The sequence below is a fragment of the Globicephala melas genome, chromosome 3, assembly GCF_963455315.2.
Source record: "Globicephala melas chromosome 3, mGloMel1.2, whole genome shotgun sequence".
In the NCBI taxonomy this organism is placed as follows: domain Eukaryota; kingdom Metazoa; phylum Chordata; class Mammalia; order Artiodactyla; family Delphinidae; genus Globicephala; species Globicephala melas.
The window spans coordinates 77,990,842-78,135,020 of NC_083316.1; the positions used below are offsets into that span (position 1 = coordinate 77,990,842).

General features: G+C 38.4%; 1 protein-coding gene across 1 annotated transcript; it reads left to right on the top strand.

Annotated features, from left to right (window-relative positions):
• The first annotated feature begins 2,432 nt into the window (after positions 1–2,432).
• Positions 2,433–108,298, top strand: LNPEP (leucyl and cystinyl aminopeptidase). The gene is made up of 18 exons (XM_030848306.2): positions 2,433–2,511; positions 44,558–45,398; positions 49,887–50,025; positions 51,357–51,488; positions 61,012–61,132; positions 61,821–61,975; positions 63,627–63,740; positions 65,337–65,471; positions 77,174–77,305; positions 79,527–79,687; positions 79,921–80,009; positions 88,578–88,761; positions 89,906–90,059; positions 95,134–95,318; positions 96,811–96,972; positions 98,747–98,887; positions 99,556–99,637; positions 100,255–108,298. The coding sequence occupies exons 1-18, from the start codon at positions 2,493–2,495 to the stop codon at positions 100,378–100,380; spliced, it is 3,072 nt and encodes a 1,023-aa protein (XP_030704166.2). The 5' UTR covers positions 2,433–2,492; the 3' UTR covers positions 100,381–108,298.
• The last annotated feature ends 35,881 nt before the right edge of the window (positions 108,299–144,179 follow it).

Consider the following 144,179-nt stretch of genomic DNA (forward strand, 5'->3'; position numbering starts at 1 on the left):
GTTTTAAATATCTCTGATACTAAGTGCTTTGATTGCAAAAATAACTCCAAAGGAACATGACATGACCTAAAATATAGGTAAGAGCCTCTTATCTAAGCAATACAATGTGTGGGGTCCTTTTAACAAAACCCAGCACTGCATATACTATATAATATTTGAACATTTACGTACCAGCCCCTGTGGTTCACTTCCTATTTTTGGTTCTGAAGTTGGGAGGGGGACATTGAGGAGGCAGCCTAAAGGCTCTGATTATCTTTAACACAATGGGAAGAGAGCAGCTTTGAGGTATCATATGATATAGACACCTTCTCTGTACTGATCACAAACACACCACTCAATACAGAAATGTTCTCTGGAAGGGTTTTCAACGTTGCACGTCAACTAGAACTTAAAATACCATTGCATCCATTCACAAATTATTTATTGCATACTTATCTAGGGATTAGGATACAGCCCTTTATGAAGGTGATGACCCTGACTTCGTGGAGCTTGCATTCTTGAGAGGGAGATTGATAATAATGAAAGAACAAACAAAAACATTATTTTAGACAGCGATGACTGTTGTGAAAGTATTAAAGCAGGGCTCAGTCTTTTTAGAGTAGACCATGTGTGGACCTATTTTTGATGGTGTGGTCAGGGAAGAGCTCTCTGCAGAGATGACATTTGAGTTGAGACCTTACAGACATGAAGGAACTGCCAGGTAAGGTACCAGGCAGAAGGAACAGTTCTTGCACGAGGAACATGCAACAGGAATGATTGGATGTAACTTGGTGACTAACAGCCAGAAGGCCTCTGTAGACAAAGTATCGTGAGCACGTGTAGGAGATAAGGTCCCAGAGTTAACAGTTTCGCTTTTATTCTAAGTGATCGGTATCCACTGGAGGTTTTAAAGCGGAAGTGGGTGATTTAATACAATCGACACTTAAAAATACAACATTGCAAAATACAATATTGCACTTCGATTTTACTTCTTTGCAACCTAATTTCTAATTCCCACGCGGGTCAAACAGCACCGCGGGCATCCCTGTTTGCCCGGGCAGTTTGCGCTCGCCTCCACGTGTTTGCACCCGACGCTCTGCCGTTGACAGCCTCGGAGGAGCGTGTGACAGTTGGCAGGCGCAGTGAGGCATCGCGGGAGCCAAGTTGCTGCTGGGGCCAGGGTTGTGCTAGGGGAGGAGGGAAGAGGGACAGTTGGCGGTGGCAGCACTCTGGGAGGGCTGCGAACTCCGCAGCGTGGCGGCGATGCGCACGCTGAGCAAGGGATGAAGAAGCAGCGCCCCGCCGAGCCTCCCGGGACTCACGGGGCCCCTGGTTATTTCATCCCGAAGGTTCGCTGTGCCTGCCTGGGTTTGCCACTGTAAACAATTGGGGCTGGGGTCTGGAGGCTAGAGCGCGAGTGCTGTGCGGCGGGGGCGACCAAGAGAGTTTCCGCTTCTCCGGCCTAGCTCTGCCTGGCCTGGCCGCGGGCCGCAGCGGCGGCACCCCGGGGAGCCGCAGGTGTTGATTTAAGGCTCGGCTGGGCTGCCTTCTGCCCACATCCTGCGGCGCCCGCGGCCCCGGCGGATCCAGTGCCGGATTTTGTGATCCGCCTGCACGTAGAGGCCGCGCCCCGAACCGCTAGCCCGAGGACAGGACCCCGGGTGCTCTCTGCTCCGCTGGGGTCCCCGCCTCCCTTCAGTCTCCAGGCCACCGAACGCTTGGGACCACTGTGCAGTGAGCGCACAGCCCTACAGACACGAACCACAGTGTGTGCTCCCTCGAGCCTTGGCGGAGTGAGCTTCCCGGAGTCGGACTCCCCAGGGAAAGCGAAGCTTCGCTGTCAGGGGAGCGACCTTCGCCCGCAGCCTCCTACTCTGCCTTCAGATCTCGGCTACAGTGGCACCTCCCAGCCAGGCTTCTCCTCACCAAGACATCCGAATTAGCGACCCACTCGTTCTCCATCACATCACCCTAATTTAATGCTCAACGGGGCATTTATTTCAGCCTCGTGTGTCTCGTGTTAGTTTATTGTCTGTCTCTGGAATGTCTGCTCCACGGGGCAATGACCGTGTTTTACCGGCTCGGTGCCGGGTTCCTGGCGTCTAGGGCCAGGCCCGGCCGGACGCAACTGGCCATCACATTTGCTTGATGACTGACCGCTGTTCTGAGCACTGGACGAGACAGAGCCACCGGCCTTTCTGCCAGGGGCGAGGCTTGCTCCGGCCACGCCCATGGACCCGCCCCCAGATCTAACCCGCTCCTCCCGCTCCTCTCCCAGGAGTCAGCCAAGGCCTGTGTGGTGCTTTTTCATCTAGTTTCCCTCGCTCTTTCTGCAGCTGTAGCGAAAACCCGGAGCGGCGGATCTCAGAGTGGGCGGAGCGGCGCCGCCCCTCGCGGCACCTCCCCGGCAGCCCTCGGCGCCGCGCTGGGCATGCTCAGTCGGCAGGGCCGCTTCAGCTCTTGGAGTAGGAAGCTTGGGCTCTCCGGCTGAAAGGAGCCGCGGCGGGGGGAAAATGGATCCCTTCACGGATGGTGAGTGGGCGGCCAGAGGAGCCAGGGCCGGGACCGGTGCTCTCTGGGGCCCAGAGGGTCGTGGGCAGTCGTGACACGCGAGGTCGAGCTGCAGTCGCCCCCGCCGCGGTTTTCCCGCGAGCGTTTGGGGGCGGTGGAAGGGGACCGCAGGAGGCAGTTCGAGGCTCGGGGGAGGGGGCGGGCGGCAGCGGTCGCTGGCAGGGGGCTGGCGTGAAGGTCAGCGCCACCGCCTGCCCCGGGTGGGGGCGGTGTCGGGTGCGGCCAGACCCCACGCTCCGCGGCGCGCCCAGGTGGACGAACAGCAAAGTTTGGGCTGCTGTGCGCAGAGGAGGGGGCAGCGGGAAAGTTGGCAGCCTGGGTTTGCCCCGGGTGAAGGGGGTGTCGGACATGGCTCTGGGGCAGGAAGGGTTAAACCACGACCAAACCCAACTTCTGTGGCGCGCTGGGAGCTGTCCCCCCCGTCCTTCAGCGAGTTGCTCGTGTGACTTTTCCTAATAGGACGGGGTGGGGGCTTGGCAGGTTAATTTAGTGGAAGGAAGAGAAACTTGTGGAAAGACTTGATCACCCCTGCTGAGTGCCGAGGAGGTTCCTGCCGGCATTGCCACCCTCCCGTCTGTTTCGGACGCACTCCGCAGGGCGTTCAAGCCTCGTTTCCCTGGCTGCCGAGAATGTCAGTTTTTCAGTCGAAGACTCATTAAATATCAAGGGTCCGTCACGGTGATTGCACAGTGTGACTTGAGGCAAGTGTCAAAGCAGGAGCCTGCAGGATGTTCTGCTAACAGCCACAGCCCTTTACTGAATGGAGCGAACAAATCCAACCCTACTTAAAACGATGGCTTTTGTTTGGACCAGAAGTGCCAGAGTCACAGTGTTGGGGTGAGATGTCTTACAGTTTGCGGCGTTGAGTATATGGATTCCCTTTGGGGATAGAAAGTAGGAAAACTGCCAGTAAGGGAGAATTCACACTAAAATGAGAGTCATCTTTCTAGTTGACATGTGTTTTCCTGCGGGTGGTTGGTTACTTAGGATAGATATCAGTAGTTTGTCGCATTAATGGAAGACAAAATCTATCCCTATTTGGGTGGGTCTTTTGCCACCCAGGAGACAGAAACGTTGTCCAGTATGTCCTAAACCCTAGCCAGACTTTGTTGTATGCGGTGTTTCATTCATGGGACTGCGAACTACTCGTAATTCTCCCTGTCCCTAATTCAGAATGCTTTATTCTACTGCCATCTTCCTGCCTGTTTAATTAGGCTTAATGATGACAACTTTAATTCTGAATTTTCTTTCTCATTCAGGTTCTATTTGTAATTACTAAGGCTCTAAGGATAGTCTGGTAAAGTTACTAAGAAAAATAAGGAAGATTTGAGCTGAAAGGAAGCTTAGAGACCATCTAGTACTTTGGTATAGAATATGTTTAATACAAATCCTTAAATCCCTTCCAATGAGTATTCCAAGGCTTTTTCTTTGTTCTAGGTATAAAGCTTGGAGATTCCATGTTTGTGGGGTTTTAAAGGAGAAGTTTCCAATAAATTAAAAAAAAAAAACCTCACAGCAAGGCTGAGTCACCCAGTTGGTCAAGATTTTTGCTAGCTGATTTGGTGAACCTGTGCCTACAGAATTAAAGTACATTCTCAAGTCTTAAAATTGGGGTGTTTTCTCCCGTCTTAGAATAGTTTTTGCATATGCTCCTCTAGATGTGAATATTTGCAAATTGTCACATTTGGGAGGGCAGTGGAAAAGCCCCAGAGAGGAGAACAAAAAAGAAGCAATGCTTCAACTTTCATGTAGGAAATTGGATTTCTAATCCTTTCCTGTCTATCTTCCAGATTTTTCAGAGTCTGTGCTGGAGACAGTTTAGCAATGCATCATTTTAGTTAATGTATTAATCACTCATTATCTAGTGTCCTTTAACAAGGAGAATAGAAACTACAACAACTAAAGTCAACAAGAAATTAGGTCCTAGCAATTTGAGGCGCTTTTCACGTTTAAGGTGGACTCATTATTTATTTCAGAACTTTTGAAGAATAACTGTAGAATTTTCTAGTGTCTTCAAACAGGACAGGGTATAGTGTAAAGTATGTTTATCTTTGTACTTAATCCTTTTGAGTACAAAGAATAGGTACATCTAATTCTCCCATAGGTCTGGGTGTTCTGGTGCAGAGTATTCCATTACCCATAGAATTTATTATTGCAGAGTTTATCAAGTTTGATGTGGGCTTTTGTTACACATTTATTCTCTTTCAATAAAATAGTCACCACTTACATTTTCTCATATATCCCTGTATATGGAGAGAGGTGTGAGAGCTTAACAAAAAAGTTTCAGTAATTTGGGACCCACGTATCTTTCAGTTAAAATCTTGTCAATGATTTCACCGCCTGAAAAGGTAAATTTGTAAAGGAGGCAAATTCAGTTTGTTTTGCTAATTTGGTTTTCAGTACTCATCTGTTCCAGTAAGGCTTTTTCTACTTTCTGTGTTTTCTGTCAAAAGTTGCTTCAGGTATGGCTCATTTTTCTTGGACCCTGCTCTCTGCCTGCTGATAATGGATTTATTTGATGACTGTCCTATGTTAACCTGTCGAGGTAACACCCTGCTGTAATCCATTTAATATGCACATCTCCAGAAAGGGCTTACTAGGAGGCACCTTATTGCCAAGAATTTCCATTTGGCTCAGGAGATATTTTTGGTCTTGCCCTTGGTGGGGACTCGTGACTATTATGCTGAAGACTAGATATCCAGTCTGGCTTTGGATCTTTGGTGCTCTTTTTATGGCGAGAGAAATATGCTGGACTAGTACTCAAGATTCGTTTGGTAATAACTATTATGTTCTGTTAGGCAGGTAGAAGTGAAACTGTTAGGGAGCAGTGATTGATATATTACCAAAAAACAAACAAAAAATAGATAGCAACTCTAGAGGTCTTTTGATAGATGTACTACATTAGGGCAAGTAATTATTTGATGACCACCTAGTTTTATTTGTTCTCATTTGCATGCAGTGTTGGGGTATTTTAGAATAATTTAAATTTATGTTAAGGAATGGAAATACAGAGCTCACCCTCAGAGTCTGATTGAGGAGGTCTGAGGTTGGGTCTAGGAATCTGCACTTCATTTTGAGCATACTAGAAGTATTCACCAGAAGGGAGCTTTTGAGAAGTTTACTAGATAAGCAAATTCCATATGTATATATTTATGTGTATATGTGTGTGTGTATCTTTAAATGCTTTCTAGTTTGTGGTATGGCCCAAAGTAAATCTTCAGAGGGTGGAAAAGGATGACATTTTGAAGCTCCAGCACTGAAAACATAATTTAAACAGTTTTTTTTCCCCAAAGCCCCCAGTAATCACTTTAGTACTACAGCCTGGTGCATAATCAAACAAGGGGGACTTTCCTGTCTTATAAAACTATTTTTTTTTGTTTTCAGATTGGCATCCAAGTGCAAGTATTTCCCAGCTTCCAAAATGGGAAGTCTGGACAACTAATTAGATATTCATGGATTGTAAGGCAGTATAAAATTGTGATTTCACCTTTTTAATCTTACAAATAACATTTATCCTATAGGTATGCATTTGTTTTAAATTTTTTTTTTAGCAACTGTCAAAAATGTGAGCTTACCACATTCTGTTCATATACAGTTTTCTTTTGTTCTGTGATAACTTACCATATTGAGAAAAAAACCTTAAAAATGGAAGATAATAGTTCCTCTATATGATGGGATATAAGTTAAATTCTGCTTTTATCCTTCTGTCTTAAATATTTATTTCAGTTAAGGGAAATAGGAGTGTACTGGATTTGAATGTTATCATTTAATAGTATAAGGTTGAGGCTGTAACTAGAAACCAATCCAGTTTTTAACTGGAAAGCAGAGGTGGAAAAGTTCTTCACTTTACATAACAACTTGCCCAAAAAAGTATCTTGAGACAAGATAAATAGACAGCATATTTTAGAAACAGTTAAAACCAGTGATTATCATTTATCTGTAAATGATTCTTGAGAACTCAGCTTGAAAGAGATAGAACCATAAAGATTGGTTATAAGGAAATTATCATATAGAAAATAAGCAAGGATTGATTTCCTCCTCAGTAATTCAGACACCATTTTTGAAATGCCTGTTTACAAGTAGATTTTCTACTAGGCACAGTTACAAAAAGCCCCACAAACCTGCTATCAGTTAATGCTAACCTCAATAAGAGAAATGAAATGGAATAATCTAGTTTTATTTTCATGCTAATATGAAAATAATAGAATATAGAAGAATATGAAAATAATAGAATACAGAAGAAGAAAATATAGAAGATTTCTAATTATGAAATAAATGTACAGGATTGTCTTTATAACCTGTTCATATAACATCTGCCAACAATAAGTTTACATTTCTACTGATTAAGTGTAACACTCCTGTTAGAAAACGGCCTCGTTTTGACTCTCTCTGTGAAAATGTTAGGAGATTGAGATATAGAGGAGTTTAGCCGGAGTTACCCCAGAAGTTGGGATGGAGCTAAATCAGGCCTGTGGTTCTTGGCCCTTGAGATGAGGAGGACAGTGCAGCCATGTTCTGTTAATTAGCTACCACATGTCTTAAAAACTGTAGGAGGTTGGAGTTGGAGCTAATACCACTACACTTTTCCCTAATATCATTGGAGCAAGCTGAGAAACAGGTTTTTGTTTTTTTTTTTAATTTGAATTCCTAGGTATGTACCTTTTAAGAGTGTTCACTGGAAACTAGGAATGGGAATGAGGGAAATTTTGGAGCCCTTGGTGGTACAGCTCCTTTTTTATCCAGTGGTCTTTGTAGAGAAGGCTGCTCATTGCCCTGGTGTTTCTGTGCAGTAAGTGTGACAGTAAGAGTCCCTGTGTCTATGAAAGAGCGGTCAGGATTCCCCTGTAACCTGACTCATTGTTGTAACCCATTTGTGATTATCCTGGGAGTGCCTGTAGGACTCTGAATCCAAAGATCTTTGGGGAAAACTGGGACTTAAGAGAATTAGTAATGAAGGTGAGAGCTATGTAGAGATTTAAGGTAAGGAGGAAGCTGATAGGCAGAGATTTTCAAAATGGTCATACATTGAGCCTTGCAAGTCTTTGGCTTGGAAATGAGTCTCTTTTGGAGAGTAGGACACTGTTGTGTGAGGTTGAAAGATAAGAGTCAGGGTTGGAAAGGGGAAGTAGGTGGGTCTGGTTGGACAAAAGGAATGGAGAGGTGAGGGGATGAATGAGTTAAGACTGGCATTTGGAGGCCCTGGAAGGAGATAGAAAACATTTGCCATGAGTTTAATCATACTGTGTGCTTCTCTTTCCTAGTCAGAAAAGTCATAGTTACTTGTAAGTTAGTACTGTTCACTTTCCTGAATGTTTCAGATTTCAAGAAAAAAAAAAAAAATACAGAGTACTGTTGAGCTGTTGACCTTGTGGGACCATCGTGGTGGCAGTCACTGTTCTTTATTGCCTGGTTTTGTTTCACCTTTCTACTGATGCTTATGGTTGAACAATGAACCAGTTTTTTAAAAATTCCAGCCTTGCATGTAAACTAGAAATCAGTTCATTTTCCAAATAAAGAAAATTTAGGCTTCCAAGGGCGTTTGAAAAAACAGTGGAGAATTAAGTTCAAATGTAGAAGACCCGTTGAAGCTCTTTTCCTTAATGAAGGTCCTCCTGGGAATTCCTCCCACTTAGTTAAAGAATGAAGTCACCAAAACAAAACTCCAGCCAATTGTCTGGAATTCTATAGACTGGGGGATTGGATGGTCCAGAGTCTTCTCCAGACCTCTGGTGCTATTGGGGGAGGCCAAGCCAGAGATCTGGGAGGAAGGGTGTTTAAGGAGGTTTTCTGATGTTCTACAGGGAGAGCTTCATAAGCTGAGAGAACAGGAGAATGGGAAGTGCATTGAGAGAACTGGTACCTCTGTGGGTTGGATGTGCTCCTTTCCTTCCTGGATCTCACAGCAAATGATGACCAGGACTGTGTGGTAGTGTTTCCCAGACAACTGCCTCAGGTGTCATTTGGTGTCATAGAGGAACTTTCCAGTGGTTAAGGAGGCTTTGGGTCACAGCTGAAATTGTTATTTTATAAGATTTAAAACAGTTGTTAGAATATTCATCACCTCAATAACATTACACCATTGCAGAGTTTTGTTTAGAGGAAAAATGGAGTTTAGTGGGAGTGATTAAGGAGGGCTAAATGTTTAAAAGATCTTTCTTTAAGTTGGTGTTAGTAGTGTGATTTGAAGACAGAAGTAGTATAATATTTGTCTAGTTTCTTCTTGTCCCATAATTGTCAAAAGGGCCTCAATGGCTAAGTAAGCCCCTTGGGGCTTGGTGGGAGGAACTAGCGTGTCCTAGATATATTAAGATCGTGCCTGTAAGTTTGGGCTGGTTTCCCCTTATACTTTTAGCAGTAGTTTCTCCGCTCTTTAAACTAAATGTTTAGTCCCTAAACCTTTTGGGGCACTGACATTGTCCTTTCAGTATCTAGATTGGACACCTAGATTAGGAAAACAGCTCAAACTGAGGGTAGAGTGTTGGGTGTTTGTGGGAATAAGAAATGCATTGCTGTTTAAAACAGCAGCCTCACTTCCATCTGCATCCATACAAGCTACCGAGATGCTTAGTAATCTTCCATTTGGAGGAAGCACACAGAAAAATAATGCAATGTAGGAAGGAGGGTCTAGTCCGGCTTGGAGATTAGATAAAAATGATAGTGTGATGAGTTGGATAGAAATAAACTCACGTTCACTAAAGTGTGGCTAGCCTAGAGTGCAGTTGTTCATTGCAGTTGGGTACATAGTTCTGTTGTAATTAATTGCCAATTTGGGAAATGCTTTTGAGATAAAGACTTGAAGAATTCATACATAGAAGCTTTTCTTGGCAAATAATCAAGTGACAATAGCTATTGGTAAAAAAAATGTGGTTACAATCCCAGACTTATGGATAATCACTATTTTAAAAAAAAATAGGTTCATGATAATCAAACTGACTCTCAGTAAGTTGTATATGGACAGTATTTGCTATAGATTTGGTACTATCATTTACTTTGTGTTTTATCATTCTGATGGAGAAATATTTCAGAATTATTAATAAAATAATTATTTGTTCAAATCCATCTGAGATCAAGTTTAGCAAATTTATTCACCAACTGAAGTATTATCTAACTCATAAGCATTCTGTATATTGAAGAGTTCTTAGAAACTTCTGCAGATCTCATGCAGTGATATGCACTCTCTGTTAAATCACTCATAATAAACACTCATAATAAAACTCATAATTTATTATGCTGAATGCCGTTTTTCATGTTAACTAAGGAATTATGCAGTTAAGATTTTTTTTTTTTTTTTTTTTTGCGGTACCCGGGCTTCTCACTGTTGTTGCCTCTCCCGTTGCGGAGCACAGGCTCCGGACGCGCAGGCTCAGCGGCCATGGCTCACGGGCCCAGCCGCTCCACGGCATGTGGGATCCTCCTGGACCGCGGCACGAACCCGTGTCCCCTGCATTGGCAGGCAGACTCAACCACTGCGCCACCAGGGAAGCCCCAGAAAATTTTTTTTTTTTTTTTTTTTTTTTTTTTTTTGCGGTTGCAGTTAAGATTTTTTTGAAACAATATCCAGGTAGTTGATGGAATTAAAGATAAACTTTTTAGCTTTAGATTTTACAAAGGTATGTAGCTTTGCCCGAGAGATTAATGAGCATAAATATTTAGTCATCAATGACATTTTCAATTACTTTTTATAGCTAAATCTTTCTAAGAGGTGCCCTGAGGATTGTCAAGGACTGTGGGGCCTATGTTATGAGGAAAAATTTTTAGAAATATTTTGTAAGATAAAGATTATAGGTTTGACTGGAGGACATATTTGATATAAATATAAACATTAGGATAAAATAATTAGCCTAGAAAAGGAAAAGAAAATTGAAAATTAAGCTAAAATAATTTTATTTTCCCCACAAGGATATTAGCTAACTTTTAAGTGACTAAAATGGCATATCTTTATGTGAATTCTGATCATTGTCATAATAATAAATATAAGGATAAAGGAACTAAATGCTCTCAGTATTCTGAACTGGTCTATTTTTAGTCCATGTACTATTGCACTGTTGCACTGTTAACTTGATGCTTTTTGGTGTCTTCTAGCCAGAATTGTTTAACTAGATTATTTCCTCTGTGGAATTGACACTGTTTTTGAGTGCTATTCAGTAGAATTAAATGGTTATTGTTAGAACCTTGTACATTATTGTAAATTTTATATTTTCTCTTTGTTCTGTATTAATTCCACTGTGGATAACAACCAGAGAAAATAAATGCAGAAATATATAGTACAAAAAATTTTGTAGATGAGTGCTTTGGGCTTAATTCTTTTTCACTGAAACCAGGTAGTGCTGGGGTTCAAATCTACTTAATTATTTTCTTCTCTTTTTTTTGTTGTTGTTTTCCCTTTTTTTTCATTTTGAATTTCTTCCTGTTTACATCATGCTAATAATTTTTCTTCACCTCTTATTTTTATCACCAAGATTAAAAGTATAACAAACCAAAATTAGTTTTCCATGTCTCCTTGCTGCATTCTTCTGCATTGGGGAGTCAGGAGTGGGGGTCAGAGAAGAAGCATACTGTGAATGTTTTAATACAAATTTTCTTGCATACCATTTTAAACTAGCTCAGTTAACAGATTTTTTTTTTAATTTGTCTTTGACACATCCCCACTTAACTCTTTTTTAAAAGATACTCCCTCAAATAAATACCTTCACTGTATGCTAACTTAGTCCAAGCATTATTCTTAAAGCTGAAGTACAATATGAATGAAGAATGGTCTCTGCCCTTGAGGAGCTTATATTCCAGTAGAATTAATTTTTTTTAAAGGTATACGGATGCACAAATCAGTATACTCTCTTCAAAGACTATCAGACTTTGAGAAGGACAGGTCCCATCCCACACCATTTTCCTTGGGTACATTTGGTTTTGTACTTTTATTTCTTTTTTTTTTTAATTTAATTTTTTATATAGCAGGTTCTTATCTGTTATGTATTTTATACATATTAGTGTATATATGTCAATCAGTACTTTTATTTCTTCATTTTGGAGATCTGTCCATGAATCTACCTCATTTCATAAGACTACTGCATAGTGTAGCATAATAGTGAAGGGCAGGTCAGACTGCTGCATTCAAATCCTAACTCCTCACTCACTAGCTCTGTGATTCTTCTTTAAGGATATTACCGAGATGTTTTAATATCTTTAGTTAAAAAACTAAAATATGCACAGAAATTCAAAATTTTTTCTGATATTCACTGAAGTTTAAGGTACATGACAGTTTGGCATATTCCAGCCATGGTGAGATTTTGAAATGGTATTTCTTGTATCTTGTTTACTAAAGGCTTGAGGCAAGTATAAGGGAGGATTCTTTCCATTTTATATTTATTAACCATTATTATGCATTTGTAACACTTTCAGGGAAGTGTTGCCAAACTAGAGGAACTACTCATTTCTACATCCAATTTAATTCTGGCTTAGGTGTGTTTTTCCTGTTCCTTCAAGCAAATGTAATATGCAACATCTCATTATTCGTACAAGTAGAACTTATTTCAGTCTTAGGTATTATATATATTTTGTCTGTTAGGTGGGGTTGAAATGGTGATGAATTAAAGACCAGAAGGGGTAGTGTTAACATGAGGATATAGAATAAACATACTTCGTTTACTGGTAACAAGGCCTACAAATAGCGTCACGAATGCAAACAAACATGTCTATAATATAATGTGTATTTAAATTCATACCTATTTTGTTATGTTTCCTCACAGGAAGCTTACTAAGAAGATAGTTTTACTAGTGAATTTGTATTTCTGCTAGTGACAGTGACACCCTTATTTTATTATTATTTTTGCTGAATAAATGTAACTTGGCAGCAGCTTTTGGCTCTAAGAATCTATTATGAATTATGGCAGTTTACCTCCTTACTTCCACCCTGCCAGGAGGCTCTGGATCTGGATTTTGTTTGTTTTCCTCACAAAGATAACATTTTGAACTTCTGAAACATACAAGGTAGTGATTTTGATCAAACATCAAGGTAAAGGATGTAAGAAATAATCCTTCAAGTGTTTGGTGGCTATATGGATGGATTGCATGGGAACGAGTAGAGGTATTCCTCATCTTGGGCTATAATTGCCCCTGGGATATCTCAGGGTTAAGAAGATAGTGTTTTCCCACAGGAATAAGTTACTGGAGTCCACATTTATTCCCAGGAATGCTCAAAGAAGGATAAAGTATGTTATGAAAGCAGAGGTACCACTAGTTTAGGATTCATGTTCTCAGTGGTTAAAACCACATTTCGAATTCTGTGTAAAGAACATGCATGCTTGTTCAGCCAGGGACTGTCAGTTACATTTAACAGATTAAAAACACAGTTCTCTTGTATTTGGTTGCTACTAGAGTTGGCATCTAATACAGTGTTTCATACACATTGGATATTCAGTAAATGTTATCTAAGACTAATATTACATCAAACAACTCTAAAACATTTAAATAGCAATTTTGTTTTGTCTGTGCTCTTTTAATTTGGAGGGTTTTTTCTTTTATTTTTTGCAAGTAAAGTTGAATTTCAGTGCTCTTCCTTTTTCTATAAATATCTCTATAACAAATAGAGTAATTTCAAGGCGCTTTTTTTGAATATTCTTATCAATGTTCATTCAGCTTCCGTTTCCATTGAAATGCATTTTGAGCACTTGCTGTGTTTCAGACCCTGTGCTTTGTACCGGCAAGATAGCGCTAAATAAGACATGGTCCCTGTGTTTGAGGGGAGGGAAGATGATGCTTAGAGAGAGGGTGTCTCTTACTCTGAAGCATTTTCAAAATCAAAATTAAAGAATGACCCAACATTTTCCTCCCTTGTCCTTTCATCTTATGTGCCTTTTTCATAGCTAGAGAGCTACTGTGCATTTGAGACCAAAGTGGTACAGTTAAATCAATTTCTTTTCCTGGAGTGCTGTAGGGCCTTCTGGCTGACCTGCCATTGGGCTATTTTGCCCTTCATTAGAGAGCCACAAAAACAATTCCCAAGCCAATTAGATTTGACTTTTAGAAAGGAATTTCCTAATATCCCACAATTAGTAAGAGGCATGAATTGGTTATGCATAAGCATTCAGCTGGCCTTACGGAAAGAGTAAAGGAGGTGAAGCTGTGTCATGGCTGTCAGGTAGGTAAAGCCATTGACAGGCAGGGCTCTCTTGACAAAATAGAATAACTAATGGTATGAGTTAATTATAGTATGAACTGAAATATGAAAGCATGAATTTTAGACCTGACACTAACCAGTAGGAAAAAATGTGGATGTTTCTGTCCTGATATTAATCAAAGGTAAAAAATAGGTGACATTTTGAGAAGAACAACACTTAAACATCTGCTTAGTGGCCACGTAACATAAATAATGGTGTGTGAACTGTAAAGACATTTATTCAACATCTCCTTCCCATTTAAAAACTCTCCTTTTCCCCCTCTTACTCAGTATATTTATGGAGTGCTTACATGGAAACAGAGTATAGGCAGGGTACCACAGACTGGGTAGCTTAACAAAAGTTTTCCTACAGTGTGAAGGTTAGGAGTTCAAGATTAAGATTCCGGCATGGTTGGCTTCTGGTGAAAGTCCTCTTCCTGCCTTGCAGATGGCTGCCTTCTTGCTGTGTCCTCACATGGCCTTTCTTCTGTGTGTATAGAGAGCCCCTGGTGTCTCTTCCTCTGCTCAGAACACCAGTTCTGTCAGCCTGATCTTATGACCTCATTTCACCTTAATCACTTCCTTAAAGGCCCTGTCTCCCAAAACAGTCACAATGGGGATTAGTGCTTCAATATATGAAGCTGGGGGCGGGGGAGGAACAATTCAGTCCATAACAGGCAGCCTTCGTTTTGGACAATTTTGTTTACCTGACGGTAAAGAAGGTTGTGATTTTTCATAGGGACAAATTATTGAAGTCCACGTTCCTGCCTGAGGATGCTCAAAGGAGCATATATGGTTAAATTCAAGTAGTTTTTTCTGGACCCAGGAATCCAGGATGATCCAAAATCCCTTGTCCCTTCCGGCCCTACTATAGAGTGATTCAGACCTTCTATATTTACTTTCCTTACTTTATGTGTTTACTCTATATACATTTTCTAACAATATACTGAGACGTCCATGCTTGAATCAAGATCTCTGGAGAGTTTGGGAATTTTTTTCTTTATCTTTGAAGGCACAGTTAACGCTTCTCAAACTTTTTCGTCTCAGGACCCCTTTTATATACTCTTAAAAATTATTGTGGACCCCTAAGAGCTTTTGTTTGTGTGGGTTATGTCTCTAGATACTTACCATATCTGGATACTTAGAACACTGAGAGATTTTTTTAAATGTTTATTAACATATTTCATAATAATAATAAAAAGCCTTTTACATGTTAACATAAATAACATTTTAAATAAAATAACTATTTCCAAAACAAAAATATTAGTGAGAGACATTATTTTATATTGTTGCAATTGTTTTTAATGTCTGGCGTAACAGAAGACAACTGGATTTTCACATTTGCTTCTGTGTTCAGTCTGTTATATAAAGCATCATGTAGCCTATGGAATACTCCACTGTACACTCATGAGAGAATGGGCATGAAAACAGCACATAACATCTGATTATGCAAATAGTTTTGACCTTGAAGACCGGCTGAAAGAGTATCAGAAATTCCCAGGGGTACCCATACCACATCTTGAGAACTGTTACTCAAAACGTTAAACCTGTCTTTTATAGAGACTAGGGTGGAATACCTTAGGAATCCGCAGCAGGTAGAAAGTGGGGCTGTTGGAATTGGGCAGCAAGTTTCTTAAGACAGATCTAGGTCACAGGAGAAGGAAATGTTCTAGCCAGGCATATCTGACAAACCACACATCAGATGCCTTTGTTATTTGAGTATTCTACAGTCATTTATTTCATCCCTGGATGGTTCTAAACTAGGGAGGACACAGAATTATTTAAAATTTTTTAATTAGCTTTAAAAAATAATTGATTTTTATCTATTTTCTGTTTATACCTGAAGGGTTTTCTTCTTTTTTATTATTAAAAAAAAAACCAAACAACTTTATTGTTATTTTTTGGTGGTTGCCAAGCCATGATGTTCCATTTGGATCAATAATTTTACATTTATTAGTTCCTATCAGACCTATCCATTTATTGAAGTATAGTTGATTTACAATATTGTGTTAGTTTCAGGTGTGCAGCAAAGTGATTCAATTTGTTTTATATATATATATTTCAGATTATTTTCCATTATAGGTTATTACAAGGTACTGAATATAGTTCCCTGTGCTATACAGTAAATCCTCGTAATTAATCTATTTTATGTATAGTAGTGTATATCTGTTAATCTCATATTCCTAATTTATCCCTCTCCCCCTACCCCCTTTTCCCTTTTGGTGACCATAAACTTGTTTCCTATGTCTGTGAGCCTGTTTCTGTTTTGTAAATAGATTCATTAGTATTATTTTTTAGATTCCACATGTAAGTGATATTATATAATACTTGCCTTTGTCTGACTTACTTCACTAGTATGATTTTCTTTAGATCCATTCATGTTGCTACAGGTGGCAATATTTCATTCTTTTTTATGACTGAGTAATATATATACCCATATATATATATATCCACCACATCTTCTTAAACCAGTTGTCTGTTGATGGGCACTTGGGTTTTCAACAAGCTGCCCCTCTTTCCCAAAACCCTCTCCTTCCAACATACACATAATGTGGAAATATCATTTAACTTCTCAGTCCTTTGGTGATTTCTTAGACTTATCTTAATTTTGATGAATTAAAGTCCTACAAGTTTAAGTTTAATTATTTTTTTCTACTTGTCCTGATCTACTGAGTCCAGAATGATAGAAAATCCTTTGTCCCATGCCTGTCCCACCATAGAATGATTTAGACCTTTAAGAGAGCTAGAATCAACTCTCTTTTTTTCTGTGGGTTCTTTGGGACCATGAATGACTAAGATTGATCTACTTAAACTATCTTCCCCTTCAAAAAATATCTGTGCCCCCCATGTTCATAGCAGCATTATTTTCTGTAGCCAAGACATGGAAACAACCTAAATGTTCATCTATGGATGAATGGATAAAGAAGTTGTGTGTGTGTGTGTGTGTGTGTACATATATGTGTGTGTATATATACACACATGCAGTGGAATATTATTCAGCCATAAAAAGAGGAAATCCTACAATTTGCAACAACATGAATGGACTTAGAGGCTAAGTGAAATAAGTCAGGAAAAGACATATACTGTATGATCTCACTTATATATGGAATCCAAGGAAAAAAAAAACCCACACACAAACACACATCAAACTCATAGGAAAAGAAATCAGATTTGTGGTTACCAGAGGTGCACGGTAGGGGGAGGGGAAGTTGGAGGAAAGTGGACAAAAGGTACAAACTTACAGTTATAAGGTAAATAAGTACTAGGGATATAATGTGCAACATGATGACTGTAGTTAAGACTGCTTTGTGATATATAGGAAAGTTGTTAAGACAGTAGATCCTAAGAGTTCTCATCATGAGGAGAAATTTTTTTTTTATTATATCTATATGAGGTGATGGATGTTAAATAAACCTATTGTGGTAATCATTTCACAATATGTGTAAATCAAACCATCATACTGTATACCTTAAATTTACACAGTGATGTATGTCAATTATTTCTCAATAAAATTGGGGAAAAAACTATCTTCTCTTTCTCTACCCCCCAAATAAGACGTATGGTGAACTGTGATGAAATGCAGACATGGACATCCTGGCATGTGCATGTATGTTAAGCCAACTGAACTTAAAAGTTCTGTAAAACTTCTGTAAAAGTATATGATATACCCACCCATCCTAACCCATCTATTTAAAGTACCTTGAAATATTTGTATACTTACTAACATTATAGAGAATTACCCCTTCACTGTGTTCATGTTTATAGTGTCAGGAATATTTTTTAACAGAAGACCTTTTATGGTTCCTTTGGGTTAGTGGACAAAAAATAATTGTGGAACAAAGGCCTGGAGTGTGGCATGTGAATGTGCAGTAATTGTTCAAATGAATAAGCCTCTCAGATTGGTCTTTGTATAATTAAAATCAGAGTACCGAAATGTTGGATATTCCTGATTCTTGGTGTTACATTTTTTAAAGTCAAAGAAAATAAAATCCCTCCTCTTTCCCCATTCCTAGGCAACCACTGATCTGTTTTCTCTCACTATAGATTAGCTTACATTTTCTGGAATTTTACGTAAATGGAATTATATAGATTTTACATAAATGGAATCATACACTATTGTTTTTGGCCTGACTTCTTTCACTCAGCATAATTATTTTATTTTGAGACTCATCCAAATAATATCAGTAGTTCCCCCCTTTTTTGTTTTGCTTTTTTTTATTGCTGAGTAGTATTCCATTATATGGATAGATCATAATTTGTTTATCCATTCACCTCTTAATGGACATTTGTTTCCAGTTTGGGGTTATTATAAATCTCCTTTGATCATTCAAGTACCAGTCTTTGTGTAGACATTTGTTTTTGTTTCTCTTGGGTAAATACCTAGGATATGATTAGTTGGGTCATCTAGTAGCTGTATGTTTCAACTTTTTAAGAAACTGCCAACTGTTTTCCAAAATGGTTTTACCACTTCACGTTTCCATCAGCAGTGTATGATAATGCTTATCCTTCACATCCCTGCCAAAATTTGGTATGATTAGTCTTTTTAATTTTAGCCAATCCAAATGGGTGTGTAATGGTATCTTTGGTTTTAATTGGCATTTCCCTGATGACTACTGATGTTAAGCATGTTTTCATGTGTTTTTTTGGCCATTAGTTCATTTTCTTTTGTGAAGTGGCTGTTCAAATCTTCTGCCCACTATTTTGAGTTGTAAGAGTTCTTTGTGTATTCTGGATACTAGTTTATGCAAAGATATAAATATATTTGTGTAATATATATGTATCATATGTATTGTACAAACATATATAATAGTTCCATATATATAAAAACACTAAAGACTCTATCATTTTCTGATCTCCATAGTTTTTTGTTAAGAAATCAAGGTATTTGAATTATTGTTATCCTATATGTAATATGTCACTTTTTTTTTCCTAGCTGGTTTCAAGTTTTCCTTTGCTTTTTTTTTTTTTAATCTTTATTGGAGTATAATTGCTTTACAATGGTGTGTTAGTTTCTGCTTTATAACAAAGTGAATCAGTTATACATATACATATGTTCCCATATCTCTTCCCTCTTGCATCTCCCTTCCTCCCGCCCTCCCTATCCCACCCCTCTAGGTGGTCACAAAGCACCGAGCTGATCTCCCTGTGCTATGCGGCTGCTTCCCACTAGCTATCTATTTTACGTTTGGTAGTGTATATATGTCCATGCCACTCTCTCGCTTTGTCACAGCTTACCCTTCCCCATCCCCATCCCCATATCCTCAAGTCCATTCTCTAGTAGGTCTGTGTCTTTATTCCTGTCTTACCCCTAGGTTCTTCACGACATTTTTTTTTCTTAAATTCCATATATATGTGTTAGCATACGGTATTTGTTTTTCTCCTTCTGACTTACTTCACTCTGTATGACAGACTCTAGGTCTATCCACCTCATTACAAATAGCTCAATTTCGTTTCTTTTTATGGCTGAGTAATATTCCATTGCATATATGTGCCACATCTTCTTTATCCATTCATCCGATGATGGACACTTAGGTTGTTTCCATTTCCTGGCTATTGTAAATAGAGCTGCAATGAACATTTTGGTACATGACTCTTTTTGAATTATGGTTTTCTCAGGGTATATGCCCAGTAGTGGGATTGCTGGATCATATGGTAGTTCTATTTGTCATTTTTTAAGGAGCCGCCATACTGTTCTCCATAGTGGATGTACCAATTCACATTCCCACCAGCAGTGCAAGAGTGTTCCCTTTTCTCCGCACCCTCTCCAGCATACATTGTTTCTAGATTTTTTGATGATGGCCATTCTGACTGGTGTGAGATGATATCTCATTGTAGTTTTGATTTGCATTTCTCTAATGATTAATGATGTTGAGCATTCTTTCATGTGTTTGTTGGCAGTCTGTATATCTTCTTGGAGAAATGTCTATTTAGGTCTTCTGCCCATTTTTGGATTGGGTTGTTTGTTTTTTTGGTATTGAGCTGCACTGAGCTGCTTGTAAATTTTGGAGATTAATCCTTTGTCAGTTGCTTCATTTGCAAATATTTTCTCCCATTCTGAGGGTTGTCTTTTGGTCTTGTTTATGGTTTCCTTTGCTGTGCAAAAGCTTTGAACTTTCATTAGGTCCCATTTGTTTATTTTTGTTTTTATCTCCATTTCTCTAGGAGGTGGGTCAAAAAGGATCTTGCTGTGATTTATGTCATAGAATGTTCTGCCTATGTTTTCCTCTAAGAGTTTGATAGTTTCTGGCCTTACATTTAGGTCTTTAATCCATTTTGAGCTTATTTTTGTGTATGGTGTTAGGGAGTGTTCTAATCTCATACTTTTACATGTACCTGTCCAGTTTTCCCAGCACCACTTATTGAAGAGGCTGTCCTTTCTCCACTGTACATTCCTGCCTCCTTTATCAAAGATAAGGTGACCATATGTGCATGGGTTTATCTCTGGGCTTTCTGTCCTGTTCCATTGATCTATCTTTCTGTTTTTGTGCCAGTACCATCCTGTCTTGATTACTGTAGCTTTGTAGTATAGTCTGAAGTCAGGGAGCCTGATTCCTCCAGCTCCGTTTTTTGTTCTCAAGATTGCTTTGGCTATTCGGGGTCTTTTGTGTTTCCATACAAATTGTGAAATTTTTTGTTCTAGTTCTGTGAAAAATGCCAGTGGTAGTTTGATAGGGATTGCATTGAATCTGTAGATTGCTTTGAGTAATAGAGTCATTTTCACGATGTTGATTCTTCCAATCCAAGAACATGGTATATCTCTCCATCTATTTGTATCATTTTTAATTTCTTTCATCAGTGTCTTATAATTTTCTGCATACAGGTCTTTTGTCTCCTTAGGTAGGTTTATTCCTAGATATTTTATTCTTTTTGTTACAATGGTAAATGGGAGTGTTTTCCTGATTTCACTTTCAGATTTTCATCATTTGTGTATAGGAATGCCAGAGATTTCTGTGCATTAATTTTGTATCCTGCTACTTTACCAAATTCATTGATTAGCTCTAGTAGTTTTCTTGTAGCATCTTTAGGATTCTCTATGTATAGTATCATGTCATCTGCAAACAGTGACAGCTTTTTTTTTTTCAAGTTTTCCTTTACTTTTGATTCTTAGGAGTTCGATTGTGTCTTGGCTTGGTTTTCTTTGGACTTAGTTTTTTTTGATGTTCATTGAACTTCTTGAATCTGTAAATTCGTGTCTTTCACCATATTTACAAAGTTTTGGGCCATTGTTTCTTTGGATAATATTTTTGCCCAAGTATTTTTTTTTTTCCTGTAATTCTGGGACTCCAATTACATATGTGTTTTTAGTTCTTTTGATATTTCCTAACGGTATTTGAGGCACTGCTTATTTTTTCTCAATCATTCTCTCTCTGTTCTTCAAACTGAATGATTTCTGTTTTTCTTTAGGAAATGTTTACTGTCTGCTATGAGAATCATAATTAAAATTGACCTTCAGTTGAGCTTCTAATCCCCTGAAAAATAGCTGGAGTTAACAGCTGCAGCGAAACTTGGTTCAATGAATAAATCTAAATTATAACTTTTAAAAAATCCTATGCAGTATGATTTGTTGTAAACTTTGTTGTTAATTGAAATGCATTTTTAAGCAAGTTGGCCAAATTATGAGGTACAGGGGTGTCACTTCCTATATTGGTACTCTTATCATCCAGCACACTGAGTTCTATGTCCCAACAAGCTTCAGTGCAGTTATTGTTTCCCAATGATGACCATATGTTACCTCTAGTCTTTGTAAGAAGGTGGGAAAGTAGTAAAATGTGTTAGAAATATTTGCATTCAAAAACAAAGTTTAAAAATTAGTAAAGTTTCATCACTTAGCCAGAAAATGCCTGTATTAGTAATTATACAAATTCTCTCATCTCAGTGATCATGTTTTACTGTACCAGGATTCAACTAGTACTACAGGGAAAAAAGGAGACACACACAGATACATTTTCTCAAAAAATCAACTACAAGGATGACATGAGAAATTTCTCTAAAAATATAATTTTTCAATACATATCTGATCTCTGTTTTGTCTGAGATCCGGATGAAACCATGCTGCTCAGTCTTGAACTGTCAGCTTGTCTTTTCCTTTCAATGACTTTTATTCTTCTGGTTTGGTCTTAAAGTCTTAAGAATTCATTTTATTGTAAATTGTAAAAACTGATTTAAAAATTATTCTCTTTGTTCTTTTTAAAGGAAAGAAGGATATCTAGATTAGTGTAATAACTTGTAGCATCTTGTAGACCTGTTATTTTAGCTGATGTGTGCTTGGACAATGTTAAGATGTTGTATTACCTAAAAAGGACTCAGTTTTTTAAAAAAAAATGTCTCCCACAGTGCAAGAACACATGACTTCTCTGAGGTTGCTTAACCATTTCCTTTAAGTCTGAGAAAGTGGTTATTTTCAAAATCACCCAGCTGAAATTTGGGTCGAACTAAACTTAGCTGAACAGTTCTGTGGGTTAAACTCACTTACTGTTTCACTTCCTTCTTCCTATAGAAAAGTTAAAGTTTAAAAATTAAAAAAAGAAATCTCCTTGGTTCCAGTCATTTTTGCTAATCAGTTGAATGACTTTGGACAAAAGTTTATTATTTTATCTATAAAACATAATAGGTTTAGAGGGTCTCTAAAAAAGCTTCTGTTCTTCTGAAATAGCAAACAATAAAGTTTCAGTAAAATGAGCACGCATTGTTTTATATTTGGATAATTTCATAATCGTAATGAGCCAGGGGAGGGAGGGAGTTTAACGTACTGCCCATAATGGAATAGTAATACAGTGAATGCAGTTGGACTAAATCAAACAGCACTCTTTGAGTACCTACTAAGTGCTGGCTCAGAGAATTGTGGAAACCACAGTGCCATTGTCTGACACATTGTTGTGTTAATCTCTGAGGCCATCCTGAACCTCAGCTCTTCAGCTCTGATCTAGAGGTGGCTCTGTGATCACCCTTGCCCAACTCCAGAGGCTGTGAAGACATGGAACATGTCCCTGGCACAAGGAGTCTGGTTTGACACTCCTCGGCTACTTTAAGTTATGTCACATGGTTTAGGGTTTGGCTACTGCAGTTCAGAAAAATGTGAGTTTGGAACTCAGTGCCACTTCCTAGCAAGTCCTTCACCTCCCTGACACTTCTTCATCCATAGAACGTTGTGGGGATTAAATTAAATGAGATGACACATGTAAAATGTTGATTACATAATACAGAAAACTAATAATTATTGAGCACTTACTGTATGCTAGGCTCTGTTCTAAATGTTTTACACGTATCTCATTTACTTCTCACAACTCAGATAGATACTGTTATTATCTCCATTTTACAAATAAGCAAACTGAGCTTGGAAAGATAAAGTAACTTGCTCAAGGTTACACAGGAAATGGCAGAGCAGTGTGGATCCAGAGACATTCTTAACTACTACGCTGTGTTCAGCTCATTGCTAGCATGTGCTAAACCTCTCAGTGAATGTTGAGTTTTATCATCTTCATTATTGGTGGTGGTGTTAGAATGGTGGGTGGTGATTATGAACTTGGTTTTACTTTTTTCAGTGTCTAACCTGGTCCTGTTTCTGGGACACCAGGCAGAGCAGCCTCACATCCACTGATGAGGGAGTGAGAAACTATGAAGTCAAGTACATCAAGGCCCTTGGGCTTTGGGAGAAAAGCCCACAGCTGCACACAGGATTTTTGTATAAAGAATGTGAAGTGTTCTGAATTCCCAGTGTTCCATTCTCTCCTTATGTGTCTGAGTTGGAATCTAAAATAACCATGAGGCCCTGCATATGTTCCATTTCAAAGATGCCAGAGAATCATAGAACTAGTATGTACAGTATAATCTTAATTTTGTTTTAGGAGGATAAATTAGTCTATAAGAATAGTACCTCCAAAACATGAATAGTTTACTATGTGGATGGGAAAATTAGTCATCTTTTGCTGCATAATAGATCACAGAACTTAATGGCTTAAAACAGCAACCATTTATTTGCTCATGATTTTGTATGTCAGCGATTCGTGCTGGGCTCAGCGGATGTTTCTTCCACTGTTCTTGCCTGAGGTCACTTGTAGAAGCCATCATCTGGAGCTTAATTTGGAGCTGGAAGATTCACTCCCATATCTGGCAGTTAGCACTGTCTGTTGGCTGGGCTTGTTTTTCCATGTGGTTCCTCACCCACAAGGAGGCTAGCTCAGATTTCTTCTCACGGGGTTCCCAGGTCAGCAAAAGAGAAATAGTGAAAGCTACAAGGCCTCTTAAAACCTAGGATTGGAAATTTTACAGTGTTGCTTCTGCTGCATTCCATTGCTTAAAGCAAGTTACAAGGCCAGTACAGATTTAAGGGTTGGAGATACAGACTCCAAGTTCTAATAGGATGTCCCATGAGAGATTAATAACAAATTCTATCCTGGTATCCAGGTTTGTTGATTTCACTATCTAGGGCCATTTCTAAGACACCTCAACAATGTTAACAATTTTTCATTAATTTAATAAATTAAATTGACACATTAAAACATGACCTGTACATGTTAGAAGGCGTTTCCTGTTTTCTACATATGAAAAGTAGAAAATATAAATAATAAAAACACTCAAAATACCTATAACTCCACCTTTCGGAAATAACCACTAACATTTTTATTTACAGTGTATCCAGCAAGATGAACGTTCATTTAAAATTCTATAACCTGCCTCTTAATACTATATTTTGAACACCTTTTCAAAGGTGTTCAAAGGTGTAAAATAGATGTAAATAATTTTTATGTATGCATAATACTTTATTGGGTGTGAATACACCTATCCCCTGATGTTACACATATAGGTTTTTTCCTTTTTTATTGCTATGTTAACAAAACTACTGTAAGCACTCTTATACATGTGTCTGTGCAGTTACTCTTAGGAGAAATTCCTCATGGAGTTACTTGTTCAAAGAACGTATTTTAGGCTTTTGACGTGTATTGATGAGACATGATTTTTAAAATTACCTAGTTTCAACTCACTAATGAGTATAACATTGCAGAGCTAGGTTCTTAAGTGTTATAGTAAAATTGTTCTTTAGACGTTCACAAGTAAATGCATACATTATAGTTTGTGTTTGGGGAAACGGATGTGTGCTCTTGACTGTCAGGATGAACTCCTAGGTGTGAGCCTTAGACTTATATCAGCGTCCCTTTAACATGATCTCAAACATAATAAATAATTTTTAAAAGCTTGTTAAAAATGGAAACATAAAGAAAACTACATTCCTTTAGCATTTCAAGTCAAAATGTGTAAACTTAGTTGCTAATACATTTTATTGGCTAAAGCTTTTATTTTGCATGTGGGTCCACTGATTAGAGTTCTACTTCCATCTTCTTCCATATGTATGTGCTACCCATGATACATCTGTCATTTCCAGGTCCTTTTTTTTCTTTTTTCTTTTTTTTCAAGTGGTTTGAGAACTTTGGAGCTTGGGGTAAACATTTTTCGAGGACACCCTCTCGCCCAATCTCTTTTGTTTTTCTTGCTAATACTTAATTTGGCAGCAGTGTTAATTTTGGGGACTCGCCTTTGTAGAGTCTTTCTGGTGCATAGCTCAGTTTTCATAGGAACAATTTTCTTTTTGTATTTTTTTCATTTAATGCAATACTTAATTATTGCATAACTGTAATTATAATGTTAACTAGCATAAACTGACTTGCGAGCAGACACTAATTCTTGGTGTCTGCTTTGGTGGGGGAATAAGTGCTTGAATCTTCTAGAGAGTAGCCCTTTAGTTGGAGACATTCAGTGGGCACTTGGCATCAGAAAATGTTGCACAGAGGGAATGGGGAACGTTGCTTAATTCGGAGTTTTGTTAAGTGGGCATAGGTTAAAAGAACATATACCTTGTTTGTTGAGGTAGAAAATGTCCTTCCTTTACTGAAGGAAATGACTCCTTCCTCATTTTTTAATTCTTGTTTTACAGTTAAGGTTTGTACTAAACTTCAGGTGTTTATTTGTTCCTCTTGTTGATCCTTTACATTAAATTCTATATCTGAAGCATTTCACGGTGGGATTCTTTATGTGCTATGGCTCTTGTTTCTGTTTGGTACTCTCCTTGGTCATTGGCATTCTCTGGCGAAACACCTCCTTTTCATCTTAAATGTTCTCCTTGATATTTAAAATAATGTACTTCATAGCTGCAACATTAAACTAGCAAGTAGTTCATCTTCTTTACTCCTTCCCTCTAGCAATGAAATGTTGATTTTTGCTCAAAGGACCACAAAACTGCACAGAAAAATAGCAGCTGTGATTAGACTCAGTAAATATAATGCAGTGTAGAATTTGAAAATGGTAGAAAATTTATCGACTGAATGTTTTAGTTTGGTAAAGTAAAATCAGTGTCTGTGTAATGCTGCCTTTTAGGTTATTTCAGCCAGAAAATGTTGAGCATTATATAAGTTTAAATTGCCTTCTTACAAATTGTAGCTGTCATTGGATATCTGAGTTTTATTGTGTAAGTGCAATTATAGCAAATGAGTGTGGCCTTTAGATACGCTTAATCCCTAGGGATATTTTGGGAAGAGTTGTAGTGTCTTTACAATCAAGGGAACCATTTGACAAATGTCTTAGGAGTCAGATGACTTAAAATGTAAGACCTGTGTATTAAAATCTCTGAGAATCAGATACAATTATCTGAAGTTATCCTGTTCCACACTCGCTGACGTCCTCTATGGACATTGCTGTTGCTGAGCGTAAAAGACATCAAGAGGTCAGAGTTGTTGCTTATGCTGTCATTTGATATTTATGGTATAGAAGACAAAATGAGGTTTCCAGACTCTTCTTATTTTATGAATTTATTTACTGATATGTGCCGGGAGTGACATTTAAGCATCATATTTTATAATAAAAGATGTGAGGGGGGAAATTTTACTGATGGCTCTTAAAGAGAAATACTAGTGTGCTTGGCTGAAAAGTAGAAGATACATTTATTTGCTTATGATTTTGAAATTCCTACCCTAATTATGTAATATGTTAGCAATAAACTATTAACGTAACACTAAATAATTTGCATAGTGTTATGACCCACTTACCTTATTTGACCCTTATGATAAAGCAGACAGGTAAGTTGTTATTCCCATTTTAACAAGGAGGAGAGTGAGGTTCCAACACACACTAAGTGGTGGAGCCAGAGCTAGAACCCCCCAGCTTCTCTTCACTATACTTTATGCCTCCTTAAACCATAATTGATTTAAATTATATGCTGGCTTTGAGGAGTGAAGAGGAAATGTAGTCTGTAGAATCAATGTCCAGTAAAAATGAAGTGCAGTGACTCAGAGCTCATAATCACTGAAGTACTACTGAACCTGGCCTCATAACAGGTGTTAGAGAAGGACTTCCTTAACCTCATAGCTAGCATATTAATCCTGTCTTATTCCAAGCTTCAGTAAACCTGGGTTTAGCTCTCAAAGAGTTTATGAACGGACATGGATGTAATTTTCTTTAATTAATACTTCATTTTAATGTGTTGGGTATTGCTGCTTTGATTTCAACATTTATTGCAGCCTTCTTCCCTACTAGGCACAGGCATACAAAGATGAATGAGATAAGAGCCCCTCCCTGGAGCAATTATCTAAGTGTGAAGCAAAATTTAAAATTATAGTTCACTTATGCAGAAATTCTCCTCCCTATAGGATAAACCAGACCTTGAAAATTTTCTAAACCTCTCTTCCTCAACCTGTAATTCTTTGCTAAGCAAAAATTTACCAGGATTAAAATGTATTTTAGAAAGTATATGGAACAGGTTTTGGAACTTAGTATTTCATCCTAAATGTGAGAGGCTGTATAAGCATGTAGTGTACACAACTTCCATTTTCCAGGTTTGAGAGGCTGCCAGTGGTGTGTAGTGTGGAGAGGCTGCAATGACTCATAACTAGGGAATGATTGTTTTGATCTCTTGCTGTAGTCTCTGTAGAACATTGGCAGAGCAGCCAGCATAATTAACACTACACAGTCTAATAATAAATAAAACGTTATGGACAATGGCTACCAAGAAGCAAGCCTGCCCTGGATAATCTTCCAAGTTGGCAGGATTACTTTAGAGAGATGACCAGATAATGTCAGGTTTACTATAAATCAAGCTGCTTTTCCTAGATTGTCCATGGAGTTACCGTTGTGGGGGGAAAGAGTATCATCTGTGGAAGTCTCACTGGGTTAATTTTTTCAGGACTCATTTAAGCATTTTATTATTGCAGTCCTTCTAACCTTTTCACCCTAAGAGAACAGTTAGGCATCTTAGGTTTTTTTTTTTGCAGTACGCGGGCCTCTCACTGCTGTGGCCTCTCCCGTTGCAGAGCACAGGCTCCAGACGCACAGGCTCAGCGGCCATGGCTCACGGGCCCAGCTGCTCCGCAGCATGTGGGATCTTCCCTGACCGGCGCACAAACCCGTGTCCCCTGTATCGGCAGGCGGACTGTCAACCACTGCGCCACCAGGGAAGCCCCATCTTAGTTTTTTACTATTTTAGGGAGGGTAGTGGAACAGGTCAGAGTAGGACATTTGTTGAATTGATTTTAAAAAGCTAAAAGAAACTAGGGATTTGAAAAGATTACATTGGACTAATATATTAAAGAGGGAGAAAAGAGAGACCTTTGCGCTGAGGAGAGTGGAGAGGTTGGGATACGGGTGCAGAGATGAAGTGGCCACACCAGCCATGCGTGTTTGAGAGAAACTGAGATGTTTGCAACATGTGATGGTCTCACATATGGGTCAGAGGCAGAGCAGGCACTGTGCGTGGCGGCTGTGTGTCCTTTCAGGATTTGAGGAAGCATGGCTTAGAGCCAAGGACCGACTTAGTTTATATATAGGTTTGGCCATTGGGTCACTGAGATTCAGAACGAAGGTGCTAGCTATGAAGATTCCTTTCACATAACTGTAACCTGAACTACTGCAGGATGGTTATATTTCGGCATAATGAGACCCAGAGTTGTGATTACCCTAAATGAAGTGAGTACTTTAAATCAAATGCTTAAAAATGAGGCCAGTTTTTTTTTTCTTTTGCATTTTCCTATTGAGAAGCACTCAATTAAAATTTTAAATGGAAACTTAAAATAAAAAGGGATTTCCCTTTTTAAGAAAAAATGTACAAAAATCTAAATACAGAAATAGTTAAGTATAGTTTTTTGCTTAAGAATACTTTTGAAGAGATCATAAGAGGTTTCCTTTAAATAGCAGCTCTCTAATCCATTTTAAATACTAGGATTTACCACTGTGCCCCCCCTCAAAGAAAAAAAATACCCCAGTTTTTTATTTAAGAGGAAGGGTAGAACATATGTTTTTTCTAAATTTGGGTATAGCTAGCATTATCACTGGCTAAATGGTTTTGTGTTTGCCAGGTCTTCTTGAAAGAGGGACAGAGATGTAAGACTGTTGGGCTCTCTGCCTCTAGCTTAGGAGCTAGTTCTGATCTGTCTCTGTAATGCAACTAGACTTTTGAGGAGTAGTAGAAATTCATCTTAGAGATCCACCAGGACTTGATATATGTGGATTTTTAGGCAAGTTTCTGGGAGAATATGAATTAGAGCCAATAACACTGATTTCTTGCCCTCCACCAGCATGTTTTGTTTAATTTTCTATTGTTTCTCTGTTTTCTATTTCATTCATTTCTGCCCTTTATTATTTCTCCTTCTTACGTACGTTTAATTTGCTATTCTTTTCTAACTTCTTAGGGTGGAAACTTAGATCATTGATTTTAAGCCTTTTTCTTTTTCTTTTTCTTTTTTTTTTTAACATCTTTATTGGAGTATAATTGCTTTACAATGGTGTGTTAGTTTCTGCTGTATAACAAAGTGAATCAACTATACATACACATATATCCCAATATCCCCTCCCTCTTGCGTCTCCCTCCCACCCTCACTATCCCACCCTCTAGGTGGTCACAAAGCACCCAGCTGATCTCCCTGTGCTATGCGGCTGCTTTGCACTAGCTATCTATTTTATATTTGGCAGTGTATGTATGTCCATGCCACTCTCTCACTTCGTCCCAGCTTACCCTTCCCCCTCCCCATGTCCTCAAGTCCATTATCTACGTCTGAGTCTTTATTCCTCTCCTGCCCCTAGGTTCTTCAGAAATACATATATATATATATATATATATTTTTTTTTTTTTTTAGATTCCATATATATGTGTTAGCATACGGTATTTGTTTTTCTCTTTCTGATTTACTTCACTCTGTATGACAGACTCTAGGTCCATCCACCTCACTGCAGATAGCTCAATTTCGTTTCTTTTTATGGCTAATATTCCATTGTATATAGGTGCCACATCTTCTTTATCCATTCGTCTGTCTATGGACACTTAGGTTGCTTCCATGTGCTGGCTATTTTAAGTAGAGCTGCAGTGAACATTGTGGCACATGACTCTTTCTGAATTATAGTCTTCTCAGGGTATATGCCCAGTAGTGGGATTGCTGGGTCGTATGGTAGTTCTATTTATTATTTTTTAAGGAACCTCCATACTGTTCTCCATAGTGGCTGTATCAATTTACATTCCCACCAACAGTGCAAGAGGGTTCCCTTTTCTCGACACCCTCTCAAGCATTTATTGTTCTAGATTTTTAGATGATGGCCATTCCGACCGGTGTGAAGTGATACCTCATTGTAGTTTTGATTTGCATTTCTCTAATGATTAGTGTTGTTGAACATACTTTGATGTGTTTGTTGGCAAGCTGTATGTCTTCTTTGGAGAAATGTCTGTTTAGGTCTTCTGCCCATTTTTGGATTGGGTTGTTTTTCTGATATTGAGCTGCATGAGCTGCTTGTATATTTTGGAGATTAATCCTTTGTCAGTTGCTTCATTTGCAAGTATTTTCTCCCATTCTGAGGGCTGTCTTTTGGTCTTGTTTATGGTTTCCCTTGCTGTGCAAAAGCTTTTAAGTTTCATTAGGTCCCATTTGTTTATTTTTGTCTTTATTTCCATTCCTCTAGGAAGTGGGTCAGAAAGGATCTTGCTGTGATTTATGTCATAGAGTGTTCTGCCTATATTTTCCTCTAAGAGTTTTATAGTGCCTGGCCTTAAATTTAGGTGTTTAATCCATTTTGAGTTTATTTTTGTGTATGGTGTTAGGGAGTGTTCTAATTTCATTCTTTTACATGTAGCTGTCCAGTTTATCCAGCACCACTTATTGAAGAGGCTGTCTTTTCTCCATTGTATATTCTTGCCTCCTTTATCAAAAATAAGGTGACCATATGTTTACCTCTGGGTTTACCTCTGGGCTTTCTATCCTGTTCCATTGATCTATATTTCTGTTTTTGTGCCAGTAACATACTGTCTTGATTAGTGTAGCTATGTGGTATAGTCTGAAGTCCGGGAGCCTGATTCCTCTACCTCCGTTTTTCTTTCTCAAGATTGCTTTAACTTTTCTGGGTCTTCTGTGTTTCCATACAAATTGTGAAATTTTTTGTTCTAGCTCTGTGAAAAATACCATTGGTAGTTTGATAGGGATTGCACTGAATCTGTAGATTGCTTTGGGTAGTATAGTCATTTTCACAATGTTGATTCTTCCAATCCAAGAACATGGTATATCTCTTGATCTGTTGGTATCATCTTTAATTTCTTTCATCAGTGTCTCATAGTTTTCTGCGTAGAGGTCTTTTGTCTCCCTAGGTAGGTTTATTCCTAGGTATTTTATTCTTTTTGTTGCAGTGGTAAATGGGAGTGTTTCCTTAATTTCTCTTTCAGATTTTTCATCATCAGTATTTAGGAATGCAAGAGATTTCTGGCCATTAATTTTGTATCCTCCAACACTACCAAATTCATTGATTAGCTCTAGTAGTTTTCTGGTAACATCTTTAGGATTCTCTGTGCATAGTATCATGTCGTCTGCAAACAGTGACAGCTTTACTTCTTCTTTTCCGATTTGGATTCCTTGTATTTATTTTTCTTCTCTGATTGCTGTAGCTAAAACTTCCAAAACAGTGTTGAATAATAATGGTGAGAGTGGGCAACCTTGTCTTGTTCCTGATCCAAGTGGAAATGGTTTCAGTTTTTCACCATTGAGGATGATGTTGGCTGTGCGTTTGTCATATATGGCCTTTATTATGTTGAGGAAAGTTCCCTCTATGCCTACTTTCTGGAGGGTTTTTATCATAAATGGGTGTTGAATTTTGTCAAAAGCTTTTTCTGCATCTATTGAGATGATGTATGGTTTTTATTCTTCACTTTGTTAATATGGTGTATCACATTGATTGATTTGTGTTTATTGAAGAATCCTTGCATTCCTGGGATAAACCCCACTTGATCATGGTGTATGATCCTTTTAATATGCTGTTGGGTTCTTTTTGCTAGTATTTTGTTGAGGATTTTTTCATCCATGTTCATCAGTGATATTGGCCTGTAGTTTTCTTTCTTTGTGACATCTTTGTCTGGTTTTGGTATCAGAGTGATGGTGGCCTTGTAGAATGAGTTTGGGAGTGTTCCTCCCTCTGCTCTATTTTGGAAGAGTTTGAGAAGGATAGATGTTTGCTCTTCTCTAAATGTTTGATAGAATTCACCTGTGAAGCCATCTGGTCGTGGGCTTTTGTTTGTTCGGAGATTTTTAATCACAGTCTCAATTTCAGTGCTTGTGATTGGTCTGTTTATATTTTCTATTTTTTCCTGGTTGAGTCTCAGAAGATTGTGCTTTTCTAAGAATTTGTCCCATTTCTTTCCAGTTGTCCATTTTATTGGGATATACTTGCTTGTAGTAATCTCTCATGATCCTTTGTATTTCTGCAGTGTCAGTTGTTACTTCTTCTTTTTGATTTCTCATTCTATTGATTTGAGTCTTGTCCCGTATTTCTTGATGAGTCTGGCTAATGATTTGTCAATTTTGTTTATCTTCTCAAAGAACCAGCTTTTAGTTTTATTGATCTTTGCTATCGTTTCCTTCATTTCTTTTTCATTTATTTCTGATCTGATCTTTATGATTTCTTTCCTTCTGCTAACTTTGGGTTTTTTTTTGTTTTTCTTTCTCTAATTGCTTTAGATGCAAGGTTAGGTTGTTTATTTGAGATGTTCGTTTTTTCTTGAGGTAGGATTGTATTGCTATAAACTTCCCTCTTAAAGCTGCTTTTGCTGCATCCCATAGGTTTTGGGTCATAGTGTTTTCATTGTTATTTGTTTCTAGGTATTTTTTGCTTTCCTCTTTGCTTTCTTCAGTGATCTCTTGGTTTTAAGTAGTATATTGTTTAGCCTCTGTGTGTTTGTATTTTTTACAGATTTTTTCCTGTAATTGATATCTAGTCTCACAGCATTGTGGTTGGAAAAGATACTTCATACAATTTCAATTTTCTTAAATTTACCAAGACTTGATATGAACTATCCTGGAGAATGTTCCATGAGCACTTGAGAAAAATGTGTATTCTGTTGTTTTTGGATGGAATGCCCTTATCAGTTAAGTCCATCTTGTTTAATGTATCATTTAAAGCTTGTGTTTCCTTATTTATTTTCATTTTGGATGATCAGTCCATTGGTGCAAGCAGGGTGTTAAAGTCCCCTACTATGATTGTGTTACTGTCGATTTTCCCTTTTATGGCTGTTAGCATTTGCCTTATGTATTGAGGTGCTCCTATGCTGGGTGCATAAGTATTTACAATTGTTATATCTTCTTCTTGGATCGATCCCTTGATCATTATGTAGTGTCCTTCTTTGTCTCTTCTAATAGTCTTTATTTTAAAGTCTGTTTTGTCTGATATGAGAATGGCTACTCCAGCTTTCTTTTGATTTCCATTTGCATGGAATATGTTTTTCCATCCCCTCACTTTCAGTCTGTATGTGTCTCTAGGTCTGAAGTGGGTCTCTTTGTAGACAGCATATGTATGGGTCTTGTTTTTGTATCCATTCAGCCAGTCTGTGTCTTTTGGTGGGAGCATTTAATGCATTTCCATTTAAGGTAATTATCAATATGTATGTTCCTATTACCATTTTTTAAATTGTTTTGGGTTTGTTATTGTAGGTCTTTTCCTTCTCTTGTGTTTCCCACCTAGAGAAGTTCCTTTAGCATTTGTTGTAAATCTGGTTTGGTGGTGCTGAATTCTCTTAACTTTTCCTTGTCTGTAAATGTTTTAATTTCTCCATCGAATCCGAATGAGATCCTTGCTGGGTAGAGTAATCTTGGTTGTAGGTTTTTCCTTTTCATCACTTTAAATATGTCCTGCCAGTCCCTTCTGGCTTGCAGAGTTTCTGCTGAAAGACCAGCTGTTAACCTTATGGGGATTGTATGTTATTTGTTGTTTTTCCCTTGCTACTTTTAATATTTTTTCTTTGTATTTAATTTTTGACAGTTTTATTAATATGTGTCTTGGCGTGTTTCTCCTTGAATTTATCCTGTATGGGGCTCTCTGCGCTTCTGGGACTTGATTAACTATTTCCTTTCCCATATTAGGGAAGTTTTCAACTATTATCTCTTCAAATATTTTCTCAGTCCCTTTCTTTTTCTCTTATTCTCCTGGGACCCCTATAATTAGAATGTTGGTGTGTTGAATGTTGTTCCAGAGGTCTCTAAGACTGTCCTCAATTCTTTTCATTCTTTTTTCTTTATTCTGCTCTGCAGTAGTTATTTCCACTCTTTTCTCTTCCAGGTCACTTACCATTCTTCTGTCTCAGTTATTCTGCTATTGATTCCGTGTAGAGAATTTTTTATTTCATTTATTGTGTTGCTCATCATTGTTTGCTCTTTAGTTCTTCTAGGTCCTTGTTAAACGTTTCTTGTATTTTCTCCATTCTATTTCCAAGATTTTAGATCATCTTTACTATCAATACTTTGAATTCTTTTTCAGGTAGACTGCCATTTCCTCTTCATTTGTTTGGTCTGGTGGGTTTTTACCTTCCTCCTTCATCTGCTGTGTTTCTCTGTCTTCTCATTTTGCTTAAGTTACTGTGTTTGGGGTCTCCTTTTCACAGACTGCAGGTTCATAGTTCCCATTGCTTTTGGTGTCTGCCCCCAGTGGCTAAGGTTGGTTCCATGGCTTGTGTAGGCTTCCTGGTGGAGGGGACTAGTGCCTGTGTTCTGGTGCATGAGCCTAGATCTTGTCGTTCTGGTGGGTAGGACTGCAACCTGTGGTGTGTTTTGGGGTGTCTGCGACCTTATTATGATTTTAGGCAGCCTCTATGCTAATGGGTGGGGTTGTGCTCCTGTCTTGCTAGTTGTTTGGCATAGGGTGTCCTGCACTGTAGCTTGCTGGTTGTTGAGTGGAGCTTTGTGTTAGAATTGAGATGGAGATCTCTGGGAGACAGTCTCTGCCCTTTAGTTGGAATGTTTAATCCACTTACAGTTCATGAAATTATTTATGTGGTTGGGTTTAAGTCTACCATTTTACCATTGTTTTCATTTGTCCCTTTTGTTTTTTTTGTTTGTTTGTTTGTTTGTTTGTTTTGCGGTACGCGGGCCTCTCACTGTTGTGGCCTCTTCCGTTGCGGAGCACAGGCTCCAGACGCGCAGGCTCAGCGGCCATGGCTCACGGGCCCAAACGCTCCGCAGCATGTGGGATCTTCCCGGACCGGGGCATGAACCTGTGTCCCCTGCACCGGCAGGCGGACTCTCAACCACTGTGCCACCAGGGAAGCCCGTCCCTTTTGTTTTTGTTTCTTTCTCTTCTAATACCTTCTTTTTGGGTTGAGTATTTTTTTAATATTTCCTTTTATTTACACTATTGGTTTCATACCTATGCATGTATTAAACTACTTTTTCATTGATTATTTTAGGGCTAATAATATGCAACCTTAACTTTTTAAAGTCTTTTTATAGTCAGAATTGTACCGCTTCACATTTTACACCTGACCTTTCTCATTTCCTGCTTCACAGCTACTACTCCTCAGTTGACACGTCCATTTCTCCTTCTCAATTCACAAATATAATTTAATTCTTATTCACCGTCTGCATTTTTCATGCTCTTGTTATCATACCTTTTATTTCTATATATGTTCAAAACTGCTCACATGTTATTCTTGTTTTATGCAGATAGTTTTAAAACATAGTCTTTAAAAGAAATTTAAGAAGAATAAAAAATATAAACTTTTATTTTTTAATAACTTATTCATCATTTTTTGGTATCTTTCTTTTCTTCCTGAAGATCTGAGTTTCCATATGGTATCATTTCCCTCCAGCTTGAAGAACCTTTTTTATAATTTCTTGTAGTGCACATCTGCTTGAGAAGAACTTTGTCAGCTTTCATTTTATTTGAAAGTACGTTTATCTTGTTTTTGAAGGATTTTTCACTAGATATAGTATTCTGAATGGACAATTTTTTTTTCTTCTAGCCCCTTAAAAATGTTGTTCTATCATCTTCTGGTCTCCATTGTTGTGATGAGGAGTTAGCATTCTTTGAATTATTTTTCTCCTGTATGTAACATATTGTTTTGGGGCTCCTTTAAAGATTTTCTCTTTATCTTTAATTTTCAGTAGTTTAACCATGATGAAGCTAGATATGATTTTCTTTGTATTTATTGTCTTGGAGTTTGATCAGATTTTAAGTTTGGGATCTGGTAAATAGTGTTTTCATCAAACAATAAAATTGTAACTATTATTTCTTCAGATATTTTGTCTACTTTATTCTCAGGGTCTTCTTCTGGGGCTCCTATTACATATGTGTTAGACCATCTGATATTGTCCCACAAATCTCTGATGCTGTGTTCATTTTTCTTCGACTCTTTTTTTCTCTTTATTCCTCAAATTGGTAATTGATAGTGATCTGTCAAGTTCATAGACTCTTTCTTCTGCTATGTCCAATCCAGTATTAAGTCTCTTCAATGACTTGTTCATCTTAGTTATTGAACCTTTCAGTCCTAGAAGTTCCATTTTTTTCTCCCATTTGGTTCTTTTTCCTAGTTTTGATTTTTCTGCTGAGATTCCCATCTGTTCATATATTCTCCTCTGTCATTGTTTATAAACACATTTTCCTTTACTTTTTGAGACATGTTTATAATAGCTGCTTTAAAGCCTTTACCTACTTTAGATACTGTATTTTTAAGAAATTCCTCTGTAGAGTGTTGATTTTTGTTTCAGTAGGCAGTTTAGTTCCTGGCTGATCATCTCGTATAGGCTTGGCTTTATATTTTGCTATGGCGGATCTGTGGAAAGCTCAAGGTTTCTTCTCAGGCTCCTGTAACCTAGCAAGACTCATCATCCATGTTCTGTTTCTACTGTGGATTCTTATTAGGGCTTGGTTTCAGACTTTGTTAATGTGGATCTAGAGTAGGCCTTACTCTGGGTGTGTCTTTACTCCTAAAGTGAAGCCTTTCCAGTGTCTCACGCTCAGAGTGTTAATGAGTTCTCTTTGTTCGGACTGGGTTAGACTGCCAGTGTTTCCCTTAAGCTGCTTGACCTCTCGTATTTCTATTCCATATTAACCTTAATACAGCCACTCTTTTGTAAGCCTTATGTAATTATGTGTCCTGCATTGGTTAAGGACTCTCAGGAAACCCTTATACAAACTTCTGTGGTCCCCCCTCTGTACAGCTCCCTCCTCTGCAGTGCCCTGTCTCTGCCTCCCAGCCCTGCTCTGCTTGGACTCCAGCTCACTGTACTACAGTTAGGAATATGTCCCAAGGCAGAGAACGAAGCAAATGTGGGCTCACACTTTCCTTCTCTCAGAGGTCACATTCTTACTCTGTCTGTTGGTGGGTACCTGAAAATAGTTGCATCATTTTGTCCAGTTTAATAGTTGTTTATGAGAGAAGGGAATGTCTGGTACCAATTACTCTGTCATATTGGAAGTGGAAGTCTCCCACAGCATTTTTATATGTATTGAAGTGAACTTTAGGGTAACTTGAAAGGGAAAAATAAATCTTAGTCTCTCTTAGAGCCAAATAGGTAAAAGTGAGCTTATGGTGCTCATGAACTGAATCATTTCTCTCTGATCTTCCCACCTCCCACCCCCAATTGTCCATTCATTTCTCTTCTCTCTTCACAAGGGAGACAAGGGGGGTGAGGGGAATGGAAGAGAGAGGGACCTTACTTGGATCCTGCATCCTGGGCTATGACCTTGGGCCTGTCAACTGGAAAATTAAATGAGGTTTGTGAAAATGCACTGTTATTAGTGGCAAAAGTAAGAATGTATGCAGGACTTTCTGTGTTTGTATTTTATGACACTGCTTATACTTTGAGGTGTAAGCAAACAGGATGTGTCAGAGAAAGGAACTACAGTACTTAAAACTTCTTCCAAAGTTATTCAGTGTTAATGACTGCCCTTCAGATTCTGGTGAGAAAATGATATATCTAAACTTATAACTTATTAAAGTGGGCATTGTGGTTCATAGGAAGAGGTTTTCTTTGATTGTGGTCTGGGGGTTGGGTAATGTTTTGCCAGATAAGACTTGTATAGAAAAATCACTTTTTTGTTATAAATTCTAGTCTTTTTCTTTTCTTTTTCAGTTTAAACTTCTTTAAAATAAAGCCTCTTTTTGATGGAAAAGGATTGCTCATTAGAGAAATAGTTACTTTATTTGATAATTAGCCATCCCTTTAGAAATTTAATGAAGTTTCCATTTGGAAATGGTCTAGAAGATATAAATGCTGTCTCACACATAGAGCTTTTAGTTGTATTCAAATATGTCTTAAGGGCCTCAGAAGAAGAGTAATCCTTTATTGTTAGGGCCTAGTTTGAATATAGCAAGTTGCTATAGTATACCTAATTGAATATACCAATTCTTGTATCTGCCCAAGAAGCCTTATTTAGATTAGGCTTATTCTTTAAAGTTGTTTTGCTTTGTTGATTTGAAAATACATCCCATTTCATTTCATTTTCTCAGAAAATGTGATAGCAGTTTAAAGGGACTAATGTCTGTGGGAAGTTTGCTCCTTTTATTCGAATCGTTCACTATGTTGTTTGCCATAGCTTTACTTTTTGTCCCCTTTTCTAAACTGAACCCCTCATTTAAGCACTTACTCTCTTGCCACCAATGCCTCTGTGCATTTTCCCTTTAGCTTCTCATCACGTCCTCCCTACATGTTTAACCCTGGATTAACCATCTGCTTTCTCTTTTTAAATTTTCATTTTTAAAAAATTTTTAATTATGGTAAATTACTACATATAATACGCTTTCTCTTCTTTTAGTCCTGGGCTGGTAAGCACTCTAAAGACATTTATAGAGACTGGAGGTATGACAAATTCCGGTGGGCTTACTGAACTTGCAGGCATGCTTTGTCCCTGGGTCACCCCTGCCTGGTCCTCTCCCATAGCATCTGTTTTTTTTCTCCTCAAGCCTCCTATGCCTTCTCCACAACTGCCTTGGCTCTGGGCAGAGGGCCTTGCCACCTCTGTCACAGAGAACATGGAGGCTCTCTGCTGTTCACACCCTCAGCTTTCTGTGCTCCTGTGTATCCACACTTCTTCCCTAAACTCCACCCTCTGTCCTCCAGGCCTGCAGGAGGAGAGTGCCAAGCTCCCATCGAAGTTAAGTCTCTCTACTGGAGTTCTGGATGTCTTCCTAGCCCTCTGGAATATTCCTCCAGCATTTCCTCTTGTCTGCTCCACCTTCACATTTTGTTGTTCTTTGCTTTTCCATCCTCACAAAAATACACCTTAAGTTATTTCCATCTTAGACACAAAAACAAAAGTATTTAACACTTCCCTATGCCATATTTTCTTTTAGTTTGACCCTATGTTTTCTCATGGTACACAGCTGTGTACTGTGGAAGAATTTTCTGTAGCACTTGCTTTGCCTTGTTAACTTCCCATTCTTTCTTTGGGCCACCGAAGTCAGGCTTCTGCTCTTACTGCTCCACTGAAAGTGCCTCATAAAAGTCACTGATTCTCTGGTTGCCAAATCTAGTGGCCTTTCTCAGCTTCATTGTACTTGACCTTTCTTTCTTTTTTTTTTTTTTTTTTGGCCACACCCCATGGCATGCAAGACCTTAGTTCCCCAACCAGGGATCGAACCCGTGCCCCCTGCACCGGAAGCGTGGAGTCTTAACCCCACTGGACCACCAGGGAAGTCCCCTGTACTTGACCTTTCTAAGACATTTAACACCAACCACTTCCTTCTTCATGAAACTCTTCCTTTGCTTTCTACTGTCCTGATTTTCCTGCCTCTGGTACATTCTTCTTCTCCTTTGTTGCCCCTCTTAAATGGTGATGTTCTCTGACTTACTTCCCTTTCAGTAGTCTCATCTATCTGCATGATTATAATTATCACGTATACACAGCTGATTCTGAAATCAGAATTTTCCACCCAGATGCCTCTTTTGAGTCCAGGCCCACATAACATAATCCTTATAACAGTCCTACAAAATAGTATTGTTTTCCATACGTATAGGTGAGGAAATTGAAGCTAAGGGATGTTTGTTAACCAGTTTGAGATCAAGCAGTCAGTGGAAGAGCCAGGATTTGAACCTCTGTCTAAAGTTAGGCTTTTAACTCTAAAGTATGCTATTAATCAAACATCTCCATCTGGCTCTCTGACAGATAAATATGTCATGTCCCATACCAAATGCCATCTCACAACTCCATTCTCAGTCCCCCACCACCACACACACACACACAAAACCAAGAGGGAGAATATGAAACCTGTATTCTCATCTTAGTGAGTGGCATTCCTCCTTCCAGTTATCCAAGCCAGAATATCATAGGGAATTGAATAGACTTCCCTCTGTCTCCATCCTACAGGCCTGTCCAGCCCAACAGAGCATCAGTTCCTGTGTATTCTCACTCTTTAACATAACTTGTACTCATTCCCTCCTTTTCACTTCCACTGCTACTGTAATAGTTGTTAACTTTATATCCACCTGGATTGCCGTAATAGTGACAATCCAGCCCATTGCTTCTCATGTTATCTGAGCTGAAGAATCAAGGTTCCTTGTTTTTTTGTTGCAGAAATTTTGTAGCATATAAAAAAATGAATCATTGGAAAACTGAAATGAAAAAACACATGTAAAATATAAGCTCCATTTTTAAAATTACTAAATTCGATAGACATAACATTACCGTCAATTAGCTATAAAAGTTTTTAAATACCAATTTTCTGTGTGTATCCTGTAGCAGACGGGTAACAAACAGTTTGTGGATTGGCACTGGTCCACAGACAACAACCGAGGAGCACCCGTTCACGGTATCTGATGAAAAGAAATATCTTCAGTTTCCTTAGATTATAACCACATGGGCCTACGTTATTTAAAACCGAAATATTTCAACTAGGACGTCCTTTGTTTTGGGCTTATAGATAGCTTGTATATGTGGAATTAAGAGGTTTTAGAAAATTTCCTGTCTCTTTAGGATCCCTTCTTTCAATACAAATAAATCCCTTTAGAACAAGGGGTAGTCATGTGTTACATTAAAATTTTAATGCTGAGATCAAAGAGTACTCACTTAGGAATCCAAAGCAAGATTTCTTGAATAGACTTGAAGTACAGTCTTCACGGGCTACCTGTAATAAAGGTGTTTTCCCTTGGTTTGATGTATTTAACTTGATACGATTGTACACACATACAAAAGTTCGCTTCTAATATGCAGTAAAAATACAGCAGATGGGTTGATGTGTTCCATTTACGAAAGATTAAAATTCTACATAGGTATTAACCTGATTGGGTGATAAATAATTAAAGTAAGTTATCTGGGTGTTGCCAGGCATCTGACTAAGCCCTGGTCAAAAGATTTGGAAGTTAATGAAGTGCAGACAGGAGATGCTAAAATGGTCAGACTGCAGAATACCCCTTGGCGTTAAACAGGGCATGGCTGAGAAATCAAAGACAGAAAAGCCAAGTTCTAAGCGGGTGGAATTCAGGTATGGGAATGCTGTAAATATTAAGCTGAGATTATATCTACAGTTAGTTTAGAAATTTATTAAATAAAACCGCTCAGACCCCATAGTTGTCTACTTCAGGCATCAGGTCTGATAAAGAACAGAACGCATGGGCAAATACCTAAGAGAACATAATCTTCCCACATGAGGTAAAAAAGTCAGAAAGGCCTTTCAGACATTGTAAAGTGAAAAAGCAAATTAAGTAACCTAATCTGCATTACTGTACCAGGTACTTAAAACTACCACAGAAAATTTCTAACCACTGAGAGTTCATTAATAATTTAAGAAATTTTTTGAGTTCAATTACAGCAGTATTTACTCTGTTAATGAAATGAATGAGTCTCAAACACAATTAACTATCAAAACAAAACAAAATTATGTCACAAGAAGTTGGGGCACTATAGGAAGTTTAGGAGATCAAATCCCCAAAGCAGAATGTTATAACTGTCACCCTTCTTACATTTCTAGACAAGTCACAGGAGATGGGTAGACGGCAGATTGCTGAACCCACACACCTAGAAAGTGATTAAAAGTTTTATTCAGGGCTTCCCTGGTGGCGCAGTGGGTGAGAGTCCGCCTGCCGATGCAGGGGACACGGGTTCGTGCCCCGGTCCGGGAAGATCCCACGTGCCGCGGAGCGGCTGGGCCCGTGAGCCATGGCCGCTGAGCCTGCGCGTCCGGAGCCTGTGCTCCGCAACGGGAGAGGCCACAACAGTGAGAGGCCCGCGTACCGCAAAAAAAAAAAAAAAGTTTTATTCAAAGAAAACTTTTAAAGCAGCATAGCTTTTATAAATTTGGGGATGGAGAGGAGGTAGGAAAAGGCAACCTCATTGGAGTCTCTATGCTCCCCAAAGCTAAAAGGAGTGAGATGAAGTGAAAAGAAAATGTATTTTTGAAAGACAATGAAGAGAAAGGAAGAAACAAAAAGAAAATAACTTTTTAAATTTACACTGTAGCAAGTTAAGATGAGTTATGGGATAACAAGTGTTCACTAGGTGGACTGGGGTGGGAGAAATGATGACATTGCAGGCAAAGGGAACAGACAGGAAAACAGAAGTGGAGCATGGCATAGAAGAGCAGCCTGTCTTGTCTCAGATGAGCAAGCAGTTGGGATGGCCAGAGCACACGCAAGGATGCAAAGTCCAATGCTGCCCGGGATCTGACCATGGAGAAGGCTTAGACCAGTGCTTCTCAAACTTATGTGCACATAAATCTCCTGAGGATTTGTTAAAATTCAGATTAAGGGAAGGGACTTGAGAGTCTGCTCTTCTAAATAGTTGCTGTGTGATGTAGATGCTTAGGTTCGCAGACCACACTTGTAGTAGTAAGACACTAAATTTTATCCTGATGTTTATTGGTACTTGGTTTCATGTATTATTAGTTGCCACTCTTTAGTTAGTACTTATTGAGTAGCACTAAACACATGGCATTTATGTCAAGCTAGATATTAAGGAATTTTATGTAAGTTTTGCCTTGCTGATGGTGAAATAATACTCTAAGCAACTTCATTGCCAAATACAAAAGAAATAATAGGTACAAGCTCTCATCCTTTGAGCTAGTTGAGTAGGGAGATGCAATATAATAATGGAAAGAATCTAAAATTTGGGTTCAGAGTTTTAGACCTGAGTTCTAGTATCAGTTTTGTGACTAAATAACTGTGACTTTGTGAAGGTAAATTAACTCCTATTTCTGTTTTTGGCTTGTTTGTTTTCTTGTGTCTGAAATAGTGTAATACTTGCCATTTTATAGAATTATTGTGAGGATTAGAAATGATCTGTATAAAGTACCTTGTAGGGAAAGGTTAATGAGGGTTTCACTTGTCAAACTTTCAATCTAGCCCTAGGAATTATTGATCTGTATGCTATTATTTACTCCTCTACTTTTTGAGTCTTTTTTTTTTTCTTAGTGATTCCTGGCAAGTTGGAGAGTGCAGCTTTTTTGTGTGGTTTTAAAAGTTCCCACCACTACCCCACCCCAGGATCCACTTACACTTATGGTGTATTATGTGGTTGTTACAGAGGGGAATCTCTTGTACTTCTAAATGCTCTGGAAGCATGAAAAGACAGGTTGGATTGTAGTTTTATCTGATTTTTATAGTTCGTCTTTTTAAAAATTATTTCTTTTTTTTAAAATAAATTTATTTATTTATTTTTGGCTACATTGGGTCTTTTGTTGCTGTGTGTAGGCTTTCTTTTGTTGCGGCAAGCGGGGGCTACTCTTTGTTGCGGTGCCCGGGCTTCTCATTGCAGTGGCTTGTCCTGTTGCGGAGCACAGGCTCTGGGTGCGCGGGCTGAAGTAGTTGTGGCACACGGGCTCAGAAGTTGTGGCTCGCGGGCTCTAGAGCACAGGCTCAGTAGTTGTGGCGCACGGGCTTGGTCGCTCCGCGGCATGTGGGATCTTCCCAAACCAGGGCTCGAACCCATGTCCCCTACATTGGCAGGTGGATTCTTAACCACTGTGCCACCAGGGAACTCCTAAAAATTATTTCTTGATTATGGAAATTTCCTATATAATTTGACCCTTGCAGTTTGCTGTGGAACAGAAACATCCCTCTTCCAAGGGGAACTAAGTAATCCAGCCTGTTGCTTACCCATCATTCAAGCTATGAATGGGCATTCCAACTGTGGTCCTCCCTAGGGAGAATGGGACTCAGAGAGGAGACCCACAAAGGCCGTAGAAGCAGGTTTGAGCCTTTCAGGCAGGAATTCTGGGGATTCTGGTACCTAGACTGCAGAAGAGGGCCATGGACTATGGATGGGCATTCTTTGATCTTACTGACTCCTCACCCTGTTGGGGACGTGCACAGCTAGAGGCAGGCAAAAGCAGGGCCCTCTAAAGCTCAGGACAAGGGCCCAGGTTGTTGGGCAGGAGTGTATTAAGGAAATCAGTATTTAATCTCAGCTGCCTTTTTACTAGCCTGTTTGTTTAGCTTTCTTATTTTAAGACTGTGATATGCTCTTATCTATGCTTGAGTTTTTAATGGATGACACAAGAATATTATAAACATTTAATTCAGCACCTCTTAGATGGAAATAAGTCTTAGTGATTAAAAAAAAATCCTTAGATTAAACGTGGTATTATGAGCTTTTTTTTTTTTTCTAACTCTGTGCCTGGTCCTTATGTTTTGGTTTTTTTAGATCGGCTTCAGCTCCCCAGGAATATGATTGAAAACAGCATGTTTGAGGAAGAACCAGATGTGGTGGATTTAGCCAAAGAACCTTGTTTACATCCTCTAGAGCCTGATGAGGTGGAATATGAGCCCCGGGGTTCACGACTGCTGGTGCGGGGTCTTGGTGAGCATGAGATGGATGAGGACGAAGAGGATTATGAGTCGTCCGCAAAGCTGCTGGGCATGTCCTTCATGAACAGGAGCTCGGGCCTTCGAAACAGTGCAGCCGGCTACAGGCAGAGCTCAGATGGGACTTGTTCAGTACCGTCTGCGAGGACCATGGTGGTCTGTGCTTTTGTCATTGTGGTTGCTGTTTCTGTAATCATGGTGATTTATCTACTGCCCAGATGTACCTTTACTAAAGAAGGCTGCCACAAAAAAAACCAATCAATGGGATTAATTCAGCCAATTGCAACTAATGGGAAGTTGTTTCCATGGGCACAAATCAGGCTTCCCACTGCCATTATGCCAGTACGCTATGAACTTAACCTACACCCAAACCTAACCTCGATGACATTCAGGGGCTCTGTGACGATTTCACTCCAGGCTCTTCAGGCCACATGGAACATAGTTCTTCACAGCACAGGCCATAATATTTCAAGAGTGACCTTTATGTCAGCAGTTTCAAGCCAAGAAAAACAAGTCGATGTCCTGGAATATCCATTTCATGAACAAATCGCCATTGTTGCCCCTGAGGCCCTTCTTGAAGGGCACAATTATACCTTGAAGATAGAGTATTCGGCAAATATATCTAGTTCTTACTATGGGTTTTATGGCATCTCCTACACAGATGAAAGTAATGAGAAAAAGTATGTAGCCCTCTTAAACGATTCTGCTTCTTTGGTCTCTGATGACTTCTGCAATATGGATCCCGTTGCCCACACTAGAGACATTAACTGCAATTTTTTTTTAATTTAAGAGGTTAGGTGAAAAATAGTAGAATGGTGATTTGGAAGAGTATACTCTTTCTCTCTTAGTCAAAGCCTTGAGTATGTATCATATATATGATATGTCACGGTGGGGCTGGGGGCATGCTGACGGAAGGAGATGGACAAGGATTATATCAGTTACATTCTCTATCACAAACACTGAAGTTATATTGAGCTTTTCGTATCTTATAAGATGAATGTAGTTTTCTGTCACCTTCAAGGTCTCCATGTGAACCAGATATAGAAGAAGACAGGTTATTCTTTCAGTCTTAGTTTCCTATTGTGTGGAACTTTTAGGAGGTGCTTACTGAGATGGAGAAAGAAAGCATGAAGAAGTGTTGTATACTTATATATGTAATTTTTAGTATCCTTAATCTTTGCTGGGTTTTGTCTTTTTAATGCCATTCTATTTTGGATTTCTGATGGAAAAGTAAAAAAAAAAGAAATCTTGGAGAGATTCATTTTAAAAAAGCGACTTAAAACATAAAATTATTCAGCTCCCCATTTAAACCATATATTTTGTTCTTTAATCTTAGTATTCATAGATGTAGTTTGAATTTCTGGAAAGATGCAGTGCACAGTTGCATACAGACTATTCTTAAGTAGCAGTAATGTCACTTCTCTTACGTGTGCAAAGTCCTTGTCAGATCTGCTTAGTGCATTGGAGCATTCTCTCATGTTCCTCTGCAAACCGGTGTGTGAATTACCATTGAGGTCCATTTGGCTAATGTATGTTGGTATACTGAGAAAAATAGAAATGAATATTTTAAATCTGTCTTAAGTTTTTTGATCCTTCTTAACTAGAGAAAGAGACAAAGCAAGATCTATAGTCCCATTCAGATAAGTAATATTTCTCTTTCCCCTTAACGTAATACTTTTAAAATAAATGGCATGCTGGCTCTTGCCATGAGATCTGACATGAAAAGCAAACTGATAATTGCAGGGGTAGCTTGGGGCTTCTAGGCTTTACTTCTCCTTCTATAATCTCCATCATCTCTAGGAATTATAGGATATACATAAAAACGGTGTTCTTAGTATGCAATCAGACCTTTACGACAAATACCCTAGTCATCTCTTCCAATCAGATTATTGCCCTCGGATCCTCTTGGGTCTGCCTGTATATAATGGGAAGAGTCAATGTTGTGTGGCAGAGTGAGGTGGTTTTGGACAGGGTTACTTGTTGACCCTTTTGCTGTGGGCTGGATTGAGTTGTGGAAAATGCTAGAAAAATGGAAGACATTCTTTTTTTTTTTTTTTCTCACACATACACACTGTATTTTATTTTTACGGGAGATAAATAAACTGACACCAAACATTGTAAATGGATGACCACAACAAAAGCAACAATGATTGCAATTACCAAACACGAAACACACTCATACTATGGGAAGACATTCTTAAAATTATGAAATAGAGTATTTTTTTTTAAATAGTACTTTAAAATTTGTGAAACTCTGCCATTACAAAAACTATATACATCCATTAACCTACCTGGTTCCATAAAATGGATACCCCACATGATTGTATATCTTGATGCAAGATAGAAGTTTAGAAGATTATTTATACCTTTCAAGAGGTCTGAAAACTAATTCAAAACAAGTAGATAAAGTAATTAAGTATTTCTACATTTCAAGAGGCCTGAAAACTGTAATTCAAAACAAGTAGATAAAGTAATTAAGGGATATATTTCCTATTGATTGGAAAATCAAAGTAAGTGTAAATGTCAAACGTACTGACACTGCTTGTGGTAAAGGAACTTTACCTGTGTCATCTAAGAAGTGGAGATGGTCAGTAACCTTGCAGTTAAATCTAGAAATTGTTGACCATAGATTTAAGGTTCTAGATAACAAACTGATACTAAAAAACTAGCAAAGGAATTTAGGCTGGAGATGTGTTTTATTTCTTTGTTCTTCAATCTCTCAGTGTCTTTTTCTCGAACTCTTGAGTCATCTTCTTAACTGAACCCCTGACCTCTAATCTTACTACAGCTTTCCCCCTCCTCTTTCCCCCATCTTCCACACTGCTGCCAGACTATTTCTAGAAGTACAGATCTGACCATGTTGGTCTTTGGTTTATGATCCTTCAGCAGTTCCTCATTTTTAACAAGATTTAGTTCAATTTCTTTCAAGATCTGGGCCTTTTTTTTTTTTTTTTCTCTCACAGCCCCTCACCTGCCTTAATGAACTTCATGTGCACTTTCCTGAGTTCCAGTAGTAATGGCAGCCCATATTTACTTGAGAACTGAAGTGCTAGAAACTGTTGCAAGCATTTTATATGTTTAGTCTTTTATCTTGTCAAACTCACTAAGAGGTGGAAATTATATTTTATTCACTTTACAGATGAGGAAGCAGAGCCACATGAAGTAATTCATTCAGCATCTTATGGCTAGCAAGTAGCAGAGGGGAACTCAAACCCAAAGTCATTTTAACTACAAAGGCCACATTCTTAACCACTGTGGTGCACCAGCTTCCTTAGTTTTCACCTCTTTACCCATTGTTATCACCAGTGCGTAGAATTCTCTTACTGACCCTCAGCTAATTCATAACTGTCTTCAGTGCTCCTGGAGGTGGTGCTCAAACTGCAACTAGTATTTCTGAAGGCAAATGCAGTCACTAATGAAAGAACAAGCTTTGAGGTATTCAGCTTAGATAGAATAGCTTATAAGTATCATCAAGCAGCAGCCTTTTCAAAGGGGCTTCTATGTAAGATAGTTCTTATTGCATCTCTTTTAATAATAATTTAAGATCTTATTTGTCTTAGAACATTATAATCCAGTTTTTATCCAAAATGATGGTCCAAGTAGACTCTCATATGAATAGTAAAGATGTCATCAAACTTTATACCTTGGTCCCCTGTGGCCCTCCTCCAAAATCTTCAGTTAACTGGGTAAGAATTTGGGAGTTGGGTGAAGAAATGGAATGTTCGAAACATATTTTTAAATTGTTTCACATATGTTGATTGCTGTCGTTCTTGCAGTTTACCCTAACAAACAGTTATTTGGGCAAATCCTTACTAGGACAGAAGCACAGTAATTCTAAGCATGAAGGAAGAGTTATGACTATCCAGCATTTATAATAGACATCTGTGTAGGAATTTATGGCATACAAGTGGTTGTTACTATGAATAGTCTTATTCGATTCTAGCAAAAACCCTAAATGTTTGGTAGGGGGTCCTACCTTGACCCTAGTTTAACAAATAAGGAAATGAGATGTAGATCACTGATTTGCTGAAGTCATATGGCTGGTAAGTTGCAGAGTTTGGGTCTTCTGACTCTAAATCTTACACTCTTTTCTACTTGCCTTTTTTTTTTTTTTTTAACATCTTTATTGGAGTATAATTGCTTTACATTGTTGTGTTAGTTGCTGCTGTATAACAAAGTGAATCAGCTATACGTATACATACATCCCCATATCCCCTCCCTCTTGCGTCTCCCTCCCACCCTCCCTACCCCACCCCTCTAGGTGGACTAAGTCCTAAGCAAGCGAGGCAATCATGTCCACAGTGGTGGTTATCTATGTACCATATTGACTGGTAGCTGATATGTGCACACCAGGGCCACACTTGTCCTGATTCCTTATGACCATGTTTGTATGATTTCCCAAATGCAGATCTATTTCATTCCTCTGCTTAACTAAAAATCTGCATTTCTCCTCTTCTTATGCTTTTCTCCCAACCTTTAATTGAGGACTTATAGTTAAATTCTCAAGTGTTGTTGCTGTAGGAGAGGAGGAAAATTTTTGATTCGTTTTTGAAGAGAGTAAAGAACACCAGCATACTATAGGACACCTAGTTTTTTCAGTCCTCATGAAAGTGCAGGTTGTGAGTTTGAGGTTTAGTGTTATGAAGCCATCGTCTGTACAGAGAATAATGGCAATGGATGACAATCTTTTATAGTGATCTTTCATCAGAAACCTTTTTAAGACCTCAGTGGCCAGCTGTATCCTATCTTTGTGGCTTCATCTCCAGCCACGTTGGACACCCACCCCCAGTCCCTGAATATGCACTGCTCAGTCCTTCCTTGTGCTTCCTACTCTTTCTAGGCTGCACTATCTTCCTTTCTCTACCTTTTCAAATATTCCTCATTTTTAAAGGCCCTCTTCATATTTTATCACCAGTTTCCTTACAGTGTCTCTACCGCTAGGCAGATTTTTTTTCCTACCCTTTGTTTCCACTGCTTTGTTCGCACTATTAGGATGTGATTCCCAGCCTGATAACTTTCTACTGTATCACCTCTGCCTCTCCCAGTTGATTGAGAATCCTTTAATGTCTGGGCTTGTATGATATTTATCTTAGTATCCCTAGAACTTGGCAAGGTGCCTTGAATAGTAGGTACTCAATAACTATTGGATGGATTTGCATTTGTTTTAGGTACTTTGCAGCAACTCAGTTTGAACCCTTGGCAGCAAGATCTGCTTTTCCTTGTTTTGATGAACCAGCATTTAAAGCCACATTTATCATCAGGATCATAAGAGATGAGCAATACACTGCTTTATCAAATATGCCTAAGGTACTGTTCTATTCCTTGAATGTAAAATCTTTGAGTGGGTCTCTTTGTTTTGAATACTTGAATTCTTCTTTGCCATACTGTTGAGAATGATTAAAATCATATACATTCTTATTCTTTCTTAAAATGCTTAAATAAAAGTAAAATATGTATTGGAATCAATTGGAAAGTCAGCCTGAGAAGCACTTGAGGAAAGAGAAAGACTGGATGTGGAAGGTATGGGCAGGAAATGTGAAGTCTGTGCTATTGTACTAAAGTTCTGCAAATATTAATACTGTGAACTGCTACTAAAGAGCACAGTGATATTTTCAAAGACGTGGTGAATTTGCTATTCTAAACAGTGATATTTGGTAGTGTTGAATCATGATTGACCTTGGTGTTCTACTGGTTACTGAGAAATCGAGAAGGTAACATGGAGGTTGAACAACAAGAACATGGACATCTTTCTTGGCTGTGGGCTCTGCATGGAAGTAGTGGGGGTGAAATCAGGCAGAACTGTTTTTATGCTGAACAGAACTTGGGGGGGGGGGGTCCTTTTGTTACACCTGAGAGCTGTGTGCAGCTGATAGCAACCTCTCAGAAGCCATGTGACTGGCGGGGAGGAGCAGCCACATCTCACAGACTATGAGTCAGCCCTTGAGTCAAGGAGAGGACATGGTCTGTCCTTCAAGAAGGACGTCACTTCAGCAGCTCTACTCTTAGCTGTACTCTTCACCTTAATCTTTCTCTAAGAGAGGTCAAATGCTTACTTGCCTAGTAACCCAAAATATATTTTAAATTCATGGTTGGAAAATCCTGGAAGGTTACCCGCCTTCCCTCATCTTGTGTGTACTGCAGACTTCTCTAGTGACTTATCACCTTTAATCCCACTAAGCCTTCTTGTGGTCATCAGCACGGTCCTTTACGAAGCCATTTCAGATCATTTGGCGGGATTAACCAGCTGTAGCTCATTCTTGTGTGAATGTATTTGTAGCAGTAGAATGGAGTACTCCTAGGTCATAAGGAAGGATTTTTGGTTTTGATGGTGTTTTAAAGGGGAGAAACAGAGCCACTGCTACTTACTGTTTCTAACTTACATTTATTTATTTAAAGCCATTGTTTGAGACTAGGAACTTCTTAAGGATTTTTACTGTACTCAGTATGTCCTCATGATGAAGGATGGTAGAACAGACTGAGACTGAGGGCCGTGTTGTTTGGAAACTTGTGCTGAGGGATTAAAATATGCCAGCATCTTCACTACTTATTTCCTATTTGAGTCTTCAGTTTCCCAGTTTATATGTCACTGTCATTTATTCTCACAGTTACAGAACTGTCATTTTCCCCATTGCTTGTAGAAGTCATCAGTCATTATGGAAGATGGACTTGTTCAGGATGAGTTTTCTGAGAGTGTGAAGATGAGCACTTACCTGGTTGCTTTCGTTGTGGGGGAGTTGAAGAATCTGAGTCAGGACATAAATGGAACCCTGGTATGTATGTTGTTGTGGTAATTGTCTTGAAAACCTGTATTCACAGGAGGTTGAGAGGAATCCTTTCATGATATCTGGTAACTGCTTTATGAAGGAAAACAATCTTTTGGTTCACAACTCTGACATTTTATACCAGCAGTGTTACTTTTTACTTAGTTGTTATTTACTGTTATTATTTGAATACCAAAAAAATCAATAATTTTTAAGCTCCTTTAAATTTTACTTTTATCAGAGAATTTCAGTAAGACAATATATGTATAAGAAAGCCTCTAGAACTGTGCTGTATAATATGAAAACACAGAAAGACAATTTAATTAAATCAAGAAACAGTACATGAACAAAATGAGATGTTTAACGGAGACATAGAAATCATAAAAAAAAAAAAAAAGAACCAAACAGAAATTCTGGGTCTGAAAAATACAGTGAATGAAATGAAAAATGCAATACAGACCATCAGCAGCAGAATGGATCAAGCAAGAAAAAGAATTTGCGAGTTAGAAGACAGGAAATTTTATATTATCTGGTCAGGGAAGAACAAAGGAAAAAAGGATGAAAAAGAAGTGACAAAAGCCTACATGATTTGTGGGACACCACCAGAAGAAACAATTTGTGAATTATTGGAGTTTCAGAAGGAGAACATAGGGAACAGGGGGCAGAAAGCTTACTTAAAAAAATAATTGCTGAGAACTTAGCAAATCTGGGGAGAAATTTGGATATCCAAGTTCATGAAGCTCATAGGTTACCAAACACACTCAGCTTAAAGAGGTCTTCTCCAAGACACGTTATAATAAAATGGTCAGAAGTCAAAGAGAATCTTAAAAGCAGCAAAAGAAAAGAAGCTTATAACTTATAAGGGAACTACCATAAATCTATCAGTGGATTTCTGAGAAGAAGCCTTAGAACACAAGAGAGAAGCAAATGATATATTCAGAGTGCTGAAAGGAAAAAACTGCCAACCAAAAATACTTTATCCAGCAAAGTTATCCTCAGAAATGAAGGAGTGAGAAAGACTTTTCCATACAAGAAAAAAAAGCTGAGAGAGCCCCTTACCCCTAGACCTGCCTTACAAGAATTGCTGAAAGGAGTGCTTCCAGCTGAATTGAAAGGACACTAGCTAGTAACATGAAAACATGAAAATGTACAACACACTGGAAAAGGTATTTATATAGTAAAATTCAGAATGTTCTAATAGTATAATGTGGTATATGCATTCTATGGGATGTATCAAAAGCAGTTCTAGGAGGGAACTTTAGAGTGATAAATGCCTACATTAAGAAAAAAGAAAGATCTCAAATAAACAACCTAACTTTACACCTCAAGGAACTAGAAGAAGAATAACAAACTGAGTCCGAAGTTAGCAGAAGGAAGGCAATAAGCAAAGATCGGAGCAGATAAATGAAATAGATACCAGAAAGAGAGTAGAAAAGATCAACAAAACGAAGAGCTGGATTTTTAGAAAGGTAAATGAAATTGACAAACCTTTAGCTAGACTAACTAGTGAAAAAAGAAGACTCAAAATCAGAAATGAAAGGAGACATTACAGCTGATACCACAGAAGTACAAAGGATCATAAGAGCCTACTGTGAATAACTATAGGCCAAGAAATTGGATAACCTAGAAGAAATGAATAAACTCCTAGGAACATACAATCTACCAAGACTAAATCATGAAGACATAAAAAAATCTGAACAGATCAGTAATATAAAGAAAGATTGAATTAATAATCAAAAACATCCCAACAAAGAAAAGCCCAGGATCAGATCAGTTTCTCTGGTGAATTCTACCAAGCGTTAAAAAAAATCTATAGATTCAATGCAATAGAATTCTAATGGCATTTTTCACAGAAATAGAAAAAAATAATCCTAAAATTTGTATGGAACCGCAGAGACCTCAAATAGCTAGAGCAATCTTGAGAAAAAAGAACAAAGTTGGAGGTATCACACTTCCTTGATTTCAAACTATACTACAGAGATAAAGTAATCAAAATCATATGCATAGTAATAAAAGAGTGTGGTACTGGCATAAAAGTAGACACAGACCAATAGAAAAGAATCAAGACCCCAAAAATAAACTCTGCAAAAATGGTCAACTAATATATGACAAGGGAGCCAAGAATACTCAGTGGGGAAAGGGTAGTCCCTTCAATAAATGGTGCTGGGAAAACTGGATCATCACATGCAGAAGAATGAAATTGGACCCTTATCTTTCACCACTCACAAAAATTAACTGGAAATGGATTAAAGACTTATATGTAGGATTTGAAAGTATAAAACTCCTAGAAGAAAACATAGAGAAAAAGCTCTTTGACATGGGTCTTGGCAACAATTTTTTGTATATGACACCAAAGCACATGCAACAAAAGCCAAAATCAACAAGTAGGAGAACCTCAAACTAAAAATTTCTGCACTGCAAAAGAAACAGTCAACAAAATTAAAAGGTAACCTGTGGAATGGAAGAACATATCAAATATCTGATAAGAGATTAATATTCAAAATATATAAGGAACTCATACAACTCAGTGGCAAAAAAACAAACAATCTGGTTAAAAAAGGGCAGAGGAACTGAATAGACATTTTTCCAAAGAAGACATGCAGATGACCAACAGATACATCAAAAGGTGCTCAATATCACTAATCAGAAGGAAAATGCAAATCAAAACCTCAGTGAGATACCACCTCACACCTGTTAGAATGACTGCCATCAAAAAGACATAAGTAACAAGTGTTGGTGAGAATGTGGAGAAAAGGGAACCTTTGTGCGCTATTAGTGGGAATGTAAATTGGTGTAGCCACTGTGGAAAACAATAGGAGGGTTCCTCAAAAAATTAAAAATAGTACCATCATATGATCCAGCAATCCCACTTCTGGGTATATATCCACAGGATATATATCAAATCAGGATCTTAAAGAGGTCTGCACTTCCATGTTTGTTGCAGCATTACTAACAATAATATTATTATTCATAATAATAACTTAAGTGCGGATGAATGGATAAAGAAGATGTCGTCTGTGTATGTGTGTGTATATACACACACACACACACACACACACACACACACACACAATGGAGTGTTATTCAGCCATGAGAAAGAAAGAAGGAAATCTTGCCATTTGGGACAACATATATGGACCTTGAGGGCATTATGCTAAGTGAAATAAGTCAGACAGACAAAGACTATATGACCTCACTTATGTGTGGAATCTAAAACTGAACTCATGGAAACAGTGGACTTGTGGTTGCCAGGGCCTGAGGGGTGGGGGAGATGGGGAGATGTTGGTCAAAGGGTCCAAACTTCCAGTTATAAATAAGTTCTGGGGAGCTAATGTACAGCATGGTGATTATAGTTAACACTGTATTATATATTTGAAAGTTGCAAAGAAAGTTGCTTAAATGTTCTCACCATGCAAAAGAAATGGTAGTTATATGAAGTGATGGAAGTGTTAACTCGTGCTACTGTGGTAAGCATTTCACAATATATAAGTGTATCTAATGAACATGTTGTATACCTTAAATTTACATAATATATGTTAATTATATCATTAAAGCTGCAAAAATTAATTAAATTTAAAATTCACTTCCTTAGTCTCAGTAGCCACATTTCTAGCATTCTTGTGGCTAGTGGCTACCTTATTGGATATCAAAGATATTGAATATTTCCATCAATGCAGAAAATTTTATTGGACAGCAGCAAATCTAGAATATTGTGCAGACTTAAAAGATAGCATAAAAATTTAGTTAGAAGAAAAACTCCAAGTTGTAAAAGTCATTTGAATGCACCTTTTGAAAAAGCAAGTCCTGATTGAATTTTCTTCATCTTAAAGAGAGAAGATTGTTTAAATGTCTGCTATGTCTGTAATTTGTCAAGATTGACCCTTTGTTCTAATTAGGCTCCTCTGCTTTTCTTCGTTGTTTGAATCTTCTGTAAATGATTGTTTGATTGGATTTTATGCCTTAATTTCACTGTAAAGACCTTAAAAAGCTAATATCTTCACATACTAACAACATAGGAGAAAAGGGTCTTTTAAAGCTAAAAATGATTATTTTTCATGATAGAAATATGATGGAATTTTTTTTTCATATTTTTGATCCCCACCAGGGTATGTTTTCTACCCTTTGAACACATTCACTTGGATTTGGGCTTCCTTTCCAGACCAAAGAACTTTATTTTAATCACATTGTATTTGGATCTTATTATTTGCTAATTAAGAGGGGCATACTCCTTCTGTTAGAAAAGATTATCATGTCTACTCCATTAACTCTTAGAGAGAAGGGGTGAGGTAAGGATTATCTGGCTCTTCATAAGCAATAACACTGCCATATGACTTCATGCTCAAAGGATGGAGACCTGTTCGTGTTCAAGGGTAATGTGGACTACATTGAGTAAGTGCTCAATATCATTTACTCACCTTTGGGTTTAAAAGAGTTTTGGGCAAGTCTAAACCAAAGAGTTTTTCGGAGTCCTTTCGAAAGGATTTTAAGACTGGTTTAATTCTGAAAAAAATTCAATTAATCTCTCTTCAAGTTTTGCACCCCAAATTTAGCCCTTGATGCAGATGTTGCAGCCTTGATAAAACCTAAAAGGTTCAATCTTAAGTCAGGTTGCTTCTTCAAGAGCCAGCTGAGTACCACCCTCTCCTTGAAACTTTTCGTTCTTTCCCCAGCTGGGATTAATCATTCCCTCTCTGATATTTCATAGCACTTTAGTTACATCTCTGTTGTAGTTCTTATCACACTCTTTGATATAAAATCCCCAGCACTTTTTATTGTATCTCAAAATGTATGTAGTCTTGGCTTTTTATTTTCCCTCTCTTTCTCTCCCCCTCCCTCCCTCTCTCTCTCTTTCTTTCAACAGCTATGCTGGCTTCTTACTGCCTGTAGGATTACATTCAAACTCATAATTCTGTGATATTCAAGGCCCTCATAAATTCGGTTATATTTCCAGTTGCTCCAGTGGAATTCTTTCATCTAGTAAGGCTGAATTATTCACTGCTCAGATATATACCTCATATATTTTATATATATATCTTATATATAACATATATAGATAACATATAACATATATATAACATATATGTATAACATATATATATATATTTTGTCCACAACAGTTGACCCTTGAAGAACATGAGTTTGAACTGCACAAGTCCACTTATTGCAGATTTTTTTCAATAGTAAATACTGCAGTACTACACGATCCATAGTTTGAATCCTTAGATGCGGAAGACTGACTATAAGTTATACTCAGATTTTCAACTGCTCTAAGGGTTGTTGCCCCAACCCCGTCATTGTTCAAGGGTCAACTGGAAAGAGAGAGAGATTGAAAGAGAGAGAGGAGTTTCAAGTGACTTTTTTTGCTTTTTATTTACATGTATTAGGAAGCAACATGGTTAAACATGGACTCTGGCATCTACCTCGGTTCAAATCTCTCCTATACAGCTTTCTACCTATGTGCCCTTGGGCAGACTGCTCTGTAATTCTCTAAACCTCACCTTCCACAACTCTAATACTATATTGTCTATATTAGCCTGCTCTCTCAAGGATTAAGTTTTTTAAATTCCTGTAAAATCTTCGGTACCTGGCAGATAGTAATACACACACAGAGAAACTCCCTTGTATGTATGTAAACTCCCTTGTATATATAAATATAAATAACCTTTATCACTTTTAATGCTACCCAGTAGTAAATGTGTTTTGAAAAAATTACAAATAAACAACTGTTTTATTAACTTTCTCTTTTTATTAGGAAATGGGGGAGACTCTAGCATGTGTGGAGTTATACTCTGTGCAGGCAGTTGTCTTGAGCTCTCATTTATAAACATCTTTTTATTTTATAAACCAAATGAGAGGAAGGCATTAGCCTCATATTGCTAATGAAGAAACAGTGTACCAGAGAGGTTAAGTAATTGACCTAGATTACATAGCCAGTAAATGATAGTCAGAATTCACTGTCTACCACAATATACTGCTTCTTACAACAAATGACGTGATTTCTGTAGGTATGGTGATCAGAAATTCAGACATAGAGTCTAATAAAGGATTTTTGTTCCACTAAAATGTAATCTCTAGGGTATGTTCTATTTTGTAATATTTGACATTAGGCCTATTTCACAAGATTCAGGAATAAGGCAGTAGGGCTTTACTTATTAATGTCAGTCATAGTAAACAACTGAAAATGTCAAAGTTGACTGTGGATTATTAAACGTGGCCTGTTCAGTGATAAAGATTACTATGTTGTCAAAGACCTAAAGAAAGAGAGAACATTTGTTTTATCATTTCTGTCCATTATTCAATGTTCCTTAAACCTCTCTCTGCCTTCAGGAATGCCAGAATTACCTAGAAAATTCGAGGCTAGTTTTGAAATACACTTTATCAGTTTGTCTTGAGGTTTTTATTTTGTTGTTGCCATTACCTGATTTTGTTTTTACCATAGACAGGTCTAATTTATAGAATCACAATCCATTGGTGGTTAGTCAGATGTGGACATCATATCTGTTTAACATCCAAACAGAACCTTCAACACTATTATCCATGTGAAGTTATAATTTTAATTTATTCTTATTTAGTCAGGAACATGACTTAGCTCCACAAACAACATTTCCTCAAGTATCCTTCCACCAACTAGGGACATTATACGTAATTTATATCATTCTCCTAAAGTCTCAAGTCCCATGTAATCAATTATTCTGGATAGACTTCATTCTGGTGAGGTTTTTTTGTTTTGGGGTTGTTTTATTTTTTTTAAGGAATTTATGCTTTTTGTATGTTCAGCTGTCTGTTTAGGAAAGCTGGTGTTTTTCAGGAAACTTAGTATTGGAAGATTCCAACATTTTCTGTCTTCATAAATCTTGCAGGCTGTATTGTTGTTCTTTGTGGGGGATGAGGTTTGGTTCTGGTTTTGCTTTTATCTAGTTTTTGCTTCTTATTAAATTAAGGAGCAGAGTAAGTTAAACCTAACAAACCTGCTGTTCCTCAGTCTTAACTCTTTTCTCTGAGAGCTGACTAGGAGACTTTTTTGTGTCTTTTATAAATCTCTCAGTCTTAGCAAGAGATGTTGTAGGAAAAGTTTTAAGTTGTAAGGCCTGAGCACCAGTTGGCTTGCATTTAACAGTGTTTAGAGTGCTCTTACCAAGTGCAGGGTGCTGGTCAAAACTTCTTTGTTGAACTAGATTGCTTTCTTTGTTTATTTCTTACTGCTTCTGTTGCTCTTAAAACAAGCATGATAATAATGTAATGACCTGACAATTCATCTCTAGTGAGAAATCACAGCACATATTTTAAAGGAAGAGAAGTAGAAGGAAAGAGAAAATGCCAAACTACCTTTCTTCCTAGTCATTGTATTCCGGAAATGGGACTCAGTGGATCCTTTGGTCAGATTTCAGTTCCATGTGAACTTCTTTTTTCTCCCTTTACTTTTCATCTAATGAAAGATGCTTTCACACATAGTGATGGGAGTGGCCAAATGGTGTGTTTGGGAGAAGGATGTTTGAGGAGGAACCTGGAGTATATGGGTGGTGTTTCTATTAGGACAGCATCTTCTAGATGGTTACATTGACTGGAACATAAAATATGTATGTGTGGAAAGAGCAGGCAGAAATAATAAAGACTGGTCTCAAATTCCAAGTGATCTTGGTACAGTCATTTATAATGGTAGTTAGATTTAAGAAGAATATGTCAGACTTTGTTGTGTGTGCTTGTGTGCTAACACTTTCACAGGGGGAATGATGCAGGAAGTGTGCATGGTCCTTTGGCAGGTGGTGACTGAATTCAATAAGCTGTGGTCACAGTCCTGTACCAAGGGCTGCAGATGTTCGAGTGCTGGGCTGGTGAAGTACACTTGGCCACATGATGTGATATTAAATTTCTTCCATAGTTACTTTAGAAAGTAACATATTGTATATGGGCTAACTGTAACTCCTAACACTTCATTGTTCCTGTCACTGTTGCCACAAATGCTCTCCTCATACATATTTTACCCCATTTCTGATGGGATTCTATTTGTAGTAATGATAATAACTACTATTTATTGAACACTTCTTTTGTGTCAGGCACTATTCTAAGTTCTATACATATTAGTTCATTTAATCCTGACAGTAACCCTGTGAGGATAGGAGCTACTTTTATCACCATTTTATAGATAAGGAGATTGAGGCTAACTAAGTTCACACAACTAGCAGAGATTTGAACCTGGCAGTCTCACTACAGAGCTTGTGTATTTATTTTGTTGTTTGTTTACTTAAAATTTTTTCTTTATATTTAATTTTTAATGCCATGTTACCTCCATGTTTTTGTGATTAATGCATATGTTCTATAGACTAAGGCCCCACATAAAGACAATTAAAGCTGAAATTATGACCTCTGAGAAATTGTTGACTGTTTTTCAGTGCTTTAATGAAAGACCAAAAATAATTTGGGGTTAGAGTTCACCAATGTATTTTTTCAAATGGTGAATTATTCAATAGGTCTCTATTTCCCATGTGTTGGGATCTTTGAGGTTTTTATCTTCTGCTGTGTCTTGTCCATATCCTACTTTCCCAAGTTGAGTACAGAGGGATTTTTTCTTTCAGTCAGTTGAAAAACAATAAATATTGCTTTTTAAAACCTGTTGCTTTTAATGTAACTGCTTAAATTTTGCCTTTGATACTTACTGATAAGACATGTATAGTTAGTTACATCATATGTATTTAACTTATGCACTTAATCAGAAAAAGAGGGAAAGAATAACAATTTAAGTCACGTGGGCAACTGCATCTTCCCTGGAGCATGCTCCCTGAAGTGATTGGGCAGTGTGGGCATGAATCCCAGTATCCACTTACCTGGTTTTAGTTACCGTGTGCCACTCACTGAGTGTTTCACTCTGCTGGGTATGGTTGTTTTTGATACAACATGTTCCTTAAAAACGAGCCAACAACTGCAGGAAAAAAAAAAAGGAAGCAGTTCCAAGGCTTCCAAGAAAAACTGGCTGTGCCATACTTGCTGAAAGAGAATGTGTTGGTCTCTAATAGGTTTCCCCAGGGTAATTTCAACATTTCTGTCTTAGGTGTTTATGTTAGAACTAACGCCCTTGTAAGCTGTGACTTCTCTGTATTGAATGCCTGCTCGATGCCAGGCACTGTGATAGGTGCTGAAAAGATGAAAACTTAGTTTTGGCCTTCAAATAATTCACAGTTTGATAGCTCATAGACAGGGAAGGGCCATTGTAGGTAATGGAGAGGAAGAGAAGAGTATCATAAAATTAAACAGGCAGATGCTTATAAATTGCTATATGATATAAAATAGTTTTTCGAATATCATGTTAACTTTAAACTTACTGATTGCTTTTTTTTTTTTTTTAACATTGTTGTATGTATGGAAATGACTTGCTAAATCCTATAGGGGTTAAAAGAACTATAAGCGAGAGTTGCTGTCCTGAAAAATCTCATATATCTTTATGTAGTTCTCAGGTATGCTAATCTTGACAGTGTTCACCTGAATATCATGCCATTTTAATTTTACCTGTCTTTACATCATACCTGTTACCTTTTAGGTTTCTATATATGCTGTCCCAGAAAAGATTGGTCAAGTTCACCATGCCTTGGAAACAACTGTGAAGCTTCTTGAGTTTTATCAAAACTACTTTGAAATTCAATACCCACTAAAGAAACTGGGTAAGAATCAAACAGTGCCTCTGATTTTCATTATCATTATAACCTAGATTTATGTTGCAAATGTTTTTTTCGGAAGAACTTTTGCCGAAGTTATTTTAAAGGAAAACCAAGAAACACTGTTAACTGTTTGCCTTCAAAATTGTTTGTATTTGTTAAGATTATTTAGATTCCATGGATGTATCTGAAAGTGGAGCTTAAAACACTTAGAAGTTTATGGGACTATTTCAGAGGTGCTGTGTAAGTGGGGATTTGCTTAGGGCTTAGTCTGGAGTTTGACTAGTTCTAATTTTCTAAGAAATTCCTAATTCAAATAATAATAGGAGTAATGAGAGCTCAGGAAAGCAAGAGCATTTCAGTGCTGTTCAGCATGGAGCTGGTTTTAGCTAGAAGAACGTTGGCCCTGCCTCTTGTCCTCCTTGCTCTGGGAACTTCTTCACTGTGAAGGAATTAGGTATCTTCTCTTGCTCAGGGACAGAGCAACAGTGACTCTACAGGGGGTTGGTCAGGTCTTCCTCGACTGACAGGTGGGTGATGAGCATACAGGGCTAGGAGGGTTCATTTCCTTAGGCGTATAAATGAATTCACTGCCTTCTGATTCAGTGATAGACCAATGGGTAAAATATTTTGATTTAATTAGGGAGTGCCTTAGATGGGGTAAAGTTGATAACTTCTTTCTTGTTATGTCCAGATTTGGTGGCTATTCCTGACTTTGAAGCAGGAGCAATGGAAAATTGGGGTTTGCTCACCTTCCGAGAAGAGACACTTCTGTATGATAATAATACTTCTTCAGTGGTGGATAAAAAGCTGGTTACTAAAATCATCGCTCATGAGCTGGCCCATCAGGTATCAGCAGCCAAGACTGTTATATCTCACACCTGTGGTCTGTTTCATATCCTAGAGTTTTAGAATACATTTAGATGCTAATAATAATTCAGTTTTTTATTATAGCATTGCCTTCTTTCATAATAATATGATGCTTTTCAGACAAACTTAATTTTCGGATAAAAATGCTATTTAATGTTTTGTATAGGGTTTTACAGTTTATAAATCATTTTCACATCCATTATCTCTCTTACTTTTCATAACTTGGTGGGGAAGAAACCTTTTCCCTGAGTTGTACTCTTCTTCTTACAACTCTTGGACTGTAGGTGTCAGGACTAGATTTATTGTTTTGTCTCCTGCTAAAACTGGGTTCTTAGTTAATTCTGGAGAGGGAAGGTACTCTGTATGACATAGAGAAAAAGAAAGAAAATTATATGAGTACATGAACCTCCCTCTTTCTTCCCCAACACCTTGTCTCTCTTGTGCCCTCGATGAGGTGTTCATCAGGGTAGGGTATGGTACGGGGGTGTTGTGATGGTGGGAGCATGTGGAGGAAGAGTGGGACATGCTCTGGCAGTGGACAGCCTACCTCAGACACAGTCTGTAGCCCACCCTGCAGCCCTCGTGAGGGCTTCATGACATGCTGGCATATGAAGCGTATGCTTATTTACTGTTACAGTTTTAGGCATGTAGACAAGTTGTTTTTTGGGGGATCTGCTCTAGGTCTGTTATTCTGGGTCCGGCCATCACGCCTGGGGGAGTGTTTCTCATTTACTTCTTCTTTAGGACTTACAAGTCATCTTCCTCTGAAACAGGTTTTAAGATAATATCTTTGAAAAATATGCTTTTGTAATTCTCAAAGTTGTTTTGTTTCAGTACCTAGTAACCCTGTCATTTTGCTGATGGCTCAAGACAAGCCCTTGGCCACACTGACTAAATTGCACACCCTTTATTTCACTCTTTATTTACCACTCTTTATTTCAGGGATTTTGAGATGCATTTTTTTTAAGGGAGTCTCGTATCGTTTTTTTTCCTTCTTCTTACCACCTCATGGAAAAAGCCATTTAAAGTTCTTTCTGATTTCATTTATTTGTATGCATGCCAAATTTCTTACAGAATGTTATTTGAATTCTGTTTTGAATTATGTAAATACTGCCCTCAACTTGGGTGACTGAGGAGAAACCTGCAGTCCAGGCTCTCTGACTATAGGAACATCCCTCACATAGAAATTTATTTTTTAGTTGTCATGATGATTGTAAATACAATGGAAAATAATATTACTAACTTGACATTAGAAAGGAGCATTTCATTATCTAGGAAATCTTACTTTTAATGAGGTGACTCCTTTTTGTTTACCTAGTATATAACGTGTGTTAAATTGATAAATATGCTAATTGTCTTTCTTGCCTGTTTCATTTAAGGTAAAATGTTAAATTTTTTATTTTACTTTTAAAGTGAATTTATACAATTTATGCAATTCTACTTTTAAAGTAAATTTATATTACAAATATCATTTATTTGCAAGTCTTTAATTTGAATATAGTTTGTGTTAACTGTAATAAGTATATTTTTCAGTAATTGTAATCTGGTTATAGGTGATTAATCTGACAATTCAATTATTAGAAAATTCTTGAGAGTGTAAAGTTGGTTAGTCGTTTGTTTTTTCCCACAGTGGTTTGGTAATCTGGTAACAATACAGTGGTGGAACGATGTATGGCTAAATGAAGGTTTTGCTACTTTCATGGAGTATTTCTCTTTGGAAAAAATATTTGGAGAGCTCTCCAGTGTAAGTACACTATTTGTTAGGCCTGCTATGAATGCCAGAGGGAAAAATAGCCAAATCATATTCAACATGTATTTTCCATTCATTTGGAGTAATGAAAATGTTTCTAGAAAGATATGATAAAATTGACCTTTGTTATTGATCTCTATACTTGAGATTTGACAGTGAAAATTGTGCTTTTATTTACTGATGTATTTCAGAAAGCTGAAATTTTGTGAAATTATTTTACACTTTGTCATTAAGATGAACATTTTAAATTGCTTTGCTACATTTTATTTTAATAGATGTGGCCCTTCTGCTTGAAGGAATTTAGATAGAGTTGAAAAGCCTCTTTTTGCAAAACAAAACTGTTTATCCTATGTTATTAAAGAGAAAAAAATTAAGACATTTTGTAGCAATGCTGTCTCTCTGTTATCACTGTGATCTTTCTTACAACAGTGATACATAAGTTGATACAGACAAATAATTTGCTCTTTTTAGGTACAAACCATATTTACAAAGACATGGAACACCATTTTGTTACAGGGAGCATGATAATATTGTTACTATGTTCTTAGACTCTCTGGAGATGTTTCTTATCATTAGAGATATTTTGACACACTAGGTCATATATGACAGATATTGCCAAATAATTCAAGCAGTAGGTGGAAAAGTATAAAGACCCCTTTCAACTCTAAAGTTCTGTGACTTTCCATTAAACTTCCTGAATATATGATCAAAGGTTGCTTCAAAAAAGGAATACTCTCTGTAATGGCCTATGTGGGAAAAGAATTAAAAAAAAAAAAAAGAGTGGATATATGTATGTGTGTAACTGATTCACTTTACTATACACCTGAAACTAATACAGCATTGTAAATCAACTATACTCCATTAAAAATCAAAAAAAAAGAGAATACTGTTAGAGCTTTCAATTTGAAATTTTTATGTAGGGCCTGTTCAAAAATTTCAGGTGGTAAAATGAACTCATTTTAAGCTAGAATATTAATAAGCAAGGTATTCTAAATCTGTGTATGCTACTTAATTAAGCAAAGAGATACACAGTTTCACCACTTGGTGGTGCCCAGAATGTTAAAAAACTTCTAATATACATTCTAGAGGAGCTCATCTACTGAGCTCTCAGACTTCTTGCTGTTTAAGAGTTACATTTTACTTCGAATGAACCTTAGTTAAGGGAAATGTATATTATCTTAACAGAAAAGCTGGATTATGTATGAGAAATCAGCTTAAGGAACAGTTCCTATTTTTTTTTATTTCAGATTTTATTTTACAAATATACACTAGCCATTTTTAAATATTCATTTTGAATATCTGGATTTAGCATTTGGTTGCTTTAGTAATAAATTCTCAGCTTATACTGTTGTTTAGGAAACACTGTTTTCCATGGGGCCAGGAGGTTATAATTCTACTTTCAAATTTAAGGAATATGCATAAATGTCACATTCTTCCTACATTTTCAAAAACTTATTTCTGACGTTTAGTGAAGCTAGTTAATTTTTTATAATGACCTTAAACAGTAATTAGTCTAATTCATATAAATAATTACTATACTTGCCTCTGTCTTTAATACATGGTTTCTTAATCTGTTTCATTTTTTGCTAGTATGAAGATTTCTTAGATGCTCGATTTAAAACCCTGAAGAAAGATTCCTTGAATTCATCTCATCCAATATCATCATTATCTGTTCAGTCTTCAGAACAGATTGAAGAAATGTTTGATTCTCTTTCCTATTTTAAGGTATTGCTATACACAAAAAGTACCTGGAGTAGGTTACAAATTAATTTCATATGTGAGCAAGCTGCTTGATTTAGATTATTTTAAAGATTAAATAGGTGTTATTTTCAGGTACGCTGTTAAAACTTTAAGAGATTTGCTTCTATGTAAATCTTGGTCTTAACTTTATATGGGTTTTTCTTTCTTTCTCTGTCTCTTGTTTTAAGTTCTCTAACTAGTATTTTGGGTAGTTAACCAGAACTTATAGTAATGTATTTTTTGAAGTAGGATCATTGTCCAGATTTGCAGGTAGAATATGTCCAGGGAAGGTTCTAAGCCCTTGGCTGTGTTATTCAGGATTGAGGTGTGTTCCAAAGTCAGAATTGCCAAAACAAGTAAGTAAAAGGAGATTTTTAAGAATTGAAGATTTGTTGTAGAATTAGAAACATAGACTCCAGGTTTGGGGGTGAAGCAAAAACAGAAACAGAGAAACCTGATTAGGATCATTGTAAGAGAACAGGATAGGGATATCAGTGCCACTCACATTTGTGTAGGGAGGGAGGGCTGAATGTTATAGCTTGTTGACCTCCTTAGTCTGGCTATCAGATTAAGATCAATAAATTGAATTCTTGTCCTGGACAGAGAGGAAGATATACAGAACATATGAGTTCATGTCATCAAGAAACTCAAAGTTTAGGTGGTAAGTACTTGTGAAGCAGTAAGAGGTAGTACGTGCTAATTGAATGGTACAGAGTATTTTTGCCTGGGATTATGGAGAGAAATTTTTTGGAGGAAAATGGAAATTGAGATGAATTAAATAACAGGAAGAATATAGGTAAAGAGGAATGGGAACAGTAGAATAGGGCAAGAGTGGGATGATGAGGTCTGCAAAGAAAAAGTCAGGAATACTAATGGGCAGGGAAATTTTGTTTAGGTATCAAATGTTTGCAGTGGAAGCCACATGTAGAGTAGGGGAAAGATGAGAAAGGTAGGTTGGGGCTCAGTTGTAGAAGATCCTGAATGCCATCAGGAATCTGGACTTTTTCTGTAATCAGTGGGAAGCTTTAAAAGATTTTTCAATAGAGGAATGGCTTGATCAAGTGACTGTTTAGGAAAATTAATTTGTTTCAGTTTATAAAGTAGATTTAAGTGGAGAGAGACCTAAAATCAGGAAATTGCTGCTGAAGTACAAGCATGAAATGGTAAAAGTTTAAAATTAGAAGTGGTAGTGAGAGTAGGAGGGAAATGATGGGTGTGAAAAAACCCTGAGTGTAGGGAAGTACTTAAAGGACTTAGCGACAGGGTAAAGCAGGTAAAGAAGGAGGCAGAGGGCTTCCCTGGTGGCGCAGTGGTTGGGAGTCCGCCTGCCGATGCAGAGGCCGCGGGTTCGTGCCCCGGTCTGAGAGGATCCCACGTGCCGCGGAGCGGCTGGGCCTGTGAGCCATGGCCGCTGGGCCTGCGCGTCCGGAGCCTGTGTTCCGCGGCGGGAGAGGCCGCAGCGGTGAGAGGCCCGTGTACCGCAAAAAAAAAAAAAAAAAAGGAGGCAGAAATGTGTTCCAGGTTCAAGCCTGACTGGCAGGGAGAATGGTAGTACTGTTAATAAATGAGGAAATCAGGAGTTCAATTGGCTATATTAAATGTATTCCAATTAGAGCTACTGCTATGTGTTGTGATTTTTAAATCCCATACTGGACCTGCCAATAAAGAAAATTTTACGACTTGCAATTCTTTTCTTATATAGAACAGTTATTTCAGGATCTCTTGCTACAGAGCTCTTTCTTCCTCTGACCCCCACCTTCCAAACCCAGAATTCAGTGTCTTCTGAGCATGTTGTCTCCACAGCATATCTTATCCCTGTCAGCATGGGAACTACTTATTTCAGAATTGGGAATCTGGCAAATATCCCACATAACAGAGAAAAATAGGACACTGGGTAATTTACCATTATTGTGTGCAAGAAGTAGTAAGTGTCACTAGGGAAATGTGTTTGACAGACATGTTCTATTTGATCTTCATGATCTGCAAGCCTAATTCTGATGCGGGTTGCCTTGTGAGAATTCAGTCATTTAGCAAATCGTACAAGTACCAACCATCTACCTAACATTGTCCTAGGTGCTGGGGATACATCAGGAAATAAGGCGGCCTATGTCACTTTTACCATGGAGCTTCTATTTCAGGGGTCAGAGATAGACACAGACACAATACAAATGAATAAATAAATAGATATTTTGTTTGGTGATTAGTGCTAACATGAAAATAAAGCGTGGTAAGGGAAATGAGAATGACAAAGGAAATGCTGTTTTATATAAGATGGTTGGGGAAGACCACTGATAAGGTGATATTTGAATACCATCTGGAGGATGTGAGGGAACAAGGCATGTGGACTTCTGGGGGAAAAATGTTCCAGGCAGAGGAAATAACCAGTGCATAGGGCTTGTGTGCAGAAATGAGTTAACGTAGTAGGCCTGAGACTGCTATCATTAGAAAGGCATAATTGTAAGGCTGGCTCTTGGCTGGTATCTGGCAACTTGGATTTGGGGAGAGTTTCCACCATTCCCTGATAAGAATGACTCACTGTGCCCACACTGTTTGTACAGACAATGTGGTTTATGCTAAACATCTGTTTTCCTTCTGGGAGTCTGGAGTTTTGGTACTTGCTAGGCAGAGGACACTTCCATGACTAGCCCCCAATAAAAATCCCAGGTACTGAGTCTCTGATGAACTTCCCTGATAGACAACATTTTATACATGTTGTCACAACATGTTCCTGGGAGAATTAAGTGCATCCTGTCTTACTCCACTGCAGAGGACTCCTGGAAGCTTGTACTTGTTCACACCATGAACTTTTTCCCTTAGCTGATTTAGCTTCATGTCCTTTCACTGTAATAAATCATAGTGGTGAATATGACTACTGAGTCCTGTGAGTCCTCCTAACACATCATCATACCTGGGACTTGTCTTGGGGACCCACACAGCTTGAGATGAAGATTGGTTGGCAGGTTCAAGCACCAGCAAGGAGCCAACGTGTCTGGAGTGGAATAAACACAGGGGAAAGTAATAGATGAAGTGAGAAGGATTATAAGGGGCCACATCATTGTAGATCATCTTATTGGACATAGTAAGGACCTTGATTTTTTGCGAAGTGGAATGAAAAGCCATTTGATGAGGGAAGTACCATAGTATGATTTTTTTTTTTAAACAGCCTTCAATATCATATGGAATCAAGATGACTAGTTAGGAGGTTGTTGTAATAGACCAGTGGCAAGATATTGGTGGCATGGACAAGGGTGATAGTACTGAAAGTAATGGGCAATGGTTGGTTTTAGAATATATGGTAAACGTTAATCCAGTAGAATTTACTAATGGATTAGATGTGGAATTAAGAGAGGAGTCAAGGACGACTTTAAGATTTTTGCCTGAACAGTTGGAAAAATGGAGTTGTTATTTGCTGAAATGAGAAGATTATTGGAAGAGTAGATTTGGGGCAAGAAGAAAAAAAAGCTCAATTTTTGAGTAAGTTTGAGGTGCGTAAGTGGAGATAATAGGCGTGTAGTTGGATATGAGTCTGGAATTGAGGGGAAGTCTGGTTAGATATATAAATTTGCAGGTCATTTAAAACCCCTGGCATTGAGAAGATCATCTAGGAAGAAATTTAGAGAAGAAAAGAAGTCTGAAGATTAAATGCCAGGGGCACCAAAATTTAGTCCTTGAGAAAATAAGGAGGATCCTACAAAAGAGACAGAAAGGGATGGTTAGTTAGGGGAGGAATCAAGAGTGGTATGCCAAGGCCAAGTGCAGAAAGACTTTCAAGGAGGAGTGGGTGATCACTCATATCAAATGCTACTAGTAGGTTGATAAAGGTGAGCCTGAGAATTGACATTGGTTTGACACCATGAGATTCACCAGTGACCTTGATAAAACCACTTTCAGTGGAGTGATGGTCAGAAGATGGCTCAAGAGAAAATGGAAACAGAGCAAATGGAGGTGGCAAATGCAGACAACTCTTTTGAGGAGTTTACTTCAAAGGAGGAACAAGAAATAGGGTGATAATTGGAGGAGGCACAGGGTTAAGGAAAGGAAGGGGATCTTATTTGTTTAAACTAAGGACTGATACATAGTTTTTGTTAATGGAATGTTACAGTAGAGAGGGAAAGTTAATGATGCAGGAGAGAACGGGTTCTATTGAGAACAAGAATGAGCATTTAGAGGACATGCCCAGAAAGGGAGAGACAGCACATCCAGAGGAGAACCTCTGGAGTTCTGGAGGCTGAAAGTCCAAAATCAAGGTGCTGGCCAATTTGGTTCTTAGTGAGAGCTCTCTTCCTGGATTGTAGACAGCTGTCTTCTTGCTGTGTCCTCACATGCCGTGTGGCTGACAGGGTCTTGGTGCTCTGGTGTGGTGTCAGGCCTGAGCTTCTGAGGTGGGAGAAGGGAGTTCAGGACGTTGGACCACCAGAGACCTCCCAGCCCAATGTAATATCAATAGGTGAGAGTTCTCCCAGAGATCTCTGTCTCAACGCTAAGACCCAGCCCCACCCAACTGTCAGCGGACTCCAGTGCTGGACACCCCATGCCAAACAACTAGCAAGACAGGAACACAACCCCACCCGTTAGCAGAAAGGCTGCCTAAAATCATACTAAGTTCACAACACCCCAAAACACACCACCGGACACGACCCTGCCCACCAGAAAGACAAGATCCAGCCCCACCCACCAGAACACAGGCACCAGTCCCCACCACGAGGAACCTTACGCAAGCCACTGAACCAACCTCACCCACTGGGGGCAAACACTAAAAACAACAGGAACTACAAACCTGCAGCCTACAAAAAGGAGACCCCAAACACAGTAAGTTAAACAAAATGAGAACACAGAGAAATATGCAGCAGATGAAGGAGCAAGGTAAAAACCCACCAGACCTAACAAATGAAGAGGAAATAGGCAGTCTACCTGAAAAAGAATTCAGAGTAATGATAGTTAAAGGTGAGCCAAAACCTTGGAAATAGAATGGAGAAAATACAAGGATGTTTAACAAGGACCTAGAAGAATGAAAGAGAAAACAAACGATGATGAACAACAAAATAAAATTAAAAATTCTCTAGAAGGAATCAAGAGCAGAATAATTGAGGCAGAATACCAGATAAGTGACCTGGAAGATAAAATAGGGGAAATAACTACCACAGAGCAGAATAAAGAAAAAAGAATGAAAAGAATTGAGGACAGTCTCAGAGACCTCTGGGACAACAGTAAATGCACTAACATTTGACTTATAGGGGTCCTGGAAGAAGAACAGAAAAAGAAAGAGTCTGAGAAAATATTTAAAGAGATTATAGTTGAAAACTTCCCTAACCTGAGAAAGGAAGTAATCAAGTCCAGGAAGGGCAGAGTCCCATACAGGATAAATCCAAGGAGAAACATGCCAAGAAACATATTACTCAATCTATCAAACACTAAATACAAAGAAAAAATATTAAAAGCAGCAAGGGAAAAGCAACAAATTACATACAAGGGAATGCCCATAAGGTTAACAGCTGACCTTTCAGCAGAAACTCTGCAAGCCAGAAGGGAGTGGCAGGACATATTTAAAGTGATGAAAGGGAAAAACCTACAACAAAGATTACCCAGCAAGGATCTCATTCAGATTCGACAGAGAAATTAAAACGTTTACAGACAAGCAAAAGTTAAGAGAATTCAGCACCACCAAACCAGCTTTACACCAAATGCTAAAGGAACTTCTCTAGGCAGGAAACAAAAAAGAAGGAAAAGACCTACAAAAACAAACCCAAAACAGTTAAGATAATGGGAATAGGAACATACATATCGATAATTACCTTAAATGTAAATGGATTAAATGCTCCCACCAAAAGACATAGACTGGCTGAATGGATACAAAAACAAGACTCGTATATATGCTGTCTACAAGAGACCCACTTCAGACCTAGGGACACATACAGACTGAAAGGGAGGGGATGGAAAAAGATATTCCATGCAAATGGAAATCGAAAGCTGGAGTAGCCATTCTTATATCAGACAAAATAGACTTTAAAATAAAGACTATTACAAGAGACAAACAAGGACACTACATAGTGATCAAGGAATCAATCCAAGAAGATGATGTAACAATTGTAAATATTTATGCACCCAACATAGGAGCACCTCAATACATAAGGCAAATGCTAACAGCCATAAAAGGGGAAATCGACAGTAACACAGTCATAGTAGGGGACTTTAACACCCTGCTTGCACCAATGGACAGATCATCCAAAATGAAAATAAATAAGGAAACAAGCTTTAAATGACTCATTAAACAAGATGCACTTAATTGATATTTATAGGACATTCCATCCAAAAACAACAGAAGACACTTTCTTCTCAAGTTCTCATGGAACATTCTCCAGGATAGATCATATCTTGGGTCACAAATCAAGCCTTGGTAAATTTAAGAAAATTGAAATTGTATCAAGTATCTTTTCTGACCACAACACTATGAGACTAGATATTATTACAGGAAAAAAGCTGTAAAAAAATACAAACACATGGAGGCTAAACAATACACTACTAAAAAACCAAGAGATCACTGAAGGAATCAAAGAGGAAATCAAAAAATACGTGGAAAAAATGACAATCAAAACACAACAACCCAAAACCTATGGGATGCAGCACAAGCAATTCTAAGAGGGAAGTTTATAGCAATACAATCCTACCTCAAGAAACAAGAAAAATCTCAAGTAAACAACCTAACCTTACACCTAAAGCAATTAGAGAAAGAAGAACAAAGAAAACCCAAAGTTAGCAGAAGGAAAGAAATCATAAAGATCAGATCAGAAATACATGAAAAAGAAATGAAGGAAACAATTGCAAAGATCAATAAAACTAAAAGCTGGTTCTCTGAGAAGATAAACAAAATTGATAAACCATTAGCCAGACTCATAAAGAAAAAATGGGAGAAGACTGAAATCAACAGAATTAGAAATGGAAAAGGGGAAGTAACAGCTGACACTGCAGAAATACAAAGGATCATGAGAGTTTACAACAAGCAACTCTATCGTAATAAAATGGACAACCTGAAAGAAATGGACAAATTCTTAGAAAAGCACAACCTTCCAAGACTGAACCAGGAAGAAATGGAAAATATAAACAGACCAATCACAAGCACTGAAATTCAAAGTGTGATTAAAAATCTTCCAACAAACGAAAGGCCAGGACCAGATGGCTTCACAGGCGAATTCTGTCAAACATTTAGAGAAGAGCTAACACCTATCCTTCTCAAACTCTTCCAAAATAGAGCAGAGGGAGGAACACTCCCAACCTCATTCTACGAGACCACCATCACCCTGATACCAAAACCAGACAAAGATGTCACAAAGAAAGAAAACTACAGGCCAATATCACTGACGAACATAGATGCAAAAATCCTCCAGAAAATACTAGCAAACAGAATCCAACAGCACATTAAACGGATCATACACCATGATCAGGTGGGGTTTATCCCAGGAATGCAAGTTTTCTTCAGTATACGCAAATCAATCAATATGATAAACCATATTAACAAACTGAAGGAGAATCCATATGATCATCTCAATAGATGCAGAAAAAGCTTTTGACAGTATTCAACACACATTTATGATAAAACCCCTCTAGAAGTAGGCATAGAGGGAACTTACCACAACATAATAAAGGCCATATATGACAGACCCACAGCCAACATTGTTCTCAATGGTGAAAAACTGAAACCATTTCCACTAAAATCAGGAACAAGACAAGGTTGCCCACTTTCACCACTATTATTCAACATAGTTTTGCAAGTTTTAGCCACAGCAATCAGAGAAGAAAAAGAAAGAAAAGGAATCCAAATCGCAAAAGAAGAAGTAAAACTGTCACTGTTTGCAGATGACATGATACTATACATAGAGAATCCTAAAGATGCTACCAGAAAACTACTAGAGCTAATCAATGAATTTGGTAGAGTTGCAGGATACAAAATTAATGCACAGAAATTTCTTGCATTCCTATACACTAATGATGAAGTATCTGAAAGAGAAATTAAGGAAACACTCCCATTTACCATTGCAACCAAAAAATAAAATACCTAGGAATAAACCAACCTAAGGAGACAAAAGACCTGTATGCAGAAAACTATAAGACACTGATGAAAGAAATTAAAGATGATACAAACAGATGAAGAGATATACCATGTTCTTGGATTGGAAGAATCAACATTGTGAAAATGACTATACTACCCAAAGCAATCTACAGATTCAGTGCAATCCCTATCAAACTACCAATGGCATTTTTCACAGAACTAGAGCAAACAGTTTCACAATTTGTATGGAAACACAGAAGACCCCAAATAGCCAAAGCAACTTGAGAACAAAGAACGGAGCTGGAGGAATCAGGCTCCCTGACTTCAGACAATACTACAAAGCTACAGTAGTCAAGACAGTATGGTACTGGCACAAAAATAGAAATATAGATCAATGGAACAGGATAGAAAGCCCAGAGATAAACCCACGCACATATGGTCACCTTATCTTTGATAAAGGAGTCAAGAATATACAATGGAGAAAAGACAGCCTCCTCAATAAGTGGTGCTGGGAAACCTAGACAGCTACATGTAAAAGAATGAAATTAGAACACTCCCTAACACCTATAAAAAATAAACTCAAACTGGATTAAAGACCTAAATGAAAGGCCAGATACTATAAAACTCTTAGAGGAAAACATAGGCAGAACACTCTATGACATAAATCACTTCAAGATCCTTTTTGACCCACCTCCTAGAGAAATGGAAATAAAAATAAACAAATGGGACCTAATGAAACTTCAAAGCTTTTGCACAGCAAAGGAAACCATAAATAAGACCAAAAGACAACCCTTAGAATGGGAGAAAATATTTGCAAATGAAGCAACTGACAAAGGATTAATCTCCAAAATATACAAGCAGCTCATGCAGCTCAATATCAAAAAAAGAAACAGCCCAATCCAAAAATGGGCAGAAGACCTAAATAGACATTTCTCCAAGAAGATATACAGACTGCCAACAAACACATGAAAGAATGCTCAACATCACTAATCATTAGAGAAATGCAAATCAAAACTACAATGAGGTATCACTCACACCGGTAAGAATGGCCATCATCCAAAAATCTACAAACAGTATATGCTGGAGAGGGTGTGGAGAAAAGGGAACCCTCTTTTACTGTTGGTGGGAATGTAAATTGATACAGCCACTATGGAGAACAGTATGGAGGTTCCTTAAAAAAATAAAAATAGAACTACCATATGACCCAGCAATCCCACTACTGTGCATATACCCTGAGAAAACCATAATTCAAAAGGAGTCATGTACCACAGTGTTCTTTGCAGTGCTATTTACGATAGCCAGGATATGGAAGCAGCCTAAGTGTCCATCGACAGATGAATGGATAAAGAAGATGTGGCACCTATATACAATGGAATATTAGTCAGCCATAAAAAGAAACAAAATTGAGTTATTTGTAGTGAGGTGGATTGACCTAGAGTCTGTCATACAGAGTGAAGTAAGTCAGAAAGAGAAAAACAAATACCGTATGCTAACACATATATATGGAATCTTAGAGAGAAAAAAAATGGTTCTGAGGAACCTGGGGCAGGACAGGAATAAAGGCACAGACGTAGAGAATGGACTTGAGGACATGCGGAGCGGAAAGGGTAATCTGGGACGATGTGAGAGAGTAGCATTGACATATATGCACTACCGAATGTAAAACAGATAGCTAGTGGGAAGCAGCTGCTTAGCACAGGGAGATCAGCTTGGTGCTGTGTGACCACCTAGAGGGGTGGGATTGGGGCGGGGGGAGACGCAAGAGGGAGGGGATATGGGGATATATGTATACGTATAGCTGATTCACTTTGTTATACAGCAGAAACTAACACAACACTGTAAAGCATTTATACTGCAATAAAGATTAAAAACAACAACAAAAAAAAGAGCATTTAAATTTATAGTAGCACTGAAGTGTGTTACAGAAATAAGAGAGTAATAGGTATTAAGTAGTAGATATTAAGTTCAGTTATGTGTATCTGATAATCTTGATGACTTAACATTGCTACATTTTTATCAGAAGTGAAATTCATTCAAAAAGTATTTGAGTGCCTCCTCTGTACCAGACATTATTTTAGTCATAGGAATTGAGCTTTTCAGTTTTTCCCTAAATTAACTTACAGTCTAGAAGAGGAAATAAAAATATATCTATAGCAGATGCAGGAAGTATGGTATAAATTGCTTTTGAATATGGAGAAATACGATTTGTGTCTCAAATCGGGGAAGGCTTCACAGAAGAGGCGGTTATTTTAAGACTGGAGAAGATGACGTGCATCAGTGAGTATAGTGTGCCCTTTAGCAGTTGCATGTCTGACTCTGAATTTTTGGTGTATGCTTACTACCCTGTATGTACATTCATATATTCCAAACATATTTGAAGTGAGTCTGCAGGAAGAAGAGAGATCTTGAAAACAACTTCAGCATCATGACGTACTAAAATTTGAAATTAATGTACTCCCTAGCAAAGAGACCTTTGAGAGTTCAGCTAGTTTATTGTCTCCAGCAGTGTGCTTTAAGCATTGGAGATAGGGGTGGGTAATGCCACAGAAAATTTGGCATTTTTTAAATTAAAAATATATTTATACTTGTCCTACAGATAGGTTCATCTGTACCATTTTTCCAGAGTCCACATATATGCGTTAATATACAATATTTGTTTTTCTCTTTCTGACTTACTTCGCTCTGTATGGCAGACTCTAGGTCCATTCATGTCTCTACAAATGACCCAATTTTGTTCCTTTTTAAGGCTGAGTAATATTCCATTTTATATATGTACCACATTTTCTTTATCCATTCATCTTGGTGCTCTGTGGTGATCTATATGGGTGGGATAGGGGGGTGGGAGGGAGGTCCAAGAGGGAGGAGATATATGTATACATATAGCTGATTCACTTCATTGTACAGCAGAAACTAACACAACATTATAAAGCAACTATACCCCAATTTAAAAACATATATGTATATAAAAACACTTAACTTTTTCTTTTAAATTTATTTATTTATTTTATTAATCTTTGGCTTCGTTGGGTCTTCATTGCTGCGCATGGGCTTTCTGTAGTTGCGGTGAGCGGGGGCTACTCTTCATTTCAGTGCACGGGCTCTCATCATGGTGGCTTCTCATTGCGGAGAACGGGCTCTACGCACACGGGCTTCAGTAGGTGTGCCACGCAGGCTCAGTAGTTGTGGCTCGCAGGCTCTAGAGCGCAGACTCAGTAGTTGTGGTACCCAGGCTTAGTTGCTCCGCGGTATGTGGGATCTTCCCGGACCAGGGCTCGTACCCGTGTCCCCTGCATTGGCAGGTGGGTTCTTAACCACTGCGCCACCAGAGAAGCCCAAAACACTTAACTTTTTAACACTAACACTGAAACAGTGAGTAACTGAGAGACCACACAAAATGGCTCATAGAAGAATTAGTGCAAATAGAAATTTACTCCATTAATTCTTTTCAAACCTCTTAAAATAATTTTTAAGACAATTTCAACATAGTACACAACTGGTTATGTGAGACTAAATAACTGTATTATCACTGGGTTATGAAAGTATTTGCTTACAGTGATTGTATTTTGAATCTTAGATTCTTATCTCTATAAACCTATTGTATTCTATTATTTTCTTCCCCTTTTTGCTTTTTTTTTTTGAATAGGGAGCTTCTCTGTTGTTGATGCTGAAAACTTACCTTAGTGAAGATGTATTTCAACATGCTATTGTTCTTTACCTACATAATCATAGCTATGCATCCATTCACAGTGATGATCTGTGGGATAGTTTTAATGAGGTAAGTGACCTGGATATTTTATTTAGCTCTTAAACTAAGAAGAGAGGAGTTCTTATATTTATGTTTTTATCAAGTATGTAAATAAGCTGTGGTACCAAGGATAGTTATTTAAGAGAGAGGGGAATGGAGCTTAGTATATAAATATTTATGAATAAGAGCACAGAATTAAAAGTCATGAAATGGAAGTCCTGGTCTTAATTGTTGAAAAAATTGCATGAGGCCTTGTGTAAGCATCTTTAGTCTATATCTTAATCTCCATTACTACTTTGTAAGAAAGTTCTCTTTTCTGAATTAGTGTATATTATTATGTTTTCATTATTTGATTTTTTTTTCAAAAATCTCTTTTCCTTTCCTTATGTTTTTGCAGTCTTTCTACCTTACATTCAAGATTTTTTGCTCTATACTCTGCCTTATGAATCCTCCTATCTTTTGTGGCCATGTTCCTCTAACTTAGATGATGTATCATAGTCTGGCTGCCATGGCTCCATACTGCCCTTGGATCATTTTGCTGCTTGGATTTTGTTGTGCCTAGAATTCTAACAAGCAGTGTAATCGGTTACAAGTTATGCTTCATAACAGTGTGTGAACCCAGCCCGCATCGTGCACATATGCTGATGGCGTAGCCCTTATAAGCATTTGAATTTGTTACCCTGATCTAGATCAATGGTTTTTAACGTTTTGGAAGATCACAGACATATTTGAAAATTTGATGAAAGTTCTGGACATATTCCCCCAATAAACCACAGATAGGCAAAACATCACACACAGATTCAACGTTTTATGGATCCTGGGTTAAGAACCCCTGCTCTGGATCTTTTCCATGTGCTCTCTCCGCTCCCTTGCCTTCTCTGAAATTTGGTATCTTCTAATTGTTAACCCTTTTCCCAGAAGATATATCTTCCCTACTGTCTGAGTTCTTTTTGAGAAGAACGATCAGTCCTTATTACCTAAGAGTTGCTTCTAAATCATTGTTTTTCCTCTTATCAGGTAGTAGCATTTCAAATGAAAGCCACATTATTTACTTTATACTCATTGTATTATCTCCTGACATTTAGAATATGTTTCTGCCTTCCTCACTGACTTCAACTTTTGCATCACAGTGTTTTCCTATCCAGATCTAGCCCCTTAACGTCATCCTCAGGTTCTTCAGCATCCACATCAAATTATGCACTGGACTTTTCATTTCAGTTCTGTTTCAGAGACCCAAAAGTGCCTTGCTTTGGGGCAAGCTTGTTTTCTTCCCAACCTCTTGTCCAGAAATAAATAGGTCAGAGCCATGAGAAACATAAGGTTAATCTCACAAAGCATTTGGGAAGATTTTCTCCATCCTTTTCGGCTTTAAATAAATAGGTGTATGTCGACTGAGGTGTAAGGCCTGCCATAGTGGCGTGATACTACAAAACATTTTAAGCACTTGATGATTTGAGTTGCTTGCAAATCCATAGGTAATCTAGAAAAATAATTTGAATCGTAAATTTAGCTCACCTGCTTCAAAGAGGTAGTTCAAAAATTGCTTCTTAATCATTGATACCAGATGTCTTAGGGACAGGGAGCTTTAGAGGGTCTGTGAACCTCTGACACTGGATTCTAGATCTTGTAGATAAATTCATGTATTTTATAGGAAAAAGGGGTATGTGACCATGAAAAACATTCACTGCTGTTCTCTAGAGAGACCTAAAGTCCAGGCAGCCGACCTGTTTGTATCTCACTCCTCTGCTGCTGCTCCCAGGCACTCCCACAGGATGAGCTCTTTAAAAGATGAACTTTAACATTTGTGAAAGCAGAGAGTCTGGGGAATAAAGAGAAATCTGGACCGAGAAATCTAGACCTAGCTGATTCACAGGAGTGAGTAGCAGTGCTTCTGATTCTAGACTGCATATCATTATCCATACCTTCTAAATGTTAGTATTGTGACCTGAAGGAGTGCTTATATCTTCTTAGGGATTTTAATGAACACTCAGTTGGTTGATAGCATATGTGCTGCTTTTTCAACATAGTTCCTCTCTCACTCTCTTTAGTTATCACTTAGCTGTATTCCAGTTTACTTTCCTTTTAGCACTTGCTCAATTACCTAGAGTAAAAATGTAAATTCAACTCAGCATTTGTGCTTCTTTTTTATATTACCATTAAATGTAGTCTCCATAGAATGTGGTAGGGAAAGAGGGAAAGGTACTATAAAATTCTTAGACTGTTTAAGCAAAAATAATTTTTTTTTCTATAGGTCTCAAACAAAACACTAGACGTAAGGAAAATGATGAAAACCTGGACCCTGCAGAAAGGATTTCCTTTAGTGACTGTTCAAAGAAAAGGAAAGGAACTTCTGGTGCAACAAGAAAGATTTTCTTTAAATATGAAGCCTGAAATTCAGCCTTCAGATGCAAGGTGAGTGCCCTCTCTCTCTCCCCGCTATCTCTTTTGCACCCTCAGGTTAAAGTATTTTTGAATGTTTTGTAATCATAAGTTCTTAAGAAACCTAACAAGATTATCCCTTTCCGGGAATAGCTTGAAAAATGTCACCTTCCTGCCAAAAAAAAAAAAAAATAACCCAACAAGTTATGTGTAACTGACTGAAATATTGGAAAGAGTGATAATCTTCCAGTATTTTCTTTTTACAGCTCTCTGTGGCATATTCCACTATCCTATGTCACTGATGAAGGAAATTATTCAAAGTATCGATCAGTATCATTACTGGACAAGAAATCAGGTTTGGCTATATTTAACACTTTTCTGAAATGAAATTAGAAACAGCATATTTTCTAAAAATTGACCAAGCAGCAGAAAGGAGATTGCACTTTCCATTACACTTTCCAATGTACACAGCTCTCTGAGCTGGTTTTATGAGACACCTGTACAAAATGTGACTAAGGTGAGAGTGATTCTATGTATCCTGCATAAAACTGGTCTTTCTTAGTCATGTGAAATAAGGTATAAAAAATTGCACTGAATATGCTAGCAGTTGTGGTAGAAAATAGCGAATACTCTGTTTTTGTATCCTAGATAAATATTTTGTTAGAAGTAGTAGATCAGTTTCTTAAAGTATACTCTGCTGTCTACTCTCTAGGGGTGGGCTGAGGCGACTGCATTTTAATAAGCACCCTAGATGATTCTTATGCATGACAAACGTTGATTCATGAGACAGATTTGTAGTAAATAATTATTACAAAATGTCCTGTAGACACAGTATACATTTTTTGATAATGAGAAGATAGGGCAAGAAATTATGATTGTGGGGGGATAATAAAATGTAAAGATTGTATATGCTGACCCACAAGGAGTCTATAAAAAGAAATTGAAATGTAGTTTCTAACCATCTGTTAAATACCACTGAATGCTACACCACGTATCCTCTTAATTTACATCCAGAAAACATGAGGCTCTTGGGTTCTGCAGGAACCATTAGTGATACTTTAGATTTATGGAAAGGGAAAATTTCTTGTTTGAATTGGATCTGTTGTTGTTCAATCCTGTATCTTTGAGAGGGGAGTGTAGCTTAGTAACAGTCTGACTTTGGAGCCACATTGCCTGGTTCAGTTGTATGATTTTAGGTGAGTTATGTGACCTCTCTGAGCCTCTTTCCCTGAGCTATAGAATGGAGAGAGTAATTATACTTGCGTTATAGTGTTATGTGAGGATTAATTGAGCTCATTTATATGAAGCACCTAGAATAATGCCTGGCATATGTTATGTGCTATATAAGTGTTAGTTATCATTATTAATGTTACTATTGAAAAAAAATAATTTCTAAGCATAACATATGCACATTATATAAAATCCAGAAGATGGAGAACAAATCTTATTACCCTATTGTAACTACTCTCATGATTATTTCTTTCTAGTCATTTTTTTAAAATAATTTTTACTTGGTTGATATTGTATACATGTGATTTTTATATCTTACCTTTTTTTTTTTACATCTTTATTGGAGTATAATTGCTTTACAATGGTGTGTTAGTTTCTGCTTTATAACAAAGTGAATCAGTTATACATATACATATGTTCCCATATCTCTTCCCTCTTGCGTCTCCCTCACTCCCATCCTCCCTATCCCACCCCTCCAGGCGGTCACAGAGCACCGAGCTGATCTCCCTGTGCTATGCGGCTGCTTCCCACTAGCTATCTACCTTACGTTTGGTAGTGTATATATGTCCATGCCTCTCTCTTGCTTTGTCACAGCTTACCCTTCCCCTTCCCCATATCCTCAAGTCCATTTTTTAGTAGGTCTGTGTCTTTATTCCTGTCTTACCCCTAGGTTCTTCATGACATTTTTTTTTCTTAAATTCCATATATATGTGTTAGCATATGGTATTTGTCTTTCTCTTTCTGACTTACTTCTCTCTGTATGACAGACTCTAGGTCTATCCACCTCATTACAAATAGCTCAATTTCGTTTCTTTTTATGGCTGACTAATATTCCGTTGTATATATGTGCCACATCTTCTTTATCCATTCATCCGATGATGGACACTTAGGTTGTTTCCATGTCCTGGCTATTGTAAATAGAGCTGCAATGAACATTTTGGTGCATGACTCTTTTTGAATTATGGTTTTCTCAAGGTATATGCCCAGTAGTGGGATTGCTGTGTTGTATGGTAGTTCTATTTTTAGTTTTTTAAGGAACCTCTATACTGTTCTCCATAGTGGCTGTATCAATTTACATTGCCACCAGCAGTGCAAGAGGGTTCCCTTTTTTCCACACCATCTCCAGCATTTGTCATTTGTAGATTTTCTGATGATGCCCATTCTAACTAGTGTGAGGTGATACCTCACCGTACTTTTGATTTACATTTCTCTAATAATTAGTGATGTTGAGCAGCTTTTCATGTGCTTCTTGCCCATCTGTCTGTCTTCTTTGGAGAAATATCTGTTTAGATCTTCTGTCCATTTTTTGATTGGGTTGTTTGTTTTTTTAATATTGAGCTGCATGAACTGTTTATATATTTTGGAGATTAATCCTTTGTCTATTGATTCATTTGCAGATATTTTCTCGCGCTTGTCTTTTCACCTTATTTATAGTTTCCTTTACTTTGCAAAAGTTTTTAAGTTTCCTTAGGTCCCATTTGTTTATTTTTGTTTTTATTTCCATTACTCTAAGAGGTGGGTCAAAAAAATTTTGCTGTGATTTATGTCAAAGAGTGTTCTTCCAGGCTTCCCTGGTGGCACAGTGGTTGAGAGTCCACCTACCCATGCAGGGGACACAGGTTCATGCCCCGGTCCGGGAAGATCCCACATGCCACAGAGCGGCTAGGCCCGTGAGCCATGGCCACTGAGCCTGCGCGTCCGGATCCTGTGCTCCGCAATGGGAGAGGCCACAACAGTGAGAGGCCCACGTACCGCAAAAAAAAAAAAAAAAAAAAATGTTTTCCTCTAAGAATTTTATAGTGTCCGGTCTTACATTTAGGTCTTTAATCCATTTTCAGTTTATTTTTGTGTATAGTGTTAGGGAGTGTTCTAATTTCATTTTTTTACACGTAGCAGTCCAGTTTTCCCAGCACCACTTATTGAAGAGACTGTCTTTTCTCCATTGTATATCCTTGCCTCCTTTGTCATAGATTAGTTGACCATAGGTGCGTGGGTTTACCTCTGAGCTTTCTATCCTGTTCCATTGATCTGTATTTCTCTTTTTATGCCAGTACCATATTGTCTTGATTACTGTAGCTTTGTAGTATAGTCTGAAGTCAGGGAGTCTGATTCCTCCAGCTCCGTTTTTTTCCCTCAAGGTTGCTTTGGCTGTTCGGGGTCTTTTGTGTCTCCATACAAATTTTAAGATTTTTTTGTTCTAGTTCTGTAAAAAATGTCATTGGTAATTTGATAGGGATTGCATTCTATCTGTAGATTGCTTTACCCATCTCCCTATTTTCAAAAGGGACCAATAAGGAAATTTTGCAAACCTCCCAATGGTATATAAGTTTTTGGTGGTATTAGAAATAATTGGACAATAAGAAATCTACTTTTATTAGCCCTCTACTTTTTAGCTTAGTTCATATGCCAGTTTCTTAAACTCTTTCTGAGATTCACACCCCAAAGTCTTGCTCATATTTTCCTGCTATTTGCCATTTCCTTCTAAGTCCTTACCTGGCACTCTCTGCTTCCACTGCACAAAAGTTGTTTCAGCAACTCAAACATGCCACACTGCCTCTTGTCTCTGGGCCTTTACATGTGATGTTTTCTTTTCTGGAAGAACACTCCTGCCTCCTGATTCCTTGGTTTTACTCCTATGCACTCTTCAGATCTCAACTCATCCATTGCTTACTCTAAGGAGCCCTCCCTCACCCCAAGACAGGTTAGATGCCCTACTTATGTGTTTTAATGATATTCTCTACTTTTTATATACTATAAGTACTGTTTTGTTTATATTTATCCCACATTAGATGTATCCCCCATTGAGGGTGGAGATCTTGGTCACACCAATCACTTTTGCAACCTTAGCACCCTATAGGTACACAAAAATTTATTGAATAAATAAATTTAGTCTATAACAACGTGACTCAATTTCAAATCTCACTGTAAAAATTTCTAGGAAAAGCATTCCAACCTTGATGAAATGATACCTTCTGTTTCTCTTCATTTGAAAATATTCTTAGTAAAGGGAAATATATGAAATGCACTATAATATGATTGGTTTAATCTAGAGGTAGAACTGAGCCAATATGTGCTGAAAGCAGTGTCTGCTAATTCCTCTTCTCAACTGTGTTATTTACCTTGCTGCTGCAATTTTAATTCCCGGCAGTTCAGGTTTTGAAAGTCCACACTGAAAATGTCTGTCCTCACAAAAAGTGTTTGAGGACAGTTGGGTCTTCTCCGTTCCTGATGCTCCTGTGAGAACGAATTTTGGTTTAATTGAATTTTAATTTTTTCTTTTCTCAAAAGAAATATAGCCCAGACAGTGACTACAGAGGCTTATTTTGTGCCATATGACTTTAGTACAATGTGTTATCTTGGTGGTTTGTTAAATCTATAGTATATTTTCGTGCATTCTAATGTCAGGGTTGCTGGGTTAGTCCATTAGTTCAATCAAACATAGTTATATGTGGTCAATGCTTTTGTCACTTTTCCCCATGTACATGGATTTTGAATGGTTAATAGTTTTTTTTGCATAAGAAGTGCTGAATGGGACCATTTTTCTAAACTACCTATTGAGGAAATTACACTAAAATGTCTCCCTCTCCCTTCTCTTCCTTCCTTTCCCCCCTCCTCTTTCCTCTCTCTCTCTCTTCCACATTTTATTCAAACCTAATCTCTTTCACTATAGGAAATTTTTATATTAACTCTAACTTGGAACATTCATGTTTCTAAAAGGATATCACTGTGCCAGAAATATTTCTCTGAAACTAAAGGACGTGGCACTGAAATGAAAGGCAGTTGAAAACAAGAGGAAGGAGGAAGGGCATGTAGTTAGGATTGGATATTTATCATGTGCCATTCTCTGCTCTTGCCTTTTCCCCCTAATAAAATAAAGGGGAAGAAAGGAGTATTGGAGAACGGAATGCTTTTGAACAGAAGGGGATGCATGCAGTTCAGCTGCATGTATCATGCTAGCCCTCTGGAGCAAGCTACACAGGAAATTTTGCAGCTTTATAGTGAAAACATATTTTTTGTTTCTGTGCTTTAATGTTTCTTTATAAAACAGTAGTTGATTTTCATAACTCATTGACAAATGTTTTTTTAAAATCCCTATTAGATTACTTAATCTGGGCTTCTGCCATTTAACATTGGAGTTGCTCACTCTTGTTTTACTACTCAGTGGACTGTGAAAATTGAACTGTTAATCTGTTAATGATTATAATAAATTAAAAACATGTGAGGATCGCCTCATCCACATTTGAGCTGCAGGATGTAGTTACCTCCCTTGTGTGCAAAGCTATTATTTTTTGATACCTGTGGTTTTAAGGTCCTCCATTCTGGATCACTCAGAAGACCTGAAAGAGACTAATATGTTGATTCTTTAAATGATAAATTTCCTCTCTATGCTGTCGCTGCACTGCTTTATATTCTGTCATCAAAATGACAGTAATAATTTCAAGCACACTCCCAGCTGTGTTCCTCCAATCTACCATCTGGACTTGGCTAGGTTTACAACATGGCAAGTTGCTTATCAGCGAAGATACTCTGTATTTCAATATTTTCCTGTATCTATCCAATGGGAATATTGCCATACTTATCATTCCTTGCCTCCTTTGTTGGGAAAGGGAGATATGAAGCTCTTTAGTTCTTCTTCCCAAGGTCCTTTCTTCATAAAAGCTCTGTAGGAAATTGTGTTTGGTGACCCGGAGAGTGTTGATATTTTTGCGTTAGCTAATGATAAAGTTAATTTCATTAGTCATAGGTTTGTTAAAAATATCTCCAACTTGGAGCAGCTACTGTTGCCATCACAAATAAACCTTAGAACTGCATTCTGCTCTAGAAAAGGAATAAACCCTATTAATGTAATTAATCTTTCCCATCTGTTGCTATAGCAGCAATAAAACAAATTAGTATGGAGTTGTTTTTAATGAAAAAGACTGATTATCTGATATGTCATGTTAAGACATGATCAGAATGTAAGTCTTTCCATCTTAAAAATCTTTTACAGTTTCAGTAGAATTAGAGTAACTAAGGCATTAAGAAAATCTGATAAATTTAAATAATTCATGCTTTTGAAGTTGATCAACCCTAAGACTTCAGGTACTAAAGGGTTTAAATGTGTTTCCAAAGCATTTTATGTGTAAAAACCTTTATATATAATTATTGTGATAGTGAATATTTTAAAACAGCCTAAATATTTCCAAATAGGAGATTGGTTAAGCTGTGGTAGGTCTTGAAATAAAATATTCTGAAGATACTTGAATACTGCATATGAAGACAGTGGGAAAATGGCAGGAGGTGAAATCTGATAGGTGAAAACGCAGTATAAAATAAATGTATATAGATCCAGTGTATTAAATATTAATTCAGTTAAAATGTTTATAGGAAAAATCTTGGCAGGAAATATGCCCCGTAATGCTTTTATCGTCTGAGTTTAGATTATTTTTCTTATCTCTACTCTTTCTCCTATAATTTAAAAAATTGTATTCTCTACTTTAAAATGGGGAAGAAAACTTACATCATAAACATCTACAAACTTTATTTAGATTTGTTTGAAACAGCTTACCATGACATAATTGTTTTGTTCATTCGTTAATTCACTGAGTATTTTTTGAGTACTTGCTAGGAATATTGTTCTAGTGCTGAGGGATTAGCAGTGCACAAACTAAAGCTCATGGGGTTTATAGTCTAATAAATATTAAACCTTAAGATGCTTAGAAGCATACCCTTAACTATTGTTTTAAATTCACGTCCTCACTGCCAACTTTGAAGGACATTTCTTGATTGGTAATTTTAAACGTTTTGAGAATTCCTATATATATTTTGTAGTCCAGCTTTTGTAGTAATATTTTTTATAGTCACATATTTTTAGCTTCTTGTTAATTGTATGTTAATTGAAATCATTCCATATAAATTTCTAACAATTCTCTCAGCATTTATATTTAATGGTAGGGGCCAAAAAATGCATTATCAATTTTCTATTATTTTAACTCAGTAATTTCTTATCTGTACTTAATGAGACCTTAGTCCTTCCCTAATGTTTATTTTGCTGTCTTTGAATTATGTGACTTTTTTTCTAACATCTTTATTGGGGTATAATTGCTTTACAATGGTGTGTTTCTGCTTTATAACAAAGTGAATCAGTTATACATATACATATGTTCCCATATCTCTTCCCTCTTGCGTCTCCCTCCCTCCCACCCTCCCTATCCCACCCCTCCAGGCGGTCACAAAGCACCGAGCCGATATCCCTGTGCCATGCGGCTGCTTCCTACTAGCTATCTACCTTACGTTTGTTAGTGTATATATGTCCATGACTCTCTCTCGCCCTGTCACAGATCACCCTTCCCCCTCCCCATATCCTCAAGTCCGTTCTCCAGTAGGTGTGTGTCTTTATTCCTGTCTTACCTCTAGGTTCTTCATGACATTTATTTTTCTTAAATTCCATATATATGTGTTAGCATACGGTATTTGTCTTTCTCTTTCTGACTTACTTCATTCTGTATGACAGACTCTAGGTCTATCCACCTCATTACAAATAGCTCAATTTCGTTTCTTTTTATGGCTGAGAAAAGGGAACACTCTTGCACTGCTGGTGGGAATGTGAATTGGTTCAGCCACTATGGAGAATAGTATGGAGGTTCCTTAAAAAACTACAAATAGAACTACCATATGACCCAGCAGTCCCACTACTGGGCATATACCCTGAGAAAACCAAAATTTAAAAAGAGTCATGTACCAAAATGTACATTGCAGCTCTATTTACAATAGCCCGGAGATGGAAACAACCTAAGTGCCCATCATCAGATGAATGGATAAAGAAGATGTGGCACATATATACAATGGAATTTTTTGTGTGTGTGTGGTACGCAGGCCTCTCACTGTTGTGGCCTCTCCTGTTGTGGAGCACAGGCTCCGGACGCACAGGCTCAGCGGCCATGGCTCATGGGCCCAGCCGCTCCCCAGCATGTGGGATCCTCCCGGACCGGGGCACAGACCCGTGTCCCCTGCATCGGCAGGCGGACTCTCAACCACTGCGCCACCAGGGAAGCCCGAATTATGTGACTTTTTAAATGGCTTTGTTTGTCCTTCCTTTGCTAACATAAACAAAGGCTGAGATGGAACACATTTTCTGTAGTTCTCTCACTGTCTTCCCCTGTGCCTCACCCTGCACACACTGCCCCTCTCCCTGCCTCTCTCCTCTAGCCACAGTGAACTTGGGAGCCGGTTCAGTGCATGGACTCCGTGTACACTTTCGCTCTGGGCCTTGAACACTCAGAGTCCCTCTTACTTGGCTAACAACACCTATATATCCTGAAGTCTCAACTTTGATGTCATTTCTTTCAAGAAATTTCTCCTAACCTTCCCTAGGAGGTGAAGCATTTCTACTCTGTGCTTCTACAGAATGCCATGTTTTCTTTTTCCATAGACAACATTTATATGATATTCTATTCACCTGGTTACATTAGATTGTAAGATCTATGAGAGAAGGCACATGTCTACCTTGTGTACCATTAAATAAATGATTGTTAAGTGAATGAGTGGTGATCTTTGTTAACATGAAAATAACTGCCCTGGGAGGCAGATGTTTAGTTTCTTAGTGGAATATTACATAATAATACCATATTAACTTTGAAACAAACAAGGTATCTGTTTAATATTTTTCTTTCCCTATTACCTTCTCTCTGTCTCATTTTTTGGTCTGTATTAGTTGTCATCAATCTCACAGAAGAAGTGAAGTGGATCAAGGTCAATACAGACATGACTGGCTATTATATTGTACATTATGCAGACAACAACTGGGAAGCACTGATCAAACAGTTGAAAATAAATCCTTTTGTCCTGAGTGACAAAGATCGAGCCAGCCTCATCAACAACATCTTTGAACTTGCAGGGTAGAGTATGCTTGTCTTGGGTCTTACTTTGTTTTGTTTTTAAATAAGTATTCTCGAGGAAAAGGACATTATAGAAAAGCAATTCAGAAGAACTAGCATGTATTGCCTGTTAGGTATAATTCATTTTGGAGGATTGGGAAGATATAAGACATATTCCTTGCCTTCAGGGGCTTTATAGTCTATCTAGAAACATCAGCTACAAACATATTGAACAGTTGTATAATAAGATTTAAAGAATATTTCAAGACTGTAGATACCAACAAGCAGGATACATATTTGCTGAATAAATTGATGTAGAAGTTCCGCGTTTGCTTTATTTCATGAGCAAATTCTTGTCAAGCGGCAGGTGGTTTCAGCATAAAGCTTGGTGCTCCCTCACTAGTTTGAGGGACACCTCTGAGAGCTGGAGCACTACTTAGCTCCCCAGCCATCCCACAAGTCACTGCAATGACTTACCTCTCCAGCCAGTCACTGCAATGGCAGTGACCCCATGTATGAATATCCTCTGAATAGCAAGATTACTGGTTCAGGTTGTTAATGGGTCAGACACACAAGGAATATTCAAATGTGTTCCTTCTGACTGCTCTTGACCGTCCTATTTTGGTTCATATTTTATGAAGTGACCTTACATCATCTCAGCCACCATTGTTGTGATTTCTCTAAAGTGGTTAATTTTTTAAATGTGCTCACCATAAATTCACAGCAGACCTTGCCTTAGCAAGTTTGACAAATTCCCATACAAATAACAAATAAAAAAGTTCTTTCTGATTCAAATCCTCTTTCTGCCACCTGCTCTCACCTGATAAATAAAAGTAATTAATACATAAATAAAATTAGCACTCTTCATCTTTTCTCACCTAAAATATTATAATACTTTTCCTGAATCAGTAGTAATTTACAGGTGACTTATATAACAAAAGCTGAGCTATTGTTTATTTCTCCTGCGATGTGTCTTTAACCTTAAGTCACACACACGAACTAATCAAAGATAATATTTAGTCTAATTTTACAGAATACCACCCAAAGCTTAAAATTTAGGTCTTCAGGATCCCCCCACCCGCTATCTAGCCATTTGTCTCTCAGCATACTTACAGTTCAGCTGCCTGTCTTGGCATATTTACTTTTTTGTTCTTTTACCCTTTAGCCTAGGCAAGGTGCCTCTTCAGAGAGCTTTTGATTTGATTGATTATCTTAGAAATGAGACCTATACTGCACCCATCACTGAAGCCCTGTTCCAGACAGAACTCATCTATAACCTTGAAGAACTGGGGCACATGGATCTGGCCTCAAAACTGGTGGTAAATCTGCCTTTTTGCCAAGTTCTCTTTGTTGCTTGCCTTTCCTGGTGTTACGCATGTTCTGTTCAGCACTAATAGACTGAAAAAGCAAACAGTTGAATTCCATTTTCTTCACTTAGTTGTGAAATCTTTACTTTGAATCAAAATGTCATTTCTTACCCTGATGAGTTGATAAAGGGTTAGCATGACATGATCTTGTCTGAATATCAAAATATAGACTTCTGACAAAATGGGGCCACATGAAAAGAAAACGTCTCTATTCAAATCTTGGTTTATTTTTATATAATAAATGCTTGAAATAGGCCCTTTTGCAAAGTAGTGCTCCCCATTCATTTCCTAGTGGTCATTATAAAATGACAGTTATGTTTGTACTGAGAACATTCTGTTTTGGGAGTCCTCACTGATAACTGTCTTATGGATGGTTATGCTGGTGAACATAAGTTTCTCTGCAAAGCACTAAAGGAGCCTTGGTATTGGAGACTGTTTTACCTTTTTTAAAACCAACTGCCTGATCTTAACAGTTGTTATTTTAGACACTTTCAGTATTAAATTGTTGACAGTGTCTTTAAAAGTTTGGGAAGGAGTGATGAATTCTTTGTCTTATCTAATTCTCTGAATCACATTCTGACAACAAGGTTTGCTTTATAAACTAGTCAGGTTTTCCAAGGACCAGGCAAAAGGTAGCTTTCAGGAAAAAGAAGAAGGTGATGGGCCAGGAATTAGATTAAGTCTTTTAAGATTTTGGTGTCCTCACTGTTAAAAAGAAGGTGTTGGATTGCTTTTTTTTTTTTTAATCCTCTTTTCTGCTGCTCTTTCTGTTACGCCGCACAACCCCTGTGATGACTTCTCTCATCATGTGCGAGAGTCTCAGTGCGGGGAGGGAGCACAGGACAGGGGGCCTATGGAGTTTGAAAAGCACCTTTCCTACAAGTTTCTGATCTGACCCCAAAGGAGCCACCCCCCCATCCCTACCCGTAAGTGAGATGCTTCAGTTAGGTGATTTCTGAGGCATCTTCTAATTACTAAGATTTTTATCATTCTTCTATTTCATAAGGCTTTCAACTACCAGCCTTAATAAAAACCAGCACCTGCAATGTGACCTGGCCCATAGTGACACTCAATAAATGTTGAATGAATAAGTGAGTGAAACATACCAGAAACAAGTACATTTCGGTGCTTATTATATTCTGCACACCCTGCTTAGTGCTTAATGCAGATTACCTCATTTAATCCTCACACAATGCCAAATAGATATTTCTACCCCCGTTACATAGATGAGAAACTAAATAAATTCCCCAGAGTCACTTACCTAGTAAATGATAAAGCTGAGATTCAAACCCAGATTACTTTCATTCCAGACCCTGCTCTTTGTGTTATATGGCTGTATTTTGTTTTAGCAATGTCTTCTTTCAGAGGATACCCTTTTATTGGAAAAATCAAAGCCGTTTCTTGCTATCTTTTTTTCCCCTTTTTTAAACTGATATTTTAAATCAAACTAGTTTGAAGTCTTGTTAAAGTTCATGATGGCAGAAGCCACTCTTCTGCCTGCCTCTCTCCATTAACTCTGTTGAGGGCCTGGTGTCAGGAAGCACTTGATACTCAGGCTGTCCCTGTGCTGAGAACACAGATGCTGAACTCAGTTCAAGGAGTTAGATCTTTTGAATATTTTCCTACTGTGACACCCAGCTAACTCTGCATCTTCATCCCAAATGATGATTTCCAGTTTCCTGGGCAGGTATGTGTTTATTCAGAACATAGCAGAATATACATAACCCCAGTCCATGGGATTAGTGGTTAGAGGGCAAGGGCAGGAGGCTTAGTATGTGTTTGTAAGACCCTTACTGCTGGAGGTCTTCGTGCACTGATTGTTAGTTAAAAGTCATGTTAGCTTTAATTCAAGAGGGAGAAACTGTATCTTTAAAATTCTTATTCTAATCTTAGGGCATTCTAGTAGCATTAAAATTCTTAAAATATGAAATCTGACAGACCATAGATGAGATTAGAATGGCAGACCTTTCTGAGACCTTAGATCCAATCTTCAAATAGTATTTGTAATTAAGACTGATGTCTAATTAATTTTTTAAGTCAGTGTCACCAGAGCATTGTGTACATTTATTGGTCACTGTGTTATTTAGGCTGCACAGACCCACATAACATATATTACCCATATATCACATTTTGTGATGTCTGCTGTGGTGTGTGGTGGGTAGAGTCTGGAAGCACATTTGAGTTGTGTCAAATTGTTCACATCTGATGCTAAAATCTGATCTCAGTCATATTCCCGTTTCATCACTTATAACTCTGTCATTCTTTTACATATGAGGGCTTGGTGGGATAATCCTTTTGCAATAAAAGCTGACACTTCACTTTTAAGAAGCTCAGTTGACCCAAGAAAGAACTCCCTGGGAACATCAGTGTAAAATTAAAGCAGTAAATCAAAACGTAATATATAACATAAGTGTCAGCATCTTGCCCTGTGTTTTATTTTTAAAACCATTTTGTGTTATTGTTGTTGCATATTATTGCATGTACATAGCTTATATCACTCATGAATTTTATTCCCTCTCCCTACCATCTTCACTTTATGAAATCAGAGGATTGAATTCTATTGTTTAATGAAGTTAAATTTCAAAAAATTAATGCAGAACCAGGGAAAAACAGGTTTAATTTTATTTCTAAAAAGGAAAGATAATTTGAAGCACTTGCTGTGATTTATTAATATTAAAAATATAACCTGAATCACTTACAAAAAGATTTTATAATCCAAATTTTCTAAAAACAGAATTATTCTTTTTTTAAATACAATCTTTTACTCTTTTATGTTATCATTTGAAATATTTTTTTCAAATGATAAAAATGATCCAGCTTGCAGGACATTAGTTCCCCGACCAGGAATTGAACCAGGGCCGCCGTGGCAGTGAAAAACGCCAAGTCCTAACCACTGGACCGCCAGGGAATTCCCCTGAGATATATTTAAAATCAACTGTTTGGGGACTTCCTCTTGACTCTTTGGTACAGGGTATAAGTAGTAAAGTTATACCCCGTAATTCCAATGGAGTAACTGCTCAGGAATTTAGCATCTTCAAGTGTCAGGTTTCCCATACTTCCAGTACTTTAAAGTTCTGTTTTTCCCCACTGGCTTCTTTGTTTTAGTAAACTCTTAAGGATCATTGCCATTTTTCTCCACTGAATTTTTTTTAATGGTATTGTAAGTATGGAACTTTTCTCTCTCTCTCTCTCTCTCTCTCATTCTTCCTTTGTTTCTTTTTGACAGTTATGAGTAGCTTTTACATTTCTTTTCTGCATCATAATGCTATCATGAAGCCATTGAGAAAGTCAGGACAGTGGAAGACAACATGTGCCAGTGCAGTCATGTGTACCCAGCAGGATCTCCTGCATTGCTTTTATGTTCCTTGCACTATCAGTCAGCATGGCAAGTATTTTTCCACTTCACATCTTCCCAATGACTGGCAGGCTTTGTTACTCACACGTTCCACAAGGTGTCTGTTCTCTATTTCATTGCTTTTGAAGCAAACAAACAAAAGGGAGTTTGAGTCCGTCTTCTTGTACAGATTCTTTTTTCCATTCTCATAGTCAGATCCACAAGAGACTTATTCAGAGAAGGTCTGGTGAGAAAATGGCCTCAGCAGTTTAAAACTCTCCAACTAGGATTCCTTTTAACTATTGACAGAGGCACTCTAGAAGAATATTATGCTCTGTGAGGAGCCTGAACTAATTTGGGGGTGTTAAGAGGTGTTGTATGTGGTCATCTGTGGCACTTGACTACTTGAGATGAGACATGGCAGTGATGGTGTTAGAGTACCAGTGGGAGGAGACCCTCCTGTGCCGAGAACCCTGTGGGCTGGGATGCCTCTAAATTGTTTTCGTTTTGAGTCTCCTTATTTGTAGCCATGAAGGTTTTCTAAAAAAATACCTATCAGCATTTTTATATTAGAATTTTTGTTCCTTTTAGTGACATTCATAAATGCATATTTTATATGGTGATTTTTTTAAATCCCCTGTGTCCTCACTCCTCCCCCCTGCACCACAACTTGGAATATGGAAATAGTTCCACATACTATGAACAGCTTCCACACTTTTGTTCTGAGAAGAGATGAAAAAGAAATAAGATATCTGTTGGTTTCTTAATACCACAAGTATATATTTAAGAATGATATCTCATTCAGAAGTAATTATAACAATGGACTTAATAGTAGATGATTCCATTGAATAACTGTTAATTTTCTTAAGTGTGATAAGGTATTATGGTTACATAGGGGAATTGCATGCTGAAGTATTTATAAATGAAATATCATGATATCTATAACTTACTTTCATATAGTTGAGCTAAAACCAGAAAAATATGTGTGTATGTGTTGCTATACACAAATGTAAGAATGTTAAAAAAGAAAACAGTGAATCTACCATATGGGTATTAATTTTACTATTCTTGCGGCTTTCCTGTAGGTTTGAAATTTTTTTAAATAAAAAGTTGGGGAAGGAGAAAAATAACTATAAACAACTATTCTTCCCTGCAGGCCTCATTTTCTTGCTAATTTGATTAGATTAATTTGTTATAGCATCAAACTAGATGATATTTTAAATATTCCTTTAACACTGGATTCAGAAACATTTAAGCGTCTACCCATCAGTAAAGAAGTATATTTTTCTCTCACTGCTGAATGGATTTATGGATTCTGAAGTCACGAGGTCAGGAAGTTCCAGCTTCCTTCCAGCAGTGGTGATAGGTGATACTTTTTGGCAGGAAAATAACTTCTAGCTGAGTATACACAGAAGAAAGGTTCCCTACTGCACGGAAGTCATTAATTCTCTCTGTCTTATGTCATTAAGTCCACCTTGGCTATAGCAACCTTATTTATGGCCTTAGTTATTGAAGGGTTCTATCCCAGCTGTATGTGGACTTCATATGTCTGTTGATATTTAGTGAGTAATGCCTGTGTCCCCCTTTTTTTCCTCTTTGGTTGAGTGTTGGGAAAAAAGAGACCTAGTTGTCCTGATTTTTCTGGTTGTCCTAATTATGATCGCTCTGTTACAATCCATTCTGTCTCCCTAGACCAAGGTATTTAAATTGCTTCAAAGGCAAATCCAACAGCAGACGTGGACTGATGAGGGCAGCCCATCTGTTCGGGAACTGCGATCAGCCTTGCTAGACTTTGCTTGCACCCACAGCCTGGAGAACTGCAGCACTGCCGCCATGAAGCTGTTTAACGACTGGGTGGCATCCAATGGAACTCAGAGGTGATGTGCGCGTCCACTCAAATGACCTCGCTTTCTCTTCTGTGCCCTACATCGTATACTGAAACCAGGACCTCTGCGTCCTGGGTCATAAATGTTATACAACAGTGCTGATGTAGGTGAACTCTATGTACCTGATTCTCAAGCACGACTGTTTGTGTGTGTGTGTGTGTGTGTGGTAAAGTACATATAACATAAAGTTTAATATCTTAACAATTTTTAAGTGTACGGTTCAGTAGTGTAAGTATATTCACACTGTTGTGCAATAGATCTCCAGAATTATTTCATCTTGCAAAACTGAAACCCTTTACCCAAACAGCAGTTCCCCATTTTCCCCCAACTCTGGCCCTTGACAGCCACCATTCTACCGTCTGTTTTAGGAGTTTTACTGCTCTAAATACCTCATATAAGTGAAATCATACAGTATGTGTCTTTTTGTGACTGGTTTATTTCACTTAACATAATGTCCTTAAGACTCATCCATGTTATAGCATATGTCAGAATTTCCTTTCTTTTTAAGGCTGAATAATCCATTGTATGTATGTACCACATTTTGTTCATCCATTCATCCATTGATAGACATTTGGGTTGCTTCCACCTTCTGGCTGTTGTGAATAATGCTCTATGAACATAGGTGTACAAATACCTCTTTGTTCAGTTCTTTCATATATTGTATATACCTAGAAGTGGTATTGCTGAATCATATGGTAGTTTCATTTTTAATTTTATAAGAACCCCCATAATGTGTTCCATAGGGACTGCGCTGTTTTACATTCCTACCAACAGTGCACAAGGGTTCCAGTTTCTCCACATCCTCACAGATATTTATTCTCTGGGTTCTTGATGGCAGCTCTCCTAATGGGTGCGAGGCGTCAAACAAATCTCTTTTAGGAGTAAAACACAGCAGGTGGAGTTAGCAGTTAGTAGAAATGTTTTTGATGATGATTGGTTCTCTCCAGGTACCTTACTGGGCATTATGGGAAAAGATTCAAGCATCAGGTGGGGTATTTGGGTAACCCGTTGAAGCCCTCTTCAGCTCTGAGATCTTAATAAGGCAGCAAACTGTGCTTCGACCCCTCTTCTCACCCCTCCTGCTACATTTGCTGCTGTATTTCGACGATGGGACTTACCACACTGTATTATGATGTATATATTTACTGTTCTGTACTTGGTGATAGCCTGTGAGTTCCTGAGGGCAGAGACTGTGTCTCCTTCTTCTTCCCCTCCACAGTGTCCAGCCAGTTGCTTGCCTGGTTCTTTGTGGGTACACAGTGAATAATTATTATATTAAATTGAATTGATATTCTTTTAGTCACACCACTAAGAAAGTAGCAGCCACTGAATTAATCATTTTCTTGACAATTAATTGTACAGTAAAGACTGTTATTATTACCTGCTCTGTACCCCAGAACACTACCACTAGTCAATTCCTTGCCTTTGTATTCAGGTGGTTTTTTTTTCTTGTTCTTCTCATATTTGACCACCTCTCTTACAGCCTACCCACTGATGTCATGACGACTGTGTTCAAGGTTGGAGCGAAAACTGAGAGAGGCTGGTCATTCCTCTTAAGCAAATATGCCTCTGTAGGCTCCGAAGCAGAGAAGAATAAAATACTTGAAGCTCTTGCCAGCTCAGAGGATGTACGGAAACTTTACTGGTATGAAACCACCAAAGGAATATGATCTATAGAAACCAAAAGCATAAAAGCACCATGCTCCTCCGGTGGGGATCCCCCTTTTCCTCCCTTTGCTCACAGGCCGGACCTGACTTGGACAGTACGGTGAGGAGCCTGCATGTGCAGGGCTTTGTCTCAGGGATCGGTCCTGTACCCATAGGAGGCAGTGCTTTGCCCAGAAGAGACTGGAGATGCCAAGAGTCACAGCCCTGCTTTCTCCTTAAAAACGTCTTCATCCCCTTGGCGTGTTGTCTTTAATTCCACAGTTAGTGCTTCGTTCTTTTTGGTCAAGGCATTGTTCTGTCGCAGCTGTCATTTTGAAAATGCAGACACTTCAGAAAAAGGTGCCATGTAAAAGCTGATAGGTTACACCTTCATGCGAGTTTGTCAGGCTTTTCCTTTTTAAGTACTCAGCTGATGAAGACCTGAAAATGGAAGCTTCACATGGGGAAAGAAGGGCAGTGAGTAGGGCCTCCCGACAGGAAGAACAGTCAGTGGCAGGGGAGAGGAGCTCTGAGTAGCCTAGAGAAATAGGAAGTATCTCGAAAGAAAGTCAGTGCCAGGAAGGGGTGGAGGGAGGCACTTGGGTCTCGTTGCTTCTCTTGTATAATTTTGCTCATATAAATCATAATAATGTCCCAGAGATGTCTTCAGCACCTGCCCAGATCCACTTTCCAAAGGATACACTATAAATGGTCATTTTCTTTAAAGTAGTAGCCAGCCTCTGACCCAAACAAATAGAGAAAAGGTTTTTGTTTTTAAATTAGTAATAATTTTGTTTTAGACTATTAATAACTGATAAATTTCCACAAGAAAGTATGTAAACAGTACCTAAGAAAATGGTGTAAAACGTGAAAGTATCTCTTGTTTGATCCTTTACTTGTTTTTATCCTCTCCTCTGTTAACAGTGTCAGTCCTGGTCTGAGTATTTATAGGTTTATACTATACCCAGTGTTTTGTGATGTTCTTTTTAGTGAATGATCAGTCTTTGAGATCTACCATAAAGCCTACTTCATTTTTTTATAGCTGTGTATTATTCCATAACATGGCTCTATCATAGTTTATTAATCCATCACATCTCAATGAGCATTTGGGTTTTTTTCCCTATTAAAAATACTGCTGCATTCTTTTAGGGGTATGTGTTTTCTGACTATAAGCAGATATTATCACATAGTAAATGCTTACATTCAAATGCCCAGCTTTAATATTTATTAGCTGTGTAACTGGGGCAATTACATAACCTCAGCTTCTTAAACTGTAAAATGTGGATAGGTAGTAATGACCTATTTCAAGCACTGTTATTCAATAATTTAGAACATTATCTAGTACACATGAAGTATCAGTAAATTTATTGAGTGTATTCTGAAATGTATCTTCATTTTCATATGACAGCCCAGTTTTTTAAGAGTAATAAGATACCTCCCTATTCAAATCAAATAGTTTTTTAACAGAAAAAAATACTAGTCTTCAGAATTATAATAAATTCTACTAGAATTTATTTCCTAAATGTCCTTATTACATCAAGAGCTATTTATTACTATGTGACAGTACATTAAACTGCTTATCTCATTGGTGAGTTTTTCCTCCATTTAAAAAAAATGACAAGTTTTCACTCTATTAATGAATCTTAGACTAACCCCAAACTTATATCCCTTGCATTGCCATAGAGCTTTAATTAGGAGACCAGTATTAATTTAAATTCAGTCATCACTTCATCATGAATAATTTTGGAAGCTAAATCTGCTTTGCTCTTCAGGTTAATGAAAAGTAGCCTCGATGGAGATACCATCCGAACACAAAAGCTGTCATTTATCATTAGAACAGTGGGCCGGCATTTTCCTGGACACTTACTGGCGTGGGATTTTGTCAAAGAGAACTGGAGTAAGCTTGTACAGAAGTAAGTTTCTCGAAGAATCCCTAATTTTTAGTGTTCGCGGGCTCTGCATTTGAAAACAGTTCCCAGGGTTGTACTGGTTCACAAGAGTTACGTGTTGCTGTGAGAGGAAAAATGCTTCAGTTCTAGTTTAACTAAACACCCAGAAATCCGTAAACATAATTCCGTAATTCCATGGCAGGAGTCATGTAACAGTGGTGTTCCATAGAAGTTCCACTGGTGCTAATCAAGCCCAACCTTGCTCCCCGCCGGCTCACTTAGCTTGGCCTGGCCACGGACTCTTTCAGAATAGCTGTTTAGTTACATGTGTTGAAAATACCTCCTCACTACCAGAGGATTGGTTAGGAGCTCACACCCAGCTCAATAGCACATGTAGCTCATTTTTTCCTTTAAATCAATAATGACACCTTCTGGGTGTCTGATGTGATTTTTGAGGAGAAAATGGGCCGAGAATTTCTCTGGAACTCCTTCTGCCCACTCTTTCCTCCCACTGGCAGAGGTGTGTATGGGATGACTCCTGATGTACTGAGCTGCCGTTCCCAGGGGCAGGACTCCTCTCTGCCTTGGGCATGTATAGCTTACATTAAGCATTTCCTTTGCACTCAGGAGCTTTGCTTACCAGCAACTGACTCATTTTTTTGCTTTTCACCCTTATGTTTGTGTTGCTTCAGGTTCCATCTGGGGTCCTATACCATACAAAGTATTGTTGCTGGATCAACTCACCTGTTTTCAACAAAGGCACATTTATCTGAGGTTGGTTGTATAAAATGCTGCTGGGGAGGTTGGGTATCCCTTTGCCCTCAGGCTGCTCAGTTTAAGTCAGATGGTGGCTTCTCATGCCAAATCCTGTCCCTTCTCTCTGTCTGCCTTCATCAATGCTAATGATTCTGCATCTGGATTATTTCTAAAGGGTAGATAGATATACAGCAATGAGGAAAAATCCTGATTCCATTCTCAACAATATTCCTTTGTCTCCCTAATACAAATGAGTTTTTTTAATTAAAATCAACATATGCCAAGTTTCTTTGTAAGTGGTGATTAAATTGTTTTTGAAGAATTCCATTCCAAGGGTAAAATTGGGCACCAGGCCTAACTTTAGACCCTACCTTATTTACTGTTATTTACTGTTACTCATCCTTGTGGGAGTACGGGGAATTCATTTTTAAAATTACTTCAGATTTCACCATACTTGATCAGGAACTCGATGTAAATACCTCAAATATTAAAATATAATATTTCTCATCTCTACTTCTCTTAAGACATCAGCACGGCCATCACTAACTTAAAGCTTATTTGAAAAGGATATTCAGAGTTACCTGAGAAATACCATCCTTTTCTTGTTTTGAAATACTTCTGTGTGCAACTTACAGGTCCAGGCATTCTTTGAAAATCAGTCAGAGGCAACCTTTCGACTTCGTTGTGTCCAGGAGGCTTTGGAAGTCATTCAGCTGAACATCCAGTGGGTGGAAAAGAACCTTAAAACGCTGACGTTTTAGCTGTAGCATGCATACCTGCACCTCATTCGGTCACCCATTCAGACAGCTTGTTAACTTGGGCTCTGCTGCTTTTGCAAAAGCCAAGGTGAAACCAGGATCGCTGCTGAGTTGCTTGCACTCTTAGGAGTTATAGTTTGCTCAGGGCCGGTCTGTATTTTTCATCTGTCTTTTCTAAAATGTCTTTGGGCAGTGTGTAGTTATTTATTACCAAATTATATTCACCTACATGCCAACCATCTACAAAAACAATGGGTAATTTTCTACTTTGAAGATATTCAAATGGAGAAAAAATATCTGTTTTGGAATTCTGTTTTATCCCTCAGTATCTGGAAAGTGCTGACACCGTGAAATAAGGAAAGAGCTACCATAGGAGCCACCATCTTTGCAGGCTGCTGGTTTATTAGCCACTTGTTGCTTCTTGTTGAGAGATGTTATTTGAATGTGGTTCAAAGTTAGCTTCAAAAAGTATGGTAATGAAGTCGACGAAGCATGCAACTATACAGAACTGACCTCAAGTGTGCAGATCTACTTTGACTGGCGGTTTTGAATAATCCTTTATTTTCTGGAAGAAGTTTATAACTATTATATTTTTTTTCTGAAGAATAGCCAGGTGCTACAGAATTTTTAATTTTTTGCTGTATTGTAAAGCTAAATAACAAGGCCAAAAGATTAAATTTTCCAAATATTTAACACTTCCTTTTTCATCTTTCAGGAAAATATTTCAAACCGAGTTAACGTTAATTACAATTATTTTACTTATGAATTCCAGTATTCTCCAAACCTCTGTACACCTTTATCACTCCCTGCCATAGATACACCTTATGTTATACATAAGTATTTCTACATTTATGGCAAGCATTTTTTTAATACTGATGTCTCTTATCCTGACTTTATTACTAAGAATACAATTTGTTTAAGTTGCTTTTTGGCATAATCATAGACACTTTCTCTGAATCATACCCGTTGGGTGGATTTTCATTTTATATGATAGAGTTGCATATTAGAAGCATATTTTAAAATAGGGCCTTTGAGAAATTGAACATTTTTATTTAAAGTTCACCACAGTACCTTAAAGGAATAAAGAGAATGTGGGTAGGAGTAGCTTGATTTAGGTTTAATATGGTGGGCTTTGAATTTTTTCTACTGTCGAACCAGTACTTTTCTTGAGTTGAAAAATCAAAGTTTTCTTTTGTAATGGCCAAACTAACAGATTATAAGGAATCGCCATGGAAGGAAAGAAGAAAGAGAGAGAGGAAAGCATCCAAAACTGTATGGCAGTCTTACTCCTTCTAAAGGAGGAATACCGTACTTGAATTTTTTGAGCTATGCAGACTTATACCTAGATTGTTGTGTTTCTTTGATTCTTAGGAGAAAAGCTTTCTTCGTAATAATTTTTGTACTTTATATTTTGCTTGAAAACATCTACATATATAAAGAGGATATTTACCCATTTTTCACCTAAGATTTTCCCATGGAATTCCATCCTTTTTAATGTTATGCTATCCCATCTATATGGGGCTTCCAAAAACTAACTCTAAGTCAGGAATATAAGGTTAAATAATAGGTAGAACATGTAGTATAATAAGTATTATTGGAGCTTTTGAAGTTTTTTTCCCCCAGAATTTTATTTCACCACTGTATTTCTGAGAACTCAAATAGATTGAAGCACAGCAGAATAGGATTCTGTCTTACATGAGCACATAGATCCAGGACACAATTAAGTACTGTTTGACAAGTGTTATATTCATTGCAGAGAGACGGTCTACTTGAATTAGTAAAAAGACACATCATACTAGATTACTATTATGATGTGCCTTCTTATTGTAGAAGAAAACAATGTATGCTTTGGAGGTCTGAAAGGCTATGAAAGTAGAAATCTAAGGAGTCCAGTTTGTTTATATCTAATCACTTGTTAATACCAAGTGATTAGACATAATTAAACTGAAGTAGTGTCAGCTGCCACCGTAAGTTTGTGCCTTCCTCCATCTTGTTTTATATAAATCTCTTTAAGTGAAATTGTGTTGTTTGCCATTGTTTTGGTGTTCATGAACTTTCGTACTGTCACTGGTTCTACTTAATGCTAATGTCCTTTGCCTTTCGTGTTTTCATTTTACTGTACTTTAGCCACTGTAGGAACAAAGAGCTGTCAGAAGAGTTCTGGGTATATAGAGGATATTGAGCCGCGTCAGTCTTACTGGGTACAGAACAGAATCCTTTCTGAATATTGGAAAGAAAGAAATGAAAGTTAAGTGATGAGTTTGTTGGATTACGGATAGCCTGTTATTGAGTTGGATTTTAAGAGTCTACTCCCTCTAAAGCACCTGGAATGATACTCTGCGATCAGACTGCTGAACATTCCCATAGTCCCCATGTATTTCATGGGGCTGCAGGGAAGGTGTATGCATCTCAGGAGATGTGGCATCAGCAGGAACAGCAGTTCCTGGGCCGAGTTTGCAAAACAAGACCTGAATTTCGTAGGTATGATGTAGCTCTTCTTCTCCCTTTTGCCTTTGTTTTTTTTTTTTTTTGAATTGGAATTAACTCTCTTTTTAAAGAGCTTTCTTCCTCCTTCTGCCCTCACACCCCCATTTGTACTTTAAAAAGCTTATGTAAATATATATATATATTTATTTTTTTGCTGGGTTTTACTTTCTTTTATTTTGTGCTTCTCCACATTGGCAAGTAAATACCAAATGAAAAGTGGAAGTCCAAAAGTATGATAAACCTCCTCTTCTCCCTTTCCCTTATTGCCTGCATGGGCAATAGCTAATAGAATAGTGGATTGATTTCTTTGAGTGGCTCTTTGGGGGTATATACTTTTTAAATGTACGTATGTGTTTTGAAATGTTTTTATATTCTTTCATTTTAATATAGTTTGTCCTGATGAAAAGTAAAATATTGTCCTGTGAAAATCTCTTCTACCCTTCCTATTTTTCCTGTATGGACAACAGCTACAGAGTAATTACTTGATTTCCCTTTTTGGAAGGAGATGGTAATAGTGGGAGAAGGGCAGAGTATGTTCTTTTTAAAATGTGTACAAATGTGTTTGCTGCTATTCTGTGGGTGTTTGATTTTGTATTTCCTTCATCCTTCTCATGGATAAGTAGATATCTAATGGACTGTGAAGGTCCAAAACTATGACAAATGTCCCATTTTCCCCTCTTCTTATTGCCTGTGTGGACATACTAACAGAGTAGTTGTAGTTTCTGTTGTTTTGATCTAATCTGTTCTTGAGGGCAGGGAGAGGGGAGGGTTGTATATTCTTCTTTCAAGTGTACGTAAATGTTATGCTACTTTTTATATTTTTTTAAAATTTATTTTATTTATTTTTGGCTGCGTTGGGTCTTTGTTGCTGCACGCGGGCTTTCTCTAGCTGCGGTGAGTGGGGGCTACTCTTCGTTGCAGTGCACGGGCTTCTCATTGCGGTGGCTTCTCTTGTTGCAGAGCATGGGTTCTAGGCGCAAGGGCTTCAGTAGTTGCAGCATGCAGGCTCAGTAGTTGTGGCACGAGGGCTCAGTAGTTGTGGCTCACGGGCTCTAGAGCACAGGCTCAGTAGTTGTGGCGCATGGGCTTAGCTGCTCCACGGCATGTGGGATATTCCCGGACCAGGGCTCAGCATCAGCAGGCAGACTCTCAACCACTGCGCCACCCGGGAAGCCCTATGCTACTTTTTAATATTTCATTTTTATATGTGTTCCTTTGCATGAATGCATATATACTTAATGAAAACTGAGGTTCAGAGTATGACAAATCTCTTTTCCCTTTTCCTTATTGCCTCCTTGGGCAATAGCTAGAGTAGTAGTTTTTGTTTTGTGGGGTGGGAGAGAGTGGGGTATGTACTTAATGTATATAAATAAATCTACTACTTTGTATTATAACTAATTCATTTCATACTACCTCCTTCTCATAGGACATGAAAGTACCTGATGAGACGTGGAGGTCCACATGTTTGACAGTCTCCTCTTGTCCCCTTCCCTGTTGCTCATGTGGGCAGTGGCTAGTAGTTGATTAGTTTTAGAGGCTCTTTTGTGGGTATTGGGGTCCTTTTTAAATATATATTCATGTTTTTACTTCCTTATTATAGTATTTCGTTGGGTACCCAGCCCTTCACTTGGACCCGTAGGTTGCTAATGAACCACAGAGTTCTGGATGGATAGCAGTCTTCTCCCTTTCCCTTTTTATCTGTATAGGCAATAATTTTAAAGTAGTTTGGGCTTTTTGAAGTTTTGGGGGGTGGGAAGGGACTAAGGGCAAGATATATACTTTTGAAAATTGTATATATACAGTGCTAGTTACTATATTGTGTTATTCCATTTTGTACCTGTCCCTTGCTTGGACGTGCAGGTACCTAACGAGATGTGGAAGTCCGGATGTATGAAAATCTCCCCTCTTCCCCTTTCCTTGTTGCCTCTGTGGGCAATAGTTTTAGAGTAATGTAGATTATTATTTCTACCTCTATCACTCCCTCTCCTGGGAGCGTAGGGATATGTACTTTTTAAAATGTATATAAATGGTTTTTGCTCCTTTTTTCTGTTACTTCCTTTTGTACCTAAACCTTTCCATGGATACTTAGGTACATGATGAAAATTAAGGTTCATTCTATGAAAAAAATCTCCTCCCCTTCCCTTGTTACCTGTCTAGGCAATGACTAGTAGCATGGTTGTTTGGAGTTTTTGTTTTTTTTTTTTTGGCAGGGTAGTGGGGAATTTCTGGGTTTGCATTTTGTTTTCGTGTCTATAAATGTTTGCTGCATTTTTTTGTTCTTTCACTTCAAACCTAGTGTTTTGTTTGGACTTGTAAATATCAAATGTAATGCAGAGGCCCAGATCCAGAGATGTAATAAATCTTTTCCCCCTTCCCCTATAGCCTGTGTATACCTACAGTAGTATGAGTACTTGAGGATTTGGTTTTCTGTTCTTTGTTTTGAGGTTTTTAATGGGGAATGAGCTTGTTGGGCAAGATATGTAAATATTTTAATGTATATAAATGTTTCTGCCTCTTTAGGTGTTTATTTCATTTTGAATCCAGGTTTTTGCATAACTATTTAGGAATTTAATGAAAGTTGAGATTGATTCAATGAAAAATCTCCCTGCTCCCCTTCCCTCATTGCCTGGTGGGCAATGGTAGAAGAATAGATGTTTGGCTTCTGTTTTTGGAGAGGCAGGGATGGGAGAGGTCTGGGTGTGTGTGTGTGTACACACTTCTTTTATGCAAATGTTTGCTACATTTTGTGTGTTATTTCACTTAGTACCCATTCCTTTGCTGGGATCTGTAGGTACATAATGAAACATGGAGGTCCAGATGTATGATAAATCTCCTCTACTCCCTTCCCTCACTGCCAACATGAGCAATAGTTTAACAATTTGGGGTTCTTTTTGGTTTTTCTTGTTTTTTTTTTTTTTAAGAGGGAGGAATTATTGGGTTGAGTAGTAGTTAGTGGGAAAGGACAGGGTATGAACTTTTAAAAAATGTGTATAAATGTTTCCATGTTATTGATTTTATACCTAGTCCTTTGGGTAGATGTCAAGGTACCAGATGCAAATTGAGGAGAAGTGTATGACAGCCTCCCCTTCTCCCCTTCCCCTTGTTGCCTGTGTGGGTAACAGCAAGTAGAAGAGTTGGGCATTGTTTGCTTACTTGTTTCATAGAGATTTATATTTTTGGCAGGGGAATGTTCTTAATACATATGAATGTTTTCATTTGTTATTTTATTTTGTATTTAGTCCTTTACATGGCTATGTAAGGACTAATGAAAATTGAGTTTCATAGATTAAGTTACTTCTTCCTTTCCCACATATTTGCTCCTTCAGCTGGAGCTAGTGTAGTTGTTTTGTGGTTTTGTTTTATTCCCTCGGATATATGCCTTTAAAGATGTAAATATATACATGCATATATATGATTTGCTTTTCTTCCCCCATTATTTTCCTTTAATACTTAGTCCCTTGCAGGGCTCTGAATGTATCTAACTAAAAATGTCCCACCAGCTCCCTGCCATCTGACCTAAAGGTGTAGCGTTGTGGTGGTGTAGCTAATGGCAACAGGCATGCAGCAGAAAAGATGCGAGAAGACACTTGGATATGGTTGAGTTGTGAAAGCTAATCAGATCCAGCATTCTTAGGTTGATTCAAACTGAATGAAATGATGAGAAGGGACGTGTACTTTGGAAATCCCAAAAAGTCAAAAAAGACGATACTTCAAGTGTGTTTGTATAAATTTTTTTGCTGATTCATCTCTTAGTGGTAAGCCAGTTGACATGCTGCCTAGACCTCACTTGAAGGCCCTTGAGAGTAACTTTTTTTTTTTTTTTTTTTTGCGGTGCGCGGGCCTCTCACTGTTGGGCCTCTCCCGTTGCGGAGCACAGGCTCCGGACGCGCAGGCTCAGCGGCCATGGCTCACAGGCCCAGCCGCTCCGCGGCATGTGGGATCCTCCCGGACCGGGGCACGAACCCCTGTCCCCTGCATCGGCAGGCGGACTCTCAACCATTGTGCCGCCAGGGAAGCCCAGAGTAGCTTCTTTATGAGGCCTGGATTCTGACCCAGTTTGTTGCAGTTCCATCAGTAGCATATTCTTGTGTACTCAGTAGAAATTATTTTGGTTTCTGGAATGAATCTTTTGAGTTATTGCCATCATTCTAGTAAATGACAACATGGGCCCCAAAAACTAATCTGAGAAGAATTTGGGTGGCAAACCCTGTCTTCAGCACCTTACACATGGTAGGGCGAGTTGGCCCTTTCCTACCCAGAGCTTTTCTGCGTGGCTGCACCTGTCTCTCCTCACTTCTCCACTAGCTGAACCATTCCTGTTCATTCTTCCTTTTTGTCTTCAGTGCTTGCACTGTTAGATGTTATCTTATGGTTTTGCATGCATTTCATACATCCAGACCTGTTAGCTTTCAGCATTCTTGAATCATTATTTCACATTGACTCTTCATCCACCACATGGTAAATGTTATGACTCCACATTTGTCTGTATCTAAGAAAATGCATGTGTAAAATCCATCCATCCCTCTCTCTCTCCCTCCAAGCTTCTGAGCACTATTTGCTTGTTCTGCAATTTATAATGAATATAATGCTGAAGAGTTGCCATATTGTTATTTTTAGAAACACTGAGTGATAGGACTCCTAGAAAGTTTGCAAAGAGATGTTATTTACCATATCAAACTCTCAGGTTCTAGTGATGAAAAATTTGCTTATACTTGGCTGTTACTTATACCTGCTGCTGTAGGAAAAATAAAAGTTTATTCATGCCACATTTAACTTTGATCATAAAGAAAAGGGGGCACCTTTTTGGAGTTAGTCATGGTCATCTTTCTTTAGCGGTATTTCTCAACAGTTCTTAATCTGAAATAGTTCACAGGAAGTAAAGGTCAGGGCTTAGCTGAATGAAATGCTCCAGAACTTGAACTGTATAAAGCATCAGTACAGTAATACACTCATGTGTATAAAATGAGAATTACAGCATAATTGGAATATTTGCATTAATCAACAAACTCACATTGAGACAAACCATCTTACAGCTAGCTAGCTATCTTGATTAAAGCCAAGTGTTCCATATTGCTGTGAAGAATAGTCTGTCAAATGCTTTGAAAAGTAATTACTTCAAAACTTGTAAAAGGTATCACATTTTTGTATTTAACCACTTCTTATAGAGATCTCCAATTCCTTCAATCTGAGCTTGTGGGTAGAATTCTAAATTTGTATCATAATCTTGTCTTTTGTGAAAGATTTTGAAAATAGTATGTATATATAATATTATATATGCAAATTGTGTTTTGTCACCGGTGAAGGGAAAGGCTTATTTTTCTTTATACTTCTGATAACTTGTTTTGCATATGACCAGCACTGACTGAAAGGCATGTGTACCTGCAAACACTGTTGCTTTTTTTGTGAAATGAAAATAAAAGTATTTAAATATAAATATTGTATAGACTATTTGGATAACAAAATTACATATAAAGTGGTTTATCATCTCAGCCCTACCAGGACAGCAACCGTATTCATTGTATTTCATAGCTTGCCTCCTACCTCACCAGTGCTCCAGTATCCTTACTGCATGTAACTCAAGGGTTCTCAAACTCATTATCGCCATGTTGGGCTATCCTGGGCATTGTATGATTATTAACAGCATCCCTGGTCTCTAATGCAAATAGCAACTCCCCTACTCGCACTCTGACAACCAAAACTGTCTCCAGACATTGCTATTAAAGTTTTCAGTGGATGCGTGAGACTCACTCAGCTACATGTACTCCACACGGGGCAATTATTTTTTAGAATGAAATGGTTCTTGTAAATACACAGATCACTTGAGTAGCCATTTGACACAGTAACAGTGCAGTACCTAAATCAGTATGAGATATGTAACTTGTTATGCCAGTGAAAACAAGGAACTCTTATCTTGAAGGTGAAAGACATTGGATGCCAGCGGGGAATACCCCTTGCCTTGATTCACACATAAGTGGAGTATGAGTGCACAGCTTTTTTTGAGGGGCACTACCAGAGTTAACAGTTCTGGTCAGGTCTAAAATAAGAGCTTCCTTGTTTGATTCCCATGAGTGGTCTTGGGGGAGAATTGAGAATTTCTTAGGCTCTCAGATGTGGGAACTAGAACCAGTATTCTTATGTATTAATTGTTAGCACTTAAAGTTGGGCATTGTAGGGCAAATACATAGGGTTTTAGGTAAGGGAGACACTATTTCTGGGCAAACAAAAACACCTTGAAGCGATAATACCCTTTTAAAATATTACCATTAATAATATATTGGGGAAAGGTTCTTAGGAATTAAAGATTTTGATCAAAAGCTGCTAGTTCAATTCTGATACTTTGTTTACAGATAATGTACAGTAAAAATTGAACTAAAACCCATTATAAATGTAGAAAAAACATTCTGATTCCAGTGGACTTTTTGGATGTTAACTGACAAAAGTGCTCAACCTGTAAGTTGAGAATTGTTTTATTTGAAGATATTACTGAGGACTATAGTCCGGGAAGGCAACCTCTCAGCACTGATAAGCTGTTACAAAGAGGTAAGGGAGGGGCCAGGATTTACAGGAGTTTTTCCTGAAAAAATGTAGTTCAATATCAAAAGATTACTGCTAATCACCAAAAAAAAAAAAAAAAAAAAGACATCAAGTTAATGATTTTAGTGCCTTTCTATTTATGAGAAGAGGCAAGAGTCTGGGCTCATTGAAGTTATTCCTTTGAAATGTATCTTACCTAGGCCCAGTATCCTGTTCTTCTCCATTCCGAATTACCCTCAGAGTACACCACGGGGGGCAGCTGCGGTGGCTGAGGGCTTGACAGTGGGCCAAATTCACTGATTACTGAAATGGCAGGCAACTTTTTTTGTTTGTTTTAAATCTTTTGGCTGCACAGCATGTGGGATCTTAGCTTCCCTACCAGGGATCAAACCCACGTCCCCTGCATTGGAAGCGTGGAGTCTTAACCACTGGACCTCCAGGGAAGTCCTGGCAGACAACTTTTTTGTCCACAGGCAACTCCTTGTGGTCATAAATTCAACCAAGGTTTGAGAGGCATTTCATGCCGAATTTTCCTACAGCACTAGGAAATATGATCCAGGAAATGTTTTCTCTTGCTGCTTCTCCCCATTCCTACAGTTCACTATTACAGTTATTCTGTGTAGAGTTACACATGGTCAACGGCCTCAAGACGTTCAGCCATCATTAGTTTTGTCAGAGGCTGGTTACGTGTTGGATAGTGCAAGAGACAACTGTCTTATATCAAGTGGACAGGATGTAAGGAGGACAGCTAGTATCATTAATAAAATCATAGTACAGCAGGTAGAGGCAAGGCAAAAATAATTTGAGAAACAAAAGATTAACATGATGATTAGTATAACTAGATGTAATTTGGTCACAATAAGCCATCAAGTCTACAAGGGAGCCAGATGGAGAAGGCAAATTCTGGAGGGATCAAGTAGAGAGGAAAAAAATAAAGTATACCTTTTGTATGAAGATTAAAAACATCTATCAACTTGTTGTAGGTCATAGCACAAGAGGAAAGGCTTTCTGGAAAACAAAGATTAAAAGCCAGTATTTCAGAAAAGTCAAAATTATAAGTCATTTATTGTTCATTCAGTCCCATATAATTAATTCCTGTTGATCTGGATGAAGCCAGGTTTTCCATTAGAGTTTTGTAATTTCGTACCCATTCTAGTGGTATGATCTAAAAGTCATCAGAAACTTGTTTGTCGAAAAGTCCTTCTTACGAGTCTTCTTGAAGATCTTCATTTTATAAAAGCATCTGAGTAAAATAATGATCGTCTATAAATGACTGAAGACTTAAAATGGCATGGTTAAAGATCTGATTACAATGCAGCTGACAAGAAACTCAGATATTTCTGTGACAGCCAGCATTTTAAGATAACTAGAATTATGACTGATAACATACCAGGACACACCAGATTTTTAGATTTTGGAACATCTATATTAATGACATCTACCCATACAATATAAGAAAATTGTACCACCACTTATTTGACCATGTTTCCCATGTAATATACCAAATAAATCTATTTAGTATCTGTCTTTGGGATGTTTCAGGGGCCCTTTGAAGCCTCCCAAAGCTAGCTACAGGTCAGAAGAACTTTGGTTAGAATTTGACTTAGGGAAGTGTGTCAGAGATATCAAAAAGTTTTAAAGCACTCTATCAAATAGGACCATAGGTCACTGTGAAACAATACTTATTCAACCAAAGTGATGAAAGATTTTTAAGGTAAATACAGATCATTTAGAAGACAGAGAAACTCATCTAGTATCAAAAGTAGCTCAACATTTCAAGAAAACTTTTTCCTCTTAACAGAAAACTCCAATACTGCACCAGCTCACCTTCAATAACTAACTTCATTTACCTAATTAAATTTAATCCAATCTCAGCCTGATTATGCACAAAACTGTTCTCAGTCCTCCCTTCCCACAAGCCCTCCACAACTTTCTGTACCTATATTTGTTTATCCCTTATTTTTTTTCTTTCACATTTAGAATTAATCAGCTTTAGGACAAAAATCACTTTCCCCTTAACACAATGCATTTCCATTCCTCATACCTTCTTTTGCTGAAAACACACATCCTACTGTCCTTGCATACTAAAATATTTCCCTTATTTCTAGTAGCTTTACTTACATATTTTAATTAGAATTCTCAACTCTGAAAAACAGTTTCTAGTGAAAACTAAGAAGCAATTACGAACACACCAGTATTTCAATTACAAACACACCAGTATTTCTTGATTGGCAAACTTACAAACATATTCTATAACCTCTAGAAACATACACGTTCACATAGAGTATTACATCAATGTGGTACAAGACGTCTCTAATAGAACCAAACATCGTTAGTTTTCCTCTTATAAAGACAAATGTAGGTAAACTTAGACCTGTTTAGCAATTAATGTCCCAGAATTTTATCTTATTTGAAAGAATCTGGATATTCAGTGAATTCTACCATCTAACTTAGCAAAACTCTAAAGTTTCAAGTTACCAAAAATCTGGGGAAACTATTTTAGATAGACATACTCAAAACATTATTCCTAAAATGTCCCTTTATATTTTATAACTTATGAAAAGAATATACCAAGTTAATTCTTGCTGACAAACTCTGCAACAGAAATAATGAATTTATTGACCTTCAGAAAACCTAGGTACAATAAAAATAAGGCATGTCTATTGATTAAACAAACAAGCTTAAGCTAGCTTTAATACCAGATATTAATATTTCCTAGATCACATGAACCTGAAATTCTTTCTGGCCAGTTTTCTTTATACTTAGAAATATTTAATTTGCAAGCACTTTTAAGTCAATTAAGTAGAGCTCTTTTATAATTTAATTTTGGTAATACTATCTGGAGGTAGAGACATACGTATAATTTGCACAGACATAAACAGACATAACTAGAGATCTCCGAGCTTTACTTTAAAACCTTGGTTATGAATCAGGTATTACAATATAAACTTACTAGTTTATAACAACTGAAATAAGTTTATTTGCTCAGATGACTAAGGCTTTACTCTTTGTGGAAAAGACTTAAGATTTGTGTTTGTCTGTGATAAATCCTTAAGGAACCTGTGAATTTGATTTTGGTGAGGGAGACTTTTCAGAGGTTTGAGTTTAAAAAGACCTCCCCCTCCCCCTTTTTTCCCTTTGGTTTCAGATTCTACCTGATTGAGCTAATTAGGCTCAGTCTCAGGTCACTGTGGACTGAAACTTCTGATTTGTAGAGAATTGCAAGACAGTTGCTTTTAATTCTCCTAAGAACTGGTTTGCCACATAGATGATATTAAAAAATTGATTTGCCCAACTACATTTAGTGTTTTTTTTAAATCAGTAAGAATATTTCCAACTACACTGAGAATCAAAAGTTCTATGTTCTAGAACTTTAGGGTTCAGTTTATTAGGGCTTCAAAAGTTTGCACAAGGCATTCAACGAAGACCCTCTTTCTGAGGGTACAAGTTAAACCCAGAGCAAAAAAAAAAAAAAACCTATTATTGTTTTTATTAACCCCTGAATATTAGCCCCCAGTTTTCATTTAATATTTGGTGGGCTTAGGTAACCCTATTGGTTTCCTTTAGTATGTTTAATTAACATGGCCTGATGGACAGATTTATATGCCCCATCTTAAAGTACCAGTCAGGGGAAGCATTCCCCAGTGAGACATAATGTCTATCCCACAATATAATTAGGCAAAAAAGATGTAACCGTGTTATATAAAGTCCATTTAAGTATACCAATTTTTATAAACTTTCACTCAAACTATCCACTTTTATACCTTTAGTTTCCAGTAGGACCCTATCAACAAGTCTTGGTCTTATACGGAGTCCCAGAAGCTTTCCTTTTTATCCTCCAGCCATTTTATCTTTTTTTGTATAAAGGCTTTGGGGTCTCCAGTGAGTTGAGCCAAGGGACTCAGGCCCTTTTGTTAATCTTTTAACTTGATTAGTTGCCACGAGCAATTACTGGTCAGGTATCTCGGTGTAATTTTTTTTCCAGCCTTTTGAATATATATGTATTTTTTAAACTGGGGTAAATACAGCAGACTTGTTTGGGGCCCTTCAAGGTTAAATGGGACAAAGGGCCCCTATTGGTCCCCAACATTAAGTAGTATTGTATCAAACCTTTGTTTTAATCCTATTAACACCTGTTTTATTTACCCCATTTCTTAATAACCACCTGAAGATTTTTTCATTCTTTTGGAACAAGTCCCTTTAAAATGTCCACTTTGTTGGCAAGAAGTCTGTAGACTTTCCGTTAGCTTCTTACTTCCCTGTTAATCAACCTAATTAACAATCTAATGTTACATTAGCATCTGTAAGACCCATTGAGGGGAAGCCTAGACCACAAATAAGGTTTCCCAGACTTTTGTTTATTTTAAACCCAGGGAGTTTCTAGGTTAGCCATTTTATATATATTTAAAACCTTCTAATTTGTTTTTTTTTTTTTTTCCCATAGGTATCAATAAAGCAGCTGTTTAAAATGAGAGCTCTCTAAATATTTACCAGTTCAAAAGCTTCTCCAGTTTAAATGGTCCATCATCTGGGCATTGACAAGTAGTATCTAAATAGCAACTCAAACCAATAAGATGCAAGAAGTGTCCCCACAAGGGAGTGCTAAGCATGTAGCCTTCACAGTATCTACAAAGGTTACTCCCCACAACAGTCTAAGAATGTAAGGGGCCATCACTGTATAGGCAGACACAACAGAGGTTAAGATGACAAAGGCCCTTTATGGGCTGGGACCCCTTATGACAAATTTCCCTGAGAGTTGGCACAGCTAGACAAAAAGACTACTGAACATCCCAGTCTATTCAACTGGCTGCCAAATGTACACTGCATGTGTACCTTCTGGATGACAGAGACCAAGCTTTCAAAACAGAGTGGGGGGTTTGTGGGGGAGATGCCTAAGATCAGGTAGAATATTTACATCTCAAACACACAGGGAGAGAAATGTAAGTTCCTCCTAGAAGGGCTTCTGTCCTTCCTCCTAAGGACAGAATTCTGAAAAGATGTTTTATCAAGCTGGATTTTCTCTAGCTGTGCACACACACAAAAAAATAATTTTGTAATGTCAAAAGAACCCCAGTTTGGCCAGCTTTAGGGAAAGATTTTCTTTAACTACCAGTTAAGTACTGGAAGCATAAGTTCTATATGTACATAATAAAATCTTCCCAGTGTCTTTCAACTGAGGATAACCCAGGTACATCTTCTTGCAAGTAAGCTTCAGAGAAAACCTTCTCCTCCAGAGAGGAGTTTAACACCACCAAGTAAAACTTAGGATCATCAGCTAATAAACGGATATCTGAGACCTAGGAAGAGACTCACCCAAACTCATCTGGACTTTGAGAGGAGGGGCAGACAGGAACAAGGGGGCTTCTGCTGATACCAAAGCTCCAGTTCCTTGTACAGTTCAGTGGAGGGAAGAGAAGTCTGCTCTAGGTCCTTTTGTTGGTTGCCAAAACTGTCGACTAAAAAAAAAAAACAAAAACAAGAACACACAACCTAAAATTTTAGAACTATATTTTATTCAAGGACATTACTGAGGAATGGAGCCTGGGAATGCAGCCTCTCACATAGCTCTGAGGGACTATTCCCTCAGAGGTAAGGGAGGGGCCAGGATATACAGGAGTTTTTGCTGGAAAAAAAAAATGTAGTCAAACATTAAAAGATTACTGCCAATCACACACACAGACCCACAAAGACATCTTCAAGTTAATGACTTTAGTGCCTTTCTATGAATGGGAAGATGGAGGATTCTGGGCTTACTGAAATTATTTCTTTGATATGCATCTTAAAATACCTAGGGCCAGTATCCTGTTTTTCTCCAGTCTGAATTCCCCTCAGGGTGCACCAGCAGGGGCAGCTGTGGTGGCTGATGGCTTGACGGTAGACGTAGTTCGTTGTTTCCTGAAATGCAGGCAATACTTTTTGGTCTACATGTTCTATTTTTCAGACTTTTTAGAATTAATGGCACAGAAGAGTTGGATTTGGCGTATTTTCTTTTATGCTTTACTTCTTCAATTCTTACCACACACGCTCCCCACAACACACACAAATGCATCCAGCACTTACTGAAACCTGTGTGCGAAGTGAACATTTGACTCACACGGTATACAGGGGTGTCATTACCAGAGAACAAAAACACACATTACAGCCCACACTCTAGACCCAACAACTGGTGATCCGTTTCCAAAGCTTTATGTTTATTCTTCACTTTCATTATTTTTCATCATGGATGGACGTCCAATCATACAGCCAAAGTCCAGTTGACATAAATGTACTTTGGGGACCCCAGTGATTTCTGTTGTTGACTGAGCTGAATTATAATCAGGACTTTTGCTTACACGTATAACAACCTTCATTCTTGTTTCCCACTCATTTTTCTAAAGGGAAAACATAATTAATAACATAATAATAGTTACCAAAGTTGGTGGTGCTGCCAAAGTAGAACCATTGATGAGCAGGTAACACCAGGAGGCAAGAGTGCCCAGATCAGCTTAGGAAAGGCTACTGAGTGGTGTCAACATGTTGCTTATTCCAATGCCATTTGTATACAGGCCAAGTACGGGAAACTGGAAGCCTTTCTGTTCTATGTTTTTTGATGCTGTTGCTCTTCTATGTGAATGTAGCTGGTCTTTGGATGTTTCGTGCAAGACTGCACATTGGCTGGCTTCTGAGTTTAGTGGCTTTTTTTATCTTCATTTTCTTTGCCTCCCAGGCCTTCGAAATTTTTAATTTGAACAAAATTATTTGAGTATTATTACAATAATAACAAAAGGTAATGATTTCTAGAAATTTAAACTACTTGAAAGGCTATGGAGCATAGACTGGCATCAATCAGGACTGGAACTGATTCTTGGTTCAATCATTTCCCACTTGTTACTTAATTAGCCTCTACTTTCTCCATTAATAAAACAGGCATACTATCTACTTTTCAGGCTTGTTCGCATTAAATAAAATACCTATAAAGTACTTAGCACAGTACCTATGACTATCACAGTGACATAGTAAATATCACCTATTATTGTTAAAACTGCCAGCTGCTTTCTGAGTTATATGGATGTTAAAATCGTCAGTTACAGATGGAAATGAGTTGTTTTTTTTTTAATTGAATAAGGTTATTTAACTTGCCAGTTAGGAAAGTAATTTTAGTCGAATCCTCTTTTTTATAAATTTAAGCATTAAATTTGCAAATATATTTTTGTTTAAGAGGTACTATATATTAGAAAAAGCATGCTGATATAAAACTAGAAATCAATTACAGAAAGAAAAATGGGAAAAACACAAACACTAGGAGAATAAACAATACACTACTAAAAAAAAAAAAAGAAACCCAGTGGGTCAATGAAAGAATCAAAGAGGAAAGCAGAAAATACCTCTAGACAAATTAAAATGAAAACCACAACTTTCCAAAAATTTATAGGATGCAGCAAAAGTAGTTCTAAAGAGGGAAGTTTATAGCAATACAGGCCTACCTCAAGAAAACAAGAAAAATCTCAATCAACCTAATCTTCAAAAGAATAAACAAAGCCCAAAGTCAGCAGAAGGAAGGAAATAAAGATGAGAGAGGAAATAAATAAAACAGAGGCCAAAAAGAAAATAGGAAAGATTAATGAGGAAGGCTGAGCTGCATCTGGAAACTCTGCTGACTCAGTGGTGACCGAGTCCAGATGGGCCCCCACACAAAGACTGATGTAGACCGGGTCTTTCCCACTGAAGCATGGCCTCAGCCAGAAGAGGCAGAGCAGAAGGAAAGGAGAAGGAAAATCGGGGATGTTGGTCATCTGTAGGTACTGGTGTTCTGGCTTTATTAAAAAGAAATCATCCAGACAAGATGGTGGAGTAGAAGGACTTGAGCTCACCTCCTCTCATGAAAACACCAAAATCACAACTATCTGCTGAACAACCACTGAAAAAAGAGTCAAACCTACCAAAGAAGATATTCTGTATCCAAAGGCAAAGAAAAAGTCACAACAAGACAGTAGCAGGGGCACTTTCATGATATAATTAAATCCCATACCCACCAAGTGGGTGACCCACAAACTGGAAAATAATTACATCACAGAGGTTCTCCCAGAGAAGTGACGGTTCTGAGCCCCACATCAGGCTACCCAGCCTGGGGGTCTGGCATTGGGAGGAGGAGCCCTCAGAGCATTTGGCTTTGGAGGCCAGTGGGGCTTGAGTGCAGGAGATCCACAGGACTGGGGGAAAGAGAGACTCTACTCTTGGAGGACGCACACAAGGTTTCATGTACACTGGGACCCAGACCAAAGCAGTGACTCCATAGGAGCCTGGGCCAGACCTTCCTGCGGGTCTTAGAGCATCTCCTGGGGAGGTGGGGGTCGGCTGTGGCTCACTGTGGGGGAAAAGACACTGGTGGCAGACCCCCCAGGGAATACTGATGGGCATGAGCTGTCCCAGAGGTCACCATTTTGGCAATGAGACCTGGTCCCAACCAACAGCCTTCTGGCTCCAGTGCTGGGATGCTTCAGGCAAAAAACAAACAGGGTGGGAACACAGCCCCACCCATGAGCAAACAGGCTGCTTAAAGTCATCATGAGCCAACAGCCACATATAAACATACCCCTTGACACAGCCCTGCCCACCAGAAGGAAAAGACCCAGCTCCACCCACCAGTGGGCAGGTGCCAGTAGCTCCCACCAGGAAGCCTGCACAAGCCCCTGGACCAACCTCACCCACCAGGAGGCAGACAGCAGAACCAAGAAGAATTACAATCCTACAGCCTGGGGAATGGAGACACAACACAGAAAGTTAGACAAAATGAAATGGCACAGAAACATGTTCCAGATGAAGGAACAAGATAGAACCCCAGAAGAACTAAGTGAAGTGGACATAGGCAATTTACCTGAAAAAGAATTCAGAGTAATGATAAGAAAGATGATCCAAGATCTCAAAAAGAATGGAGGCACAGACCAAGAGGATACAAAAAATGTTTAATAAAGAACTAGAAGCTTTAAAGAACAAACAAACTGAGATGAACAATACAATAACTGAAATGAAAAATATACTAGAAGGAGTCAATAGCAGAATAAATGAGGCAGAAAAACAGATAAGTGAGCTGGAAGACAGACTGGTGGCAACCACAGCTGTGGAAGAGAATAAAGAAAGTAGAATGAAAAGAAATGAGGACAGTCTTAAGAAACCTCTAGGACATTAAAAGCACCAACATTCACATTATAGGGGTCCCAGAAGGAAAAGAGAAAAAGAAAGGGCCTGAGAAAATATTTGGAGAGATAATAGCCAAAAACTTCCCTAACATGGGAAAGGAAACACTCATGTCCAGGAAGTGCAGAGAGTTCCATACAGGATAAACACAAGGAGGAACACACCAAGACACATATTAATCAAATTGTCAAAAATTAAAGACAAAGAGAAAATATTAAAAAGCAACAAGGTAAAAGCAACAAATAATGTACAAGGGAATCCCCCATAATGTTATAAGCTGATTTTTCAGCAGAAACTCTGCAGGCCAGAAGGGAGTGGCACAATATATTTAAAATGATGAAAGGGAAGAACCTACAATCAAGAATTCTCTACCCAGCAAGGATCTCATTTGGTTTTTTTTTTTTTTTGGTTGCGCTGGGTCTTCATTGCTGCACACGGGCTTTCTCTAGTTGTGGCAAGCAGGGGCTACTCTTCATTGCAGTGCACAGGCTTCTCATAGCAGTGGCTTCTCCTGTTGCAGAGCAAGGCTCTAGGTGCACAGGCTTCAGTAGTTGTGGCACACGGGCTCAGTAGTTGTGGCTCGTGGGCTCTAGAACGCAGACTCAGTAGTTGTGGCGCATGGTCTTAGTTGCTCAGTGGCAGGTGGGATCTTCCTGGACCAGGCCTCGAACCAGTGTCCCCTGCATTGGCAGGTGGATTCTTAACCATAACGCCACCAGGGAAGTCACTCTCATTCAGATTTGATGGAGAAATCAAAAGCTTTACAGACAAGCAAAAGCTAACAGAATTCAGCAACACCATACCAGCTTTACAACAAAAGCTAAAGGAACTTCTCTAGGCAGAAGAGAAAAGGCCACAACTAGAAACGAGAAAATTATGAATGGAAAAGCTCACCAGTAAAGGCAAACACACAGTAAAGGTAGGGAAATGATCCACACATGAAGATAATCAAAACCAGCAATCAGGCTTCCCTGGTGGCACAGTGGTTGAGAGTCTGCCTGCTGATGCAGGGGACACAGGTTCGTGCCCCAGTCCGGGAAGATCCCACATGCCACGGCGTGGCTGGGCCCATGAGCCATGGCCGCTAAGCCTGCGCATCCGGAGCCTGTGCTCCACAACGGGAGAGGCCACAACAGTGAGAGGCTCATGTACTGCAAAAGAAAAAAAAAAACCCAGCAATTGCAAGAAGAGGAGAGTATAAATGCAGGATACTGGAAATGCATTGGAAATTAAGAGACCAGCAACTTAAAACAATCTGTGTGTGTGTGTGTGTATATATATATATATATATAGAGAGAGAGAGAGAGAGAGAGAGAGAGAGAGAGAGAGAGAGACAGAGACAGAGACAGAGAGAGAGAGACAGAGACAGCTAAATCAAAACCCCACAGTAGGGACTTCCCTGGTGGTGCTGTGGTTAAAAATCCGCCTGCTAATGTAGGGGACACAGGTTCGATCCCTGGTCTGGGAAGATCCCACATGCTGCATAGCAACTAAGCCCGTGCACCACAACTACTGAGCCCATGTGCCACAACTACTGAAGCCCATGCACCTAGAGCCCGTGCTCCGCAACAAGAGTAGCCACTGCAATGAGAAGCCTGTGCACCGCAGAGTAGCCCCCGCTCTCGCAGCTAGCGAAAGCCCACACACAGCAGTGAAGACCCAATGCAGCCAAAAAAATTTAAATAAATAAAAATTAAAGGAAAAGAAAAAAAATAAAATAAAATCCCACAGTAACCGCAAACCAAAAATCTACAATAGGTATACATACAAAAAAGAAAAAGCAATCCAAACACAACACTAAAGACAGTCATCAAATCACAAGAGAACAAAAGAGGAAGGGAAGAAAAAAAATCTACAAAAACAAATCCAAAGCAACAAGATGACAGTAAGAACATACATATTGATAATTACCTTAAATGTAAATGGATTAAATGCCTCAATCAAAAGACAAAGAGTGGCTGAATGGATACAAAAACATGACCTGTTTGTATGCTGTTTACAACAGATTCCCTTCAGATCTACAGACACATACAAACTGAAAGTGAGGGGTTGGAAAAAGGTATTCCATGCAAATGGGAATCAAAAGAAAGCTGGAGTAGCAATGCTTTTATCAGACAAAATAGACTTTAAAATAAAGACTGTTAAAAAATATAAATAAATAAATAAATAAATAAAGACTGTTACAAGAGACAAAGAAGAACGCTACATAATGATCAAGGGATCAATCCAAGAAAAAGATACAGCAATTGTAAATATATATGCACCCAGCATAGGAGCACCTCAATATATAAGGCAAATGCTAACAGCCATAAAAGGAAAAATCAACAGTGACACAATAATAGTAAGGGACTTTAACACCCTACTTACATCAGTGGACAGATCATCCAGACAGAAAATCAGTAAGGAAACACAGGCCTTAAATGACACATTAGACCAGATGGACACAATTGATATTTATAGAACATTCCATCCTAAAGCAGCAGAATACACACTCTTCTCAAGTGCACATGGAACATTCTCCAGGATTGATTGCATGCTAGGCCACAAAGCAAGCCTTGGTAAATTTAAGAAAACTGAAATCATATCATGCATCTTCTCTGACAAAAACACTATGAAATTATAAATCAACTACAAGAAAAAAACTGTAAAAAAACACAAATATGTGGAGGCTAAACAATATGTCACTAAACAACCAATGGATTACCGAGGAAATCAAAAAATACCTAGAGACAAATGAAAACAAAAACACAATGATCCAAAATCTATGGGATGCAGCAAAAGCAGTTCTAAGAGGGAAGTTTACAGCAATACAATCTTAACTCAGGAAACAAGAAAAATCTCAAATAAACAACCTAAACTTACAGATAAAGCAACTAGAGGAAGCAGAACAAAACCCAGTTACTAGAAGGAAAGAAATCTTAAAGATCAGAGCAGAAATAAATGAAACGGAGACAAAGAAAACAACAGATCAGTGAAACCAAAAGCTTGTTCTTTGAAAAGATAAACAAAATTGATAAACCTTTAGCCACAATAATCAAGAAAAAAAGGGAGAGGGCTCAAATCAATAAAATTAGAAATGAAAAAGGAGAAGTTACAACAGACACCATACAAAAGGACCATAAGAGACTACTACAGGCAACAATATGCCAGTAAAATGGACAAACTAAAAGAAATGGGCAAATTCTTAGAATGGTACAATCTCCCAGGACTGAACCAGGAAGAAACAGAAAATAAGAACAGGCCCATTACCAGTACTGAAATTGAATCAGTAATTTTAAAATTCCCAACAGGGCTTCCCTGGTGGCGCAGTGGTTGAGAGTCCGCCTGCCAATGCAGGGGACACGGGTTCGTACCCCGGTCTGGGAAGATCCCACATGCCACGGAGCAGCTGGGCCTGTGAGCCATGGCCGCTGAGCCTGCACATTTGGAGCCTGTGCTCCGCAACGGGAGAGGCCACAACAGTGAGAGGCCTGCATACCGCACAAAAAAAAATTCCAACAAACAAAAGTCTAGGATCAGATGATTTCACAGATGAATTCTATCAAACCTTTAGAGAAGTGTTAACACCTATCCTTCTGAAACTATTCCAAAAAATTGCAGAGGAAGGAGCATTCCCAAACTCATTCTATGAGGCCACAATCACCCTGAAACAAAAACCAGACAAAGATACCACAAAAAAAGAACATTACAGGCCAATATCACTGAGCACATAGATGCAAAAATCCTCAACAAAATACTAGCAAACCAATTCCAACAATAATTAAAAGGATAATATACCATGATCAACTGGGATTTATTTCAGGGATGCAAGTATTTTTCAATATCCACAAATCAATCAGTGTGATACACCAAATTAATAAAGTGAATAATAAAAACCGTATGATCATCTCAAGAGATGCAGAAAAAGCTTTTGATAAAATTCAACATCCATTTATGATAAATACTCTCCAAAACGTGGGCATAGAGGGAACATACCTCAACATAATAAAGGCCATATGTGACAAAATTACAACTAACATCATACTCAATGGTGAAAAGCTGAAAGCATTTCCTCTAAGATCCAGAACAAGATAAGGATGTCCACTCTCACCACTTTTATTCAACATAGTTTTGGAAGTCCTAGCCATGGCAATTAGAGAAGAAATAAAAGGAATTCAAATTATAAAAGGAGGAGTAAAACTGTCACTGTCTGCAGATGACATGATACTACACATAGAAAATCCTAAAGATGCTACTAGAACACTACTAGAGCTCATCAATGAGTTCAGTAAAGTTGCAGCCTACAAAATTAATACACAGAAATCTGTTGCATTTTTATACACTAACAACAAAAGATCAGAAAGAAAAATTAAGCAAACAATCCCATTTACCATTGCAACAAAAAGAACAAAATACCTAGGAATAAACCTACCTAAGGAGACAAAAGACCTATTCTCTGAAAACTGTAAGATGCTGATGAAAGAAGCCAAAGATGACACAAACAGATGGAAAGATATACCATGTTCTTGGATTGGAAGAATCAATATTGTCAAAGTGACTATACCACAAGGCAATCTACAGATTCAATGCAATCCCTATCAAGTTAGCAATGACATTTTTCACAGAACTAGAAGAAAAATTTTTTTTAATTTGTATAGAGACACAAAAGATCCTTAATAGCCAAAGAAATCTTGAGAAAGAAAAACAGAGCTGGAGGATTCAAGCTCCCTGACTTCAGACTATACTACAGAGCTACAGTCATCAAAACAGTATGGTTCTGGCACCAAAACAGAAATATAGATCAATGGAACAGGATAGAAATCCCCAAAATAAACCCATGCACCTATGGTCAACTAATCTATGACAAAGGAGGCAAAAATATAAAATGAGAAAAGACAATCTCTTCAGTAAGTGGTGCTGGGAAAAGTGGACAGCTCCATGTAAAATAATGAGATTAGAACATTTCCTCACACCATACACAAAAATAAACTCAAAATGGATTAAAGACCTAAATATAAGTCCGGATACTATGAAATAATGCCATTTGCAGCAACATGGATTGACCTAAAGATTATCGTACTAAGTAAGCCAGACAGAGAAAGACAAATCAGATGATACCGTTTATATGTGGATTCTAAAAGAAAGATACAAATGAACTTACATACAAAACAGAAATAGACCCACAGACATAGAAAACAAACTCGTGGTTACCAAAGTGTAAGGGGTTGGGTAGGGATAAATTAGGAGTTTGGGATTAACATATACACACTACTATATAAAATAGATATATATAAAATATAAACTATATATAAAATAGATAACCAACAAGGACCTACTGTATAGTACAGGGAACTATACTCAATATTTTGTAATAACCTATAAGGGAAAAGAATCTGAAAAAAAGTTTATATATATATATATATATATAAAGATCAATGAATCCAAGAGCAGGTTCTTTGAAAAGATACACAAAACTGATAAACTTTTAGCCAGACTCATCAAGAAGGAAAACTGAGAGGATCCAAGTGAACAAAATAAGAAATAAAAAAGGAAAAATAACCAATACCACACAGATCAAAAAAAAAAAAAAATACGAGAACTATGAACACTTATATGCCAACCAAACATACAACCTGAAAGAAATGGACAAATTTCTAGAAACATACAACCTGTCACGACTGAATCAGCAAGAAATAAACAATCTGAACAGAGCATTCACTAGTGAAATTGAATTTGTAGTTAAAAAAAAAAACTGCCAGAAAACAGATGTCCAGGACCAGAGAGCTTCACAGGGGAATTCTGCCAAACATATAAATAAGAGCTAATACCTATCCTTGGCAAATGATTACAAAAATTGAAGAGGCCAAAACACTCCCAAATTCATTCCATGAGACCACCATAACCCTGATACCAAAGCCAGTAAAAGACACTACAGGAGAAAAAGGAGATACAAGCCACCATCTCTGATGAATACAGATGCAAAAATCCTTAACAAATTAGCAAACCAGATACAAGAATATATAAAAAGAAACATACACCATGATCAAGTGGGATTTATCCCAGGGATACAAGAATTTATGGATAGCTCATATAACTCAGTATCAAAAATAAACAAATGGGACCTAATTAAACTTAAAATCTATTGCACAACAAAGGAAACCATAAACAAAATAAAAAGACAACCTACAAAATGGGAGAAAATATGTGCAAATGATGCAACTAACAAGGGATTAATCACCGAAATATACAAGCAGCTCATACAGCTCAAAACGAAAAAACAAACAACCCAATCAAAAAATGGACAGAAGACCTAGATAGACATTTCTCCAAACAAGACATACAGATGGCCAAAAGTCGTATGAAAAGATGCTCAACAGTACTAATCATTAGAGAAATGCCCATCAAAACTACAATGATGTATCACCTCACATAAGTCAGAATGGCCATCATCAAAAAGTCTATAAATAATAAATGCTGGAGAAGGTGTGGAGAAAAGGGAACCCTCCTACACTGTTGGTGGGAATGAAAATTGGTACAACCACTATGGAGAACAATATGGAGGTTCCTTAAAAAACTAAAAATAGAAGTACCACATGATCCAACAATTCCACTCCTGGGCATATATCTGGAGAAAATCATCATACGAAAAGATACATGCACCCCAATGTTCATTGTAGCACTATTTACAATAGCCAAGACATGGAAGCAACCTAAATATCCATCAACAGAGGAATGGATAAAGAAGATGTGGTACATATATACAATGGAATATTAATCAGCCATAAAAAAAGAATGAAATAATGCCATTTGCAGCAACATGGATGGACCTAGAGATTATCATACTAAGTGAAGTAAGCCAGACAAATATCAGATATCGCTTATATGTGGAATCTTAAAAAAAGATACACATGAACTTATATACAAAACAGAAATAAATAGACCCACAGACATAGAAAACAAACTTACGGTTACTAAAGGGGAAAGGTGGGGTGGGGGAGGGATAAATTAGGAGTTTGGGATTAATATACACACACTGCTATACATAAAATAGATAACTGGGAGTTCCCTGGCAGTCCAGTGGTTAGGACTCCATGCTCTCACTGCCAAGGGCCTGGGCTCGATCCCTGGTTGGGGAGCTAAGAACCTGTATGCTGCATGGTATGGCCAATAAATAAATAAACAGATAAGCAACAAGGACCTACTGCATAGCACAGGTATCTATACTCAATATTTTGTAGTAACCTATAAGGGAAAAGAATCTGAAAAAATATAGATATATATGTACATATAACAATCACTGCTGTACACCTGAAACTAATACAACATTGTAAATAAACTATACTTCAATTTTTAAAAAACACCATTTTACTCTTAAAGACTTCAGCATGCCTCTTCTAAGAATAAAGACATTCTCTTACATAAATATATACATATATATCAAAGCATGTACTGTAAAAAAAAATTTTTTTTTAAAGGGAAACTTCCTACATGGTTGGTGGGAATGTAAATTGGTACAGCCATTATGGGAAATAGTATGGAGGTTCCTCAAAAAGTTAAAAATAGAAGTATCATATAATTCAGCAATTCCACTGCAGTATAGTGAAAAACACTAATTTGAAAAGATACATGCGGGCTTCCCTGGTGGTGCAGTGGTTGAGAGTCCACCTGCCGATGCAGGGGACGCGGGTTCGTGCCCCGGTCCGGGAAGATCCCACATGCCGCGGAGCGTCTGGGCCCGTGAGCCATGGCCGCTGAGCCTGCGCGTCCGGAGCCTGTGCCCCGCAACGGGAGGGGCCACAACAGTGAGGGGCCCGCGTACCGCATTTAAAAAAAAAAAAAAAAAAAGATACATGCATCCCAATGTTCATTGCAACATTATTTACAATTGTAAGATATGGAAGTATCCATCAACCGGAAAATGACAAAGATGTTGCATATATGTATAACCCAGTATTACTCAGCCGTGAAAAATAATGAAGTTCTGCCATTTGCAGCAATGTTGATGGACCTGAAGAGTATTATGCTTAGTGAAATAAGTCAGAGAAAGATAAATACTGAATGTTATCACCTGTATGTGGAATCTTAAAAAAATAAATATAATATTGTAAATCAACCACACTTCAATAAAAAAACAAAAAGCATGAAAGTTATATAGGTTTCACAATTGAAGTATCATTCACAGTCACTGAATGTGGTCAACTGTAAATAAGTACGCAATAAAATCCTGACTGTTGACTAATCTGCAACGAGGGTAATAGTATCTAGTTTGCAGTAATAACACGAGCCACAGGCATATGGAAAAACAGACCTGGTGCTTCACAAGTGCTCAATTAACATTCCTTTCTGCCTTTTCTCTCAATTTATTTGTCTTAAATATGCAAAGGAAACAAGCACGCCCAAGTCTCAATTTTAGCTAGAAAACATTGGGTACAAATTATGGCATGAAAGAGAAATTGGCTAAATCTTTTAGGATCTGTTAGTGCTTGAAGGAACCTTCCATATGACCTAGTCTAACTACTTTTTACAGACAAAGTAATGGCACCAGAGGTTATGCCTTAGCTAAGACCCCATAATGTAACATTATATGCTAAGTTTGTTTATGTGTTTATATTAGAAACAGTTTGTGTCACCTTTGAGGCAAATGTACAATTGCCTGCAGGATACTGTCTCCTTGGACACAAGCATATTAGAATTTACTATTGAAAGGAAGCTTTTCATTATTAGAATGTGAAGCTAAATTAAGCTATCCTAGTATTCTAACTTTTCAACTTGATGTTGTGAACCATCCAAACATTACCATCTCAAAGGAATAGCCCTTTTTTGTATGTTTCAATGAAGTGGTTGCATGGCAGCAGTCTCTCTCAGGGGGAAGATACAACGTTGGGGAGAGGGGGTCAGACCAACTTCTCTCACCACCAAAGGAGATACCAGGGAGAATGGAGGGATGGTTAACCACAGCGAGAGGCCAAGTACTGAAATGGTTGCTGACCTGGATGGAGGGAACATAAGTATTAGCTTTGCCAACTACAGGTAGAAGGTGAAAACGAACCATTTTCTTTAAGTAGTGTGAGGTCAGCCTGGGGTGGGTCTCTGCCTCAGGGTGGGGTTGGGCGCCATAGGCTCCTAGACGGAGGGTGCAGGCTGCTCCCCTTTCCTACATTTCGACAGACCTCCTCGCGTTGCCAGAAGGACAAAATCTTCAAGAAGTTTATAGTCATGGGAAAAAGAGACAATATTAAAAGAAAGTTTGAAAATCCTGTTTCACACATTTGGTCTTTGTTTAGGGGGATATAACCTGGATGTCAGTTGTCCCTTTTCTTCCCTGTCTGCCTTGCGCAAACCTGGACTCAGAGCTCAGCACGTCTTCAAGATGACTTCCCACAGAACTCACTGCAGCCAAAGCATTCCTGAGCAATGAAGCTTTTCCAGGATTCCACAGGGGAGAGTCTGAGGGGGAAGTTAGTCTCACATGCCACAACAGACAGCTTCACCCTCACTTGCTATCTCCCTTCAGAGCCCCTCCCTTACCTTGTCATTTCTGGGGGGAGCTTTTCACTTATCGTACTCATCCAAAGCACATATGCACACATGTGTGCATATGCACACAGGCCTTGATGACTGCTCACTCTTGCTCCTAGATATCCCCTTGAACTTGAAATGTCTCTCTGGCATTGTGCCTCAGCATCTACACCCAGTGCACACGGCCAAGCGCATCAAGCACTCAAGGAGACTGATGGTCTGTCATTAGCAGCTGGCACCATGACTTACAGGGCTGGTCTGCGGCCTTGTGTTATTTTGACATACTCCTGCTGGTCTCACCCCTTCCTCCCAGCAGCTGATCAACAATTTAAAACGCACACGTTGTTCTCCTAAAAGGAAACTTTAGCTACTCCTTTGGACAGGAAGCTGATTTCTTCCTATTTTTTTCTAGGCTAATATGAAAATTGGCTTATAATATTTGAGTACATCCTGACTTTGCGTGAGAGAAAGTAGCCACAAATCGCACCAGTAGAAAGAGGAAGACAGGGCATACTTTTAAAATGTTTCTCATCGATCATTTCAATAAATATTTGCAATCATCTATTGTGCACCAGCCTGCCGTGTTAGGTGGGTACATGAGGCTTGACTGTGTCGTGTGAGCAGCTGGCTCCAGCTGGGAGGATGCCACCTGGCTCTTATAAACACTGCCTGTGGGGTGGCTGGTAAATAGTTGAGGGCAGTTGGGTTCATGAGGAACAGAAGTGAAGAGTGTCGCAGTGGGAGGTTTTCAGCTATGAGGCTGGATGTGACTGCAGTACTAGCGTAACAGCAGCCGGGCTGAGGGGCGCGGGGCTGGGGGACACTCATTCCCCAGCCAGAATTCTTCCGCTGCTCATCTGGGTGTGCAGTGCAATGTGAGAAGTGGAGGCCTCTCTCCAGATGCTGCTTAAGTGCCCACATTTAATGCTTTGTGTCACAGGATGGGAACCAAAGACTCCTTTGATCCGTGCTGAGTAACCACACAGGTATTCATTGCTAGGGGTGTTCCAAGCGAATGACAAGAGGAGGGAAATTAATTGCCTGTTTCAGTTTCACGCCAGGTTTCCCCTAAATTCTAATTAGCAATAACTGAGCTTGGCTCACCTCGCGTGAGTTGTAAGGGTGCTTTCTTGTTGGAGTTTCTCAGTGTAGCTAAGCAAGAATAAGGAGAGTGTTTGAAGATAGACTTATAAAGCAAGGAGTCTTGACTTACATGTAAGTTCAATAGAACAGAGAGGGTCTGTAGCTCCCTATAGTTGAGAACCCACAGGTGAAGTCCCACAGTATGATTAAATCTGCTACACAGGAAAGGCCCGGCCTGCTTGGCTTCTAGATGACAGGCACTCGCCTCGGTTATTCTAATTACTACCCTCTAGCCTCAGTAATTCAGAGTAGGAGTTCTGATCTTTGACCTCTCGAAGGCTCTCACCTCAAGTTAGAAGCAGTCTGCAGTAGTCTTTTAGAATGTGCTTGGGATGCAGCTCCAGCTGGTCAGTGGGAGAACTCTGGTGGCTTCTGTCCTTGTCCAGTGCTCACCAGGCATGACCAGGAACAGCTGGGTAGACATGTTTGTCCCGAGTTGGCTTAGAGTCCATACAACTCTCATGGAATGAAACCCACATTTACACAGAGACTAGGGAAAATTTGGATGAAATTGAAGGAATCCTGGGAAGACACCGAAGAAAACTAGTTTCAGGTAGAGTGGCCCCAAATCGAAGTACTTACCTCTGTATTTTGAAATGGATGGTTATCTAGCTCTAAAGGATATCCCATACCATCCTGTAAAGTGGCCAGGCAGAGCTGTGGTCCGATTTAGGCAGCCCAGAAATCTGACGACCAAGAAAGAAGTTGAGCTGTCCTAGGCAGGACTCACTCCAGAAGAAGTTCTGGAAGGTGGTGCTTTCCCAGGGCAACCAGAATCTCCCAAGGACAAGGCAGGGCATTAGCATGGCTGGAGGCCACCTCATCCCAGAGGTGGAAAAGCGCTGCCAGGTTTCTGCAGGCAAGGAATCTTCCCTGGTATCTGTGAGACAAGGGCCCTCATGGGGGAGGCAAGAAGAGTGCTGGTCCTCAAGTGTTCCTTTGTGTCACTGATTGGGAAATGGTTGCAGATGGCTGTCCCGCGTGAGCCCATGAGCCTGTAGTACTGACTGTTGGTTTGCCATGGAATGTGGTTCCAAGTGACATCACCTGAGTGTACATAAGAGAACTGCCTCTCAGCCTCCTCGGCCTATAGCTGTTCCATGGAAATGTCCTTTCATTCCTTACCAGGCCAGTTCTGCAAACAGGCAGAAAAACACAGGAGGTGTATTCAGACAACACTAGTAAGTGGGATGGGTATTTGGAGATACTGGGCACTAGACTTCTGTGAGAATGCAGTCTGACAAACTTTCCCTTTATGATTTTTGCAGCTTCAGTCTCCACAGGTGTTTGTTCAAGGTGCTGTTTTTGAGACAGGTGCTTCATGATTTAGAATACTGAGCTCACTGATGCTCCATACATACTCACAGTCCACTTGCACAGACCCTCTTTTCTTAAGAGAGAAGAAGCATCCCTGGGGGCAGCGGAGCGTCTCCTTTGCTTCATGCAGGCCAGCCATTGACTGGTGATTGGACGGAGAGAAACAGGTGGATCACGGCTTCTAAGTGGATCAAATGTATGGGGCTGCTTAGTTCCTTTAATTCTTGTGTATCACTCTTATCGCCTTTCCTACTGTTGATATAATTTCTGGCCCTAGCAAAATAGTAGAGGCAGAAGCTATCACAAGAAAAGAAAACTACCATCCAATATCCTTTATAAATAGAGATGCAAAAATCTTGAACTAAATATTAGCAAACTGAATCTAACAACATACATGAAGGATTATAATCATGATCGAGTGGGATTTATTCCAGGATTCCAAGGTTGGTTTAACATTCTGCAATTAATTTAACCTATATTAATAACATATCACAGAAAAAAATAGAAACATGATTATCTTATCAGATGGTAGAAAAAACACTTGACAAAAACCAACACACTTTCATGAGAACAACACAGAACAAACTGAGAATATAGGAGAACTTCCTTAACCTGCTAAAGGGTTTCTATGAAACTGATAAATATCACACTTAAAAGATTTTCTCCTAAGATCAGGAAAACAAAGATGTCTACTCTCACTACTACTATGCAGTGTTGTACTTGAAGGTATCCCAGGGCTATCTGACATTAAAAAAGTCAATGATTAATACAAAATAATGAAAAGCATCCAGATTAGAAGTCAAACTATCTCTATTTGCAGATGACATACAAAATATCAAAAGAAATTAGAGCTAGTAAGTGAACTTAAAAGGTTGAAGATTTACAGAAGTCTAGTTGTTTCTAAACACAATGAACAATCCAAAGATGAAATTACATCAATTCCATATACAATAGCATCAAAAAATTAAATAAATTTAACCAAAAAAGTTCAAGATTTTTACACTGAAAACTATAAAACATTACTGAAAGAATTAAGATTGGAACAATATTGTTAAGACGTCAGTACTCCCCAAATTGATCTAGAGATTGAACACAAGTTCTATCAGAATCCCAGCTGGCTTCTTTATTGAAATTGATAAGCTGATCCTAAAATTCCATAGAAGCTCAAGGAACCCAGAAGGGTCAAAAACAATCTTGAAAGGAGAACAAATTTGGAGAGCAAACATGTACAATTTCAAAGCCTACTACAAAGATACAGTAGTCAAGACAACGTGGTACAGGCAAAAGGACAGACATATAGGTCAAGAATAAAATTGAGTCTAGAAATAAACCCATACAGTTACGGTCAGTTGATTTGACAAGGATGCCAAGACAATTCAACGGGTTAAAGATAGTCTCTATTCAGCACATAGTACTGGATCAACTAGATACCATATATAAAAGAATGAATTTTGACCACTGACTCACACCATATATAAAAATTATCAAAATATATTTAAGGCCTAATGTTTTGAAATGAAACAATATCTATTAGTTTAATTGAGCATAGTTTTGACAGTGTCAAGGTTTGTGTAATGTCCTCGTAGTAACCCTTTGAAGGCATTGTTCTATAAAATGGAGGGGCAGAAAGTTTCTGGTCCAGCTTTTGGTTCCACATCTGGTGTAGGGTAGCATCCCCTGTCATCTCAGTTGAGGCTGTACCTCTTGTACCTCTGAACTTACACTCAGAACTGATTTCAGCCGGAAGGCACATGGGCCCCCTTACCTGTCATTTACTACCAGTGTCCTTTCTAATTGGTCTAGGCACGGGCATGGCAGTAGTTACATGTTTTAAATAATCTGGAGCAACTCTGTTGGAAATTTCTGAACTGAGACTGTATCTGGAGGCCACAGAGCAAAGCTGGGAAGGGGAAACCTGGTTTCCAATGTCAGCTTGTCTAGTAATTGGCTGTGTGATCTTGAGAAAGGTAGTTATGGCCTCAGACTGTGTGTGTAAAGCACTCATCCCAGTAACCGGCATGCAGGATGCATTTAGTAAGTGGTGTAGCTGGTTTTATTTATTTTTTGAATATCCTCAGAGATAACAAAAAGTAAATCACTTGCAAGCAGGTAATACTTGCTGGGTAATGTAATTTTGGGTCCATGACAATAAGTCATTGTAAAGTAATAAGACTCAGACTTGTAAACCGGCTCTGGAGTCACTTCTAAAATCAGTGACAGGACTTCCCTGGTGGCGCAGTGGTTAAGAATCCACCTGCCAATGCAGGGGACATGGGTTTGAGCCCTAGTCTGGGAAGATCCCACATGCCACAGAGCAGCTAAGCTTGTGCACCACAAGTACTGAGCCTGCGATCTATAGCCCATGAGCCACAACTACTGAAGCCCGTGTGCTGTAGGGCCCGCATGCCGCAACTGCTGAGCCCATGTGCTGCAACTACTGAAGCCCATGCACCTAGAGCCCATGCTCTGCAACAAGAGAAGCCACTGCAATGAGAAGCCTGCGACCACAATGAAGAGTAGCCCCCGCTCGCCACAATTAGAGAAAGTCCGTGCACAGCAACTAAGACCCAATGCAGCCAAAAATAAAATAAACAAATAAATAAATGCAGAAGAAAAAAATATATATATATATATTTAAGGTCCAAATGTAAGGGCTACAACTATTAAACTCTTAGAATAAACATAGGTGTAGGGCTTCCCTGGTGGCGCAGTGGTCGAGAGTCCAACTGCTGATGCAGGGGACACAGGTTCGTGCCCCGGTGCGGGAAGATCCCACATGCCGCAGAGCGGCTGGGCCCGTGAGCCATGGCCACGGAGCCTACGCGTCCGGAGCCTGTGTTCCGCAACGGAGAGGCCACAACAGTGAGAGTCCCGTGTACCGCAAAAATAAAAATTAAAAAATAAAGAAACAATAAACGTAGGTATAAATATTCATGACCTCATGTTACTTAACCAGGTTCATTTTGCCCAAAGTGCATGAGAACCAAGGTTTGCAGCAAAGAGGGTTTATTCACAAGGCGGCCAAGCCAGGAAACTGGAGAACTAGTCTCAGAGCCACCTCCCTGAAGGCAAGAGGCTGGGGTATTTATGGGATAAAGAATAAAACATTGTAAATCAACTATACCTCAATAAAAAAGTTTTGTAAAAAAGAATAAAGCAGCAGGGCTGTCTGAAGCACAGGGAGTGTGAGGAAAGATGATTGGAAGAATGTGTGGTAATGGTTGTTCTGAGCAGGCCTACCTAAGCTACAGGATTCTGCAGGTTCAAAAATGGAGGCATCTGCCTGAAACCATAAAACTAGAAAAGGACGTAGGCAGAACACCGTTTGACATAAATCACAGCAATATTTTTTTGGATCTGTCTCCTAAGGCAAAGAAATTAAAGCAAAAATACACAAAAGAAACCCAATTAAACTTAAAAGCTTTTGCACAGCAAAAGAAACCATCAACAAAATTAAAGGCCAACCTATTGAATGGTAGACAATATTTGCAAATGGTATGACTGGTAAGAGGTTAATATCTAAAATATCCCAACAGCTCATACAACTCAGTATCAAAAAAAAAAACCTGATTAAAAAATGGGCAGGAGACCTGAATAGACATTTTTCCAAAAAAGACATACAGATGGCCAACAGGCACAAGAAATATTCATCATTAATCAGAGAAATGCAAATCAAAACCACAATGACATATCACCTCACACCTGTCAGAATAGCTAACATCAGAAAGTCTACAAATAACAAATGTGGAGAGAAGTAAACACTTGTATACCGTTGGCAGGATTATAATTGGTGCAGCCACTGTGGAAAACAGTATGGAGGTTCCTCAAAAAACTAAAAACAGAACTACCATATGACCCAGCAATTCCACTCCTGGGTATATGTCCCAAAAGCCAAAACACTACTTCGAGAAGAGGCATGCAACCCCAATGTTCAAATCAGCAATAGCCAAGATATGGAAGCAACTTAAGATGAATGGATAAAGATGTGATGTATATACATACAATGGAATATTACTCAGCCATAAAAAGGAATGGAAATTCTGCCATTTCCAACAAGATGAGCCTACAGAGTGTTATGCCTAGTGAAATAAGTCAGAGAAAGACAAATACTCTATGTTATCACTTATATGTGGAATCTGAAAAACAAAGCCCAAGCAAACTCCCTCCTGGTAGAGGGAGATAGGATTCCTATCTCTCAACCGTCAAAGAAGGGGCAAGGGGCGGTGGGAGGAGTCAGGTGGTGGCAATGAAAGTGCATCAGTGCCATTATCTCCTTTCATTAAAATCAAGGAGAACAAGTTTCTTCACCTTCCCATTCTGTTGGGCCATAACTTTCCATCTTCTTTGCACAGGTTTCTTCTGATAAAAGACTGTACGTAAGGTATTTCCTCCCATTTTTCTTCCCGTTTACAAAATAAATCTAGGTGCAAAGTTGTACTGTAATCGAAAGACCCATTTTCAGTCCATTTTTCTCTGAGTCTAAAGGATGTTTTGGCTATGCAGGGTTACAAAAAAATACCACCTTTTTCTTTTCCATGGATTCAAACTTAAAGTCGCCCAATTTTGGATAATGTATTGCCTAGAAGGCTGCAAGGGGAAATTGAATTAGCATTTCTCATTTTGAAAGGGCTTTATTTCTAGATGGTTGCAGCAGTAAAATCTTTCTAAGGGTCACCAAGAAGCTCAATCCCCAACAGTCAATTCTTAACACTTCAGACAATCAGACATAGGCAAAGAAAGAAAGACAGAAAATCAGAGCCCCGGGCCTTTAACCTGGATATGAATGGAGTGCCTCAGCAGCTGTAAACTTTTATACTGTCTGTCAAAATCCAGCAAGGCGGGCCTCCAACCCACCATCTGGACAGGACTGCCAGACAATTCAGGCGTTTCCAACAAGATGAGCCTACAGAGTATTATGCTTAGTGAAATAAGTCAGAGAAAGACAAATACTCTATGTTATCAGGTGTGTTCAGGTGTGTTTCTTTAACAAGGGTACTCACCCAAAAGACGTCTTCCAAACCCAAAACCCGAAAACCGTTTCTTTGCTGCAAAACAAAACTTAACTCTGAAGGTAGGTGGCACCTCGCTGGGGAAATCAGGGGGACGGTTCGGAACAAAAGGACCAAGTAGCTGCTTGGATGCGTCCCAGAACTCTCAATACCCGCAAGGGGCCAAGAAACCACAGGCGAAATGTCTGTCTGGACTTACCTTCTGACTGGCTCACCAAATTTGTTACTGAACCAGGTTCTACTTTGTTCTATCCAACACACAGCAAGGCAAAACTCTGAGACGCCAAAGTTTGCAGCAAAGGGAGATTTATTCGCAAGGCAGCCGAGTAAGAAAACTGAAGAACAAACCTCAAAATCACCCTCCCTAAAGGCACGAAGCTGGGGTATTTATGGGATAAAGGCAGTCTGAGGCGTGGTCTGAGGCACGGGGGCATGCACAGCGTGTAGAAGGGTGATTGGAAAAAGATGCGGTAACCGTAGTTCTGCGCAGGCGTAATTAGGCTACAGGCCTCTGCACGGTTCAAACGTGGAGGTATTTAACAGGATCTGAGGCTCATCTAAAGGTCACTGAGCACAGATGGTCCTGTTCATTCTTTTTTGTGTTTTGTTTTGCGGTACGCGGGCCTCTCACTGTTGTGGCCTCTCACTGTTGTGGCCTCTCCCGTTGCGGAGCACAGGCTCCGGATGCGCAGGCTCAGCTGCCATGGCTTACGGGCCTAGCCGCTCCGTGGCTTGTGGGATCTTCTCGGACCGGGGCACAAATCCGTGTCCCCTGCATCGGCAGGCGGACTCTCAACCACTGCGCCACCAGGGAAGCCCGTCCTGTTCATTCTTAACCAGCTCAGCTCCAACTAGACACGTCTGATTCCAAGTCCCTGGAAAATAACTGGGGCAAACATCTTATTGTTTAGGCTACGTGCTGCTCGGAGGACATGCAAGCCTTTTGTAGCGAACCTTGATTACTGAAGGCAGGTGAAATGGATTTGACTGGTTACCCATGGTTTCACTTGGATTAGGCAATGGTTTTTTACCATTTGACACAAGTACAAGCAACATAAGAAAAACAGATAAATTTGAGTTCATCAGAATTAAAAACTTTTTTTCTATCAAGAAATGAAGGGGGGCTTCCCTGGTGGTGCAGTGGTTGAGAATCTGCCTGCTAATGCAGGGGACACGGGTTCGAGCCCTGGTCCGGGAGGATCCCACATGCTGTGGAGCAACTGGGCCCGTGAGCCACAAGTACTGAGCCTCCGCGTCTGGAGCCTGTGCTCCGCAACAAGAGAGGCCGTGATAGTGAGAGGCCCGCGCACCACGATGAAGAGTGGCCCCCACTTGCCACAACTAGAGAAAGCCCTCGCACAGAAACAAAGACCCAACACAGCAAAAATAAATAAATTAATAAACTCCTACCCCCAACATCTTCTTTAAAAAAAAAAAAGAAAAGAAATGAAGGGACACACTGCAGAATGGCACAAAAAATTTTCAAGTTATACATCTGATAAGAGTTTGATATCCAGAATATATAAAGAATGCATACAATTCAACAATAAAAAGACAAATAATCCAGTTTAAAAACGAGCAAAGCATCCAAAGAGACATTTTTCCAAAGAAGATATACAAATAGTCAATAAGTACATGAAAAGGTATTCAACATTAGTCATTAGGAAATGCAAATCAAAACTCAATTAGATACCACTTCAGAATTGTAATTTAAAAAATGGAAAATAATGAGTGTTAAATAATGAGGATGTGGAGAAATTGGAACCTTCATACATTGGCTGATGGGAATGTAAAATATGAACAGTTTAGCTGTTCCTCAAAGAGTTAAACATAGAGCTATCATAGGACTCAGCAATTTCACCCTCAGCTATCCAAGAATTCAAAACATGTTTATACAAAAACTTGTAGATGAATGCAAGGTCGAGAACAGTGACATCCAAGATCTTAATGGCTAGGAAAAGGAAAATTCAGCAGAGAGTTTAGACATGTGCTTTGGATGAAGAAAACTTCCAGTGCTGTTTCAAGAGTTCTCCAATGAATCCTGGATGTACACACCAGACCAGTGGCTTTCAAATGTTTTTGACTTGTACCCAGAGAAAGACATAGAGTAAATGTAGTAGATACCACCACAGATTATTCTGTAGCAGTTAAAAGGAATGAACCGGAGTATAGATAGTGTCTTTTTAATTTGTTTAATTTTATATAAATTATAAAAAACAAGCACCCAAAGTAAGGTAGATTTTGGAAGAACATACATATAATAAAAAAGATAATACATTAAACACGTTATAATGTTTGCCTATGGAGGAGAAGGAGGGGAATGGAAATGGAGGATGCAGAAAAAAGGAAAATAAAATCTTTCTTTTGTTTTAAAGAAGATATGCAATAAACCAGTTAGTGTAATTGAGATTTTTTTTAAATGCATTTTACCTTGCAACCCAGTACATGTATGTATATGTTTAGCTGCAAAAATGTTTTGCAAATCATTATTTACCTTCACTATGTTCAATAATCTCTAGTTTTATTCCATTTGATATTTTAAAGTGCTGGTCACAACCCACTAAATTGCTTTCACATCTTCCTAATGTGACAGGACCTATAGTTGGAGCACTGTACCACCCCTCAGTGAAAAGTGCACATGCTCAGTAGCAGATCATCCAGCAGCTCTAAATTTGTTTGACAAAGACTCCAAAACCAATTAAGCACCGAAGTTTTTGTAAGGAGTGAAAACAGGTTGCTTTTCTTCCATCTTATACAGATACATTTCGGATTTATTTCTGCTTCTGACTGAAGTTTAGAACTACAATGTGGTGGGTAAAAAATGGTCCCCCAAAGATGTCCACATGTTAATCTCTGGAGGATTTGCATTTGTTACGTTACATGGCAAAGGGGAATTAAGTTTTCAGATAGCATTAAGGTTGTTAATAGCTGACCTTAAAATGGGGAGATTATCCTGGAGTATCTAGTTGAGCCCAATGGAGTCACAAGGGTCCTTAAGTGTGGAGAGGGAGAGAGAAGAGGAGATCAGAATACTTGGTTGTGAACAGGATCCCACTGGCTTTTGCTGGCTTTGAAGATGGAGGAAGGGGGCCACCAGCCAAGGAATGTGGGTAACCTCTAGAAGCTGGAAAAAGCAGGAAGTGGATCTTAACCAGAGCCTCCAGAAAGGAATGCAGCCTGGCCAACACTTTGATTTTAGCCTGGTGTGACCCATGTCAGACTTCTGACCTATGGAACTATAAGACAATAATTTTATATGTTTAAGCCATTCAAGTTTGTGGTAATTTGCTACAGTAGCAGATGCAAAATAATCTGTGCGTACACTTAGAAAAAGTTAATCTAACCACTTGCTAAGAACCTGGTAACTACAAATCCCATAATGCTTACCTCTGAGGAAGGAGCTCTAAGCTTCAGACAAGTGAGTACAAATGCAAGTAGAGCTCTTAGCAACAAGGAAATAAACAGTTTCAGAAGCAGCCAGCTAGAGTAGAATCGCCAACATCTTCCAGACTGTGTCTCTTGGTACAAACTTCTGCCTTTTTTTTAAACTACTTTACTTAAAAAAAACAAAAACAGAGACTTAATTTGAAAGATATGTAGAAATCATCACTCATGATAATTTTCCCAATATGGGAATTCATTGGGTGGTAAAAATTGAAGAAACAATGCCTCTCAGAGAGTCCCTGAGTAAAGATAATACCTAAATCAGCAGTTAACATCTCTTAGGTCACTGATTCATTTGAAACTCTTTTTAGAAAAATGTACATACATACCTACACAGCCACAATTTTGCATTTGTTTGTATTGGTTTTACAGCCTCCTTCATGTTTATAAACTCAAGTTACAAGCAGCTGATTTAAGTGGATATTTTCATGATATCATATTTGATTTCAATGAGGAAAAAATTTCTTGGAAAACAAGTGATAGAGCACAAATTAGCACACTAGAAATAACATTATCTTTATTCTAGTTAACTGTAAGGGACTGGATTTTCTTCAAAGGGCTTATCTTTTTCTTTTTTTTATTTTTTATCATCAACAGAATCTAAACCCAATATTTCATTGGGAAAGGATGTGGGCTCTTAAATCCTACAACTGTGAGTGCTGCGGGAGTGATTTTGTCAACTGCACGGCTCTGAAGTATCACTTTCAACAGAAGCATCTTGGAAAAGTTCACTGTGAAAAATGTGGCCAAGAAGTCCTGAGGGAGAAGCTCCAAGATCACAATAAGGTACAGCGAGTGAAAGTGGGGGGAAAGCGGGGCACCTCCCACTTTTCCTAAAATACACATGCTTTTTGTTTGTTGGTTTTGATTTTTAATTGTCTTATGGAGATATATTAACAGAACGCTAAAAGTTAAAATTCATGGCCATAGGCCACAGGTGGGATGCAGTGGTTAAAGATGTGTGTCTCAGTCTTCTTGGCTCCAAAGGGCCCATGTTGCTGGGCTGCTGTGAAGGACACTCAGCAGAATTCCCTAGACACAAGCTTTATACCCAGGGCAGCCACTATTGTTGTAATTATTATTCCAAAGTGCTTATGTAAGGATAGAATTCTCACAACCCTAGAATTTTTTACTTTCAATGTGACCTTAGAGGTAGACTAATATACTTCCCTCCTTCCTCCTCCCCCATTTTACAAATGAGGGATCAAAGACTCAGTTAGGTTGAATGGTTTGCCCAAGGCCTGCAAAAGTAAATGTCAGAAAAAGAACTGGGATCTTATTCTTCTGATTTTATAAAACAAAACCTAGTGCTTTTTAAAAAATACTTTTTTCAGCACTGTGGTTCTCATGGTTCATTGCTTTATTAATCTACAGCAGTTTTCCATCTGTGTCAGAAAAATCAATGGACTTTGCCATGTTTTGAGAACCATAGAATGAGAATTCTCTGTGCTCATGAATGGGAACATTTAGTGAGAAGCCAAATAAAAACCAGCAGATCTCTCAAATAGGTCTTATAATTCCTGTGTTAAGTATTTACTTTTTCTCAGTCTATACATGACAGGTCAACCATGGAGACACACAAGCTACACTGGGAAAATCTAGAAGAAAGGAATATAAAGCATATGGCTACAAAAATATCAAAGACATGTAGGATGTGTTCTAGGCACTTTGGAACAGTCCTTAGTCGGGAGAACCATGAAATACAAGAGCATCACTTCACAGCCAGTAAAAGAGGTAATGGCGATGCCCAGTGCTTTCCCCCTGTGGATGTTCATGCAACATAGAAACCATATTGTGGATTCCCTCCATCAGGGCATTGCAGATTGTTTCCAAGAATAGCAAATAGAGAAGGGAGAGTTTGGAACTAGGTTGTGGCTTGACATTACATACTCTTGGGGTGGCAGGGGCGGAGGATGATTCTGCAGAGGAACATTCGAGGAAGAAGCTGGGAAACCGAGGCATTGTGCAAAGAGACAACACAGAAGCACAATTCTAGGGGTTTCCAGTCAGAAATGGGACAGAGTGTCAGGATCCAAGTGGGAGTCAGATTATGGTCTGACCATCAAAAATAACCACAAAACTAAGACATTAAACCTTTTGCTCTCATACTCACGGTTCTGTCCTCTAAACTAACTGGTGGTTGCTGCTCTATGAAAGTCTTTTAATACATTTAAGTTTTTTTCCAGGAAACAATAATTGACTCTGAATACAAAGTAGTCACTGAAAAGTGATCAATTTTTGATGAAATGTCCCTAAAAAGAATGGTAACTATATTTCAAGCAAAAGAATCAAACTGTCAGAAAAAAAAACACTAACCCTTAATCTGTTGATTTGACATAATGGATGAAATTTAAACAAGGGGCTGTGTATCCCCTGAGTGTTGATATAATATTTCTTGTTACTGTTTAGTAATATGTTCTGATTTATATTATGATTTCTTCTGTGATCCATGACTTATTTGAAGTATGTGTTTTTTTAAATTTCTAAAAGTATGGGATATTTTTAGTTATTTTGTTACTAATTTCTCATTTAATTGCATGTTGGTCAGAGAATGTAATGTGTGATATCAGTTCTCTGACATGTGTCGAGTTTTATCTTGAGCGAAGCATGTATTCAATTTCTGTGAATGTTCCATATGTGCTTGGGAAGGAAGGATCAGCTGAAAGTTCATTCCCGGAAAGAATTAGTGAATTCTTCTTCAAGGCATTTGCCAGAGACCACTCTAAAATTAATTCTCAGTGATAATATGAGTTTGTTATGCAAACCTGAATGAGGGCCACTTTATTACTGCAAATTCTCAGGGATTTTGTGTGTATGTGTGTGATCTATCCAGTGCAAACATTTTGGAAGTTTCTGGGCTGTTGGATCAGGATATACCACCCCAAAATGTACCAATTTGGCATATTGATTATTTTGAGCTGAAGGCAATTTAGAAACAAGAGATACAAGAAGAGCTCTCTGCTCTCCCCCTTTCTGCCTAAAAGCAGAGCATAAATTCCACCCACCCCCTGTACCAGAATGAGAGCGGCCCTTAACACTGGTGACATAGAGCAAGCACAGGACTGTGTATAGACAAACCTCACTAAAAAACCTTTCACACTCCGTTAGTTCCCCCTATGTGTCTCCTAGTCACTTTCCCACAATTTATTGGCCTAGAAGCCCCAAATTCCCTTTCCTTTGTCTAGTCTCTCCTCCACAATGTATAGTCCTTTGTTACAATGGTATATAAGTACCTGAGTCTGAATCTTTGTAGTTTTCATTTCTTTTTTGTAAAGGACTCTGTGCATGTTTTTAAAAAAAAAATCAATAAAATTTGTATGACTTTTCTCCTGTTAATCTGTCTATTGTCAGTTTAGTTCACATGCCCCATTCAGAGAACCTAACAGTTCATTATTTTGTTCCTTCCTGTAAAGCATGTGGTTAGTCTTGTCAGCTCTTCTGGTTTAAAACACACACACACACACACACACACACACACACACACACACACACCCCAAATACACATGCACACACACCTCTAACATCCTCATTTTAAAAAATGTACTATCTAGAACCAAGATGGCAGAGTAGGACGTGCTCTCCTTCCCTCTTGCGAGAACACCAGAATCACAACTAGCTGCTGAATAATCATCGACAGGAAGACACTAGAACTCACCAAAAAAGATACCTCACATCCAAAGACAAAGGAGAAGCCACAGTGAGATGGTAGGAGGGGCACAATCACAATAAAATCAAATCCCATAACTGCTGGGTGGGTGACTCACAAAATGGAGAACTTATACTACAGAAGTCCACCCACTGAAGTGAAGGTTCTGAGAGCCTCATGTCAGGCTTCCCAACCTGGGGGTCTGACAATGGGTGGAGGAATTCCTAGAGAATCAGACTTTGAAGGTTAGCGGGATTTGATTGCAGGACTCTGACAGGACTGGGGTAAACAGAGACTCCACTCTTGGAGGGCACACACAAAGTAGTGTGTGCATTGGGACCCAGGGGAAGGAGCAGTGACCCCAGGGGAGACTGAACCAGACCTACCTGCTACTGTTGGAGGGTCTCCTGCAGAGGTGGGGGGGGGCTGTGTCTCACCGTGAGGACAAAGACACTGGCAACAGAAGTTCTGGGAAGTACTCCTTGGTGTGAGCCCTCCCAGAGTCCGCCATTAGCCCCAACAAAGAGCCCAGGGTAGGCTCCAGTGTTGGGTTGCCTCAGGCCAAACAACCAACATGGAGGGAGCCCAGCCCCACCCATCAGCAGTCAAGTGGATTAAGGTTTTACTGAGCTCTGCCCACCAGAGCAACAGCCAGCTCTACCCACCACCAGTCTCTCCCATCAGGAAACTTCCACAAGCCTCTTAGATAGCCTCATCCACCAGAGGGCAGACAGCAGAAGCAAGAAGAACTACAGTCCTGCAACCTGTGGAACAAAAAACACATTCACAGAAAGATAGACAAGACGAAAAGGCAGAGGGCTATGTACCAGATGAAGGAACAAGATAAAACCCCAGAAAAACAACTAAATGAAGTAGAGATAGGCAACCTTCCAGAAAAAGAATTCATAATAATGATAGTGAAGATGATCGAGGACCTCGGAAAAAGAATGGAGGCAAAGATCAAGAAGATGCAAGAAATGTTTAACAAAGACCTAGAAGAATTAAAGAACAAACAAACAGCAATGAACAATACAATAACTGAAGTGAAAACTGCACTAGAAGCAATCAGTAGCAGAATAACTGAGGCAGAAGAACGGATAAGTGACCTCAAAGACAGAATGGTGGAATTCACTGCTGCGGAACAGAATAAAGAAAAAAGAATGAAAACAGCCTAAGCGACCTCTGGGACAACATTAAATGCAATAACGTTCGCATTATAATGGTCCCAGAAGGAGAAGAGAGAGAGAAAGGACCCAAGAAAATATTTGAAGAGATTACAATGGAAAACTTCCCTAACATGGGAAACGAAACAGGCACCCAAGTCCAGGAAGTGCAGAGAGTCCCATACAGGAGAAACCCAAGGAGAAACACGCTGAGACACATAATAGTCAAATTGGCAAAAATTAAAGACAAAGAAAAATTATTGAAAGCAGCAAGGGAAAAATGACAAATAACATACAAGGGAACTCCCATAAGGTTAACAGCTGATTTCTCAGCAGAAACTCTACAAGCCAGAAGGGAGTGGCATGATATACTTAAAGTGATGAAAG

Excerpts from the sequence above, each read along its gene's own strand:
- LNPEP (XM_030848306.2), top strand. Across the intron at positions 80,010-88,577 it reads ATTACTGGACAAGAAATCAG|TTGTCATCAATCTCACAGAA; the intron begins GTTTGGCTATAT and ends GGTCTGTATTAG. Across the intron at positions 98,888-99,555 it reads TGGAGTAAGCTTGTACAGAA|GTTCCATCTGGGGTCCTATA; the intron begins GTAAGTTTCTCG and ends GTGTTGCTTCAG.